Raw genomic sequence first — 139,743 nt, forward strand, 5'->3', positions numbered from 1 at the left:
TATAAGAGGGAGATTACTGCCATTCTAGGAGCAGGTGTAAAGGATGGAGGTAGCTCTGAAGAAGGAGTGATGGATTATATCTGAGTCATATATCTAGTAAATGCCTGGCATGATGCATTAATAATCATTATTATGTTTGACCGTTACTAATGCTGTCCTTAAGAAAATTTCTTTCCCCTGCTTCACAAATTTCTTCCTCACCAAAAAAAACCATAAGCCACTAATTTGAACATATTGACTAATCACATGTTTGAAAACCTACTTTCCACAAAGGACTCGTCTGTTAAAGTAATATTTTAATGGAATTTGATTCAAACAGAGAATTTGACTCAAACCCTCTTTTCCAGGGTTTCCATTAGTGGAATAATTTGACTTCGTCCAAAGCGTTAATTTGGTTCATAAATGCTTAGAGATTTTCACAAATGATACACTTCTGAACTTTTTGGATGCCTTTAATCTTTTGTAGAACATTTGCTTGATTCATGGTGTGCAAAACAAAATGATAATTGTACACAGTTTTCCTTGAGGTCTCATTGAGTGAGCATAACTAACACTACCATAGTTACACTGTCCACAAGCATTCTACAATGTCTTCATACAAGTCCTAAAATTTTTCATTGTTAAAATAGGCTTTTAAAGCCATGGTTTCCATTTGCTAAAAAAAGCAATATATGAAAAAGGTAGCAATATATAAAGATTTGATTGGATCATTTAGCTTTAACTCAAATGTTATGTGACATATAAACAAAGCCCTTATGGAAAAATTCATAATATTCCAAATTCTACCTCTATACTCAAGTTGAAAAGGACACTGGACAACGTCAGAGTCCTGGTTTCTAGCCTAGAGTCTACTTTTGACTGTCTGGGTAAGCTTCAGAAGGTAAAATCCCATCTTTGGATCCTACTTTCTCTCTTGTCAGCTATCAGTAAGGTTCATTTCAAGACTATACATCTACGATCAGTGAGCCCCACGAAGTTTAAGATCTACAAGTGCAAAACAATATTTTCAAACTGCTCAACTGGAAGGCTGCCATTCCAGACGAAGTCTAAGCTCTAGGAATTTCAACAACGTTTACCTCAGAAAAGCATTTAGATTCAAATTGGAATCTAGGGAAGCTTCTATCTGGGCAGGATAATGCTTCTGAGTACCATGAGCCGAAACTATGATGACTGGAAACAAGGGGATGATCTCGACTCAGTCTTTTATGGAGACAGGCTAAACTGTGCTAGGGATCTTGGAGTGCATTAGACACAGTACCCCCACCCCCAGGTGCCCCAGAGCAGTAGAAAGAGAAACGGAGAAAAGGCTTGCAAGCAAACAGAGACCATTCACTTTGCCTTTATCTCATTGTACAGCCTCTTTGGAAAGAAATGGGCTTATTCTTGTTATTATCAGAAGCTCTATAATGGCTACCTGTGAGGAGTCTAGAACAACCCTTCCTTGGTTCAAGTCCCCACTCTGTCACTCACTAGTTGCGTGATCTTGAGCTTTACTTAAGCGTCCTGTGCCTGTTTCTCTAATGGATAAAATGGGAATTATAGTAACACCTACCTTACGGCATTTTATGAGGATTAATAAGCCAATATATGTAAAACACTAAATACAGTGCCTAGTAAACTATAAGCACTCTTTTCCTTTTTTCCAGTCGCCCCCGAGTTTATTCCAACTTATGGTGACCCCATGGGTGTCAGGGCAGAACTGTGCTCCGTAGTGTTTTCAATGGCTGATTTTCAGGAAGTAGATTGCCAGTTCTTTATTCTGAGGTGTCTCTGGCTGGACTTGAACTTACAGCTTTTCAGTTAGCAGCCAAACGTGTTAGCTTTTTACACCAACCAGAGGCTTTTAAGCATTCTTTAAGTATTACTAATTATTAAAAAAAAAAAATTATTAGTTACTATTTATTGAAATAAATAATTCTAAGGAATTCAATAAATAGTAACTGTAGGAACCCTGTTGGCATAGAAGTAAAGAGCTACGGCTGCTAACTAAAAGGTCAGCAGTTCAAATCCACCAGGTGCTTCTTGGAAATTCTATGGGGCAGTTCTACTCTGTCCTATAGGGTCACTATGAGTCAAAATCGACTCGGAGACAACAGGTATTTATTGAACAGCATCCTGGTGATGGGGTGGTTATGTGCTTGGCTGTTAACCGAAAGGTTGGTGGTTCAAACCCACAAGCTGCTCCATGGGACAAAGATGTGGCAGTGGGCTTCTGAAAAGATTACAGCCTTGGACACCCTAAGGCGGAGTTCTATTCTGCTCTAGAGGGTTGCTGTAGTTGGAATCAACTCATTGGAAGTGGGCTTTTTAATTTATTGAGCATTGTGCTAAATAGTGTACATGCCAACCCCTTGCCATCAAGTCATTTCTGACTCATAGCGACCCCGTAGGGCTTCCAAGGCTGTAAATCTCTACGGAAGCAGACTGTCACATCTTTCTCCTGCAGAGCTGCTAGTAGTTTCCAACTGCTGACCTTTCAGTTAACAGTCCATCTCTTTAACCACTGCGCCACCAGAGCTCCTTATGTACATCCCTAGTGTCATTTAATCCTCACAAAAGTAGGTTCTATGATTCCCATTTAATAGATCACAAAAGTTAGGCTTAAACAGCTTAGGTTAGGTGGGGCCACTATTCAAACTGGCCAGTCCGACTCTAGTGTTAACACTAAAATGTACCGCGTAACATAAAGGAGTAATGCAGATAATCTCTACTTCTGCTTTTACCACCCATAAATAAGCCCATTGCGGTCAAGTCGATTCAGACTCATAGAGACCCTATAGGAAAGAATACAACTGCCCCATAGCATTTCCAAGCTTGTAATCTTAACGGGAGCAGACTGCCACATCTTTCTCCCTCGGAGCAGCTGGTAGGTTTAAACCACCAACCTTTCAGTTAGCAACCAATAATGGCTATTTCATATCAGAATCCATAGTAATATGCACCTTAAGGTGTGAAGCCAAAAAAAAAACGTTGCTGTCAAGTCGATTCTGACTAATAGCAAAGCTATAAGACAGAGTAGAACTGCCCTATAGAGTTTCCAACTTTTTTGTTGGCAGCCGAGCTCTTAACCACTACACAGCCAGGGCTCCATAACTTAAGGTATAGTTATTGGAAAACCGCCACCACTTTTCTTCCAGTTCGTCGTACTGCGGTGGCTTGAGTGTTGTTGTGATGTGGGAAGCTATGCCACCAGTATTTCAAATATCAGCAAGGTCACCCATGGTGGACAGGTTTCAGCGGAGTTTCCAGGCAAAGACAGACTAGGACAAAAGACCCAGAGATCTACTTCTAAAAAAAATTGGCCAGTGAAAACCTTATGAATAGCAGCAGAAGAATTGATGCCTTTGAATTGTTGGCAAAAAATATTGAATGTAGAAATAGCATATGATCTGACAATTCCACTCCTAGGAATATATCCTAGAGAAGTAAGAGCTGTCACGCAAATAAAAAAAGTCACACAAATAGACATAGGCAAACCCACATTCATTACAGCATGATTCATAATAGCAAAAAGATGGAAATAACCTGTGTCCGTCAATAAATAAATGGATAAACAAATTATAGTATATACACACAATGGAATATTCCACAATGATAAAGAACAATGATGAATCTGCAAAACACCTCAAAACATGGATGAATTTGGGGGCATGGTTTGGATTATGCTGAGTGAAATAAGTCAATTACAAAAGGACAGATATTGTATGAGACCACTATCATAAAAACCCAAGAAAAGATTTACACTCAAAGAAGAATAATCTTTGATGGTTACAAGGGAGGGCAATGATGGGGGGGGGGAATTGATAATTAGATAGTAGACAAGTGTCAACTTTGGTGAAGGGAAAGACAACATACAATATAAGGGACGTCAGTACAAGTTGACCAAGGAAAAGATGTAAAAGCTTCCTAGATAATCCAAACACCTTAGGGACCTAGTTACTGGGGCTGAGGGCTAGGGACCATGGTCTCAGGGGACATCTAGGTTAATTGTTATAACATAGCTTGTGAAGAAAATGTTCTATATCCTAATCTTGCTGAGTAGCATCTGGGGTCTTAAAAGCTTGCAAGCGACCATCTAAGATATATCTATTAGCCCCATCCATTCCGGAGTAAAGGAGAATGAAGAAAACCGAAGACACAAGGAAAATATTAGTCCAAAGAACTAATGGACCACATGAACCACAGCCTCCACCAGCCTGAGCCCAGAAGAATTAGATGGTCCCCAGCTACCACCACTGACAGCTCTGACAGGGATCACAACAAAGGGTCCCAGACAGAGCAGGAGAAAAATGTAGAACGAAATTCAAATTCACAAAAAAGGTTAGAATTACTGATCTGACAGAGACTGGAGAAACCCCCGAGACTATGTCCCCTGGATACCTTACTAACTCAGAACCGAAGCTAGTCCTAAAGTCTATCTTTTAGCCAAAGATTACACAGGCCTATAAAACAAACAATAACACATGTGAGGACTGCACTTATCAATTCAATCAAGTATATGAGACCAAATGTAAAACACCTGCCCAAAATTAAAGACAAGAATGCAGGAAGAGACAGGAAAACTGGACCAACGGACATGGGGAACCCAGGGTGAAAAGTGAGAGAGTGCTGGCACATTGCAGGGATTGTGACCAATGTCACAAAATAATTTGTGTATAAATTTTTTTTAATGATTTTTATTGAGCTTTAAGTGAATGTTTACAAATCAAGTCAGTCTGTCACATATAAGCTTATATACACCTTACTCCATATTCCCACTTACTCTCCCCCTAATCAGTCAGCCCGCTCCCTCCTTCCAGTCTCTCCTTTCGTGACAATTTTGCCAGTTTCTAACCCTCTCTACCCTCCTATCTCCCCTCCAGACAGGAGATGCCAACACAGTCTCAAGTGTCCACCTGATACAGGTAGCTCACTCTTCGTCAGCATCTCTCTCCAACCCACTGTCCAGTCCCTTCCATGTCTGATAAGTTGTCTTCGGGAATCGTTCCTGTCCTGGGCCAACAGAAGGTTTGGGGACCATGACCGCTGGGATTCCTCTACTCTCAGTCAGACCATTAAGTCTGGTCTTTTTATGAGAATTTGCAGTCTGCATCCCACTGTTCTCCTGCTTCCTCAGGGGTTCTCTGTTGTGCTCCCTGTCAGGGCAGTCATCAGTTGTGGCCGGGCACCATCTAGTTCTTCTGGTCTCAGGATGATGTAAGTCTCTGGTTCTTGTGGCCCTTTCTGTCTCTTGGGCTCTTAGTTATCGCGTGACCTTGGTGTTCTTCACTCTCCTTTGATCCAGGTGGGTTGAGCCCAATTGATGCATCTTAGATGGCCGCTTGTTAGCATTTAAGACCCCAGACGCCACATTTCAAACTGGGATGCAGAATGTTTTCATAATGGAATTATTTTGCCAATTGACTTAGAAGTCCCCTTAAGTCATTGTCCCCAAGCCCCTGCCCTTGCTCCACTGACCTTTGAAGCATTCAGTTCGTGTATAACTTTTTGAATGAGAAACTACTTTGCACAGTTAACTTTCACCTAAAGCACATTAAAATTTTTTTTTTTTAATGATATCGAATATACCATGGACTGCCAGAAGAACGAACAAATCTGTCTTGAAAGTACAGCCAGAATGCTCCTTAGAAGTGAGGATGGTGAGACTTCATCTCACATACTTTTGACATGTTATCAGGAGGGAAGAGTCCTTGGAAGATGACATCAAGCTTGGTAAAGTAGTGGGTCAGCAAAAAAGAGAAAGACCCTCAACGAGGTGGATTTATGCAGTGGCTGCAACAATGGGCTCAAACATAGCAATGATTGTGAGGATGGCACAGGACGGGCAGTGCTTCATTCTGTTGTACACAAGGTTACTCTGAGCTGGAACCGACTCGATGGCCCCTAACAATGACAACATTGGGAAACTGTAGTCCCAAAATACTATTAATGCACACATTTTCATTTCCCACAATAAAAAAAATAGGACTAACAAAACACTGTGAAGTTAATCTAATAAAGTAAAACAAACTAAATTAATAATAATGAAATTAAATAAGCTGCCATTTATATTTAAGGAGCGTGGATAGCAGCAGGGGAGAAACACAACCCACAGACTACCCTGATGATATACAGGAACCATCCTTCCAGAAAATAGCACGAGCACCAGCAACCTATATGAAAACACGTGCTGGAGAAGCTTTGCAAGGCTGCCTGACTTCTTGCTGACTGCCAGCCTTCCACAACTCCAGGACTGTCTAAATTCTGTTTTTAAATGCTACAACTTACTTAATCATATGAATCACTCAAAAGTTAGAAGGACATGGCATTTAGTTGTAGGAAGAGAGAAAGGGAAGGGAAAGACAAAAGGAAGGAAAGGAAAGGAAAGGAAGGGGAAAATCTCTGGAATTTTGCATTTACACCAATAAGAACTAAAGAAAGAATGTTCTTTGAATTTTTTTTTTGAAATTTTTCCTCCCAAATTCCATGGTACACTCCTGACTGTCTGTCTTTTCTTCTCACTGGATCTCACAAACCATGTGAGGCCATGGTCATCCCAAAGGTACATAACTCACCTGGGTTTATCCTAAGATTCCTGTCACTTCCACGTCATCCAACGTGCATCTCATAATTACGTCCAGAGCGGAAATTTCTGAGTCACCACACACTGTGAGGTGAAATTGTTAGAAAACCAAGACAAAAACGTGTTGCGCTGCCCCACTTTTAGCCAGATCAAGCTTGCAGTAGGTGTCTGGAAACTCAGTGTGAGCCCCGTCACTACAGCCTCTTACCTCTGAGCCAATTTGTGATCCAACAAGAAAGACATCAGCCAGTACATTCAGCGGTCCGGGTGGCTTAATGGCTATGGCTTTAAGGCCTCACTTCCATGCATCTTTATTTACATATTCATCCTATGCTCTGCTGGACTCTTTCCACTCTCAGGTCCTCTGATTTCCATGAGTATGTCTGTTCTGTTTATTTGTTTGCTCTTTTGGTTTGGTTTTCTTTTTTTTTTTTTAATACAAATTACCTCTCTTCCTAACAGGTATATTTCCTTCATTCAGCATGTACCAATACTGAATCCTAGCACTAGGTCTTGATGACTCTAAAATATCACATTTACTAGCTTTTGTAAGGAGACCTGGTGGCACAATGGTTAAGCAATCCACCACTAACTAAAAGGTTGTTGGTTCAAATCCATCCAGCAACTCTGCAAGATAAAGACCTGGAGATCTGCTCCCATAAAGATTACAGCCTAGGAAAGTCTAGGGGGCATTTCTACTCTGTACTATAGGGTCCCTATGGGTTGGAATTGAATCAGAGGCAAACAACACCTTTTGTTATAGTTTCTTTTCTTTCTCATGCTCTTCTCATTTGTATGGAGATTTAACAACCATAATTTCCATCCTCCTTTAAAATTATTTTTTCCTATAAGTCCCCAGATGCACCTCCAGTCTTCTCTCTGCATCACACATATTATCGTCAAAGTATGTCTTTTCATGAATATGTTTCCATATTCACTTTAGATCCCTGTGTTTTGGTCACCTGGACTTCAGGAAAAAAATGAACAGTTCTTGATCCTTGCAAATGTAGCCAGCCCAAGAACACCTCTCCGTGTCCTTAACTCAGGACGGGAAATTCCACCGCATGACTATGCAGCCAGCCACGCCCTTCTCAGGACTGCCCCTCTGCTCCAAGATCGAAACATCTATCAGCAGAAACAAGAAAACCCACCTATGCTCTCAAGTTCTCCACCTCTTTAAAGATCCTTCCCTGATGGTTCTTTTTCCCCCATACAATTAGGAGGAGTTGATAATAAGGTTCAGCTAGCTCTTGGTCGTATTAACTTATCTTCCTTGTAGAGGTATGGATATTATCCTATCACCAACAGCATTGTACTTCAGGATAGATCTTGAAACGTTCTTTTTGACGATGAATGCAACACCATTCCTCTTCAAGTTGTCATTCCCTGCATACTACACTATATGATTATCCGATTCCAAATGGCCAAGACCAGTCCATTTCAGCTCACTAATGCCTAGGATATCGATATTTATGCATTCCATTTCATTTTTGACGATTTCCAATTTTCCTAGATTCATACTTCCTACATTCCAGGTTCCAATTATTAATGCATGTTTACAGCTGTTTCTTCTCATTTTGAGTCATGCCACATCAGCAAATGAAGGTCCCGAAAGCTTTACTCCATCCATGTCATTAAGGTCGACTCTACTTTGAGGAGGCAGCTCTTCCCCGGTCATCTTTTGAGTGCCTTCCAACATGGGGGGCTCATCTTCTAGCACTATATCAGATAATGTTCTGCTGCTATTCATAAGATTTTCACTGGCTAATGCTTTTCAGAAGTAGACTGCCAGGTCCTTCTTCTGAGTCTGTCTTAGTCTGGAAGCTCAGCTGAAACCTGTCCTCCATGGGTGACCCTGCTTCTATCTGAATACCAGTGGCATAGCTTCCAGTATCACAGCAACAGACAAGCTCCCACACTACGACAAACTGACAGACATGCATAATATTCAAATTTATGCACCAACCACTAGGGACAAAGCTGAAAAAATAGAAGATTTTTATCAGCTGCTGCAGTCTGAAATTGATCAAACATACATCCAAGATACATTGATAATTACTGGTGATTGAAATGAGAAAGTTGGAAACCAAGAAGAAGGATCAGTAGTTGGAAAATATGGCCTTGGTGATAGAAACAATGCCAGAGATCAAATGATAGAATTTTGCAAGACCAACAACTTCTTCATTGCAAATACCTTCTTTCACCAACATAAACAGTAACTATATACATGGACCTCACCAGATGGAACACACAGAAATCCAATTGACTACATCTGTGGAAAGAGAGGATGGAAAAGCTCAATATCATCAAGTCAGAACAAGGCCAGGGGTCGACTGTGGAACAGACCATCAATTGCTCCTACGCAAGTTCAAGCTGAAACTGAAGAAAATCAGAGCAATTCCAAGAGAGCCAAAATATGACCTTGAATATATCCCACTTGAATTTAGAGACAGACCCTCTCAAGAACAGATTTGACGTATTCAACCCTACTGACCAAAGACTAGACGAGTTGTGGAATGACATCAAGGACATCATCCATGAAGAAAGCAAGAGGTCACTGAAAAGACAGGAAAGAAAGAAAAGACCAAGACACATGTCAGAGGAGACTCTGAAACTTGCTTTCAAGCATCAAACAGCTAAAGCAAAAGGAAGAATTGATGAAGTAAAAGAACTGAACAGAAGATTTCAAAGGGCCTCTCGAGAAGACAAAGTAAAGTATTATAATGACATGTGCAAAGAGCTGGAGATGGAAAACCAAAAGGGAAGAACACGCTCGGTGTTTCTCAAGCTGAAAGAACTGAAGAAAAAATTCAAGCCTCGAGTTGCAATAGTGAAGGATTCCATGGGGAAAATATTAAACAACTCAGGAAGCATCAAAAGAAGATGGAAGGAATACACAGAGTCATTATACCAAAAATAATTAGCCGATGTTCAACCATTTCAAGAGGTGCCATATGATCAGGAATCGATGGTACTGAAGGAAGAAATCCAAGCTGCTCTGAAGGCATTGGCGAAAAACAAGGCTCCAGGAACTGATGGAATATCAATTGAGATGTTTCAACAAACATGCAGTGCTGGAGGTGCTCACTCATCTATGCCACGAAATATGGAAGACAGCTTCCTGGCCAACTGACTGGAAGGATCCATATTTACACCTAATCCCAAGAAAGATGATCCAACCGAATGTGGAAATTATAGAACAATATCATTAATATCACACGCAAGCAAAATTTTGCTGAAGATCATTCAAAAATGGCTGCAGCAGTATATCGACAGGGAACTGCCAGAAATTCAGGCCGGTTTCAGAAGAGGACGTGGAAACAGGGATATCATTGCTGATGTCAGATGGATCCTGGCTGAAAGCAGAGAATACCAGAAGGATGTTTACCTGTGTTTTATTGACTATGCAAAGGCATTTGACTGTGTGGATCATAACAAATTACGGATAACACTGCGAAGAATGGGAATTCCAGAACACTTAATTGTGTTCATGAGGAACCTTTACATAAATCAAGAGACAGTTGTTCAGACAGAACAAGGGGATGCTGAAAGGGGTGCGTCAGGGTTGTATACTTTCATCATACCTATTCAATCTGTATGCTGAGCAAATAATCCAAGAAGCTGGACTATATGAAGAAGAACAGGGCATCAGAATTGGAGGAAGACTCTTTAAAACCTGCGTTATGCAGATGACACAACCTTGCTTGCTGAAAGTTAAGAGGACTTAAAGCACTTACTAATGAATATCAAAGGCCACAGCCTTCGGTATGGACTGCACCTCAACATAAAGAAAACAAAAATCCGCAGAATTGGACCAATGAGCAACATCATGATAAATGGAGAAAAGACTGAAGTTGTCAAGGATTTCATTTTACTTGGATCCACAATCAACAGCTGTGGAAGCAGAAGTCAAGAAATCAAAAGACTCATTTTTATTGGGTGAATCTGCTGCAAAGGACCTCTTGAAAGTGTTGAAGAGCAAAGATGTCACCCTGAAGACTAAGGTGCCTCTGACCCAAGTCATGGTATTTTCAATCGCATCATATGCATGTGAAAGCTGGACAATGAATAAGGAAGACCGAAGAAGAGTTGACGCCTTTGAATTGTGGTGTTGGCAAAGAATATTGAATATATCATGGACTGCCAAAAGAACAAACAAATCTGTCTTAGAAGAAATACAACCAGAATGCTCCTTAGAAGCAAGGATGGCGAGACTGCGTCTTAAATGCTTTGGACATGTTGTCAAGAAGAATCAGTCCCTGGAGAAGGATATCATGCTTGGCAGAGTACAAGGTCAGTTGAAAAGAGGAAGACCCTCAGTGAGGTGGATTGACACAGTGGCTGCAACAATGAGCTCAAGCATATCAAGGATTGTGGGGATGGCTCAGGACAGAGCAGTGTTTCGTTCTGTTGTGCATAGGGTCGCTATGAATTAGAACTGACTCAATGTCACCTAACGACAATAACAAGCCCTTGGTCACACCCCCAAATAAACACACCCAGAAGACAGGCCATGTTCCTTATGGCCAGGTTGAATTGTAAGAGTGAAGACTCTTATCAGAAGAGCCTTGTTATAAAAAAAAAAAAAAAACCTGGCTCTTTCTTTTTCCAGTTGCACGACCACGGACAAGATAAAAAAAACAGTTGCCACCAAGTCAGTTCTGACTCATGGCTACCTCATGTGTGTCGGAGTAGAGCTGTGCTCCATAGGGTTTTGGATGACTGATTTTTCGAGACACCTCTGGGTGGATTCAAAACTCCAACTTTCCAGTTAGCACCACCCAGGAACATCCCTGTCTATTCATGAGATTGTTATGAAAATTAAAAATGATTATCTAAAACGTTGGGTTAAGCACTCAGCTGCTAACCAAAGGGTTGGCTGTTCAAACCCACTCAGCAGCTCCACAGGAGAAAGACCAGGCGATTTACTTCCATTAAGATTACAGCCTTCTTCCAAAAAAAAAAAAAAAACCTGTGGGGCGATTCTACTGTGTCACATGCGGTGGCTATGAGTCAGAACCACTGAATGGCAAACAACAAAGATTACTGTATTTTTACCTAAATAATGTCTGCCTTCTGCTTTGCTTGTCAACCGCTCCCTCCCCTTAGAAGTATTTTCATAAGTGCCACTATGCTAATTTCTTTTCCTTTTTTTTTTTATAGCAACATATTAAAAAAATTGGAATATTTTGTTTACAAAAATACCTCACGGGGGAGGGAAAGCAGTTGGCAAACAAACGTAGAAGGCACACATTATTTTCATCAAAGTCCAGTATTTTTATTATGATTATTATAATTAAAGTTTCCTCTATTCCTCCACCATCTGATATGGCAGCCCCTGGCCATGTGTGGCTATTGAGCACTTGAAATGTGGTTAGTCCAAATTGAGCTGTGCTATAAAGGTAAAACACACATGGATTTCAACGATTTAATACATCCCTAAAAAAAGAATGTATCACCTAAACAATTTTTTAAATATTGACAGCATGTTTAAATTATGATATTTTGGATATAGTGGGTTGAATAGAACATATTGAAATAAAGTATACATGCTTCTTCTTTTTTTTTTTTTTTTTAATGTGGCTAGTAGAGAATTTAGTTACCCATGTAGCTCTCCTTATATTTCTGGTGGACAGCACTGCTCTAAAACCTTCAACCAGAAGCGACCACCCACAGCTCCACTCTTGCTTTCTAAGGTCAGTTACAGCGTTCCCTCCTCTGACAGCTCTTGTGGTACTAACATGTCCTGAAAGGAGCAAAAGCTTTGAAGTCAAACCCATCTGGAATTTCAACCTGACTCCAACACTTACTCAATGTGTGACTGGGAACCTGTGACAGAACCTCCCTGAGCCTCCTGTTTCCTCGCCTGTAAATTGGGGATAATAAACACTGTCTGGCATGCAGTCAGTTCAGTTCATAATAAAACTTGGCTCCTGTGAGGGTGAGTTATATGTGTCAACTTGGCTAGGCTATGCTGTTGTTGTTCATTGCCATCAAGCTGGCCCCCGACCAATGGTGACATTATGTACAGCTAAACAAAACTTTGGCCACGGCTTTGCTTCATCCCAATGACTGGTTTCAGATTGGACCATTGTGGTCCATAGGGTTTCATTGGCTGATTTTCAGAAGCCTTAATCTGGAAGCTCCACTGAAACCTCTTCAGCATCATAGCAACACAAAAATATCCACTGACAGAAAAGTCATGGCTGCACTTGAGGTACACTGGCCTGGAATGGAGCCTGGGTCTACTTCATGGAAGGCAAGAATTCTATCACTGAACCACCACTGCCCCCTGCCTAAGCTATGTCATTGTTAGTTGTCATCGAGTCCATTACGACTTGTGAGGGCCCCATGTGTGCAGAATAAAACTGTTCCGTAGAGTTTTCAAGGTTGTGGCCTTTTAGAAGAAGGTCACCAGGCCTGTTTCCGAGCCACCTCTGGGTGGGTCCAAACTGCCAAACTTTCAGTTAGTAGTCAAGCACTTAACCATTTGTGCCACACATGGATCCCTTAGTATAACCTGGGTATAGCTTAGGCTGTAAAACCAAACCAAACAAATTGCTGTCAAGTCGATTCCAGCTCATAGTGACTCTATAAGACAGAGTAGAACTGCCCCACAGAGTTTCCAAGGAGTGCCTGATGGATTCGAACTTTTAATACAGTATCCAGTTATTTAATCCATCACTAATCTAGATGTTACTAGGAAGTGTTTTGTTGACTTTAAGTAAAGGAGATTACCATTGATAATATGAGTGGGGCTCATCCAATCAGTTGAAGGAATAAAAAATAAAAACTAAGGTTTCCCAGAGAAGAAGAAATTCTGCCTCTAGACTGTAGCATCAACTTTGCCTGAGTTTCCAGCCTGCTGGCCTGCCCTACAAATTTCAGACTTGCCAACCCCACAATCACATGAGCCAATGCCTTAAAAAGACATATATGTATACATACACACGTAAGTTGCCATCAAGTCAATTCCAACTCATATGCATCAGAGTAGAAATGTATTCCACAGAATTTTCAGTGACTGATTTTTCAGAACTAATTTTAAATTGCCAGGCCTTTCTTCTGATTAGTCTCTGGGTGGACTCAACCACCAACCTTTCAGTTAGGAGCCAAGTGTGCCACCCAGGGATTTATACACACATACACATATATATCTTATTGGTTCTTTCTCTCTGGATACAGACACAACTCCTATTGCTAACTCCATGAGACTCAGAGTTCTTTCAACTTCAGTCACAGATTGAATTGTGTCCCCAAAAAGATATGTTGAAGTCCTAAACCTTGTATCTGCAAGTGTGACTTTGTTTGGAAATAGTCTTTGAGATGTTATCAGCTAGGTTAAAAGAAGATCATTCGGCAGTAGGATGGGTCCTAATCCCATGTGAGAGGTGTATTACAAAAGGGGAAAACAGATGCAGAAACAGTCACACACGGGGGGAGACACCATATGAAGATCCCTCTTCAAGCCAAAGATACCAAGAAACACTGGGGCTGTCAGAAGTTGAAAGAGACAAACAGAGTTTCCCTAGAGCAGACAGAGAGAAAGCGTAGCTCTGCCAATGCCCTGAATTTGGACTTCTGGCCTTTAGAACTGTGAGACAATACATTTCTGTTCTTGAAAGCCATCCATTTTATGGTATTTGGTTACGGCAGCCCAAGTCAGGTAAGACATACTCTGTTTAGACCCAACCGAGGCTTCCCGTGGCAAGATGGGTGGGAAGAGAAAAAGGAGACCCAAGATGTGGTCTCCCTATTGTAAGAGGCGAGCACCCCAAAATTTTAAAAATCAGGAAAAAATAAAGAATCATTTTCTCCACTACAAAAACAGGTCTCGAGCTCATCTGAAATGCTGTTCGGTGCTCTTTGCTAACCATGACCTGTCTCATTGCCTTGCCTTGGCTCTGGCGCTTCCAGCTTCCTGAGCTGCACTTGCCTCCTTTCTCTAAATATCAAAAACCAAATGTCTTTCCATCCCAGTCGGTTGGCCTATACTGCTTCTCAGTACTTCTGTTCTACCTCCTAGTTCATTGTGTAGTGACCAGGGTCTTAAAAGCTAGGAAGCAGCCATCTAAGGTCCAACAGTTGGTCTCCATTAACCTGAAGGAACAGAAGAAGGAGAGTCAGGAATCAGAGGAGGAAATGGAATGCATAGCTATTTGTCTCCGTGAACAACTGCCTCCTTTGCTATGAGACCAGAACTGGATGTGTTCAGCTACCATCACTGAAAGTTCTGATCAAAGATTCTATAGAAGAGTGCTGATCAAAAGGAGGGGAAAGGCAGGACAGAATTTCAATGGAATCCAGACTTTCTGAAGCCATTGAGGCTAAACAAGCCCTTGAAGCTATTGTCCTGAAATAACCCTTAACTTCAAACTAAACCAAAATTACTCCCTGAAGACTTCTTTGAACCAAAAAACAGTTCGTCTTAATTTGTTAAGTATGTCTTCTTTGAGCATTTTGCTCTTTTAAATAATGATCTATGTGAGGTAACTTGGAAACTGTATGGGGCAGTTCTACCCTGTCCTATAGAGTCGCTATGAGTCGGAATCAACTCGATGGCAGTGGGCTGGGGTTTATGTGAGGTAAACTGACAACAGCAACTTGAAGGATTAGATGGGAAGCTTAGAGGCCAGAGAGTTAAAGATAACAGTGGTGGAATAATCTGGAAAAGAGAGTAAAAATGGTAGCACAACTTGATGAACGTAATTAAACTCACTGCTTTTACATGTAGGAATTGTTAAAATGGTGTATCTTTGGCTGTGTATATTTTCACCAAAATAATTTTTTTTTTTTTAATCCAAACATCTTTCAAGACTTGGTTAAAATTCTACCCCCTTGGTGAGAGCTTCCACTGGAAATCTTCTCCCCTTCTCTGCCACATGTCAGAGACCTGGGAACAGAGTCCAAAACACCCTCAACTTGCATTCTTCGTGCTGCTGAGCACAGGGCCCAACAGATAATTCTTTTTGGAATACAGAAAAGTGAACTTAAGGCTTCGGCCTGGAGTAGGGATGGGGGAGTGCCAAGACATTGTCTACTTAGGAAATAGCTTTATATTTGAAAAACTGGCAAAATGCAAAGCAGGAAACCCTTAAAACTGAATTCCAAATATAATTACATTCATAGGGATGGAATTCTACCAGTGCTCCCAAAAAATATGCAGCCTTCAGGCACAACCGGGAGAAGAGCCTCCTTCCCCAGTGACTGAGAGTCTCAGCTTCTCCGGAGCAAAGAGAAAATGAGTTGGCTCTGCAGGCAGCTACAGACGGACTACAGCCCCAACAACCTCTACAGGGCTGGAGACCCAAGGCTGAAGTGGCTTCGAACAGCAATTCAAGTGAAAAACTGAAGAAACTCTTGAGTGTTGCTAAAGACAAGTTCCAAGAGTCTAAACTTCAGCATGTACTGGCCACAAACACACACTGAGACACTGGAGACCCAGCCATGAACCAGGCAGGCAACATGTGTCTTGGGTGAGAGTAGGGCCCCATAACAAGAGGGCCTACATTCAAATCTCAGCTCCATAAGTAACTGGCTGTGCAACTTTGGATAGGTTATTTACCATCTCTGTGCCCCAAAAACCAAACCCATTGCCATCAAGTTGATTTGGACTCATAGCAACCCCATGTGTTACAGAGTAGAACTGAGCTCCATAAAGTTTTCTTGGCTGTGATCTTTAAACACAGATCACCAGACCATTATTCCACAGTGCTGCTGGGTGGGTTTAAACAACCAACCTTTCATTTAGTAACTGGATGCAAACCATTTGCACTATACTTGGACATCTCTGGACCTCAGTTCACCTTTATGCCAAAACTGAGTCATATATTTTTATTGTCGTTAGTTGCTGTCAAGTTGACCGTGACTCATGGTGGCCTTATATATAATAAAACATAACATTACCCAGTCCTTTGAAGCCTCATGATTGTTGGTATGTTTGAGTCCATTGTTGCAGTTTCCTTCCTTTTTGTTGGCCCTCTACTTTACCAAACGTGTTGTCCTTTTCTAGCAATCAGTCTTTCCTGAAGACACGTCCAACGTAAGGAAGTCAGTCTCAGACCATATTCTTTGATCCATAGGGTTTTCATTGATTAGTTCTGAGAGATAGAACACCAGGTCTTTCTTCCTAGTCTGTCTTAGTCTAGACACACACACATACAAATGAAAAAAAACCTGTCCACCATGTGTGACCCTACTGATATTTGAAATACCACCACCTGTCTGTCAGTTTTTCATACTGTGGTGGGTTGCTTGTTGCTATGATGCTGGAAGCTTGTTGTTGTTAGTTGCCGTGAAGTTGATTCCAACTCATGGCAACCCCATGTGTCACAGAGTAGAACTGCTCCATAGGGTTTTCTCAGCTATACTCTTAACAGAAGCAGATTACCAACCCTTATCTTCCGCAATGGATTTGAACCACCAACCTCTAGGCTAGTAGTTCAGTGCAAACAGCTTGCATGTTGCTGTGACACTGGAAGCTATGCCACTGTTATTTCAGAGTCATGTAAGTTAACACTGAGTACTTACCACATGGTAGACACTGTGCCCAGTGCTTTCCATGCCATATGCAAGAGGATTACATGAAGCGCTTCGTTCAGAAATAGGCACAGCGAAGTATTTATAGTAATAAATTGCTACTACTGATGTTGTTGTTGTTGATTTAAAAAAAAAAAAAGAAAAAAGACGTCCCTACAGCCTACTGTCAGATGGATTAACAGGTTTTCATTTATCGAAAAGCACAGGCACTAGCTTTGTCCCCCATCAGCAATGTGGCCTTGGCCAAACCTCTGAAGCATCTCAGCCGTCATTTCTCTGATCTCCCAAACATGCATAACAATCCCTTTTTACAGGTTGATGGAGGCCCAGCTTGGATCTTGGAGGTGAAAGGCTTTGACACTTACCATGCAGTGTTCATGGATGAGATTATTCTGATTCCTGCCCCCTCCACTGGGTCACTTTCTGCCCCCTTTCCCATAGTAAATGGCCATGACTTACTATTTAAGGGAAGAGGAGACGTTTACCCAGACTCTCTCTGAGGAAGTCCACAGTGGCAAGCCGTTCCTCCATGGTATGTCATTCCAGAGGTTTGAGCCTTTTATCTTCAAACTCAGGGACATCAACAAGCCACCCCCTAGTAAGTTCAATAGAGTCCCTGGGTGGCACAAATGGTTAAATGCTTGACTACTAACTGAAAGGTTGGCAGCTTGAATCCACCAGAGGAAGCTTGGTAGAAACACCTGGCGATCTCCTTCTGAAAGTTCACAGCCACTGAAAACCCTGTGGAGCGCACTTCTACTCTGAAACAAGTGGGATCTCCACGAGTTGGAATTGACTCGACAGCAACTGACTTGCTCGCCTGCTTGCTTGAGAAAGGTCAATGGGGATTAATGGGGTCAAGTGCATTCAGCCAACCTGTATGTCCCTCCAATTACTGCCACAGGAGGGACTGTCCAGTTAGAAAGCAGCTGCAGTGACAGCGAATGACATGGTGGCCTTCACCAAGCAGTGGTCAGGTGGGGAAGAGGTGAGTTGAAAGGGAAGTGTGGGTTTTAGAGATAGAGTAAAACCTATAAAAGCTGAAAACTATGTGAGGCAGAAACCTGTCAAAGAAGGAAAACTCAAATATCTTCCACTAAAACGAGTGGTAGAAAAGTGGTAAGGCTGCACCCTGTCAAAGAAGAAACACTTGAAGGACCTGGAAAAACAAGGCAGTCCTGTCGAGTTCCAGCTCTCACAGGTTTCACTGCAAAACAAGTGCACACTTCTGGTGCCTGCCTAAATGCTCCCTCCCCCCTTCCATGGACATCTTCCTTGACCATGCTGACTGTTCCGCCCATCTTTCCCCCTTTAGTTTCTAGCTCTGTGCCTCAGTTTCCCCTTTGTACAATGGAGGATAATAATTATACCTATCTTAGGATTGTGGTAAGAATTAAATGTATGTCTTAGTCTCTTAGTGCTGCAGTAACAGAGAAGCCACAAGCGGGTGGCTTTAAAGAACAGAAATTTATTCTCTCACTGTTTTGGAGGCTAAAACTCCAAGTCAGAGTCTTGACTGTGTTCATTCCTTCCTTGTAGGAAGTCCGGGGAATTCCTTGGTTCCTTCGTTTTACATGACCTTCACATGGCATCTGTCTCCCTGGAACCCTCCCCCACCCATGTATGCATATCTCTCTGCTCTTTTGATACCTCAGAAATGATTAGGTCTTGAACCCATGTTACTCAGGTATGGAAACCCCAGTGGCATAATGGTTAAGTACTATGGCTGCTAACCAAAAGGCCAGCAGTTCAAATCCACAGGTGCTCCTCAGAAGCCCTATGGGGCAGTTCTACTCTGTCTTATAGGGTCGCTATGAGACAGAATTGACTTGACAGCAATGAATGAGTTTGTTTTTTTTGTTTGTTTTTACTCAGGTATGGTCTAATAAACATAACAAAGAAAACTCTATTTCCAAAGAGGATCACATTCACAGGTATAAGGTGTCAGGATTCTAATACATATTTGGGGGAGAGGACAAAATATTATCCAGAAAAATGCATAATGGATATAAATGTTTAAAACAGTGTGTGGTGCACAGTAAGTACTTAAATGAAATGTCTTATCAACATAATTATTACTATTTTTATCTAATCACTATTTCATCCTAGCATGTATGGTATTGTATGTGTTTATGTATTTGTTATCTTTGCATTTATGTATTTGTTACCTGACTTCCCCCACTTGATCTTAACCTCCACAGGAGGGACCTAGGTTATAGCCCCACAAAGTGCTTAATAAATGTCAGTTGGTTGAAGGAATGAGTGGATGAATGAGTGAACAAGCAATCATCACCCTCACTAGACTCATTTTCTCCCATAACCCAGCAACATATTTGTAAGGTGCAGTTTCTTATCTGCATTTTAGAAATAAGAAAACAAAGACTCTGAAAAATTAGAGTGGCTTGTTCACATAGCAATGGGGGTGAGCAAGGGTTTAACATGAATCACTCGATCACACCATGAGGCCGCTGATTGATCCAGGCCACAAACACGTATCCAGTTTCTGCTCGGTGCCATGCACTGGGCTACCCGCCATCCACGGTGAGAAGGAGCTGTCTTCAGTCCTTAACCACATCCCACCTTTGTGTAATCTCAGTATGTCTCCAGGGAAGTAAGGCTCAGAACAGACCCCAAGTGAGGAGAAGGCAGGGGGCCTCTGTTCCCAAAGTGGGTCCTGAGGCATGGTTGGGTCTTCTATCCCTGTGACACCTGGTTTCCTCTTAGATGACAGTCATAGCCAGGACTAAATTGTCCCCAGGACCAGAACACCTAGGCCCAGTACTTGCAGCCTGCAAGCACAGCTTCCTAGCTTTGTTTGTTCCGGTGAGGGCTGGAGAGGGCTGATAAGCATCACCACAATCAGGACTGGCCATTCATGCCTTGCCGTTCCGCTTCCTAATCCGTTATCACATATTGTTCAAGCTTAATGCTGACCTGTTGTGTTTAACGCCATGTTCCCAGCAAGCATGGGGGAAAGCAGCCAGCTCTCTCCCTTGTTGCTGCAGCAAGCATGAGGAACATTGATTTTAAGGGTTGTTTCCCCTTGTTATCTCACAGTTTTCATTTTGTTCAGGAATTGTTTCTCCATCCTCTCCTTTTTCTCTGTCACTTGCAAAGACAACACAAATTACTTAAAAGCCTAAGGGGCTCACTATCTAGGCTACTATCCTGCTTTGCCCCTTCCCCCTTCACAGCACACACACACATGCACATACTTACACACTCACACACACTTACATACACTCACACACATACACATATACACAGACACACATACACACACTCATGCATGTACACATTTTGTAAGGAGGGATCAGTCCCTGGAGAAGGACATCATACATGGTAAAGTAGAAGGTAAGCGGAAAAAAGGAAGACCCTCAGCGAGATGGATTGACACAGTGGCTGCAAAAATGGGCTCAAGCCTAATGACAATTGTGAGCATGGCAAAGGTCTGGGCAGTGTTTGGTTCTGTGGTACACAGGGTCACTATGAGTCAGAACCGACTCGACAGCACCTAAGAACAACAACAAAATAACAGTCCACAGTATATTCTTCTCCAATACCACAGTTCAAATAACCATAACTAATGAAATATAAAACAGTTCTAGGAAAATTCTAGCCAGCACTGTGGCATGCCCCAGGAACACAGCCCCCTACTTGCTCTTTTCTGTTGAAATAGCAGCACTTCAGGTTAAAAGGTGCTAAAAATTATGCAAGCCCCAAAGGAGACGTTCTTCTTGCTCTACTTGGAATTGAAAATGGCTCCAACTCCCTCCCGAGGAGTGTTGATGTTACTCAGTGCAGAGACTGGGCACCCCCAAGATGACCCTGAAGGGCTTTACTTTGTGCAAAATGTCCCCTACCATTGTTCTTAGTTCACTGTCTTATTAGTCCATCTCTCTGTTTCCTGGGGCTGCCATAAAAAGTGCCACAACTGGGTGCCTTAAAACAACAGAAATTTATTCTCTCCAGTTCTAGGGGCTAGAGGTCTGAAATCAAGCTGTGGGAAGAGACATGCTCACTCTAAAACCTTGAGGAGAGGGTCCTTTCTTGCCTTTTCCAGCTTCTGGTAGCCCCCCAAGCATTCCTTGGCTTGTGGCAGCATCACTCCAATCTCTACCTCCTCCACATGACTTCCTTCCTGTGTGTCCATGTCTCTGTGCCTTTTCTCCTCTTTTATAAGTCCACCAGTCATATTGAATTAGAGCCCCCTCTACTCCAGTATGGCCTCATGCTAATTGAACTGATCGCATTTGCAAAGACCCTATTTCCAAAGAAGATGACATTCACAGGTACGGGGGCTAAGACTTCAATATATCTTTTGGGAGGACACAATGAGACTCATAACACCACCCAACGCTGCAAATTGGGAATTTATGGATCTTTGCCATCATCTTCCCCTGGGGACATTGCCAGGAAGCCAGGATGAGAAAGCATAAACACACACACACACAAGCATAAAATGCTCCAAAACAATTTTTTAATAGGGCAGAGCCTTCCTTGGCACTTCCCCAAGTCCACAGCTCCAGGAATGTCTGACCTAGGCAGTTGTGTGCTGCTACCTTTTCCAAAGAAATCATTGCCCATGTACAGCAAAGACCACCTCCCATTGAACATTTGGGGAACTCTTGAGTGGGCTTCCCTCTCTTCCTTTCCGCTCTTATAGACACTGTGTAGTATAAGGAAAGTATGGCACGTACTTGTGAGAGAGCAGGTATAGAGACAGAAAGAGAAAGAGAGACAGGATCTGAAGGGAGGCACCATCTTCCATTTATTTAGCATGGTGTAGGAAGAGAATATGAGCCCTGGTGGTACAATAAGCACTCAGCTGCTAACCAGAAGGTCTGTGGTTTGAACCTACCAGTGATTCCTTGGTTTTTCCCTGGAAAGGCTACAGCCCAGGAAATCCTATGGGGTGCTTCTACTCTGTTCTATAGGGTTACCATGAGTCAGAATTGAGTCAAGGTCTTACAACAACAACAGGGAGAGAATAAGGTCCCTAGGTGGCGCAAGAGGTTTGCAACTGTCAGATAGCCTTAAGGTTGGTGGTTCAAACCCACCCAGCAATACCAAGAAAAAACAAAGGCCTGGCAATCTGCATTCATTAAGATTACAGCCGAGAAAACCCTACGGAGCAGTTCTGCTTTGTAACACCTGGGGTCACCATAGTCGGAACCATCTAGATGAAAACCAACAACAATAAGGGAGAGAATATTTCAATGTTTCCTTTTTGGACACAATCAGACTTGGCTTCCAATTCCAGTTCCTTCCGGAACTCAAACTTGGACCAGTTGCTCAGTCCTTCTGAGCTTTAATCTCTCCCTTCACAAAGTGGCTTCCCCACGTTGCTGAGAAAACATCCTGAGTGACCACAGGTACAGTGCCAGGCACGTAAATAAACTCTCAATCAACTGTCATTTTTTTCTCTTTTAGCTTTCTTTGCTTTGGCTCCATGACCTTATCATTCATGGAGGTCCAAATTCCACTCTCTTTTTGTTTGTTTGATTGTTTGTTTTGCCTTCCAAATCCTGCTTCTCATCTCCAAAGTAAAAAAAGAGCTGTGAATTTCCATAATTCAAGTTTTGTTTTCAGGACTTGATTATGAAAAGTGATGTATGGGATCTGCTTGAAATGACAAGAAGCAGGCACAGAGCAGAGGGAAGAATGACTTTAGACTTTACACCAGCAAGCCAATAATCAGTCCCTTTTGAATAATCATTAGTAGTCGGCTAGAAGCTCCAACTCCTCTACAGATTTTTGGGATGAGCTAGTAACAACAGGAATCTAGAAAACGTGGTGCCTTTTGCGCATAGATTTGAATGAGAGAATTCCTGGTTGCACATAAAATTGGGGTGGAAAAAAAAGGGGGGGTAAAAAAGCAGGGAAACACTGTCCCCTGCTGTCTGAATGGTAAATGGTAGCATAGACGTAAAAGATTTCCATAATCAAGCCAAAACACTAAAAAAAAAAACACTACTTACCCCTAAATCAGCACAAAGAGTTCACTAGGTGTAGGTATTTTAATTTTGTGGAACACATTAGCCATATGAAGCCGCCTTCAAAGACTAAAAATGGCCACAGGGCAGGAGCTTGCCTCCTGATGATTATGCTCTTCACTGGACATTTTATTACTTATTTTTTTATTTGAACAGGAAACACATTCACATGGTTTTAAAATCAAAATGACATGAACATTATACATTGAAACTGTCTCCTCTTGGTTCTGCCCTCACTACTCATTTCCATCTATTTATTACTGGTTTTTATATATGGAATTCTCAGATTTATTTATTTAATACAAGCAGATATGACTATAGACTTCTTTTTTTCCTTTTCATAAAATAGCTACTCAGCACCGTTCTGTGTATGTCTTTTGTCAACAACATATCTTGGGTATCTTTCCCTCTCAGGACATAGTAAGCTTCCTGTTCTTTCTTCGTTGAGCATTTTAAATAAGGAAAGAACACGCCCCCAGTTGGCATACCATACTAATTGTTCAAATTCTTTGCAAAATGTGAACAGCTTGAAAACAATTGATGTAGAAATAACCTTCTTGGGCCCCAGTGATCGACAGACAAACACCATCCATGACTGTAACAAACTTGTCCCCCACCTATATTTTTATTCTGGTGTGTCTGCTGATTAGAATCTACCTCCCAGGTATCCACTGCGTCGGATGGAAGAACAGAGCTTTGTCGTCACTGAACTTTAGAAGCTGGTGCCTGAAATTAAATTAAAAGTGCTTAATGTCACCAGGATTTCTATTAAAAAACCAAGGAAGAAGGAAAAAGCCTTTTGCATCAGCTGAAATGTTCTCGTAAAGGGCAAGATGGGAAATATAAACACGGCTGCCTTTTTGCTGGCTGGAGACCACAGCCATCAGTATATCCTGAAAATGGCAGCCCTGCCAGCTCTTGATGGACACCAGGTTTGGCTGAATGTATTTGAGAGAGTTAGAAAATAGTGTCTTCCAATACAGACAGCAAGCCAACAAGACTTTCAAGGTCAAAGTAAGACCCAATTATCCATAGAAAACACTGGCTATACCATTAAATTATACCAGTCAGAAAAATATTTCACCTTCTGTAACTTAAATTTTTTTTTTTTTTTTAACTAGCTTTTACAGAAAATTTGCCCAGGAATCAGTTTGAGCCATTCATCGGCATGTAGCTCACCAGCTTCCGTCTGTCACCAAGTATCCTGCCACATGTCTGTAGCAGACTCCTCAGTGCCTGCCCACATCCGCTGGGGCCAACCAGAGGTCACCCACAGCTTCCGTGCAAAGTTCCTGTGCACGCAGACACCTTACCACCTCAAGGGCCTGTTCCTCTCAGCCTGAGGGCTTTTTCTGGCTGCAGAAGTGTGTCCTGCACAAGCTGGACGAACAGCACAGGATAGAAGTTCCAGGGAGTTAAATACCCCAACAGCAACCCTCAACCAGTGAGGGTCAGGAATTGGTGGGTAAATACCTCAGCTTCCTTGTCCCTTGGTTTTAGGGCAATGCTGAAGTGCGTGGCACCGTTATGTACTGAATTTTGTCCCCTAAAAGTATGTGTTAAAGTCCTACCCCATACCTGTAAATATGACCCTGTTTGGAATCAGGGTTTTTGTTATGAGTCCTAAGCCTAATCGCTTCCAAGGGATGTTGTATATAAAAGCAAAATAGACAGAGACAGACACCCAGGGGGAAGACAGACACCGTATGAGGACTCATCTAGAAGCGAAGGAACTCCAAGGATTGCTGGAAGACACTAGAACTAGGAAAGAGACTCACTCACAGAAGGAATCAACCAGGCTGAGACCTTTCTGGATTTTTAGCCTCCAGAACTGTGAGAAAATAAATGTCTACTCTTTAAAGCTACCTATTTTATAATACTTTGTTACAGCAGTACTAGGTTACTAAGACATACCTAGACTTTCAGAGAAACAATAGTGGAATTGAGCTTTTGAGATATAAAAGCAAGCAGAGAGACAGGGGCATCTCATACCACCAAGAAAGAAGCACCGGGACCAGAGCATGTCCTTGAGACCCGGGGTTCCTGCGCAGAGAAGCCCCTGGTCTGGGGGAACATTCATGAGAAGGCTGACTGACAGAGAGAGAATGTCTTCCCCTGGAGCTGATGCCTTGAATTTGGACTTTCAGCCTACTTTACTGTGAGGAAATAAATTTCTCTTTGTTAAAGACATCCACTTGTGGTATTTCTATTACAGCAGCACTAGATGACTAAGACAGTTTTAGAATCCACCTGTGATGGTTAATGTTATATGTCAACTTGGCTAGGCTTGGTAAACGCTATGTAATCACCTTCCATTTTGTGATCTGATGTAAGCATCAAATCACTTGAAAGGGGAGTCTCCTTCAGGGTATGGCCTGCTTCCGGTATATAAATGGATGTTTTGGCAAGAGGCTTGCTCTCTGGATGTTCTGGCAAGAGGCTCGTACTTTCTCTCTCTCTCTCTCCACGCCCCCTTCTCTCTTTCTGTCTCTCAAACCTGCATTCTTCTCATTGCCTGACCTCTGGTTCTTGGGATGTAAGCCTGCAGAAGTCTTCAGCCTGCCACCTGACCTGTAGATTTTGGGTTCATCAGCCCCTGCAACCATGTGATCTGGCAGAAACCTTTAAATCTAGCCAGACTTGAGACCCAATTCAGAAAATTCATCCTTAAGATTTTGTTCCTCTGGAACTACTCTTGGTACCAAATGTTTTAGTCTGGGTTCTCTAGAAGACAAACAATTGTAGGGACTGGCAGCAGCAGAGACCAACACTGTGTCCTTGATATGGCACCATTCCTTAGGTTAATCAGTTAGCAACCTGGTGACAGGTTGATTACATTAGACTGCTTCTATCATAGGAAGGGCAGCATTTTTTTCTTACTGAAATAGACACTTACTCTGGATTTGTCTTCCCCACACACAATGCTTCTGCCAAAACTACCATCCTTGGACTTATCCACCGTGGTGGTGTCCCACACAGCATTGCCGTGGTCAGCAGGTGGTGGCAACAGACTCATTTCCCAGCAAAGGAAGAGCAGCAATGGGCCCATGCTCATGTAATTCACTGGATGTCTCACATTCCCCATTATCCTGAAGCAACTGGCTTGATAGAATATTGGAATGGTCTTTTAAAGACTCGCTTACTGTGCCAGCTAGGTGGAAATGCCTCGCAGGGATGGGGTAATGTTCCCCAGGAGGCTGTATATGCTTTAAATCAGTGTCCAGTATATGATCCTGTTTCTCACATAGCCAGGGTTCACCGGTCTAGGAACCAAGGGGTGGAAATGGGAGTGGCACTTCTCATTATAACCCCTAGTGATCCACTCGCAAAATTTTTGCTTACATATACGCTTCACTGGTTTTGCTCCTCTAGAGATCCCAGACTAAGACACCACCCTACTCATTAGGTGATCTCATTAGCATAGGAAAGAAAACTCCATTTCCAAACAGGATTACATCCAGGTTAGCATTAGATTCTAATATATATTTTGGGAGGACACAATAAAATTCATAAGCGTGCCTTAGGTCCCTGGGTGGTGCAAGTGGTTTGCACTTGACTATTAACCTAAAAGTTGGCCATTCAAGCCAACCTAGCAGCACCACAGAAAGGCCTGGAGACCGGTTTCCATAAAGATGACGGCCAAGAAAACCCTGTGGAGAAGTTCTATTCTGTAACACATAGGGTCACCATGAGTCAGAAATGACACCACAGCAATGGGTTTAGGAGTAGGAGAGAGCATTGGAGGAGAAACCAACTTGGAAGGGATTCAGCTCTCCTTGGAGAAGGTGGGGTTCAGCCCACTGAATAGCAGAGAGCTAGAGCTGGTTTGGATTTGCTGGGAAGACAACAGGCCTCCCACCAGCATGCACACATAGAGGCAGGTGATCAGCAGCTGGTGGCAAGGGCGTGTAGTGGGAGACAGTGCAGGTCCAAGCCCTTCTGAAAATGCGGACCACCCAGGGGCCTGAAGAAGGGACGGCAACCCAATGTGTGACCCTCCAAGCCTCAGGCAGCTGCACACAGGCCATGGGGAGGATTTCAAAAGGAGTCTATGCTACCACCAGAGTACAGCCGGGATAGGTGATCAGCAACCAGTGGCAAAGGTGATTAGTAGGATTCTGGGAGCCTTCGGGGGCAGGAGCACTGTGCTGGGGGCTCTGGTGCCCATGTCCAGAGGGCTACAAGAGGGTTATCACCAGGCTGAGGCTGCAAAGTCACGTTGTGGCGCCAGATGTCCCCACACCCAAACCTCCATCCCCGGCTGCACAGGAACCAGCAGGAGACCTTCTTCTCCTGACATATCCCTCTGGCGCCCTCTACTGACTATGCCTAGCATCCTGCTCACTTCAAAGAAAAATACTTAAATTCCTTTGTTTGGCCCAGGGCACATGTTAAAGAAGGAGCCCTGTTGGCACAGTGTACTGAAAGGTCAACAATTTGAACCCATCAACTGCTCCACAGGAGAAAGATGTGCTAATCTGCTTCTGTAAAGATTACAGCCTTGGAAACCCTATGGGGACAGTTCTACTACGTCCTTTAGGGTCCCTACGAGTCAGAATCAACTCAAAGGCAATGAGTATATTTTGAAGGGTGTATCCAGGGGTGAGAGGCAGTAAGCTGATAACATATACAATCAATAAATTGATAACAGTTTCGCCTCCTAAATACTACTTGCTCCCAAATCCTTGTCTCAGGGTCTGTTTTTGAAAGAACCCAAATCAAGATCATTTCTGTCAGACCTGATTTCAATCTTTCGTCTGTCATTTTTCCCATTTTTCCAAACATTTATTGTGTTTATTGAGCAAGGGCCTTAAGAGCAAAGAGTTCCCACTTTCTTATCTGTAAAATGGAGATAATAAACAATTCCAGCCCCATAGACCAATGAAAGGATGAAAAAATAGACCATGTATAATGCACCTGATATGAATATATATATATATTGAAATCCTGGTGGCATAGTGGTTAAGTGCTATGGCTCCTAACCAAAAGGTTGGCAGTTCGAATACACCAGGCACTCCTTGGAAACTCTACGGGGCGGTTCTACTCTGTCCTATAGGTCGCTATGAGTCAGAACTGACTGCACAGCAACGGGTTTTGGTTTTTTCATATACATGTATGTGGATAGATGTTGTTGTTGATGTTGTTGTTGTTGAGTTGGTTCTGACACATAGCAACCCTGTGTACAACGGAACACTGCCCGGTCCTGCACCATCCTCATAATCTTTGCTATGTCTGAGCCCATTGTTGCAGCCGCTGTGTCAGTCCACCTCACTGAGGGTCTTCCTATTTTTTGCTGACCCTCTACTTTACTTTACCAAGCATGACATCCTTCCCCAGGGACTGGTCCCTCCTGATAACATGTCCAAAGTACATGAGATAAAGTCCTGCCATTCTCACTTCTAAGGAGCATTCTGGCTGTCCTTCTTCCAAGACAGATTTGTTCGTTCTTCTGGCAGTCCATGGCATATTCAATATTCTTTGACAACACCATAATTCAAAGGCATCAATTCTTTTCAGTCTTCCTTACTTATTATCTAGCTTTTACACGCATATGAGGTGACTGAAAATACCATGGCTTAGATAAAGTGCACCTTAGTCCTCAATATATATATATATGGATCCTTCTTAAATCCCGACAAAAATCCTGCTAAAGAATGACGTCTCGTTGAACAAAGAAAGCACAAGCAACTATTAGAGAGGCAGAGCCAAGATGGCAGAATAGACAGACCCTTCCAGCGAGTCCTCTTTACAACAAAGACCCGAAAAAAACAAGTTAAACAAGTATATTTATGGCAAGCTGGCAGCCCGGAGCTTCAAAGGCAAACTTAGAAAACAAACTGAGGGGCAGGGGAAGGAAGAGACCATTCAGAAGCGGAGAGGAGTTACCGGACCTGAATCACGGGGAGCCCTCAGGCATTATTCCCAGAGCGGCGGCAGCGGTGGTGGCAGCGGGCTGGTCCTAGTGTTGGGCCACAGTTTCCTCAGGGAGAAGCAGCAGCCACACAGCCTGCTTACACCTCCGGAACCTGAGGAGAAGGGCGCTCTCAGCAAAAGCTAAGTACTTGCGTATATTTTACTGCGCCCCTCCCCAACCCCCAAGCCAGCGTCAGCGGCTGAATCTGTGGGCCTGAGATAGATCCTGGTGAGCACCTGGAGCCATCCTCCCGGCCTTGGAGAAGGAAAAAATTTGCAGCTGGGGGGAAAAGATAATTTGCTAGCTCCATTAACTGGGGGAGCTCAGGACAGAAGCAGCGCTTGTCCATGCATAAGCCGTCCATGGACCTTGAGCACCTTTCCCTTCTGCATGGACCTGTGTGTGCCTATTTTGGGGGAATAGGCACTTGTTGGCAAATTCCAACCAATTCAGCTGTGCGGTAGAGAGGTGCGTGTTTGACGTTTGACATTGCTTTGCCAATTAAACAAGGTCCTCACCTACCCACATCAGGGACCTTCACCTACCCACATCAGGGACCTAAGGACTGGTGGCTCCAATTGGGTCCCCCAGCCACCCACGACAGTGTTCCAGGGATAACTGGTACCTCCCAGTCCATACAACAAAAACTTTGGGTGCCCATGGTCCCTCTGCAGAGCCCACCCGCCAGGACGCTCTAGGGAACAGAGATGAATTTTCCTCAGAGACACTTGGGGGTCGGTTCTCAGCCCCCTGCCTTGTTCAGAGTGTGACCCCGTGCTGCAATCAGATACAGGTATGTATGCCAATCACCCCTGCCCCTCTAAGACTGTAGGGCAGAGCTTGTACCACACACTTAATATCAGCTACCTGGAAACCTAAGCTGAACTCATACAAGAAAACTGAATGGACTCCTAGACTGATATACCTGATAGCAGCTCTAGCCAGCTGGGGACAGGACGCCAGAGCTCCAAAGGTGAAAATAATCAAGCTAGCTCACTCAAGCAACCCATTTGGGTATGTCAAAACAAAACAAAGCAAGAAGCTACGACATGGTAAGCAAGCATAAACTAATACAATAACTTATAGATGGCTCAGAGACAACAGTCAATATCAAGTCACATAAAGAAACAGACCATGATCACCTCAACAAGCTCTCAAAACAAAGAATCCAGGGATCTTCTAGATGAAAGTGCATTCTTGGAATTACCAGAGCCAGAATACAAAAGTTTAATGTACAGGACCCTTCAAGACATCAGGAAGGAAATGAGGCAATACTCAGAATAAGCCAAGGAACACACAGATAAGGCAACTGAAGAAGTTAGAAAAATTACTCAGGAACATAATGAAAAGCTTAATAACCTGGAATAATCCATAGACAGACAGCAATCAGAAATTCAGAAGATTAACAATAAAATTACACAATTAGATAACTCAATAGAAAGTCAGAGGAGCAGAATTGAGCAAGTAGAAGCTAGAATTTCTGAACTTGAAGATAAATCACTTGGCACTAATATATTTGAAGAAAAATCAGATAAAAGAATTTTAAAAAATGAAGAAATGTTAAGAATCATGTGGGACTCTATCAAGAGAAATACCCTACGAGTGATTGGAGTACCAGAACAGGGAGGGATAACAGAAAATACAGAGAGAATTGTTGAAGATTTGTTGGCAGAAAACTTCTCTGATATCATGAAAGATGAGAAGATATCTATCCAAAGTGCTTATCGAACTCCACATAAGGTAGATCTTAAAAGAAAGTCACCAAGACATATTATAATCAAACTTCCCAAAACCAAAGATAAAGAGAGAATTATAAGACCAGCGAGGGATGAACGAAAAGTCACCTAAAAAGGAGAGCCAATAAGAATAAGCTCGGGCTACTCGGCAGAAACCATGCAGGAAAGAAGGCAATGGGATGACATATTTAAAAAATTGAAGGAAAGAAATTGCCTGCCAAGAATCATATACCCAGCAAAACTCCCTCTTAAATATGAAGGTTTCCAGATAAACACAAGTTTAGGGAATTCGTAAAAACTAAACCAAAACTACAAGAAATAGTTAAGGGAGTTCTTTGTTTTTTTTTGTTGTTGTTGTTAGAAAATCAATAATATCAGGTATCCATCCAAGACTAGAACACTGGCCAGAGCAACCAGAAGTCAACTCAGACAGGGAAATCCAAAAAAAAAAACAAAGCAAGATTATTAAAAAAAAAAAAAAGCTCAAAACAGGGTAACAGCAATGTTATTATATAAAAGAAGACAATATTAAAATAATAAAGAGGGACTAAGAAATGTAATCATAGACCTTCCATATGGAGAGGAAGATACGGCGATACAAAGAAATAAAAGTTTAGGTTTAAATTTAGAAAAATATGAGTAAATAATAAGGTAACCACAAAGGAGACAAACTATCCTACTCTTCAAAATAAAATACAAGAAAAAAATAGAGACTCTGCCCAAACAAAATCAACAACAACAAATATGAGCAAGGGGCAATATATAACGATAATCTACTCAGCACATAAAATTAAGTGGGAAAAAGAAACTGTCAACAACACACAAAGAAAAGACATCAAAATGACAGCACTAAATCATACTTATCCATAATTACCCTGGATGTAAATGGACTAAATGCACCAATAAAGAGACAGAGAGTGGCAGAATGGATTAAAAAACAAGATCCATCTATATGCTGCCTACAAGAGACACACCTTAGGCTTAGAGACACAAACAAAAACTCAAAGGATGGAAAAAAAACATATCAAGCAAACAACAATCAAAACAGAGCAAGAGTGGCAATACTAATTTCTGACAAAATAGAGTTTAAAGTTAAATCCATCAGAAAGGATAAGGAAGGATGCTATATAATGATTAAAGGGGCAATACACCAAGAAGATATAACCACATAAAATATTTATGCACCCAATGACAGGGCTGCAAGATACATAAAACAAACTCTATCAACTTTGAAAAGTGAGATAGACAGCTCCACAATAATAGTAGGAGACTTCAACACACCACTTTCAGTGAAAGACAGGACATCCAGAAAGAAGCTCAATAAAGACACGGAAGATTTAAATGCCACGATCAACCAACTTGACCTCGTAGACATATACAGAACACTCCACCCAACAGCAGCCAAATATACTTTCTTTTCTAGTGCATATGGAACATTCTCTAGAATAGACCACATATTAGGTCATAAAGCAAGCCTTAGCAGAATCCAAAACATTGAAATATTACAAAGCATCTTCTCTGATCATAAGGCCAAAAAAGTGGAAATCAATAACAGGAAAAGCAGGGAAAAGAAATCAAACACTTGGAAACTGAACAATACCCTGCTCAAAAAAGACTGGATTATAGAAGACATTAAGGATGGAATAAAGAAATTCAGAGAATCCAAAGAGAATGAAAAGACTTCCTATCAAAACCTTTGGGACACAGCAAAAGCAGCGCTCAGAGGCCAATTTATATTAATAAATGCACACATACAAAAAGAGGAAAGGGCCAAAATCAAAGAATTCTCCCTACAACTTGAACAAATAGAGCAACAAAAGAAACCCACAGGCATCAGAAGAAAACAACTAATAAAAATTAGAGCAGGACTAAATGAAATAGAAAACAGAAAAGCAATCGAAAGAATTAACAAGACCAAAAGCTGGTTCTTCGAAAAAATCAACAAAATTGATAAGTCACTGGCCAAACTGACATAAGAAAAAGAGGAGAAGAAGCAAGTAACCTGAATAACAAATGAGATTGGCGATATTACAACACACCCAACTGAAATTAAAAGAATCATAACAGATTACTATGAAAAACTATACTCAAACAAATTTGAAAACCTTGAAGAAATGGATGAATTCCTAGAAACACGCTACCTACCTAAACTAACACAAGCAGAAGTAGAACAACTAAATAGACCCATAACAAAAGAAGAGATTGAAAAGGTAATCAAAAAACTCCCAACAAAAAAAAAAGCCCTGGTCCAGATGGCTTCACTGCAGGGTTCTACCAAACTTTTGGAGAAGAGTTAAAACCACTACTATAAGTATTTCAGAGCATAGAAAAGGATGGAATACTACCAAACTCATTCTATGAAGCCACCATATCCCTGATACCAAAACCAGGTAAAGACACCACAAAAAAAGAAAATTATAGACCTATATCCCTCATGAATGTAGATGCAAAAATCCTCAACAAAATTCTAGCCAATAGAATTCAACAACATATCAAAAAAATAATTCACCATGACCAAGTGGGATTCATACCAGGTATGCAGGGATGGTTCAACATTAGAAAAACAGTTAATGTAATTCACCACATAAATAAAATAAAACAAAAGACAAGAATCACATGATTTTATCAATTGATGCAGAAAAGGTATTTGACAAAGTTCAACACACATTCATGATAAAAACTCTCAGCAAAATGGGAATAGAAGGAAAATTTCTCAACATAATAAAGGGCATTTATACAAAGCCAACAGCCAACATCACCCTAAATGGAGAGAGCCTGAAAGCATTCCCATTGAGATTGGGAACCAGACAAGGATGCCTTTCATCGCCTCTCTTATTCAACACTGTGTTGGAGATCCTAGCAAGAGCACTTAGGCTAGATAAAGAAATAAAGGGTATTCACATTGGCAAGGAAGAAGTAAAAGTATCTCTGTTTGCAGATGACATGATCTTATACACAGAAAACCCTAAGGAATCCTCCAGAAAACTACTGAAACTAATAGAAGAGTTCAGCAGAGTATCGGGATACAAGGTAAACATACAAAAATCAGTTGGATTCGTCTACATCAACAAAAAGAACATCGAAGGGGAAAGCACCAACTCAATGCCATTTACAGTAGCCCCCAAGAAAATAAAATACTTAGGAATAAATCTTACCAGAGATGTAAAAGACTTATACAAAGAAAACTACAATACACTTCTGCAAAAAACCAAAAGAGACATAAGTGGAAAAACATACCTTGCTCATGGATAGGAAGACTTAACATTATAAAAATGTCTATTCTACCAAAAGCAACCTATACATTTAATGCAATTCCAATCCAAATCCCAAGGACATTCTTTAATGAGATGGAGAAACAAATCACCGATTTCATGTGAAAGGGAAAGAGGCCCCGGATAAATAAGACATCACTGAAAAAGAAGAACAAAGTGGGAGGCCTTACTTTACCTGATTTTAGAACCTATTATACCACCACAGTAGTCAAAACAGCCTGGTACTGGTACAACAACAGATACATGGACCAATGGAACAGAATTGAGAATCCAGACATAAATCCATCCACATATGAGCAGTTGATACTTGACAAAGGCCCCAAAACAGTTAAATGGGAAAAAGACAGTCTTTTTAACAAATGGTGCTGGCATAACTGGATATCCATCTGCAAAAAAATGAAACAAGACCCATACCTCACTCCATGTACAAAAACGAGCTCAAAATGGATCAAAGACCTAAATATAAAATCTAAAATGATAAAGATCATGGAAGAAAAAATAGGGACAACATTAGGAGCCCTAATACACGGCATAAACAGTATATAAAACATTATTAAGAATGCAGAAGAAAAAGTAGATAACTGGGAGCTCCTAAAAATCAAACACCTATGCTCATCCAAAGACTTCACCAAGAGTAAAAAGACTACCTACAGACTGGGAAAAAGTTTTTAGCTATGACATTTCTGATCAGCACCTGATCTGTAAAATCTACATGATACTGCAAAAACTCAACTACAAAAAGACAAATAACCTAATTAAAAAATGGGCAAAAGATATGAATAGACACTTCACTAAAGAAGACATTCAGGTAGCTAACAGATACATGAGGAAATGCTCTCGATCATTAGCCACTAGAGAAATGCAAATCAAAACTACGATGAGATTTCATCTCACTCCAATAAAAAAGGCTGGCATTAATCCAAAAAACACAAAATAATAGATGTTGCAGAGGCTGTAGAGAGATTGGAACACTTATACACTGCTGGTGGGAATGTAAAATGGTACAACCACTTTGGAAATTGATTTGGCACTTCCTTAAAAAGCTAGAAATAAAACTACCATACAACCCAGCAATCCCACTCCTCGGAGTATATCCTAGAGAAATAAGAGTCTTTACGTGAACAGATATATGCACACCCATGTTCATTGCAGCACTGTTTACAATAGCAAAAAGGTGGAAGCAACCACGGTGCCCATCAATGGATGAATGGATAAATAAATTATGGTATATTCACACGATGGAATACTACGCATCGATAAAGAACAGCGATGAATCTGTGAAACATTTCATAACATGGAGGAACCTGGAAGGCATTATGCTGAGTGAAATTAGTCAGTTTTGCAAAAGGACACATATTGTACAAGACCACTATTATAAGAAGTTGAGAAGTAGTTTAAACTGAGAAGAAAACACTCTTTCATGGTTACGAGACGGGGGAGGGAGGTATTCACTAATTAGATAGTAGATAAGAACTAATTTAGGTGAAGGGAAAGACAACACACAATACAGGGGAGGTCAGCACAAAGGACTAAAGCAAAAGCAAAGAAGTTTCCTGAATAAACTGAATGCTTCGAAGGCCAGCGTAGCAGGGCCAGGGGCTTGGGGACCATGGTTTCAGGGGACATCTAAGTCAATTGGCATAATAAAATCTATTAAGAAAACATTCTGCATCCCACTTTGGAGAGTGGCGTCTGGGGTCTTAAAAGCTAGCAAGCAGCCATCTAAGATGCATCAATGAGTCTCAACCCACCTGGATCAAAGGAAAATGAACAACACCAATGACACAAGGTAATTACGAGCCCAAGAGACAGAAAGGGCCACATGAACCAGAGACTACATCATCCTGAGACCAGAAGAATTAGATGGTGCCCAGCTATAACTGATGCCTGCCCTGACAGGGGACACAACAGGGAACCCCTGAGGGAGCAGGAGAGCAGTGGTATGCAGACCCCAAATTCTTGTAAAAAGACCAGACTTAATGGTCTAACTGAGACTAGAAGGACCCCAGAGGTCATGGTCTCCATACCTTCTGTTAGCCCAAGATGGGAAACATTCCCAAAGCAAAGTCTTCAGACATGGATTGGACTGGGCAATGGGTTGGAGAGGGATGCTGGTAAGGGGTGAGCTTCTTAGATCAGGTGGACACTTGAGACTATGTTGGTATCTCCTGCATGGAGGGGAGAAGAGAGAGAAGACGGGGTTAGAAGCTGGCGAAATGGACACGAAAAGAGAGAGTGGAGGGAGACAGTGGGCTGTCTCATTGGGGGGAGAGTAATTGGGAGTATGGAGCAAGGTGTATATAAGTTTTTGTGTGAGAGACTGACCTGATTTGTAAATTTTCACTTAAAGCACAATAAAAATTATTTTAAAAAAAAATGATAAAAAAGTACAAGCATACTTAAGTAAGGAGCATTGGTCACAGGTCATAGGCGGCTAATTCAGGCTCAAATCAAGGTCTTACTACCCCAACACCCAAGGCCTGTGTACCATGATATGCCATGCTTCTTCAAATACGGACCCCCAGGGCATGTCTAACTTTAAAAAACAGACATGCAATACTCAGTGCCTCCCAGTAATTATGGATGCATTACTCAGGACCCATAACAAGGACAAACCAAAACCCAGTGCCATCGAGTCAATTCCTACTCTTGGCGACCCTATAGGACAGAGTAGAACTGCCCCATAGAGTTTCCAAGTAGCACCTGGCAGATTCGAACTGCTGAACCTCTGGTTAGCAGCCATAGCACTTAACCACTATACCACCAGGATTTCCGGAACAAGGACAAGAGGCATGAATTATCCCATTAGGAATGAGTTAAAAAGAGAATATAGGAAATGATTTCATGCCAATAATTTAAAAAAAAAGAGGTCTGATGGTTAAAAAGGAGCAAGACAGAATCAACCGTCTGTAAGACTAACAATTTCCTGGCTGCTAATTCTGCTGGTTTGCTGTTTCAAACCTGAGCGCATTAGGCATTCTGCTAATGGAGCAGAGAGCTCCTTCTCTAATCCCCAATGAAGTGCAGATAGGAACTCTCTGCGGAGACTTATTTTTCTGACTTTCATTTTGGTTTGCTTTCCTGCTGGTTTCATGTACCTCATCAGAGACTAGAGGTAGGAAAGCAGAGCTCTCTGCTGGGGAGGGCTGAGAGGACCCAGTGAGCAGGGACACCATGTACATCAGATGTTTTGAATCTCAAAATGTATGCTGTCGTTCCTCTCTCCTGGGGAGAACTTGACCACAGAGAGGAAACGGGAGAAAAGACAAGGAGGAGGAGGAACACTAAAATGTCAGAGCCTGGGGGTCGTTTTTCCCATTTTCCCAAATATATATTGTGTTTGCCATGTTCCTGTACCATCTGTACTATTATTTATAGTAGGCTTGCCCCATAGGGTTTCCAAGGAGTGGCTGGTGGTTTCTAACCGCCGACGTTTTTGGTTAGCAGCCCAGTGCTTAACCACTGCACAACCAAGGCTCTTTTTATTTATTGTCTTCCTTTAAACAATCCCACTTATTTCATTTAACTAAGTTTAGCTTCATCCTAAGAAATATCAATGAAATCATAGGCTTGGTGTGCTAGTTATACTTTATCCTGATACATATTAAAATAAATATGATGTTGTTAGGTGCCATCGAGTCGGTTCCTACTCACAGCAACCCTATGCACAACAGAAGGAAACAGTGCCTGGTCCTGTGCCATCCTCACCATGGTTGTTATGCTTGAGCCCATTGTTGCAGCCACTGTGTCAATTCATTTCATTGATGGTCTTCTCTTTTTCACTGACCCTCCACTTTACCAAGCATGATGTCCTTCTTCAGAGACTGGTCCCTCCCAGTATCGTGACCAAAGTACATGAGACAAAGTCTCACAATTCTCACTTCCAAAATAAATATAGCAACTATGAAAATTTAAAATGCTCATCCATGTATCACATAAAACCATCTTGTATCCCTCCAGTGGGACAAGCACTGCACTTTGAGAATATTGATGACGTCCATTCAACTCTAGCCTTTTTTTTTTTTTTCTTTAGCAATGGAAATTTAACGGGAATAGGGATTGTCTCAGTTACCTGTCTCCTAGTTCCTGGTGACTTTAAGTGACCCTTGGAGTTCCTTGGCATTCCTTGGTGTCCCTTGTTATCTGTCTTCCTCCTGTGTGTGTTTCAGTATCTATTTTGTGCCTTCTGTAACTCAGAAATGTTTAGATTTAGGATCCGCCTACGCTGGTACGATCTTATTAACGTAACAAAGGAAAACCCCTACTTCCAAACAGGGTTATATTTATAGGTACCATACCCAACCCATTGCTATCGAGTTGATTCTGACTCATAGAGACCCTATATGACAGAGCAGAACTGCCGTATAGGGTTTCTAAGGCTGTACATCTTTCCAGAAGCAGACTGCCACATCTTTCTCCCACAGAGCAGCTGGTGGGTTCAAACCACTGACCTTTCAGTTAGTTAGCAGCTGAGCACTTAACCACTGAGTCACCAGGTTTCCTCTTGTTTATAGGTACAAGGGTTAGGATTTCAACAGATATTTTGGGGGAACATAATTCAATCCACAACAGGGGTTTTTAAGGAATCCAAATCTATCTCATAAATCCATCCAATAGACAGAAACAGAGCTGCTCTGAAGAAAGCTGAGCAGGGCAGCCAGGAAATTCAGCCCCTTAGCATCCCCACTGCCTGCCCCTCAAGCCCCCAGGCCCTCTCTGGCAGAACACTCAAGGCTCCACAAGCAGCATGTGGAAAACACCATTCTAGCTCCAGCCTCTTGTTTTACAGAGGAAACAAAGGCGCAAAGGACAGAAATGATTACAAAAAGTTACACATGAAGTCACTGCTGTCTTAGTCATCTAGTGCTTCTGTGACAGAAATACCACAAGTGGATGCCTTAAACAAAGAGAAATTTATTTCCTCACAATAAAGTAGGCTAAAAGTCCAAATTCAGGGCGTTGGCTCCAGGTGACGACTTTCTCTCTCTGTAGGCTCTGGAGGACTGTCCTTCCTTGTTCTCAATCTTCCCCAGTTGAGGAGCTTCTCAGGTGCAGGGACCCCAGGTCCAAAGGACGTGCTCTGGTCCCAGCACTGTTTTCTTGGTGGTATGAGGTCCCCCTGTCTCTCTGCTTGCTTCTTTCTTTTATATCTCAAGAGATGGCCTCAAGACACAATCCAATCTTTAGATTGAGTTCTACCTCCCTAACAAAACTGCCACCCATCCTCCCTCATAACATCATAAAGGCAGGATTTACAACACATAGGAAATTCACACAATACCAGGAATCATGGCCCAGCCAAATTGATGCAAACATTTTTGGGGGGCATAATTCAATCCATGACAATTGCCAAAACAGATCTTGAATCCAGGGACTCTGACGTATCTGAAGATCTTTGCACGACCCTATGCCCTGGGAAACCTTCCACCCTGAGCCAAAGATATGGCACATAGACCACCTCCACTTTTCCTCTCCTCCACACTTTCTGGTTGTTTGAAACAAAGACAAATCAGTTGTGGAGACTTGCAAGGTGAGAGGAGAAGGAAATTGCTGCTAATAAGGAAAGCAGCGAGGAGGGATTTGAACAATTATGGCTAGGGAGCTTCTTGGTCTAGAAGACCTGTGGACTGGGAGTATAAGACCTTTCGTGGAAACCTCAGAGGGACAGACACATTGCAAACTCACCTGGACTATTTTGAACCTCCTTGTTGTCCCTTGAAGGACGTTTCAACTGGTTAAAGCATCCAGAAACATACACCAGAACCAACCAGTTGTTGTCCTGTTGATTGAAACGCATAGTGACCCCATGTAGTCAGAGTAGAACTGTGCTCCATAGGGTTTTCTATAGCTGATTTTTCAGAAATAGCTCACCAGGCCTGTCTTCCAAGATACCTCTGCGTGGACTTGAACTGCCAATTTTTTCGTTAGCAGCCAAGCTTGTTAACCATTTGCCCCGCCCATGGACTCAAATAAATCAAATTTAAAAAATTATTTATTTGATTTATTGTAACACTTCTGATGGAAGAGAATGGCCCCAGGTGAGACTAGATAGTGGAACGAGGCAGAAGTTTGTGGGACGAGAAAAGTTGCCAAGAGGGAAAACGAGTATGACTGGGTTGTTGAAATGGAACGTTCTTTCTGGGCAGTGAGTAGATGATGTTGTAACTCCTTGTGATACTGCTCCCAGGGTGCTAGGCTATTGCTTATTTGGAAACATGGTTGCACTTGTGTGAAGTGGAATAGCTGAGCTCTGATGGACCATGGCCCTGGAACCCAGGCCAACTGTGGAGAAGAGTGTCCCGAATCAGGGGTAACCCCAGAGAAGAACCATTGCCCAGGGTTCTCTGAGGAACCACTGCAAGGCTGACATTTCTCCAGGCCATGAGGATTTCCCAATTTCTGCAGGAAAAAAAGGCATTGTTCTTCTCACCTGCAGAGCACCAATGAAGGTTCTTGGCCATTTCATAAAAGGGGACTATGTAGAACAAAATTCAAACTCACAAAAAAGACCAGACTTGCTGGTCTGACAGAGACTGGAGAAACCTCCCCCGGACACCATTTTAACTCAGTACTGAAGTCATTCCTGAGGTTCACCCTTCAGCCAAAGATTAGATAGACCTATAAAACAAACAATAATACACATAGTTCAACTATATATGTGAGACAAAATAGGCACACCAGCCCAGGGGCAAGGATGAGAAGGCAGGAGGGGACAGGAAAGCCGGATGAATGGAAATGTGGAACCCAAGCTCAAGAAAGGGGGAGTGTTGACACGTCGCGGGGTTGGCAACCAATATCACAAAACAATGCGTGTATTTATTGTTTAATGAGAAACTGATTTGCTCTGTAAACCTTCACCAAAACACACAAAAAATTAAATAAGTAAATAAAAGGGGCCCTAAAGACAAGGGGTGGGAAGTGACTGTACTACCTGCATATCTGAACAGGTCGAGGATTGGAGTCGTAAAGTCCATGACAGCAAAGGAGACCCACTTTGTATTTAAATGAGCTGTTGAGGTCCAGGAACTTCCGGTCTGAGCACATGGGCCACCTGAGGCTCAGAGAGGCTCAGTAAGAGGAGTTCAGTGGCTCTTAAACCTCACAGCACGTTGAATCACCTGGGTAGCTTCTACAACACAGACTGACGCTTAGGTGGAAACTCAATCCAATTGTATCAATCTTTTGAAGTGGAACCTGGGAATCAAATATTTTTTAAAATCTCCCAGGTGAATCTAACATGCAGCCAGGTTGTAAACTATAAGAGTAGCCCAAGATAGATATATCAGCTAGATCCCAAACCCAAACCCATTGCCATCAAGTCGATTCTGACTCATAGTGACCCTAGACGACAGAACAGAACTGCCCCCATGGTCTTTCCAAGGCTGTAAATCTTTATGGAAACAGACTGCCACATCTTTCTCCAGGGGAACGGCTGGTGGGTTTGAACTGCCGACCTCTCGGTTAGCAACTGAGTGCTTTAACCACTGTACCACCAGGGCTCCTTAGCTTAAATAAATAAATGCCCCTAGTATATGAATAAGGAGACTGAGGGTTAAATGTTCAAATGACTAGTCCAGGGGCCGGATTATCTAATAGGCAAGGATTATCGAACAGGCAAGGCACTTACCTTGCTTACCAGATCATCTGTAATGAACCACTTCACATTTTTCACCACATTAAAGATTCTGCTTCCAGGTATGGCTGGCACCTGTCTCCCTCCCAGCTCCACAGCACCTTCCCACAGAATCAAAGCCTCTTTTCAAATTTACAATCCTTGACAGAGGCAAATGACACAGTAAGCAACGTATGCACAGGTTTACTTGTGTTTACTTAATCCATACTGAGCAATTTCACTACAGATGACCTTGTAAGCAAGATAAGCACCGTGCTTACCTTGCCTATTGGATAATCCACCCCTGCCAATATCACTGACCATTATGTCTAGAAACTGCGGAATGGGAGCGGGTTTTGCTGTGTATATTTTCACCAAAACTAAAATATTTTTTTTAATTCTTGCAGTAAATAAAAGGTGTATCGTGCACACAAACATAAACACTCCTTCTGCGTGCTAGTGAAAAGCCATCCAGGCCAAACCAACACTTCAAGAAAGATTTTTTTCCTCCCTCTCCTCCTCAACCTCCATCCCACCTTTCTAGCTGAAAAGGTTGTCGAGCTTGATGCACTTGGGGTATCACTCCAAGGCAGGCACTGGGTGGAAAGGAGGAAGTGTGTGGATCGCGGGGCACACAACCTGTGGTGAAATCACACCTGTGCCTGGGCCCTGACGTGCGCCTTAATGGAGCACAGGTAGAGAGACAGCACCACCTGGTGGCGGAAATGGAGCAAGCCAGGCTGGTTCAGAGGCTCGGACATCACCAAAGAGGCCTCCGTAAACGTGCACGTTACAAGTGCCTCGGCAGGAACCTGCTCAGGTCTTACAATACCCTAAGTCCTAAGCAAAGCCTTTCATGGGAATCATCTCATTTAAACCCCCATCCACACCCGTGCATCCACACACAAACTATGAGGTTGACAGTATCATCCTCCCATCGCTGGTCTGTCAGTTTGTCATACTGTGGTGGCTTACGTGTTGCTGTGATGCTGGAAGTTATGCCACCAGTATTTCACACACCAGCAGTGTCACCTATGTTGGACGTGCTTCAGCAGAGCTTTCAGACTAAGAGACCAAGAAGAAAGGCCTGGCGATCTGCTTTTGAAACTTAACTAATGAAAACCCTACGGATCACAACAGAATATTATCCGACATAGTGCTAGAAGATGAACTCCCTAGGATGAAAGGCACTCCAAATACACAGTGGCTGCAACAATGGATTCGAAGAGCATACCAATGATTGTGAAGATGGCCCAGGACTGGGCAACCTTTCGTTCTGTTATACATGAGGTCAACATGAGTCAGAGGCAGCTCAAGGCAACTAACAATGACAACAACACCCTCATTGTAGTGATGAGAGAACTGAGAGCTAGACATGTGGATAACTGACCAGAAGTCACAGAGCTGGTAAGTGACAGAGCTGGGGTTCATTCCTGGGGGGGAGGGCGTGATAGTGAGCCTCATTTGCTACTGGGAATGTGAGATCTGTTTGACAATTCAGCTCTTGGCAGAGCTGGTGATGGCAGAGAAATGCAGCCTATACGGGCAGCGGTCCCTCTGTCTCTCCATGTCATCTTCTTGCTCTGTAGCTAGGAAGAAAGAAGAGAGAAACTGAGAGGCATTTACAGTTGTACACTAAAAAAACAATTGCTGTCAAGTTGACTCCAACTAAGAGTGACCCCATGTGTGTCAGAATAGAACTATATTCCAAAGGATTTTCAATGGCCGATTGTTCAGAAGTAGGTCACCAGGACCTTAGCACTAGCTGTTCCCCTACCAGGGCTGCTCCTCCTTCATTTTCTCATGGCTGGCTTCAATCTGACATTCAAATCCGATAAAGGCTTTCCCTAACCAAAAAGTTGCTATCCAGTCACCCTCCATCATATCACTCTAATTAGTCATGTCCAGAGCACATATATCTGCCTGTTATTTTATTCATACGTTTGTTTGTGTGTTGACCACCTAATTCCATTAGCTTAGAAGCACTTTTGGGGGCAGTGGTGGTGTCCGTCTGTTCACTGCTCTCTCTTCAGCACCTAGAACAACACCTGGCACATAGTAGGAGCCCAAAACATATTTGTTGAAAAAATGGATTATCTCAATGTTCCCCAGAACTCTGTGAGGTAGTTCTATCATTTTTACTACTTCACAGAAAAATGAGACAGAGAGGTTGAGCGATTTGCCCACGGTTGTAAAACAAGAAAACAACAACGCTGAGATGTAAACCCATTTAGTTGCTGCTGTTGTTAGCTGCCATAAAGTTGGTCCCCAACTCATGGCGACCTCATGCACAGTAGAACTAAATGCTGCAGGGTCCTGCAGCAACACCCTGACTGGTCACAGATCAGACTGTTGTGGTCCACAGGGTTTTCATTGCCTAATTTTCAAAAGCAGATCACCAGGCCTCTCTTCCTACTCTTAGTTTGTAAGCTCAACGGTGGTTTGAAAACCCACTTCCTCTTACTGTTAGCTGCCATTGAGTCAGCACCACTAGGCAAGTCCAGAATCCCAGGCTTAACTCCTTCATCACAAAAACCGAAAACCAAACCCATTGCTGTCAGGTCAGCTTCAACTCACAGCGACCCTATAGGACAGAACGGAACTGCCCCATAGGGTTTCCAAGGAGCAACGGATAGATTCAAACAGCCAAACTCTTGGTTAGCAGCTGAGCTCTTAACCACTGTGCCTTCATTGTGACTGTAAAAAATGCTTCTTCGTTCGCTCTTCCTATTTTATATATTACACATTTAGTCTAAGGAATGCAAATAAATCTGCCTTTGTTTTAATCTTCATTTAAATCAGTTCCTCTGCTATTCATTATTCAAAGGGCTGTCTCATGTTTCATGTAAATCAAAATTAGGAAAAATGCCCACTTAAGGAGCGAATATACCTATAATTAGATGATTATTTCTTATCCACGATTGACCTTGAACATTAAACTGCTTACAACTTGGTCATGCCTTCCCTCCCTTCCGCCCATCCAGTGTCCATCATCTCTTTCAAAAACAGGCTCAAGGGCACCTTCTTGCAGAGTGCATCACTGATTAACTCAGTTCATCCTAGTCACCCTTCCACGTGTACACATTCTTTCTCTCCCACTTCACCCTCATTTCTACGTTATTCTACAGCTACTCATTTTATTTCATATGTGTACCATGTCTGCATAGCAAGCATATTTTCTCTTTACAATTACCCACATTGGCTCCCTGAGACTAGGGCCCATGTCCATTGGGCTCCCTATGGTAGGAAAATAAATGGAAAAAATTGAAGTTGTCAAGGATTTCATTTTACGTGCATCCACAATCAACGTCCATGGAAGAAGCAGTCGAGAAATCAAACAATGCATTGCATTGGGCAAATCTGCTGCAAAAGACCTCTTCAAAGTGTTAAAAAGCAAAGATGTCATTTTAAAGACTAAGATGCACCTGACCCAAGCCATGGTGTTTTCAACCACCTCATATGCATGAGAAAGCTGGATGAAGAATAAGGAAGGCCTAAGAATTTTTTAAGAAGAATTGGCACCCTTGAATTATGGTGTTGGCAAAGAACACTGAATATACCATTGACTGCCAGAAAAATGAACAAATCTGCCTTGGAAAAAGTATAGCCAGAATGCTCCTTGGAAGCAAGGATGGCAAGCTTTCATCTCACATACTTTGGACATGTTATCAGGAGGGATCAGCCCATGGAGAAGTACATCATGCTTGGTAAAGTAGAGCGTCAGCAAAATGAGGATGACACTCAACGAGATGGACTGACACAGTGGCTGCAACAATGGGCTCAAACATAGCAATGATTTGTGAGGATGGCACAGGACCAGGCAGTGTTGTGTTCTGTTGTACACTGGGTTGCTGTGAGTCGGAACATACTCAACGGCACCTAACGACAACATGGTAGGCAAAGGAGCCCCTGAATGGCAAAATGATTAATTTTTAAATGTGCTCAGCTGCTAACTGAAAGATTGGCAGTTTGAGTCTATACAGAGGCCACTTGGAAAAGGGCTTGGCAATCTCCTTCCCAAAAATCAGCCATTGAAAACCCTGTGGGGTGCAGTTCTACTCTGACATACCTGGGGTTGCCATAAGTCAGAATCAACTCAACAGTGATTGGTTATTTCGGTTTATGGTAGGCAAATCTACATAGGACCAACAAGATGACATAGAATGCCTGTATGGTTGCCTAATAACAGAAACGGTAATACATCAGCAAAAGTGCATTTTGTCCTTTCTTCCTTCCTTTTTTTAAGTCCTGAATTTAGCGAACAATACAAAGGTTTTCTTTATTGCAAAACTCACCATTTAAACACCATTGTAATTTGTTCCACATACTTGCTGTATCAAAGTATGTACTTCTGAAAACAAAAAATTAGAAGTTCAAATTTATATTCAATCAAGGTAAATCTTAGCCCTTACTCAGCCTTCTTTTTTTTTTTAATGGTTACCTCAATCTTATCTTTTACTCATGGTGTGATATTCTTGATACAGGAAAAAAGTAGGGCAAAACATTTAAACATACACTCCTTACTTAAATCCAGTAAAGTATGACTGTCAATTTAGAATTGAAATTCAATTCAGAGATGTCCAAAAGGATTGTTTTACCAGTGAGTATTTTTATTCAATTTTCTTTCAAGAAGTGAGCATATGTTCTCTTTTTCTTAACTAACTCTGATGTCTCTTACAGGCATATAGTTCAACTCCTTGGGAATCATTCTTGAATCAAATCTTTTTAGCATGAAATTTCTTGATTTTTAAAGAGTTGTCTTCACCCAATCAAGGCCTCCCTGGAGTAACTAAGGCACTATAGTGAAACGAGAAATGTAGGCGGCTTGAAGGAGCCCTGGGGACACAGTGGTTAAGTGCTCAGCTGCTAAATGAAACAGTGGTGGTTTGAGCCCACCAACCATTCCATGGGAGAAAGATGTGACAGTCTGCTTCTGTAAAGATTATTGTTGTTGTTAGGTGCCGTCGAGTCAGTTCCGACTCATAGCAACCCTACGCACAACAGAATGAAACACTGCCCAGTCCTGCGCCATCCTTACAATCGTTGTTATGCTTGAGCTCATTGTTGCAGCCACTGTGTCAATCCACCTAATTGTGGGTCTTCTCTTTTCCACTGACCCTCTACTCTGCCAAGCATGATGTCCTTCTCTAGGGACTGATCCCTCCTGACAACATGTCCAAAGTATATAAGATGCAGTCTCACCATCCTTGCCTCTAAGGAGCATTCTGGCCCCACTTCTTCCAAAACAGATTTTTTCGTTCTTTTGGCAGTCCATGGTATATTCAATATTCTTCGCCAACACCACAATTCAAAGGCGTCAACTCTTCTTCGGTCTTCCTTATTCATTGTCCAGCTTTCACATGCATATGATGTGATTGAAAATACCATGGCTCGGGTCAGGCGCACCTTAGTCTTCAGGGTGACAACTTCGCTCTTCAACACTTTGAAGAGGTCCTTTGCAGCAGATTTGCCCAATGCAATGCATCTTTTGATTTCTTGACTGCTGCTTCCATGGCTGTTGATTGTGGATCCAAGGAAAATGAAATCCTTGACAACTTCAATCTTTTCTCCATTTATCATGATGTTGCTCGTTGGCCCAGTTGTGAGGATTTTTGTTTTCTTTATGTTGAGGTGTAATCCATACTGAAGGCTGTGGTCTTTGATCTTCATTAGTAAGTGCTTCAAGTCCTCTTCACTTTCAGCAAGCAAGGTTGTGTCATCTACATAAGGCAGGTTGTTAATGAGTCTTTCTCCAATCCTGATGCCCCGTTCTTCTTCATATAGTCCAGCTTCTCATATTATTTGTTCAGTATAGAGATTAAATAGGTATGGTGAAAGAATACGACCCTGACACACACCTTTCCTGACTTTAAACCAATTAGTATCCCCTTGTTCTGTCTGAACAACTGCCTCTTGATCTATGTAAAGGTTCCTCATGAGCACAATTAAGTGTTCTGGAATCCCCATTCTTCACAGTGTTATCCATAGGTTGTTATGATCCACACAGTCGAATGCCTTTGCATAGTCAATAAAACACGGGTAAACATCCTTCTGGTATTCTCTGCTTTCAACCAGGATCCATCTGACATCAGCAGTGATATCCCTGGTTCCACGTCCTCTTCTGAAACCGGCCTGAATTTCTGGCAGTTCTCTGTCAATATAGTGCTACAGCCATTTTTGAATGATCTTCAGCAAAATTTTGCTTGCGTGTGATTTTAATGATATTGTTCTATAGTTTCCACATTCAGTTGGATCACCTTTCTTGGAAATAGGCATAAATATGGATCTCTTCCAGTCAGTTGGCCAGGAAGCTGTCTTCCATACTTCTTGGCATAGATGAGTGAGCACCTCCAGTGCTGCATCTGTTTGTTGAAACATCTCAATTGATATTCCATCAATTCCTGGGGCCTTGTTTTTCGCCAATGCCTTCAGAGCAGCTTGGACTTCTTCCTTTGGTACCACCGGTTCCTGATGATATGCTACCTCTTGAAATGGTTGAATATCGAATAATTCTTTTTGGTATAATGACTCGGTGTATTCCTTCCATCTTCTTTTGGTGCTTCCTGCGTCGCTTAATATTTTCCCCATGGAATCCTTCACTATTTCAACTTGAGGCTTGAATTTTTTCTTCAGTTCTTTCACATTGAGAAACGCCAAGCGTGTTCTTCCCTTTTGGTTTTCCATCTCTTTACACGTCATTATAATACTTTACTTTGTCTTCTCGAGAGGCCCTTTGAAATCTTCTGTTCAGTTCTTTTACTTCATCAATTCTTCTTTTGTTTTAGCTGCTCGATGCTCAAAAGCAAGTTTCAAAGTCTCCTCTGACATCCATCTTAGTCTTTTCTTTCTTTCCTGTCTTTTCAGTGACCTCTTCCTTTCTTCATGATGTCCTTGATGTCATTCCACAACTCATCTGGTCTTCGGTCACTAGTGTTCAATGCATCAAATCTATTCTTGAGATGGTCTGCCTCTAAATTCAGGTGGGATATACTTAAGGTCATATTTTGGCTTTCATGGACTTGCTCTGATTTTCTTCAGTTTCAGCTTGAACTTGCATAGGAGCAATTGATGGTCAGTTCCACAGTTGGCCCCTGGCCTTGTTCTGACTGATGATATTGAACTTTTCCATCATCTCTTTCCACAGATGTAGTCAATTTGATTTCTGTGTGTTCCATCTGGCGAGGTCCATGTATATAGTTGCCGTTTATGTTCGTGAAAGAAGGTATTTGCAATGAAGAAGTCATCGGTCTTACAAAATTCTATCATTCGATTTCCAGCATCGTTTCCGTCACCAAGGCCATATTTTCCAATTACTGATCTTTCTTCTTTGTTTCCAACTTTCGCATTCCAATCAGCAGTAATTATCAATGCATCTTAATTGCATGTTCGATCAATTTCAGACTGCAGCAGCTGATAAAAATCTTCTATTTCTTCATTTTGGCCTTAGTGGTTGGTGCATAAATTTGAATAATAGTCGTATTAACTGGTCTTCCTTGTAGGCATATGGATATTATCCTATCACTGACAGCGTTGTACTTGGGGATAGATCTTGAAACATTCTTTTTGACGATGAATGCAACACCATTCCTCTTTGAGTTGTCATTACCAGCATAGTAGACTATATGATTGTCCAATTCAAGATGGCCAATACCAGTCCATTTCAGCTCACTAATGCCTAGGATATTGATGTTTATGCGTTCCATTTCATTTTTGACAATTTCCAATTTTCCTAGATTCATACTTCGTACATTCCAGGTTCTGATTATTAATGCATGTTTACAGCTGTTTCTTCTCATTTTGAGTCATGCTACATCAGCAAATGAAGGTCCCGAAAGCTTTGCTCCATGCACATCATTAAGGTCGACTCTACTTTGAGGAGGCAGCTCTTCCCCGGTCATCTTTTGAGTGCCTTCCAACCTAGGGGGCTCATCTTCCAGCACTATATCAGACAATGTTCCGCTGCTATTCATAAGGTTTTCACGGGCCAATGCTTTTCAGAAGTAAAGATTACAGCCTTGGAAACCCTATGGGGCAGTTCTACCCTGTCCTCTGGGATCACTATGAGTCAGAATTGACTCAACAGTAATGGATTTGGTTTTTTGGTTGAGGCTTAAAAAATATTACATTAGTATTGACACCTTGATCCATCAAGAAGTAGGAAGTGTCAAGGCAAGGGAACCATAAATGGCCACCAGATCTCCCCAAACATTGGTAATAAAGCTTCGTATTTTAGAATTTTTTGACATGCCCACCATCTCTCCTAAAGTAAAAAGCAATATTCCTACAAAATGGAGAATCTACCTGTGTGTTAATAAACAGATCAATATCAATTAATGAGCTAAAGCACACAATATTTCTAACAGAAATGAATTAAATATTAAATGAGCATTTGCCGAACAACTGGTATATGCCCAGCTCCGTTAATGTTGTTGTTAGTTGCCACCAAGTCACCTCTAACTCATGGTGACTACATGTGCAAAAGAACAAAACATTGCCCCATCCTGTGCCATCTTCAAGATCGTCGGTACGTTTGAGTCCAGTGTTGCAGCCGTTGTGATGATAATCCATCTCATTGGATTTTGTTTTTGTTTTTTGCTGGCCCTACACTTTACCAAATATGATGTTCTTCTCCAGCAATCAGTCCTTTACTTTGGATGACACATCCAATGTAAGTGAAGAGAAGGCTTGGACAATATTCTAGGATCCATACGGTTTTCCTTGGGTAATATTTGGAAGTAGACAGCTGGGTCTTTCTTCCTAGTCTGACTTAGTCTGGAAGCTCTGCTGACACGTGTCCACCATGGGTGACCCTGCTAGTATTTAAAATACCAGTAGCACAGCTTCCAGCATCACAGCAACACACAAGCCCCCACAGTACAACAAACTGACAGACAGGTGGTAGAGCGCCATATTAGAGAGCTGATTTCTGCCTTGATTATATCCTCATTTGTTGCAGAGTCATGACTGTAACGAGTGTAAACTCGGACCCTTTCCCTTTGCTCCTGCTCTTCCCTGAACATGGAGAACCCCACCTCATTCTATTTGTCCAAATTTTTACTCGTTCATAACAATTCATTTCATTTGGGTGGCATACTATGAACCATTCTCATTTATATGCCTGGCTTAGTCCTGACAGCAGTCCTGCGAATTCGGCCTTACTTCCACTGTACCGAGCAAGAAACTGTTATCTACTAAAAGGCAGAAGTCCTCAAACACAGCTCCCCCCAACTCCCAAGCCACTTTGTTGCCTACTTTTAGTCTGAGGATCAGCAAACTTTTTCTGTAAAGGGCAAGAAAGTAAATATTCTCAGCTTAGCAGGCTATGTGGTCTCTGTCTCAACTTCGCCATTGCAGCGAAAGCAGCCACAGACAATAAGTACACCCAATGGGTGTGTTTGTGTTCCAACAAAACTTTATTTACAGAAACAGGTGGACCAGTTTGGCCTGTGGCCATAGTTTATCTAATCCATGGTTTCTAAAATGGTGATCCATAAGCTTTTATTAATTGCAAAAAAACAAACCAAACCCGCTGCCGTCAAGTCGATTCCAACTCATAGCGACCGTACAGGGCAGAGTAGAACTGCCCCGTAGAGTTTTCAAACAGCACCTGGTGGATTCGAATTGCCAACCTTTTGGTTAGCAGCTGTAGCTCTTAACCACTATGCCACCAGGGTTTCCTTGTTAAATGCAGTTGTTAAAAATGCAAATTCTCAGGCCCTGCCCCACACCTACCAAAACACAGACTGTGGGGATGGAACCCAGCAGTCTTAACAAGCCCTCTAGGGGATTCTGAGGCATGCAAAGTTTGTGGACCATACTAGTCTTCCCGATTACTGTAACCCACACAGTCTTCTCCTGCTGCTAAGGTAATAACAACCAAGGTGACTGATATATCCCACTTCATCAGTGTTAAGACAAAAATTCTATCAAGCCAACAACAGAAACTGATTGAAGTTTATTTAATATATAATCTGCAAATTTAGACTTGTGGTTATTGTTGTTGTTGTTATGTGCCGCCAAGTCAGTTCCAGCTCATAGCAACCCTATGTACAATAGAACAAAATACTGCCCAGTCCTGCTTCATCCTCACAATCACTGTTGTGCTTGAACCCATTGTTGCAGCCACTATAACAATCCAGCTCATTGAGGGTCTTTCTTTTATTCACTGACCTTCCACTTTATCAAGCATGATGTCCTTCTCCAGGGACTGATCCTTTCTGATGTCCAAAGTACCTGAGATGAAGTCTTGCCATCCTTGCTTCTAAGGAGCATTCTGGCTGTTCTTCTTCTAAGACAGATTTGTTTGTTCTTCCATAGTCCGTGGTATATTCAGTATTCGTCACCAACACCATAATTCAAAGGCATCAGTTCTTCTTTGGTCTTCCTTTTTCTTTGTCCTGCTTTCACATGCACATGAGGTGACTAAAAACACCATGGCTTGGTTCAGGCCCACCTTATTCTTCAAGGTGACATCTTTGCTTTTTCAACACTTAAAAGACGTCCTTTGCGGCAGATTTGTCCAATGCAACATGTGGTTTGATTTCTTGACTGCTGCTTCCATGGGTGTTGACTGTGGATCCAAGTAAAATGAAGTCCTTGACAACTTCAGCATTTTCTGTTTATCGTGATGTTGCTTATCCACTGCTAGACTAGGGAGTCAAAAATGTTCCCAAGATGAGAGAATCACCAAAGATTGTTATACCCCATCTCATCAACATTGCCATGGAAAAAGAGCTGGAACAAAACTGACAAATTTGCAGTCAGGAGGGATTTCATATGGCATTACCTTGAAGAAGCATTAAAATAATTTCTGATTTACCTTAATATGTAGCCTGAACTTTGGAGTCTCTGTTTCTCTGAATTGAATGCACACAGATAATTTTTCAAAACAGCATAACGTCTAAGTGAAATGGTCTTTACTAGTTTCTCTAGACTATTGCTTGACTCAAAGGTGAACTTTAGGAGACAAGTTTGCTCAAAGCCCCAGGTTCAAAAGATCACCTCAGGGCAATGGCCTGGGGAGGGGGGTGGTCATTCCCAACTCCATGGATCCCAGAAATCTGGATTCCACGAGAGTTAAAACTTTTTCTTGCCAGAAAGCCACCCCTCATCTTGACATCTCTCCTCCCCTGGGGTTCCTACCCCATACCTCAGAAACTTACGTAACTCAACCCTTCAATCCTGGTTCTCTGCTGCCATTACTACTGTCTGGCTATCCCAGAGCCAACTTCATTTTCCCCCAAGCTGGGCCTCAGCCACGTTCTTGTGTTCTGCATCTGCTCAAGGTAACACAGGTTTACACACTCACACGGCCACCTTTTCCAAAGCACCCCACTCTCAGGTACTCCCAGACTGGCAGGAAGTGAGGTTTCCATTCGCCACCAAATGGTGTCCCAGAACCACCACTCTCCACCTTACCACTCCTTTATTTCTGTGACATAATCCTCCTCACTATGTTTCCCAGTTACTATGTTCTTCTGAGAGTAAGCTATTCCAGTATTCGTTCAGTCATAATGGCTATTTTCTCCTTTATGCCATTCACTGTTGCCAAGTGTTTCTTGCTCCCTGGTTTTCTAACTTCTGAGCAGTAAATAATGCTGTTGAATAAGAAATAATGCATTGTAGTGGTACCTTTCAAGAGATTGGAATTCCTATAAGGTATTCTTATGCTATGTTCAATCTCAGGGCCCAGTCATTGCTTCCACATGTAGCAGGTGGAATGCACCACCGTAAGCAGTTCTGCAGTGTTGCAGGGCAGCCATTTCTGCTTCTTAGCTGTTAGTACTGCTTGTGTTATAATGAAGGATACGTACCAAAAAAATCAAACCCACTGCCGTCGAGTCAATTCCAACTCATAGAGACCCTACAGGACAGAGCAGAACCGCCCCATCGAGTTTCCAAGGAGCACCTGAATTCAAACTGCCGACCTTTTGGTTAGCAGCCGTAGCACTTAACGACTATGCCACCAGGGTTTCCAAAGGATACATGGTAGTGGTAATTTTCCTGATGTTCAAATACCTTTAGTTTTATTTACTTGGCCTATAAGTAATACCTTTGCAGTAATGAAGAAAGCATTGCAGTGGTAATTTTCCTGAGACAAAAAATCACTTGGCTTTATTTATTTTGGCTGTAAGTACTGCTTTTGCAGCAAAGAAGAATATATTGTACGATGTTTTGAACAGTTTCATGAAGAATAATAAAAAAGCTAAGAAGGAGACTAGAAAAAAATGTATATGCAGTCTTTGCTAGGTGCCTTCACGTTTTATTTCATGTTTTCAAATTTTCAAGAAATAAAATTTTTTTTAAAAACCTATTTTATCATTGATGCATATCTGCAGGATTTACGTCCTACAGGGTCCGATGGTACGTGAGATCCCAGATAACATGTATCAAAATCCATAACTCATTTAAAAAAAAAAGAAAATCCTGAGTTGGCCCTTAAACCAGCAACACTTCATTAGTGAAAACACCTAATATCAACAAAAAATTCAAAGGAAAAACTAATTGGATCTTGAAAGGGATAAATGATTCCAGAGAGACAGAAGAGAAAAAAGGTCATCAGCAAGTAATGACTGCTTACAACGACTTTGTAACTTTAAAATTTAAATGTATGCAATTTTTTTCAGGTATTCACAATGCTCATTCCTAGGACCTAGCATCAAGTAGAAAGAAAAACACCTTTGAAAAGCCAAAGCCCTACAGATCAGTGACCTTCATTCTTTTCAGTGTAACCACAATGTTTTCCAAGGTCATAAAATTGTTCCAGTTACACTGTATCCAGTGTACACTGTGTATCTTGAACTTGAACTCTTGGATACAAACATTGTTATTTCTTTTAGATTTAGTGTGTTACTTAATAAGGCTGTTAACGCACCGTATTAAATCAATTGTGAATTAACTATTTAAATTATAGTAAATTATATTTTCATTGCGTTTTAGAAAATATCTAGTATTTTCTATATACTATCAACAAAATTATTTAATAGTCACTGAACCAATTCACTTTTAGAGGCAAATGTCTTTTTTTGTTTTAAGTTTAATCATTACTTCAAAAAAAAAAAGTTGTGGTAGTGTCAATTCCAACTCACATTATTAATCATTATACCGGTTGCCGTCGAGTGAATTCAGACTCACAGCGACCCTACAGGACAGAGCAGAACTGCCCCATAGGGTTTCCACCAGCGGCTGGTGGATTCGAACTGCTGACCTTTTGGTTAGCAGCCAAGCTCTTAACCACTGTGCCAAAGGGCTCCATTAATCATTATACCTATTAAATTTGTGGAGTTTTGCTGAATTTTCATGGATAATTCTTATTTAGTTTTTCCCAAAAAGTTGAATATATTCAATACACACATGCATCCACATTTACTGAAGAAACACCAGGTCTTTTATCTTACTTGACACTTTATAATTTAAAAACTTGGCAGCAAATCGTATTCCACTGTTGGTAATTAAGTAAAAGAAAACACACCACAGTCTCATTTCCTTTTCAAAATTTATTTCGAAAATGGATAAAACAATTATATCTTACACCATTTTAAGCCTGGCTGTTTTTAGAAATAAATCTTATAAATGCATTCCCTTGACTTTTCTCTCTACAGTTTTCATTATATTCTTTGAAACATATGAAACTTTATTTGAACGGAAGCAATGAAATCAAACTGTTTCTGATGGAAAGTAAATCTGATGTGACTGGTCTGACAATAAAAACTGGCTCTGTTAATTAGGTTGTAGGACATTTTCTGTAAGTGACAAAAATTTTCAACTTGAATGAGCTAAAGCTGCAGATAAAAAGTTTTGATGAAAACATATTTGAACCACGTGATAATGAAAAGAAAGCATTTTATCCAAAAGAATTAATGAAAATGAACGATATGCAGATTTTTCCCAAAACTTTGAGCATACCAGGCTAAATAAGGTATACATAATTGGAAAAAAAATAAGTCTAATTAATAGTCATCTGATGAGTTTTGATAAAGCTTTTTTGGTATAGTCCCCAGAACCTGAGAGAGTGAAAGAATAAGGACTGGGTAATAAATCCTTTTGTAAGTCAGGTGTTTTTCAGTTCTTTGCTTTCCACAAAATTGAAGGAGGGCTTAACTGAATAGTCAGCTCATAGATCAGATCTAATTTTTTGAGGTCAAGAATTGAGTGGCATTGCTACCACAAAACCCTGTTCACATGTACTTATTTGTATGAACAAGTTTTCTTAGGGTATACAGAATACTAACGAGAATCAGAAATAAAATTAATGTTCAACCCTCCTCATTCTAGCAATAAGAAATATGCACCCATGGATATACAGATTTTAAAAAGCAATAATATCCAGTTGACCAAGAGATGCATTTTCCAGTAAAATGTACATTCTATTTTGCTAACTATGAAAATGTGTAGTATTTATGTACTTTTGATCAGGTACTACTAATAATTTTAAAGATAGCTCAGTCCAGAAGCAGGTGATTGTACTGGCTGTATAACACTGGACAACTTAATGTCTCTAGCCTCAGTCTCCTGATTTGTGAAGTTGGTGATAGGAGTAGCACCTGAGCATTCCCCGATGACACAGTGGTTAAGCACTGGCTGAAAACCAAAAGGTCGGCAGTTCAAACCCAACATCCGCTGGGGACGGAGAAAGATGTGGCAGTCTGCTTCTCTAAAGAGTACAACTTCGGAAACCCTATAGGGTAGTTCTACCCTATCTGAAAGGGTCACTATGAGTCGGAATGGCCTCCACAACAACGGGTTTGGTTTGGTTTGGTTTAAGTATGAGTTAAGCATGTAAATGCATTTACCACCTTACCTGGCACATCAGACAAAAAAAACAAACCACAGAGTTGATTCAGACTCATGACTGCCCGTGTGTTTCAGAGTAGAACTGCGCTCCGTAAGGTTTTTAAGGCTGTGGCCTTTCCGAAGCAGATCGCCAGGCCTTTCTTCCCAGGCGCCTCTCGGTGGGTTCAAACGGCCAACTTTTTGGTTAGCAGTCCGGCGCTTAACCGTGTGTGCCCCCCATGCCTGTCGATTCTGACTCAGAACTGCCTCATAGGGTTTCCAAGGAGCTGCTGGTGGATTCCAGTCGCCAACCTCGTGGTTAGCAGCGGAGCTCTTAACCACTGCACAACCAGGGGTCCTCGTGCCACCCATTTAAAAAAAAAAAAAAAAGTTGCCGTGGAGTCAGTTCCGACTCAGCGACCCTATATACAGCACAGAGTAGACCTGCCCCATAAAATAGGGTTTCCAAAGAATAGCTGGTGGATTCGAACTGCCGACGATAAGTGTTATCGCTATCCGCAAAGTAATCAATAGTCATCAATCAAGACTCTTCAAACTAAAAGCCTGTGGGCTTGTGTCCACGGGCAGGAAGAAAGGGCTGGGGGGCCTGGGCTCTACTCGGCCCACTGTGGGAGAGTAACGGGGAAACTGGGATGAGGGAGAGGGGCGGGAAGAGAGAACTAGGCAGGATCTTCGGCTGAGAAGGAAGAGGGCTGGGAGGGTTGGGAGCAAGCAGTTCCACGTACGATTCGCAGAACAAGTCTCGGCATCGTGACTGCTCCCTGACACGGCAGCAGGAGCTTCTGGAGTAGATGCCCTAGTGGATGGAAAAGGGCCGGCGCCTCGCTCCCCTTCCCGGGCGTGCCGGAAGCCGAGGCTCAGCTCGGACCCCCAGCCGCCCTGGACTCCGGGCCCCGCCGGATCAGGCCCCAAGCCCGCGGCCCGCCCCGCCTGCCCGCGGCCGCCGTCCGGTCCTCGGCTTCCGGCGCACCCCGACCTCGCGAGGGCGCCCGCGCCCGGCGGTGGGGACGGGAATTGGCCCCTCGCGGCCGCCGTCGTCGAGCCTTCGTTGCTATTGTCACCGCCTTTTCCTCCCTTCCCCCAGTTCCCTTTCACTTCCGGGGCTGCTCTGGGTCCGCTGGTTCCGTAACAACATCCCGTTGGCTTTTCTCAGGCGGCGGGACCGCTGTAACCGCCGCCTCCCCAGAGCGCCCGCTTGCCCAGGCCCGCGACCTCCCCGGCCCAGGCCGCCATGGCCACCAACCCACAGCCGCAGCCGCCGCCTCCAGCTCCGCCACCTCCCCCGCCGCAGCCGCAGCCACCGCCTCCGCCGCCGCCGCCCGGCCCGGGGACTGGCCCGGGAGCGGGCGGGACGGGCGGCGCGGGGGCAGGCGCCGGGGACCCGCAGCTCGTGGCCATGATCGTGAACCACCTCAAGAGCCAGGGGCTTTTCGACCAGTTCCGCAGGGACTGCCTAGCCGACGTGGACACCAAGGTGCGTGGCGCGCGCGGGCTGGGGCTTTGCGGGGGTAGGGGGACCCCTGGGCCGCCTGCCTTCTCGGCGGTCGCCCGCATCCCTCGGGTCAGCCGGGCGCCTGGGCAGGAGCCGCGGCCCCTCTGGAACGCGCCTGCCGCCGAGTTCTTCAGCTGCCACTTCCTGTTTGAGCGCCTACTGTAGCCAGGCACTGTGCAAGGCACGGCGCGTTCATTCATTCGCATATCCTTTCATGAGTTTAACCGACTGGTGTTTTTTAAGTTGTTATTACGTGGCATAACTTTGTTTAGGCGCTGGGGATCACCGGTGAGCAAGACCAAGTCCGTGTTCTTATGGGGACTGGTTTGGAAACGCTAATGCTCATGGTGCTGGTTTTTATTCTCATCTTCGATGGGTATTTTCCTGGCTTACTTTGTAGTCAGGTTATTTTTGTCCTCCCTCTTAAAGGTTCTTGGACGGCAGGGCATATGCCTTTGTCCTTTGGAGAAATCGGTAGGTGATGATTGAGTCATTTGATTTGCAGTGGGCTTTGCTGGACATTCTGGAGGGTGCAAAGATAAGGAGCAAGAGCTGGGCCGTGAAATGGGCATGGGGAAATCATGACTTTAGCTTGGTTTCTACTAGTGACTGTCTGATAGTGGTAGCTTACACTATCCAAGTGGAGGAAGGGCAGGAAAGAAAAGTGAATTCAGAAGAGTAAGGGGAGAGGGGAAAGAGTCAGTAAGGTGGTTCTTTGTCCATAAAGAGTCAGGGGCTGGAAAGAGGAATGGACTTGATGCCAAATGTCAGAGTGAGAGGGGCATTAGCAAGAACAAGTAAACTTCACTGGTGTGGCAAAGAAAGAGCAAAAGATATCAAAAAGAACCAATCAGTAAGATGGACGGAAAACCAAGAGCCTGGAATTCTGGAACAAATGAAGCAGAAAGCATGTTGGAAAATTGTTTGGACCAGGCCTGTTTGGGTCCATCGGACTGGAGTTCTGATAGGGTGAAGGTTTTCTCACTCGGCATGTTTGGCAGTTTTGAGGAGCCTTGTTTCTTTGTGTAAAGAGTATTTGTAGCATTTGAGGTAAACTGTTCACAATTCAAGGAGCCCTTGGTTAAACTGTGGCACAGTGGTTAAACTGCTCAGCTGCTAACCACAAGGTTGGTGGTTTGAATCCACGGGAGAAAGATGTGGCAGTCTGTTTTCATAAAGATTTACAGCTTTGGAGACTCTATAGGGCGGTTTTACTCCATCCTTTATGGTCTCCGTGAGTCGGAATCAACTTGACGGCAGTGGGTTTGTTTTTGGTACACAATTCTGCAATTTCTACTCTGGGAAACACTGCTGTATAAAGGAGACATGCTCCCTTTTAAGGACTCTGCTACTGGGCCCACTACATAGACCAGAAGTAGTAGAACAACACCTTTTCTGGGTGTTGGAGATTTTGTACCACTGAGAATTCCATTTACTTGGAGGTGTTTATCCATTTAGGAAGTATATAGTTTTCTTGGTTTGTTTTAGAGAACATGCCCAGCCACCTTGTTGGAAATAAAGCCTATGGCCCCCTTCTTTTTAATGGATTAAAATTAGACATGGCCAGGTAAAAGCAGCTCAAGTAAAGCCAGTTATTTCTCTCAGGCAAATGGAGATTTCTTGTTGTTCTCAGAAACCCACAGATCTCTGTATTTTCTTTGTGTGTGCAATTGAAATTTTAAATATATTGATTCAGGAACTGCAATGTCTAAAGCTCAACTTTTTCTTCATGTCTGAAATGTCCCTGCCAGACCTCTCAAAGTAAGTCTTATACTCTTGGGGAGAAGTGGAGGATCACAGTTGTTTTAGACAATCTAATGAGGGCTAGGACCTCCAAGAAAAATGTGCACATGTGCCTAAAATGCTGTTGTTGTAGCTCAAAAATGGTCAACTGTGGGCAACTTCATGTGACTCAAACTAATAAATAGTTTCAGAGAGGTCAGAGGCCATAGAATAAGGTGCCCTGTTTAAATGTTTGAGGCTGGAAAAGAGTAGAACTGAAATCACGCTCTCTCCCCTGCAGCTGAATAAGATCGAAGTCCTTTCCTCGCTCCTCAGCCTTGCTGTGTCTTCTTGCCTCCATGCCTGTTTCTAGTTATCTTGTCTGTTTTCCCCCATGACCTTCCCCTTCCCTTCCTCTCCCTTAACTGACAATTATATAGTTTTTGATTCTTAAAAATTATTACTGAATAGCATTTTATATTCCTTTTCCTTAAAAAGGGAACCCTGGTGGCATAGTGGTTAAGTGCTACGGCTGCTAACCAAAGGGTCAGCAGTTTGAATCCGCCAGGCGCTCCTTGGAAGCTCTATGGGGCAGTTCTACTCCGTCCTATAGGGTCGCTATGAGTTGGAATCGACTCGATGGCACTGGGTTTGGTTTTTTCCTTTAAAAAAACTTTTTTAAGAGTACATTCGAGATTCTTAAAAAGATTATAGCTAAGGTTTTCTTTCATATGACCTTAACATTCACATCATTGTGATGAATAGGCAAGAGTAGAAATAAGATTTTCTCTTCATACAAAGGTGCAGCACTTTAATGGAATCCTTGGGTCTCATTTGTTAAGAACACCATTTAGTTGAGACCACTTACGATATGGTGCTTTTGATAGTTGAACCCCCTAAGACTGACCTGCTTTTGTCACAGTCTGATCTATAACATACAGTGTAACCTACAGCAGTAACTGGATTATGTCAATCACATGCTTATTTAAGAATCAAGACATTTGATAACTGTCAGGTGCTGTCCAAGAGCAAAACAGTCATGTTTGAAGCAGAGTGAGAACTACCGAAGTCCATATTGTTGTTGCTAGGTGCCATCGAGTAGATTCCAAATCATAGTGACCCCAAATGACAGAGTAGAACTGCCTCATAGGGTTTTCTTGGCTGTAATCTTTACAGAAGTGGATCACTAGGTCTTTCTTCCGTGGAGCTTCTGGGTAGGTTTGAACCACCAGCCATACCGATTGCCATTGAGTCGATTCTGACTCATATGCGACCCTGTAGGACAGAGTTAGAACTGTCTCATAGGGTTTCCAAAGCTATAAATCCTTATGGAAGCTGTCTTAGGCTGGGTTCTCTAGAGAAGCAAAACCAATAATGTGTATAAACATACAGAGATTTGTGTTAAGGAAACAGCTCACACGATTGTAGGGGTTGGAACATCCCAAGTCCTTGGATCAGGATAGAGTCCTTTCCCAATTCACGAGGCCGCAGAAGCTGGTGAACCCCAGATGAGCAGGTTAGAGAGCAGGAAATCCCGCTCACAGGTTGTGACGGTCGAGGAGTCCCCAAGGTAGGAAGGCAAGACCACAAGATTTCTCCTGAGCCACTTAGCTGCAGGGGCTGACGAACCCAAGATAAGTAGGTCTTTAAGCAGGTGGTTAAGATCGGCGAATCCCAAGATGGACAGGTAACCTGCTAGCTCAAATCCCAAGAACCAGAGGTCAAACAAGAGACAGCTGCTGTTCCAGAACAAGCCAACAATCCTTGCAAGGTGAGCAGGAAGGAAGTAGGTGGCAGAAAGCAGAGAGATGAAGGCTGAGGGGGCGGTGAGCCGCCACAGGCCCCACCCCACCAGTACCACTCAGCAGATTCCATCATGGGGACGATCATATATCAGATGTCAACAAGAAAGTGATCACAACATTATACAACTGTCAAAACACTGAGAACCATGGCCCAGCCAAGTTGACACACAGCCTTAACCATCACAGAAGCAGACTGCCACGTGTTCTTCCCATGGAATGGCTGGTGGGTTCAAACCACTGACTTCTCGGTTAGCCACTGATAATAGGTTCTAACACCACAGTGCGTTTAACTCTCTGGTCCCCTCATAACAACTTCAGATGTGAACTGCCCTATAGGTAACTGTCCTTGTTTCCAAGGTCTCTTGTCATTGAAAAGTCTGGTGACTAGAGGAATATGCATTCTGTTATTTTCTAGGAACATATACAGTGAAACCTGTGAGAGCCAGAACTTGACAGGACTGCCTTGTTTTTCTGGGTCTCACAAGTTTTTTACCTTTGACAGGGTGTAGTTTTATCACTCTTCTATCACTCATTTTAGTGGAAAATATCTGAGTCTCCCTTCTCTGACAGGTTTCTGCCTCACACAGGTTCTGGTTTTCACAAGTTTTACTGTATCTTCCTCCTTTTCCATGGAGCCCTGGTAGCACAGTGGTTAAGAGCTTGCCTGCTAAGCCAAAGGTCAGCAGTTCTAATCCACCAGCCACTCCTTGGAAACCCTATGGGGCAGTTCCTCTCTGTCCTGTAGGATCACTACGAGTCAGAATGGACTCGACAGCAGTGGGTTTGGGTTTTGGTCTTCCTTTTCCAGTGCTCCTGTTAACAGCTTGGGGTCCTCCTTGACTCCTCTCTTTCCAAACGATTTCTACCCCTCATCCAAACCATTAGCAAGCTGTCAGCACTAGCAACGAAGTGTCTGACCGCTTCTCACTACTTTTACTGCTACTACTGTGGTCCAAGGCACTCTCATCTCCTGTCTAGAGTATAGTAAGTGATCTCCCAGCTTCTACCCTTGCCCAGCTGAAGTCTGTTTTCCACCAGGCATCCAGACCGAAGCTTCTAAAATTAGGGTCACCAGATAATTTATTGTCCAAACCAGATCATGACTGAGCTTGAAAGAGCGTGCTATTAATTATTATGGCCAACCCATCTAAAATGGAACTCAGATTATATCTCTCTTCCTCTCAAAACCAGCCAGTGGCTTCTCTGCTCTAGAGTAAAACCTAAACTCCACGCCTCTCTGCTGGTCTCTCTCAGCAGGTTCTGCTCCAGGGCCTTTGCACTTGCTGTGGCCTCTATTTGGAATGCACAGGCTCCAGAGAGCTGCTCAAACAAAACAGCGACCCCTTCTGCTCCTCACCTTGCTGTATTTTTTCCAGAGAACCTATCACTACCTGACGTAGTATCTGTTTATTGTCTGTCTTTCCCTGCTAGGGTATGAGAGCTCCGTAACAGCAGGGACTTTTGGTTCGCTGCCGTATCCCTGCCACCTAAAACAGTGTCTGGCCTGTAAGAGTTGCTAAATAAACTGAAAAAGTGTCTGAAGATTGGCCCTCTTTGCTACCTGAGAGAATAGCGCCATATTTACTTGGTCAGTGAGCTCTGACTCAAACAAAATGGTGGTGTGCTTATTATTCCCTCCCTGCACACTCTCCAGATGCTGATCACTGCAATGAGGAAAGAATGGCCTCTAGTTTTGCTCCGGGATTCTGGGAACTGGCAGTCTTTAGTGGAGGAACTCAGCTTTAGTTGGTTCTTGGAGCTCTCCAAGGTTCCAGTTCTCTGAGTTGAAAGAGCTAATTTGGTCAGCTAGCCTCAGATCTCTTCTTGGTCGGTTAAGGACCAGTGAAGAACTTAAGATGGTTTGGGAGCCCTGGTGGTGTAGTAGTTAACAGCTCAACTGCTAACCAAAAGGTCAGCAGTTTGAATCCACCAGCTGCTCCTTGGAAACCCTCAGGGACAGTCACTATGAGTTGGAATTGACTTGATGGCAATGGGCTTGGGGGCTGTTCCAGTTTGTGCTGTAGGGTCAGTTGGAGTTGGAATCGACTTGATGGTAACAGGGTTTTTTTGTTTTTTGTTTTTAACGGACTTCTAAAGGAGGAGCCCAGGTAGTGCAGTAGTTAAACCGACACTTTTTCAGCCAACTCAACGGCAACTAACAATAGCAAATAGAAGACAGTGGGAACATGGGAGAATGACCAGGATGACTTCATGGGTTAGGGTGAGCTCTGCAGGTGAGAAGGTTGCCAGATGGACAAGTAGAGGGACTGGTAGGTACAAAAGGTTATAAAGACGTGAGAGCTTATTGCTGGTATGTAAGCCTGGAAAGGCAGAGAGAGGAAATGGCAGAAGATGAGGCTGTACAGTTATGCATAAGATCATCTGGGGACAACCTGTGGGAATGGAATGTGCATTCCTGAGTGAGTGGTCAAGCAGTCCTTCTAGGGAATGTTCTTTTAAATAGTGATGGCATATGTGTCCTCTCTTGGCCCGCTCTGCTTACATCAGGGCTTCTCAGTCTGAGCACTGTTGACATTTTTGGCTGGTGTACTGCTCCCTTGATAGTTGTGAGGCTGTACTCTGCACTGTAGGATGTTTAGCAGCATCCCTAGCCTCTACCTACTAGATGCCAGTAGCTCTCCCCTCAGTTGTAAAAACCAAAAATGTCTCCAGACATTGCCACTTACTTCCTTAGGGAAGAGGGAGTTGCTCCCTGTTGAGAACCACTGCCCTGCGTCAAATGTTTGAACTCACCCAGAGGCCCCTTGGAAGAAAGGTCTGGCGACCTACTTCTGAAAGATCACAGCCATTGAAAACCATATGGAGCCCAGTTCTACTCTGAAACACATGGGGTCACATGAATATGAACTGACTTGACAGCAGTAGGTTGGTTAAGTATATTTTGCGTCTCTGTTTATTCTTTCAGTATAGGAAGATTAATCACTAGAAAGTTCAACCATCATATCACTCTGCTCGTATATGCAGTGGATTCCCTTCTGTACTCAGTAATTGCAAACTTCTTCTACAGGTACCCAGGGGCCTTCACCACCTGACCCCATCCTGTGTGTCCAACTTCATTATTCTGTTTTTTTATATTCTCTTCTCCAACCAAATTGAAATACCAAATTTGGGAATTCCCAAATACCCCTACCCCCACGTTTTCCCACGCACTTGCTCTTTGCTTATATTGGTCCCTATACCTGCAAAGCCCACCATTCCCATTCCCAGTTACAGTGTTAAACCTTGAAGGGTGGACTTGATTGCCACCTTCTCAGTGAAGCCTTACTTCCTCTCCTCTCTTTTCTTTGCTCCCAATCATCTAACAGCATTTATTTGTGTCTTATTTTTAGTCCTCTGTGTACAAATGAGGGATAAGCCTTTCTTCTTTGTGTTCCTCATACCTCAAAATACTTTTCCTTAGACAAAAGAAAATCTAAAAAACTTAAACCCGTTGCTGTCAAGTCGGTTCCGACTCATAGAGACCATATAGGACAGAGTAGAACTGCCTCATAGGGTTTCCAAAGAGTGGCTGATGGATTTGAACTGCCAACCTTTTGGTTAGCATCTGAGCTCTTAACCACTCTGCCACCAGGGCTCCTAGACAAAAGAAGCAGGATTTAAAGGAGTGTGAGTTCTCCTGAGGCAGGCTGGTCATATATCATGAAACTTTGTTGGCACATTGATAGTGGTATCTAAGACACGTTAACACCGTTAAAGATACTCAGATTCCTGAGATTGTCACCACTGGTGTTATGTAATATTAGAGATTTTTAACATTTGGTTTTTTTTTTTCCTAGCCTGCATATCAGAATCTGAGACAACGTGTTGACAACTTTGTGGTGAACCACTTAGCAACTCACACATGGAGTCCTCATCTCAATAAGAACCAGCTAAGAAACAATATCAGACAGCAAGTCCTCAAGTAAGTCTGAGTCCTAGGCACGTTTTAAAATGTCACCGCCTACTTTGCCTGAAAGCAAAGACATTACACAGAAGTCTGTTCACTAATGATGTGGACAGTTTTATCAAGTTTGGTATGGCCACTTCACGTGATGCAGTCTGATTTTGGAGTAATACTCTAATCGCTTCTCGTTCCGTCCCTAAATTTTAACAGATTATTCCTGTTTCCCTTGATTTCAGTCCAGGTCTCCTATCTTCTAACATAGCTTTTAATTTTTTGTTTTCATTTTACTGTGACTTTTAATTCTGCTATTTAGTGATGATGTAGCCAAAGACATGTGTTTGGACCTATCAAAGCCATTTTGGGTGAACGTAAGACAAAAAGAATGGAAAGAGCTGGAATGTTTAGGGAAGTCAGAATCGACTTGGTAGCAGTTGGTTTTGGGTTAAAAAAAAAAAATTATGTTTACTCCAAAAAAGCAGATTTACAATCGTATCTTGTTCTTGAAAGTAAATATTTCTGAAGACAAGAAGATTCAGACCTTGTATCCCTGCTTTACCACCCCAGGAAGGGCGACTGAGTTATTTAAAAAGTGCCTAGTCTTCCTGCCTTGACAAATATTTACCATGAGGCACATTTTTGAGAATTATATGTGGCTTTTAAACAGTTGACTGCTAACCAAAAGGTCGGCAGTTTGAATTCACCAGTTGCTCCTTGGAAACCCTATGAGGCAGTTCTGCTCTGTGCTGTAGGGCCTCTATGATTCGGGATTGACTTGACAGCAATGGGTTTGGGGTTTTTTTGTTTGTTTGTTTAAACAGTTAAACAAATCTCTTTTTACCTAACCTGTTAAAAACCTACCACCCCTTAATTCCCTCTTGCTCCAAGGAACCTTTCCCGCATTACTAGCATGCTTCTCCCTTGATCGTTCTGATCCATAGGAAACCCCACAACTGGACATCTGCACAGGACTAAAAGGCAGACCCAGTTAGCCATAGATAATACAAGAAACCGGGAGTCCGGGGTCTGGGACGTGTCTCCTGCTGAATAAGGGAGAAGGGAGATTTAACAATAGCTTTGTTGTCTGCATTTTCAAGGATGGTTGAAGAAACTGTGAAAGATTCCAGATGAGAACCAAAGATGCCATTAGAGGGCTGCACGGTAATATCTGTTGGAAAAAGTCAGAGCTGTTTCCAGAAAGAGAAGAGACAGAGAGGCCTGTGGGGTGACAGTCCTAGAGGGTTACTCATTTCCACCAAAGCCTTCAGGAGAACAGTACTGTGAAGAGGTCAGGGGTGTTGGGAAGGGGGAAAGCTGGTGCGGGGGAGGTAAGCTGTACTGACCACCAAGGGCTTTTACTCACCAGTTCACGTCGCTGCCTCCTTTCTCACAGTCGACTGCATTGCTTTAAAAGCATGTTTTAGGGACTCCTGCATGCCTTTATTCATATATCGAGGGACTAAAATGGAAGACAGATTTCCTGGCATTGCATTTATCTCTCAGCACACACAGTCTATAAGGGAAGCAGTCACTTATCCTGTTCTTTGATTTAAGGAAAGTGAACTAAATGTGGTGGTGTTAGGTGCAATCAAGTCGATTTCAACTCATAGTGACTCCATGTGACAGAGTAGAACTGCCCCATAAGGTTTTCTAGGCTGTGGTCTTTACAGGAGCAGATCACCAGGTGTTTCTTCCATGGAGCTGCTGGGTGGGTTCAAACCGCCAACCTTTTGGTTAGCAGCCAAGTGCTTAACTGTTGTACCACCTGGGCTCTTTAAATGTAAACATGTAAAAAGTAGGTAATTACAATTGTAGGTGTACAAATATTAAACAGGGTTATCACAAAATCATGTTCATTGAGGGGATGCTGTACATATCGATGAGGATTCATTGTAACTCTCAGTGATTAAGTGCTAGAGCATCCTACCTGTGGAAAATGAGGGATCTCCTCCAGAGACGTTGAAAAACAGGAAAAACAAGAGTCTCTCTTTGATAATTTAGGCATTGCTCTTCCTAGGACCTCTGTAAATTTTCTTTTGGCTGTTATCTATTTTTAAATGAACTATTCCCCTTTTGAGATTTCATTAGTAAAGTTTTGTGTTACTCATAACATTTTAAAGCTTCCTCAAAGAAAGGAATTAGTTGTGTTTAAATAATGGTGTAGAGATGGATTTGTTGCCGTTTAAGCCAGTTCCAACTCCTAGCCCCTATAAGCACAGTTTCAGGCAATTTCTCATACTTTGAAAAATACTGAATTAACTCTGTTAAAAACCAAAACCAAACCCATTGCCATCTAGTGGATTCCAACTCATAGCGACCCTATAAGGACGGAGTAGAACTGCCCCCATAGGGTTTCCAAGTAGCGCCTGGTGGATTCAAACTGCCGACCTTTTGGTTAGCAGCCGTAGCTCTTAACCACTACGCCACCAGGGTTTCCATTGACTCTCTTAGGTTAGACTATATAAAATTGCCATTTTTCTAGGACATAAGCAGCCTTAACTAAACTAACTCGTTGCCTCCGAGTGGATTCCAACTCATAGTGACTAACGCCAACAGTTTCATACGGTGCAACTTACTGACTGTAGGGGAAAAGAAGCTTATCGTCTGCATTCTGTTGTACAACAGTGTCTGGAAATGTTAGGTAGCTCTGAATAATGATCTTAACAGAATTTAAGACGAAGACAAGAAAGTAGCTTTAAGGAGAAATATGCCAGCTACTCTCATTTTGGCTTTGCCTTTGGAGCTGGGGCATGGCTTCTGCCCTCTCTTGTGGAGCAGCTAGAGCCACGCCTCCAGGCAGTGAGCCTTCTAAGAGCAGCATGGTCATTAGCATGGCCTCCATTTTTAAGATCAGAGCTGACCTCTGTTGTGAGAGAAGATTAACATAGAAGTGTTTTGTTTGTGTATTTGTTTCCTGGAAGAGGGTTTAGAAAGTAGGCAAACAGACAAAGAAGATAAACAACAACTTGAGGGTAATGAGTTTTGTTTGGGTTTTTTATGCATTTGCACTTGTCCCTTAAATCAGAACATTTTTAAGATTGTTTTTCTTGGTTTCTTTTCCACCTGCTGCATTTTCAAGACACTTCTAAGATGTAGCAATGTTTGCAGGGTTTGTATTTTTTATCTTAGAACTTTAAAAAGCAGGTAACCTACTTTGTTGCAAATTGACTCATTTTTCTCTGTGGCCCACATAAGTAGAATTGCAGCATCACAAGACTGCAAGGTGCCTCAGGAGATGAAAATCGAATCAGTCCTGCACTCCAGACAAACCTGCACTCAAAAATAGCATCGTGAAGTGTAAAGAGAGTTGCATCCTCACCCATTCTAAAGAGAGACTGAGGCCTAGCACCTCACCCTTCCAGCACTATTCGGGATGTTTCAGCTCCTCAAGTTCTCTATAGGAAGAACCAAGGTTTCAGTGCATTTCTTAAAATAAATTCACATTCTCTTATTTTGCTCAGATGCCTTTGGTTTTCTGCCCGTTTCAGACATCGCTGTTCTCTTTGCTCCTTTGTCCCTTGTATGGGCTGTATAACTTGGAGCACCTCTGTTCCGTCTCTTCTTTGGATATCTAGATCCAGCTCAATTAATTGTCTTCTCCTCTGTGAAGCAGATTATATTATCCCAAATTATCTCAGACACATTTAATAATTCCTCACTCCTGTCTTTTTCTGTAGCACATGGTACATATTTTAATGTAATCGTTTGTGTCTACTTCCCCTCACCAGAACAGGGACTAGGTCTGATCCATGTCTACTTTACTCTACCAGAACAGGGACCAACTCTGATTTGTAGCTGTCTGGGTGGCCAGGACAATGCCCGTTATGTAGAACCCACTCATAATATAATTGTTGAATGAATAAATTGTCTAATTTTTATAGCAAGAAGACAATAAAACGAAAGCTAGAAGTCTTAAATTTCATTTGTTTGCCTGAAGTTTTTTTTTTTGTTTGTTTTTTAGTATGATGAAGTTACATTTTGTGTTCTTCGGTGTCCCTGCAGACTCCAATGCTTATCAAAGACTTATGTTTTTCTGCTTTTTAAAAAAGCGGCAGAGTCCATAGTTTCATTTTATACCCAGAACTCAGCCATAGTGATAGTTTATCCCTTTATGCCACAGGCGCAGGGCTGGGATAAAACAAGCATCACATATATTCCGGGGCTCTGTCTACTGAGTCTAGTTCTAAGGGTGTTTTTTTGTTGTCATTTTTTGTGTTTTAATATTTCCAACAGTGACATAGAGTGGAAGGAGTATAGACTTTTTTGTAGTACGGTATATCTAAATGCCTCTAGGGCATAAAACTTATTTTCCATTGCTTATTCTGTGCATCTGTCTGAATGACTACATCAGGCCAATTCAAAATTGAACATATATATACTAGTGATAGTTTTAAAGTATTTAATGTAAATGATATTAAATTATTTTCCACCTTTAAATCATCCTGCGTTTCAGGTCAGGAATGTTGGAGTCTGGTATCGACCGAATCATTTCTCAGGTTGTGGATCCAAAGATCAACCACACATTCAGACCTCAGGTGGAGAAAGCTGTGCATGAGTTTTTGGCTACGTTAAATCACAAAGAGGAAGCAAGTGCCAGCACAGCTCCTGATGATGAAAAGCCAGACCCCTCCGTCATTACACAAGGTGCTTTGCTTTTACTCTTGGTCAGTTCTATTGCTTTTCTTCTTTGAACTGAGGATCAGGTTAGGGGTATTTGGATCCTTAAACCTTTCCCTATTTGTCTGTCTAGTAAAACTGAATTTACTTTAAATATTTCCCAGATTCTTAAACTGGCGTAACATCTTATATTAATACAAATAATAAGCATTTTGGTAGTGTGTTGTATGTGTCCTTTGTGTATCTTTCCATTTTAATAGAGGGAATAATTAAAATCAGAGAGTATATTCTCTTTCTGGGTACTAGATAAAGCTTCGCAGATGTGCGTACTGCCTTCCCTAAGGCACTGTTGGGGAGATGGAGAATTTAGAATATTTTATGTACTGCTACTTGTACCTGAAAGTCTAAAGGAATACAAGATCTACACAGCGTGTGCCTCACGTAAAGATGATAGTGACGTGTAACGTTAATTCAGCAAAAGCGTTTACCTTCTGCATAAATTTATTCTAAAACGTGTCTTTCCCTTTAAGGTGTCCCTGCTCCTGGGCCCAGTGCTAATGTAGCTAATGATGCCATGTCAATCCTGGAAACCATAACTTCTCTTAACCAAGAAGCCAGCGCTGCCAGAGCCTCAACAGAAACATCAAACGCCAAGGCCAATGAGAGAGTATCCAAAAAGCTCCCATTTCAACCAAGCACTGACGTTAATACTGAAAAAGAGAGAACTCCAGAGGACGTGACTGATAAAGAGAAATCTACCCCCGACTCTGCAGGAGAAGGACTAGAAGCAGCCCCTAAGTCTGAAGAATCCAGTGACTTCCCTGGTCCAGTTGAAGAAATTAAAAATCACACAAAAGAGAATAATAGTTTAATTCTGGTCAGTAAGGAAGTTCAACAGGACAGTAGTGACCAAAAAACTAAATCAACAGACAAAGGGGAAAAGAAACCCGATAGCAATGAGAAAGGAGAACGAAAGAAAGAAAAGAAGGAAAAGACTGAAAAGAAACTTGATCACTCAAAAAGAAATGAAGAGATACAAAAAATAAAAGATGAAAAACAAGGAAAGGAAAAAGAAGTAGAAAGTTCAAAACTTCCTGCAGAAAAGAACAGTAATAAAACCAAAACCATTGAAGGAACAAAAGAAGGTATGTAAAAACTTGGAAAAGAACTACATTAGCTCAAAGAACAAAGGATGTCTGTCTGGGGGGATAGCCCATATTTGCTTGTCTTTAGATTTTAGGAAATTTATTTGATAGTTGTTTTAAACCACAAAAACTTATATCCCCTTTGCCAAAAAAGAACAGTAAACATTTGCATATTTTCTACGTTAATGTACCAGCTTACAAAGTAAATGAACTGATCAACTCTAAACTTTATCATTTAAGTCTTAAAACTTATTCACATGCAGCTTAATCCATAATTGTACAGTAAAACCTATGAAAGCCAGAACCTGTGTCAAACAGAAACCTATCAGAGAAGGAAAACTCAAGTGTTTTCCACTAACAGAGAAACATAGAAAAGTGGTAATACTGTACTCTGTCAAAGGCAGAAAACTTGCAAGACCCAGAAAAACAAGGCAGTCCCATCGAGTTCTGGCTGTCACAGATTTCACTGTATCTCCTATTTTTCAAAATATTAAATAGTAAATACCTCACTCACTGAAAACTTGCTTTTGTTTATGCCACATCTTTAAATAATAGTTTATTTATATTTGCAGGATACTAATACACCTTTGTATTTCCTGGAAACAGCTCTACATTATTTGATAATAGTTGATAAGAGATTTTTCATTTTTGTGGTTGAATTTCTTTGATGGGTATTTAAAGCAGAAAATTTTAAATGTAAGTTAGGAATTGGGTTCTGAGTATGTTCTAGTAACAAGCTGATTTATTTTGTGTTCGATTTTGTTCCTGAAGATGGCTCTCTGGTAGATTCTGATGTGGATGGACTTACTGACATCACGGTTAGCTCTGTCCATACCAGTGACCTTTCATCTTTTGAAGAAGACACCGAGGAGGAAGTTGTAATGTCTGACAGCACCGAAGAAGGCGAGATTACATCAGATGGTAAAACATTTTACTTAATAATGCCTTAGTGAAGCCTCCCATGGAACATTATTTGTGTATTCAGATGACTGTCTTAAAAAACAATGTGGTATAGTGGCAGAGCATGGGACCTTGTAGTGGGAAGATTTGTTTCTGAGTCCCAAGCTCCGAGATTTCGCTCAGAGCAAGCTTGGTAAGTTACGAAACCTTAATAAATCTTGTGTGTCCATCTCTTAACTCCATCCCCTAGGGTTATTGTAAGACTTAGATGAGATCGTGCATATGAAGATGCTTTTTGTTTATTTTAAGCTCACCATTATTAAGTGCTTGCTACGTTTCAGTCACCATGCTAAGGGCTTTTATATGATACCCCATCTAATCCTCACAATAACCCTGTGAAGTAGGTACAGGCAAGAAAACAAAGGCGCGGAGAGAGTGTGTCGTGTCCAAGGTGATGCAACTAGTGAGCACCAGCCCAGGTTTCACACCTGAATTTCTGCTGCCCACCACTTATGCCACTGTCTGCCACATTATGCAGTTGGCATAAAAAACCAAAGCTATTGAATATTATTGCAATTGCCTGTTCATAGCATTTTGTAAATTTGCTGTTCTCTTTTAGGTAGGTTCCCTAGAAACATCATAAAGGAGAAAAAGTAGAAGCAAAAACAAAGGGAAGGAAGGTTTATTTTTTAATGCCACAGATGTGTTTCCCAATCTCGCCTATCTTTCATTTTTTCTTAGAGTCCATATAAAAAAGTCAAAAGGCAGCAGCCTACAAATACACTTGAACTACGCTGATGCTGCTTTTGCTGCTTATGCAGCATAATGCTGATTTTATTACTGATTTACAAGAGCACTCCTCTTTCTACTGACTTTCTTCCAGATGAAGAGAAGAGCAAACAGAATAAAACAAAAACTCAGACTGGCGATCCTAGCGAAGGAAAAGCAAAAGGCGTACGACATGCGTATGTCCACAAACCGTATCTTTACTCCAAGTACTACAGTGATTCTGATGACGAGCTTACTGTAGAACAACGGCGGCAGTCTATTGTAAGTCAGATTCCATCTGTTATTTTGGGGGGCTACTGAAGGAGGTTGACAAACACGAATAGTCTGTGCAAGGTACTCCTCAGCTTACAAAGCAGTTACATTCTATCTTTGCCTTCAGGAACCTTGTCATTTAATTAGGTTGCCTAGACAAGAACATGCAGCTGAGTATGCATCTCATCACCAGTACTAGTGAGAAACTGCTAACCACCTGAATGTTTCACAGAATGGAAATGTTTGAGTCAAGTTTGGATGAAGTCATACAAAGAGACATAATGGTATAGAGCCAATTACAAAATATTAAGAAGAATGGAAAACCAGCCTACATTATTTCCTGGATTTGAAAGTGCTTCTAGTTGTAATATCTGCTATTGAATTAATACCAGCTTTTTAGAGGGGGAAAAAAAAAAAGAAATGCTACCTCAAATATATCTGGCTCCCAATTTCAGAAACGTTAAAATGTGAAAAGTTCTGCATCTCAGAATGAGGTAATATTATCACATAGTTAGAAAAAAGATTTGAGGAGAATATACTAAAACGCTAGTAGTAGTTACCAGTATTATTTGTGATTTTTTTTTTAATTCTATTTTGTACTTGGAGCCCTGGTGGTGCAGTGGTTAAGAACTCAGCTGCTAAGACAAAGGTCAGCAGTTCAAGTCTACCAGCTGCCCCTTAGCTCCTTGGGGCAGAATTTGACTCCTATGGGGGAGTTCTACTCTGTCCTGTAGGTTCACTGTGAGTCAGAATCAACGTGACAGCAATGGGTTTTTTTGGTTTATTTTGTATTTGCCAAATTTGTATGGTGAATATCTATTTTATGATGGTCCGAAGTATAGGGTGCTTGTTTTCTTTTATATAAATGATGTCCCAAGGAAATAGCGGGTGATTGCTAAATTAATGCTATACGGCAATGTAAGAAATCTTCTGCTAAGGTTTTGTTGTATCCATCATTCCACAAATGTTTCTTAAGGGTCTGTTAAAGGCAGGCCCTACACAAGAGCTCTGTGGGGACCCTGGGAGGAGAAAAGGTGACTTAGCAGCCACCTCTCTGGAGTTTTCAAGCCAGTGGTCATCAGGAAGGGATCCCCAAGGAGGCTGAAGTTGAGATGGTTGTTGAGTATTTGTAATTTATTTAGAGGAGGAGCTTCTAAGAGGGCAGGAAAGTATGCAGAGAGCCCCATGATGAGTAAACGTAGACTAGGCCATGTGAGTGGTCAGTCAGCCCATTGACTCAACAAGAGGTTCGTGCCGAAAAGCCAAAGAGTGACAGGAGACATCTTTCGTCTTTCTCAAAAGTGCTTTGGAAAGCATTGGATAAAAAAATTAGCCACTTATTCAATCTGTACCATTTTTATATTATTAAAAATTAAGAGTCTCTAAAATAGAACCCTGATTGTGGACTTGGGGAGTCAGGGTGCTTTTCATTCGCTCTGGGGAGCAGGGTATCAGTGTAGCCTCTCATCACCACTTTGCTCTGAAGGATTATAAACCAGCCTAGTTTTTTTTTTTTAGTAGGGAGCAGGTCTGGGGCAGTAGATGCCAGAGCAGTAGATGCCAGTGCAGTGTTTCGTGAGACCTCGGGTAAAACCTTGCTGAAGTTATCATCATCCTTTGCTTGATTAATAAAAACCTCAGTGAAAAGCATGCTTTGTTTCTCTGCCTTCGTTTCATGCTTATTTCCTGAAAAGGTTACTTGGTCAGGAGTTATACCTGTGCTTAGGGACTTTGGCGCTTTGGGGCTTTAAGCTCCAGCCAGAAAGGGGTGGTGGGAGTAACACAATGACTGTGCATTTTCCCTGGCTCTAAAATGTTGTTGTTGGATGCTGTTGAGTCAATTTCGACTCATAGCAACCCTATATGTCAGAGTAGAACTGCCCCATAGAGTTTTCTAGGCTATAATCTTTATGGGAGCAGATCGCCAGGTTTTTTACGCATGGAACTGCCGGGTGGGTTTGAACAGCCAACACTTTGGTTAGCAGATGAGCACTTAACTGATGTACCACCAGGCCTCCTTGGCTTTAAAATACAATAGCAGGAAGTCCCAAATCCAAAGCCTAGATCCCAAGAGTATAACCAGCGAGTCAGATTTGTTGTGGGGCTAGCCTGTCACTTGAACCTGCATTTTAACTTTTCCCTTTAAGAATAATTGAAAAGTTATGGAAACCTACCTATTTGTCCTGAATTCCCCTTATTTTCACGGCTGTTCTTTTGACTGTAGCAGATAGTTTATCAAACTACCTTTTCTTTTCTTTAAACTAATGGCATTCTGAAAAAGTTATGGAAAATTTTCACATCTCTCTCTTTTATTCTTCTGCTAGCTTCCAAATTCTGAAAAAACACATTAAAAAAACGGGTAGTGAAAAATGTGCGTACGTGTGCATGAACGGTACGTACGTACTTTTGCTGAGTCTTAATTGGTGAGAACATCTGAAAAACTAAAACATTCCTTTTTCTTATGCTAATTTCTTAACTTTTTTTTTTTTTTCCAGAGTGTTTTGTTTTGCCTGATAATCTGTCAGGATAATTGTGAGTATTTTGTGCTTTTAGGCTAAAGAAAAAGAAGAGAGGCTTTTAAGAAGGCAAATTAATAGAGAGAAACTTGAAGAGAAGCGAAAACAAAAAGCAGGAAAGACAAAATCTTCAAAAGCCAAGAGTCAAGGTATAGAAGACACTAAACTTTAATATTTTGAACTATATTGTATACCTTTATTTTTTAGGTATTGATATTACTTATGGGAAATGATTGTAAGATAACACCTTTTTTCAGGTGTAGTGGATTTCCTTATTTTTCATTCTGTCGTGTTTATAGCTCTTTTGTTGTTGTTGTTAGGTGCCATTGAGTCAGTTCCAACTCGTAGCAGCTGATATACAACAAAACAAAACACTGCTCGGACCTGCGCCATCCTCACAATCATTGTTATGCCTGAGCCGATTGTTGCAGCCACTGTGTCAGTCCATCTCATTGAGGAAGAACCTGAACAAGATACTTCTCTGTCTAAATTAAACATTCTGTCAGGTGCCAGCTCACTTAGCTCACATGTTAACAGTTCATTTTCCAGTGGTTGTAGAATGAACTGTCATTGGAAAATGAATTGTTAACATGTAAATAATCAAGGCTAGCTTGTGATATTAATGGAGTTGATTTAGGCTTTACATTAAATAAAATAATGCCCAACATTTATCTGGAATATTGCTTTGAACAAAATTGAACTCCCTCTGGGCACTGATCCTGTGTAATATATGCAGATACATGCATTCATAAACATATGTATGTGTGTATATGTGGAAACCCTCGTGGCGTAGTGGTTAAGTGCTACAGCTGCTAACCAAGAGGTTGGCCGTTCAAATCCGCCAGGTGCTCCTTGGAACTCTGTGGGGCAGCTCTACTCTTCGTATAGGGTTACTATGAGTCGGAATCGACTCGACGGCAGTGAGTTTGGTTGGTTTGGTGTGTATATGTATTTCTTTGTTTAAAACGTTAGCATTTTTGTTTGTCTTTGCATACCATGATCATTTGAAGTAGGAAAGACAAGACTTCTCCGTCTAAAATATTTTTACTCCAGCACAACCTTAGGATATTGACTAAAGCAATTTCTCATTTTTTGTGATGATGAGAAAATCTTAATGGAAAATAAATACGTTGTTTGTAAGACTGTGTTCTGAAATATAGTTTGTGGTTGCTTTTTCCTAGGCAAAGGTACTGTGGGCTTAGAAGAGTCATCTGCCCAGAGTTTGGAACCAAAAGCCCCCAGAATTAAAGAAGTCCTTAAAGAACGGAAAGTTTTAGAGAAAAAAGTAGCCTTAAGTAAAAAAAGAAAAAAAGATTCAAGGTACATATTTTATCTGGCCACGCTCCCATTGTAATGTCCTCCCAGCATACTCATGTACTAGAGGCATTGAAAATACTGCATGTTTATGAAGAGCCTTAGGGTTTCATTTGTAGTCTCATAATTTATTGTGTTAGTATCTATAACATTCCAAAGTAGTATATCTTAACCTTTCTTTGGGTCCCAGACCGCTTTTATAGTCTGATAAAAACTTTGGATCGTCTCCCCAGAAAAAGTACATGCATAAACACACACAGTTGTACCTAGAGTTTTAGAGAATTACAGACCCACTACAATATGTCCATGACCCTCCAGAAACATGCTGGAAGTATCCTTGTTCTGGATATTCAGTAACAGTTTACTTAGAATGATCACACCCATTCTCCAGTCTTTTCAGGCAGTTCTCTACCGTATTCCGTGCTTCTCCCTTTAAACCAGAGGTCTGAGCCACGTTGTTTTTTGCTACTACATTATTATGGTCAATTTTATAAGAAATAGAAAGCTGAAGAGATCCTGAGAGTGATTTTGAAGTCTTATGAGCCCTAGCCTAAAATTTTACTGTTGCATCAAAGTGCAGTTATACAAGTTTATCATAGATTTCAAGATAGCTGAACCAATAATTTGTATAATGCAGTAAGAGGAGTCAGCTTTCAATTTTCTTACTGTTTTACTTCATTCCTGTTGATCCAAACAAATGAGACTACCCTGTTTGTGCCAAAAAAAAAAAAGAGCTAAGACTACACAGTGGGTAAATGGCCCAGAAAGACATGCAGCCCTTCACTAGCAAATCAGGACCTTTTGTTTCAAGTATACTTTCCTTTAGCACCAGGAGCAGTGTGTTCATGCCACATTTTGGTGTTGTGTACTTTGCTGTTGAAAAAAATTGGATTTAAATTAAAATGTAACAAGTCACCATTTATGGATTAAGCGTTTATTGTAAAAGAAAGCTTTTTTATAATTTTTTTAAATCTTCCTGAGAAAGTCATATTTGATTCAAACAAACTTCATATTTAACTTTTTTTTTTAACTTGCTTAGGAATATTGAAGAGAATTCTAAAAAGAAACTGCAACCTGAGGAAGATTCCAAAGAAACCCTCAAACCAAGTGAGGTGTGTCTTAATCAATAAAACTCCATTTAAATACAATGGTCTTTTGTTAGATGCAGGTCATTCAGTCTTTTGGAGGAAGACTTAGAAGACAATTTGATCTTTTCCAAGTTTAATAAAAACTTCCTCACATTCAGGATTCTTGAACTCCCATTCTGTTATATTCTGAATTCCTCGTTTTGGTGAGTTGATATATGTGGTCTTTGACTAGGTAATAGCAACTTTTCTACTTTCTTTTTTTTTTTCAACTTTTTTTTCTGTTTCTTACATTGGTAATTACAAAATTGCCAGTAAACGATGAAAGGGAAAATACCTAAAATCTCTCCACCGTAGCTAACCATCTGTTTTACTCACATTCATTTCTTGTCCACATGTGTACATAATCCAGAGTGGATGTAATCTAGAAAAATGTTTGTAACGTTCCATCTTAGCCATTTCATGTCACCTTGTAAGCTTCCTAGTGGTTATATGTAATGATTGCATAGTATAATACTGAATGGACATACCTTAATTTACCAAAGCATTTACTTATTGTTGAGCATTTAGATCGTTTCCAAGATTTCATCATCTTAAATAGTAACAATATGTACCATGATTATATTTCTTCCATTTTTTGGATTATTTTCTTAGGATAAACTTACAACTTTCTATGTTTAAATCCTTATTTGTATTACTTTATTTATAATGCTGTAGCTGACATTTCTGGGGAGGGGGGACTGATATCTTAGTAATTATTTATTCATAACCAATAAATATTTTTAATTTTTCTTTATTAGAAAATTAGAGCCATATTTAGAAGTATGTCCTCATGTTTTAATGGCATTTTTTTTAAATATTAACTTTGTTCTGTGTTAAAATTATATTTTTAAAATTTTATAAACCTTTATTCACGTGTAATCACTTAGAATTTATTGTAAAATTAGGTTGATACACAGTTCCCCTTATTCTTTCTTTGGAGAATTTCATTTTAAAGCACACCCTCTCCTCACTTATTGACGTGGTTCGCTTCCAAAGATCAGGTTGATATGCAAAATTGGTGTTATAAAAAAAATGGAGGAATACCACATCATACCATAAAATGGAGGGTGACTACATCATTATATAACTGTCAAATTACATCATTGCGTAACTGCCAGGTTGCATCATTACATAACTGCTACGTTACCTCATTACATAGCTGCCAAGTTACATCATTACATAGCTGCCAGATTACGTCATTACATAACTCCCAAACGACTGAGAATCATGGCCCAGCCAAGCTGATATACAACCTTAACTGTCAAAGCCAGCGTTATTTACTCTCACCATCCACCTCAGCGATTGTAGTGCCGGATGTACCTCATTAGTATGCAAAATAGAGTAGATTTTTTACTGTTGTCATAAATGTAGAATGACTAAATGAAGTGTGATGTTTGTGACAGTACATTGGGTGCACACATCAAATGCACCCAAATATTAAATTTGAATCTAAAAATGTATTTTGGTATTTCTCATGTTTTAACTTTGATTTTCTTACAGCACTGCGAAAAGGAAAAGGTGTCTTCCTCAAAAGAGCTGAAGCATGTACATGTAAAAAGTGAATCGAGTAAACCCACCAGGAGACTTTCAGAGTCTATGCATTCAGCTGATGAGAACAAAAGTGAATCCAAAGTAGAAAGAGAACATAAAAGACGAACATCTACCCCTGTAGTGTTGGAAGGAGCACAGGAAGAGACTGACATGAGAGATGGAAAAAGACAAGTGGAACGCTCAGAAATTGGCACAGAAGAACCACAGAAACAGAAAAGCACACTTAAAAATGAAAGGCATCTAAAGAAAGACGATTCTGAAACACCACATTCAAAGAGCCTACCTAAGAAAGAGGTGAAATCCTCCAAGGAGAAGCCTGAAAAGGAGAAAACTCTTTCAGAAGACAAATTGCCCACGAAACATAAATATAAAGGTGACAGTGTGCATAAAACAGGTGATGAGGCTGAGCTTCATTCTTCTGAGAAAGGTTTAAAAGTGGATGAAAATGTTCAAAAGCAAAGTCAACAAACAAAGCTTTCTTCAGATGATAAAGCTGACCGAAGAAGCAAACATAGGAATGAAAGGAAATTATCGGTTTTGGGCAAAGATGGTAAACCAGTTTCTGAATATATTATAAAATCAGATGAGAACGTTCGTAAAGAAAACAATAAAAAAGAGAGACACATGCCAGCTGAGAAAACTAAAGCAGAGCACAAATCAAGAAGATCAAGTGATTCTAAAATTCAGAAAGATACTCTGAGTTCCAAGCAACATGGTATCGCATTACAAAAAAGAAGTGAAAGTTATTCAGAAGATAAGTGTGATATAGACTCAACTAATTTCGATAGCATTTTAAAACCAGAAGAGGGTGTTCACAAAGAAAAGCGAAGAACAAAGAGCTTATTAGAAGAGAGACTTGTGTTAAAGTCTAAATCAAAAAGTCAAAGCAAACAGTTAAAGGGGATTGAAACAGACCTACAAGAAAGTGTCACAAAACAGACAACCGCTCCTAAACTTGATAAGGAGAAGAACACTGAAGAATGTGACTCGGATAAACAGCGAAAGTCTAAAAGTGAGGAGAAACCTTTTGAAGACACTGGCATTGAGCCCGTGTTGGAGAGCACTTCTTCCTCAGCACACACCGCACAGAAAGATTCTAGTCACAGAGCTAAGTTATCGCTGGCAAAGGAGAAATATAAGACTGATAAAGATGCAGGTTCTTCCAGACTTGAGAGAAGGTTATCAGATGGGCACAAAAGCAGAAGCTTAAAGCATAGCAGTAAGGATGTGAAGAAGAAGGAAGAAAATAAATCAGATGACAAGGATGGTAAAGAAGTTGACAGTAATCATGAAAAGGCCAAAGGGAATAGTTTAGTGGAAAAGAAATTAAGTAGGAGGTTGTATGAAAATCGAAGAGGAAGCTTATCACAAGAAGTGACCAAAGGAGAAGAAAAATTAGCAGCAAACACTTTGGGCACTTCCAGTATTTCCTCTCTTCAGAGACCAAAAAAAAGTGGTGATGCCGCATTGATACCTGAACAAGAGCCAATGGAAATTGATTCTGAGCCAGCTCTTGAAAGTGTATCTGTAGCATCTAAAACCCAAGACAGCAGCAATGATAGTTCTCAGCAAGATATTGACTCTGAAAATGTTATGAAACAAAAAACTACTTCTACACTTCTAAAGGAAGAATTAAGAACTTCCACAGTAGATTCAAGAACAGCAGCCCCAGCCTGTAAGTCAGGACGTGGAATGGTTGTTGGTAATTCTGAAAAGCACGCTGGCCACAAAAGCACCCTGACCAAGAAAGTTCACATCCAGAGTGCTGCTTCCAAACTGAATCCTGAGGAGAAAGAAGCCATTCAACAAGGAACTCATGAGATGAGTGTGGACTCTGAAACTAGTCATAGAATGTTACCTACTCCCACATCAGAAGATGATAGGGTACAAAAGAATTTGAAAAATACATCCAAACCCACTGAAGAACATGTTGCTCAAGGAGATGCCGCTCTTGAACATTCCATAAATTTAGACCCCTCACCATCCATAAGCTCAGTAACTGTTGTGCCTCAGAAAGAGTCTCATGACTCAGATGTAATTCCATTAGCTAACAAAGGAACTAGCACCTCATTTGTGGACCACTCCGATATCACTAATCAAAACTTGAGAGTTGGGGACTCAGAAGTCCCTCAGACAAGTGACAGCAAAGAAGATGGTGAAGGTTCCACGGCAGATACACTGACAAAAGCAAGCATAGATAGCATAAGACACATTCCAGAAGATTCTCAGACTGCTTTATTGTACAGTAAACAGGGAAAAGTAAACAAGCCTCATGGTAGCAAGTTAACGGACACGGATATGGAAAATGTGAATGTTGTCAAAGAAGTTGGCTTAAAGGACATGGCCAAGAAAGAAAATGATTTAATCACAGAGCCCAGTTTAAAGCAGAACATGAGATCTACAGGAGATGATGGCAAAAAAAGTGGCGTTGCTGTTGATCCTGTGGTAGGCATAAGTACAGAAACAGGTGCTAAAAGTATCGAACTTACAGAAACAATAAGCGTAAATGGAGGCCCAGGTGAACTGGAAAACCTATCTGTCAATGGTGAAAGAAGGAATGAAAACAGTGAAGTAGACACCAGTGCCAGAGGTGGTGATTCATCGTCAGTTTTACACCAAAGGAATGAAACAGCTGAGAATGTGACAGCTGGGTCTGGTAGAGCAGAAAAGACTTTTATTGCCACTAGCACTGAAGGGAAGGACAAAACTATTACCCTACGCTCTATAAGGACGGGGGCTGCTACAACTACCTCTTCAGAAGCAGGAGAGAGTGAGGTGGCTTTGCCTTGCACAAGCATTGAGGCAGATGAGGGCCTCATAACAGGTCCCTGCTCCAGAAAGAACCCTGTTCATGTTGGAGCAGAACCCAGCGAGTGTACTGTATTTGCTGCAGCTGAGGAAGGTGGGGGTGTTGTCACAGAGGGATTCGCTGAGAGTGAAACTTTCCTTACAAGCACCAAGGAAGGAGAAAGTGGAGAATGTACCATGGCTGAATCTGAAGAAAGAGCAACAGATCCAGTGACTGTCCATACAGGTAAAATTGAGGATAGCGTGAATAGTGTTGGAACAGAAGAAAAAGATGATGCCGTAACCAGCGCCGGCTCTGAAGAAAAATGTGACGGTTCTTCGAGTAGAGACTCAGAAATAGTTGAAGGAACTGTTACATTTATTAGTGAAGTTGAAAGTGATGGAGCAGTAACAAGTGCTGGAACAGAAATAAGAGAGGGATCCTTAAGCAGTGAAGAGGTAGATGAATTCCAGAAAATTATGACAAGATCGGGCCCCAAAAAGGAAACTGAGGGTGCAGTGACATGCACAGTAGCAGAAGGAAGAAGTGATAACTTCGTTATCTGCTCAGTAACTGGTGCAGGGCCGCAGGAGGAGCGCATGGTCACGGGTGCACATGTGGTACTGGTAGATAATGACGGGCCACCTGCAACAAGTGCCAACCAAGAAGGAGATGGTTCGGTGAATGATGGTACAGAAGGTGAAAGTGCAGTCACAAGCACAGGAATAACGGAAGAAGATGGAGAGGGGCCAGCAAGTTGCACAGGCTCAGAAGATAGCAGCGAAGGCTTTGCTATAAGTTCAGAATCAGAAGAAAATGGAGAGAATGCAATGGACAGCACAGTAGCCAAAGAAGTCACTAATGTACCGTTAGTTGCCCCTGCTGGTCCTTGTGATGACGAAGGCATTGTAACCAGCACAGGTGAAAAAGAGGAGGATGATGAAGGTGAGGGTGTCGTAACTAGTACCGGAAGAGGAAATGAAATTGGACATGCTTCAACTTGCACAGAAATAGAAGAAAGTGAAGGGGCATTGATTTGCGAAAGTGCAGAAGGGCCCAGTCAGATTGGTACTGCAGTAGAACATGTGGAAGCTGAGGCAGGAGCGGCCATCATAAATGCAAATGAAAGTAATGTTGATAGCATGAGTGGTGCAGAGAAGGAAATTAAAGATACAGAGATCTGCTCAAGTGCTAAAGGGATCGTAGAAAGCAGCGTGACCAGCGCAGTTTCAGGAAAGGGTGAAGTGGCACCAGTTCCTGAAGCTTGTGAGGGTCCCATGACTAGTGCAGCTTCAGATCAAAGTGACAGTCAGCTCACAAAAGTGGAGGATGCCACCATCTCCACTGGCCTGGTGGGAGGCAGTTATGAAGTTCTCGTATCCGGTGCAGTTCCAGAACGTGAAGTTGATCACGCATCAAGCGAAAAAGAAGAGGACTTCATAACCTCTGTAGAAAATGAAGAGTGTGATGGTCTCATGGCTACTACAGCCAGTGATGGGATTACCAACCAGAATAGTTTAGCTGGGAATAAAAGTCAAGGAAAAGGCCTGATGATTTCCACCAGTACAACAAATGATTACACCACTCAGCTAAGCATTATTGTAAATGTGAAAGAAGGCCACTCAAGTGCTCTGAGAACTGGAGAAAATGTGGAAGGTGCTGGAGTAAATATGGAAGAATTTGAGGTCCCCATGCCCAGTGCAGTTTCAGATGAAGGCCAACCCACTGCTGCTAGAAACGAAGAGAAAGATGAGTGCGCCATGATTTCCACAAGCATAGGGGAAGAGTTCGAAGTGCCTATTTCCAGTGTGACAACCATCGAATCCGCCGAAAGTCAACAACTAGATGCAACAGTTGAAGAAAGAGGCAAAGGTCCAATTTCGGAAAGCTCTGGGGACTTTGAGGCGCCTATGCCCAGCGCACCCACAGAAGTTGAAAGTCCTCTTGCCTCAACCAGCAAGGAAGAAAAAGATGAATGTGCTCTCATTTCCACAAGCATAGCAGAAGAATGTGAGGCCTCTATTTCTGGCGTAGCTGTTGAAAGTGAAAACGAGCGGTCTGTACCAGTCACGGAAGAGAAAGATGGCAGTGCTGTCATCTCAACCAGCTCAGTAGAGGACTGTGAAGGCCCCGTGTCCAGTGCAGCCCCCCAGGAGGAAGTCCACCCCTCTATCACACCAGCAGAAGAGATCAATGATACTGCCATGATTTCCACAAGCACCTCCGAAGGACGTGAAGCAGTCATGATTAGTGCCATCCCACGGGATGAGGATCAGCCCACAATTGCACAAATGGAGGACTTGAGTGACGCTGCCATCATCTCCACCAGCACAGCAGAGTGTGTGCTGATCAGACATGAAGACAATCGGCTCACTGCAAACAACCCCGAAGGAAACAGTGACCTGCCAGCATTGTCAGATACAAAGGCGAGCAAGCATGCTGTCCCTACGCCCAGCCTAATTGCGGAGAATAGCCATCAGTGTCCTGGGCCTTTCACAGGAGGAAAAGCAGTAGACCCTGTGATGGCAGGAAGTGCTAAGGAGGGGCATGAGAGTGCACCCGTCAGCGTGCTGTCTGCAGGGGGAGGCCAGCCAAGTGCTGCGTGTGCAGGAGAGAAAGACAGACATGGCGAGGACTGTTCTGGCAAGATCCTATTTGCAGAAAGAGGACAATGTGAGGATGCCTTGAGCCTCATAAACACAGGAGACGGGAATGTACTGTTGTGCCCTGTTCAGAGAGAGGATAAAAGCCATGAGGCCGGGACTGCAGGGAATAGCACCACAGCAAGTTGTTCAGCCAGAGGGGAGTTAGAGAGGAGTGCTTACTCACTCCTCAGTCTGCAGGGACCAGAGGAAGCATCTGGGCAGACAGCTGAGGATTCTTCTGTCAGTGTTCACTGTTTGACAGCAGTAAATACTGGTGCTAAAAAAGCTGACCTGCCAGATACCCAAGATGCTGCAGCCGGCCAACGGGGGTCTGAGGACTACTTGAAAACCACCACCACTGAATGTATCAATGGCCAAGAGTCAGAAATTGCTCCTTCCAATGAGACAGTCCTCCCAGCTGCCAATGACATAGCTCTGTCGGCTCCAAAAGGGGAGCAGGACTTAACTATGAAGAGTGTCCCTGGTGGCAGATGGACTGCTGAAGTTTCTATTATGAAAGGAGGAGATGGAAATGGCATGACCAAATCGTTGCAGGAGGAAGGAGACCTACTTCTGGTCACCGTTTCTTCTGAAGGAAATTTGTGTGAAATAGGTGAGAATGTGTTTCTAATAGTAAATTTTGAAGTTTTCCAAAGATACATCCAGAAGATACATGGAGCACTTATAAGACAGCCATCCAGATGATTTGTTTTCGGAATGATGTCAGTATAAATGTTTTTCTTATACTGTGATATCACAAATAACTCTCAACTTGAAGGTCATGTTTTTCTAAAATATACTCATGTTTAAAAGCTTAAAACCTTAGACCTGTTTCTCAGGTACAAGGAAAGAAGAGGCAGCAGCTGTGGGATGGGAAGCGTCCACAAGCCAGTTGGTGTCTGCATGGCTGGGACAAGCTTCTAACCCTCCCTGGCCCTCAGGTTTCTTATCAAAAATGAAGGATACCATACAACAACTCTGTGAGGGAATTATTTTTTATCACCCTCATTTCACAAATGAGGAAGTAGATTCAGAGAGTTGAAATAACTTGCATAGCACTTGGGCGTCTGTTAGAAACAAAACTTGCAAGCCTCAGTTTTCTATTTTATCAAATGGGGAGATCAGACAAAAACATCTTTCCAGCACAGTCTGACACTGTAGATTTGCAGTATGCATCAGTTAAGTCTGGTTGGTTTCTTCTAATCAAGAGAGTGTATTAATTTTTTTGAAGTTTATTATTCAGGGCAGGGGGGCGAAGCATTGGATGCTGTGTGAACTTAGGGAGTACCGAGGCTGAACTTGAAGGGGTCAGGGGACTTGACCTCTCTTCCACTTCGGTGTTGTAAAGTGGTGGCATCCTGGACTTTTAAACTGGAGCAGACCTTAGATATCATCTAGTGTGCCCTAGGTAGCTACGGCCAGTAGATTTAGTCCTGTTTATTATAGTGACTCTCTGGATGGTTCACACAGTTAAGCCCTCAGCTGCTAACTGAAAGGTTGGCTGTTCGCGTTCATCCAGACGTGCCTCGGAAGAAAGGCCTGGCAGTCTCTTTCCAAAAATTCAGCTGTTGAAAACCCTGTGGAGCACAGTTCTACTCTGACACACATGGGGTCACCGTGAGTCAGAATCAGCTGTTACTGGTTTGGTTTTGGTTATTATAGGAACTCAGATGTTGGAATAGGTAACTAAATTTTTCTGTTGATCTCAGCCTGGGGTCAATTGAGTGTTCTGGAGGTTTTTATGACTCAGTCATTGCTACAGGCTATTTTCCCCTACCGCACCCCTGTTTTTTGTTTTGTTATTATCCGTGAAAGAATTTGGCTTTTAACAAGGAAAAGTCTGCAGCTTCTTGGAGAGAGGAAGGGTTTTCGTAGGAGGCTCATGCCTGGACAGATGAGGGAAACTGAAGAAGCAACAAACAGAAGGACAAGGGAGGGAGAAAGGGAAGGTGCAGGACCAGGGTAAAACCGAGTCCCATCAGGGAAAATTCCGCTTGCATTTTGTCTACCTCACAGTTTTTTAGCTTTATTTTTAATTTTGCTGTGTTAGCGTGAAGCAAGTAAAGTGAACCTATTCATAAATCAGCTTCTTTATTGAGAATATATTTCAGTGACCCAGCATTTATGCTTTTAGGGAAAAACTTGGTGCTGATCACCATAGATAAATGCTTAGAAATAAGAGGTCTCTTCAAAATAATATTTTGTCATTCTTCCTGGGCAGCCATCTTTCAGTGCAAGCATAAAATGGTTTTACCCCCAGAACGTGAGTACATGGGCCCTGCCTCTTAGCCAAGATCCTTTTTACACCATGTATTCCTTTTCATTATTTCCTACTGACAGCAAAATGAAACAACAGATAAAGGGGGCTTGACATGCCTGATAACAGCATTCCATTGCCTTTTGATTCAGAATGTATTTCACAAGTGAAGTCTTAAATTGGATTAATGGTTTGAATTTTATTAGGCAATGAAGAGTCTCCACCACATGCTTTGGGAAGATTGGAACCGAAAAGTGACTTGAAAACTCAGGTACGGCTGATGATTCAGTTATGCTGAACCGTAAACGGTACAAGTACCGTGCGCATATGTACGCTTAGGCAATATATAGCTCTTGTTCTCATTATGCTTAAGACTCTTAGGTATTGTCACATCCTGTGGGGTGGGAACCTCAGTAGTAAAGTAAGTAATGCTGTCATCCATTCCATTTACTTAAGCCAGAAATCTGGAAGTCACCCTCAGTTCCTCCCTGACACCCCGCATTTAGTTTATCACCAGTTCTTGTAGGTCCATTTGCAAAGGAGAACTTGAATCCCATCTATTTCACTCAGTTTCTACAGCTACGACCCAGTGCTAAGGCACTACTTCAGTAGCTTCCCCCTTGGGCTTTGACTTCCCCTTGAGCCCCTCTTCCAGTCTGTGATGTGTATAGCAGTGAGAGTAAGCTTTAGAGATATAAATTAGGTCAAGTCATTGCTCCGCTGAAACTCCAGTAGCTTCCCACTGCACTAAGAGTAAAACCTAGATTTTTTTTTTTTCTCATGGCCTATGTGCCTTATACAAATTAGACTCCATGCCCCCTTTCCAGCCACATTTGTGGCACCGTCAGAGTATAAGTGACAAGATAGCTGTAAATGGGCTGTGAGCAATGCAGACGAGGCACAACTTACCCAGCAGGGGCACAGGTGGGCAGACAGCGGGAAGGCTTGCCAAGGAGGACGCTTGAGTTGGATTTAGAAAGTAGAATGAGAGTTTGCCAGAGGAGAAAGGAAAACAAGATACCTTCCTGGCCGAGGGAGCAGCATGTTCTAGGCACAGAGAGGGAAGGGCCCGTGGTGTGACCCAGCCACTGCAGTAGGTTTCGGTGCTCTGGGACAAGACTTGCCTCTCAAGGGAGGGGCACTTGATTGTGAAGGCCCTTGTGCTGTGCTAAGCTAGACTTTTACTTTGAAAGCAGTAGGAGGTCCATTGATGTATGAAATATGAGATTAGAATGATTTTGTTTGCTTTTAAAGGCTAGCATGTATTCATTTTCAAATTTTGCAGACTTGAAAGTGTGCTTTTATATTGTTACAAGATGCTGATTATTTTTGTTTCTTTAATTTAGCTGAGGTCAGTCTTGCCTTTTTGTTGTAAAAACCTCAGTTAATTTACCTTTCTGTTGCTTTGGACTTTTTAGACACTTGTGCCTTCAGAGGAGGAGAAAACTGAAATTCTCGTACCACCAGAAAGTCCCTGTGTGGAAGAACCAAGTGGACTAGGTAAGCTCCTTTTAGTAGTTACTCAGATTTTTTTTTTTTTTTTCCTTGTGTGTGTCTTACCTTTTGTTGCAGTTGAAGTGGTGGTTTAGTGGTAAAATTTTCACCCTCCGTGTGCGAGACCTGCATTTGATTCCCGGCCAGTGCACCTCACACGCAGGCACCGCCCATCTGTCAGTGGAGGCTTGCGTGTTGCTCTGATGCTGAACAGGTTTCAGCAGAGCTTCCAGGCCAAGGTGGGCTAGAAAGATAAGCTTGGTGATCTGGAAAGCAGCCAGTAAAAGCCCTATGAATCACAAAGGTTTGATCCACAACCAGTCATGGGGATGGCGTAGCACCAGCCAGCATTTTTTTCCATTGTGCATGGGGTCTCCGTGAGTCGGGAACCAACTCAGCGGAAACTGCCGACAGCATTTGTAATAAAACACTGATATATGACTTTCCACCTCACTTTTTAAAACAGGTAAAAGAAAATTCTTTACCGTTCCATCTTAACATATTTTCTCATTAAAGGCCAATTTTATGTTTAAATTTGATATCTCCAAGTAATTGTGGCAAAAAGAAAGTAGTTTTGGAGCAAACTCTTGCTCTATTTAAAAAAAAAAAAAACTTTTTCCAGTGCCCTTCCTGCCCTTCAGATGCCACTGCTGTTAGGTTGTTGTTGAGCAGGTTCTGGCTCGTAGCGACCCTGCGTACAACAGAGCAGAACACTACCCAGTCCTGTGCCATCCTCATAGTCCCTGTTATGTTTGAACTCATTGTTGCAGCCACTTTGTCAATCATCTGTTGAGGATCTTCTCTTTCTCTGACCCTCTACCAAGCATGATGTCCTTCTTTCTGCAGCCCATGTTCTCACTCCTTTAAATGGCTCACTCTAGGCCCTCGGACTCTGACTTTTGCTCCAGTGACTCTAGGGAAGTTCCCCTCACCTTGCATGTAGCCTCTTCTCCGTCCTGATCCTGCTCAGCCACGCTGTAGCAACACTTTCTATTGTCAACTGCACATTTTTTATGGGAAGGCAAGACCTGAAAGCCAGGCACCAGAAGGGAAGGCGGCAGCCCCTCTTAAAACTTTTGGTCTCAGAACCACATTACATTTTTTTTTTAATTGTGATTTAGGTGAAAGCTTACAAAGCAAATTAGTTTCTCATTAGACAGTTAATGCAGAAATTGTTTTGTGACCTTGGTTGCCAACCCCGCAATCTGTCAACACTCTCCCCTTCTGCACCCGTTTCCCCATTTCCGTTCGTCCAGTTTTCCTGGCCCTTCCTGCCTTCTCGTTTTTGCTTTTGGGCTGGTGTGCTCATTAGTATCGTATACGTAATTGAACTATGATGCACAACTCTCAAGTGTGTGGCCCTATAGACCTGACTAATATTTAGCTGAAGGGTAAACTTCAGGACTAACTTCAGTGCTTAGTTAGGTGTGTCCGGGGGCCATATTCTGGTGGCCGCCATACTCTTGTAGTTTCTTCAGTCTTTGTCAGACCAGCAAGCCTGGCCTTTTGTGTGTCTGAATTTGAATTTTGTTCTGTGATTTTGTCCCAATCTGTCTGGGACTCTCTGTTGCAATACCTGCCAGGGCAGTCAGTGGTGATAACCAGGCACCATCTAGTTGTGGGCTCAGACTAGTGGAGGTTGTGGTAGTTGTGGTCCATTAGTCCTTTGGACTCATCTTTCCTATATGTCTTTGGTGTTCTTCATTCTCCTTTGATGCAGGCCTTTAAGACCCCAGTCACTACTCACCACAGTCAGATGTAGGACATTTTCTTTAAAGACTATGTTATGCTAGTTGAGCTAGATGTCCCTCAAGACTACGGACCCCAGCTCTCAACCCAGGAACTCAGTCTCTCAGTGACCTTGGATGTGTCTATGAAGCTACTGTGACTTTGCCCAGGTCAGCTGTGCTGACTTCCTAGCATTGTGTGTTATCTTACCCTTCACCGAAGTTACCACTTATCTACTATCTAATTTGTGTTTTTTTTCCTCCCCACCTTTCCCCTCCCTCAGATTCACCATAGATTTTTTTTCTTCTGTGTGGAAACATTTTCATGTGTTTTTATAATAGTGAACTCATATAGTATTTGTCCTTTTGTGATTGACTTATTTCACTCAGCATAATGCCCTCCCGATTCATCCATGTTGTGAAATATTTCACAGATTCATCATTGTGTTTTATCTTTGCATAATAGTACGTTGCTTGTATGTACCATAGTTTGTTTATCCATTCATCTGTTGATGGGCACTAGATTGTTTCCATCTTTTTGCTATTGTACATAATGCTGCCGTGAACATGGGCATGCATGTGTCTATTCATGTGTTGGCTCTTATTTCTCTAGGATATATTCCTAGGACTGGGATTGCTAGATTGTATGGTATTTCTGTTTATAGCTTTTTCAGGAAGCGCCATATCATTTTTCAAAATGGTTGTACCATTTTGCATTCCCACCAGCAGTATATAAGAGTTCCAGCCTCCCCTCAACCTCTCCAGCATTTGTTATTTTCTGGTTTTTTGATTCGTGCTGCTAATGTCAGGGTGAGATGGTATTCCATTGCAGTTTTGATTTCTATTTCTCCAATGGCTAGTGATTGCAAGCATGTCCTCATGTGTCTGTTAGCTATTTGAAGGTCTGCTTTGTTGAAATGTCTGTTCATATCCTTTCCCCAGGGGTTCCCTGAACTATACTTTGATAACCACTAGACAATTGTTAGGTGCCGTGGAGTCGGTTACAACTAATAGCGACCCTATGTACAACAGAATGAAATGCCACCTGGTCCTGTGCCATCCTCACAACCATTGCAATGTTTGAGCCCATTGTTGCAGCCACTGTGTCAGTCCATCTCATTGAGGGTATTCCTTTTTCTGGCTGACCCTCTACTTCACCAAGCATGATGTCCTCCAGGGATTGATCCCTCCCAATGACATGTCCAAAGTACGTGAGACAAAGTCTCACCATCCTTGCTTCTAATGAGCATTCTGGCTGTACTTCTTCCAAGACATGTTTGTTCATTATCCGGGAAGTCCATGGTATAGTCAGTATTCTTTGCCAACACCGTAATTTAAAGGCATCAATTCTCCTGTGGTCTTCCTTATTCATGGTCCAGCTTTTGTATGCCTATGAGGCACTTGAAAATAACTGTGGTTTGAGTCAGGTGCACCTTAGACCTTAAAGTGACATCTTTGCTTTTTAACGCTTCAAAGAGATCTTTTGCAGCAGATTTGCCCAGTGCAAAATGTCCGTTGATTTCTTGGCTGCTGCTTCCGTGGATGTTGATTGTGGATCCAAGTAAAATGAAATCGTTGATAACTTCAGTATTTTCTCTGTTTATTATGATGTTGCTTATTGGTTCAGTGGTGAGGATTTTTGTTTTCTTGGGGTGTGATACATGTTTAAAGCTGTAGTCTTTGATCTTCATCACTGGGTTGGAGAAATGGAAATAAGAATTATGACAATAAAGAATTATTTTCTAGTTGGTACTTTAGTTATTATGGCATGTTTTCTTTTGATTTACACATTAACTAGAAAAAAAAAAGGTACTAGGAACTTTAGAATATGTGCCCAAATTTAAGGCCATTCTCCTTTTTTTTATGATGCCAAAATGCTAATGTTAGTAAGATGGTACAGTCAGGGTGATTTTGGTTGCAAGTAACAGAGAACTATACCAACACTTGCTTTAAGTTTATTAGCTCACAAAACTGAAAAGTTTAGGCAAAGTGTGATACAGTAGCATGCTGATATCCCCCAAACACACCTAATAGTGACTCAATTTCTTATCTTCTCCTGCAGCCCCCTCACAGAGGTAATTGCTTTCTCATTCATAGCCTCCAAGAAAATATCCTTGTCCTATGTTCCTGGCCTAGATCCTGAGACTTACTCTGATTTAGCTTAGATACATGCGTGTACCCTAAACTAATTACTGTGACCAGAGGAATGTAACTTGCTGGTTAACTTAAGTCAACTGTTCTGTCCTTGGGTCAAGAGTAGAGTAGGTATCTCTGGACCCACATGGTGCCCCAGACTATAGTCTGGGCTCTTGGGGAAGATGCAGGGAAGGCAGCGAGAATGTCTACCATCATCCGCTCATCGCTGAGCTCTTTAAATGATTCTCCTGACAAACACTGTTAAACCAGGTACTTGTGACTACCAGGGAAATCAAGATAGAGAACACAGTCTCTGCCCTCATATGGCTGTGCAAATGAGTAAGGTGCTGTAATAAAGGCACATACGTGTCTGTTCGGGTCAGCTTTGCAAAGCGAGGCCCCAGGGAACGCCCACGTTTAAACTGAACTAATCTCTCTCTACTAACCACCCTCTCCCTTTAATTATAGAATGTAATATATAAAAGGAGTCCTGCTGGTGCAGTGGTTGAGTACTGCTAACCAAAAGGTTGGCAGTTTGAACCCACCAGCCGCTCTGTGGGATAAAGATGTGGCAGTCTGCTTCTGTAAAGATTACTGCCTTGGAAACCCTACAGGGCAGTTCTGCTCTGTCCGGCAGGGTCACTACGAGTTGGAATCAACTTGACAGCAGTGGGTTTGGTTTGGTTAGGTTTGAAAGATATATAGAGGTACCTAATAAAGTTCCCCACTACCTATGGGTAACCACTTTCAATACAATTAAGTATTTTAAATAAAAATGAAATTATGTTTACATTGTTCTGTAATTTCTTTTTTTCACTCAGCATATATTGTGGGTGTCCCTCACTGTCAGTGCCACTTCATTTGTTTTAATAGCAGGAGCATGTCTGTCTGTTAGATCTCTTGGTCATCTCTAATTTCTCTGTTATACCTAAAGACGTAATTAGCTTCCTTATGCATGTAGCTATATGGGTTTCCCCAAGTATTTCAGCAGGATACGTAATTAATGTGAAATGGTAAGTAAAGAATGTATGCTTTGAATCTTGATAAGCATTTGTCATCCCCTCTAATGAGCCAAATATCGAAGGGTACGTTAGGTCATCAAGGAGGTCCCTGGGTGACACAAACTGTTTGCACGCAACTACTAACCTAAAGGTTGGCAGATCCACCCAGCAGGATCCCCTAAGAAAGGCCTGGCAGTCTGCTTCCACAAAGATTACAGCCTAGAACATCCTATGGAGCAGTTCTACTCTGCAACACATGAGGTCATCAGGAGTTGGAATGGACTCAACAACAGGGTTTGTTTTATGGGTTTGAGGTCGTCAAGGCAAAGAGAAGGGCACTGGAGGTGGCGTCATTCAGATGCCACGGGCAGTGTGTATCAGTCTTCACACATGGCTTTCTGGTGGAAGGTAGGATGAAGGACCTTCCTAGATAAAATTATCTGAAAGGGAGTCTTCAAAGTATGTGACCCCAAAAGCCTTATAAGCAAAAGTATCAGCCAGTATCACACCAAGACCTGTCAAGCCGCTCATGCTAACCTGTTAAACCCTGAAGATACCTAGTCTATCCAAAACTCAGGCAGGTATGTTAGATAAAATTTGTCTCAGTGGTGTTTCATAGTAGAAGTAATTAACATCTCGTTTGTTAATTGTCAAAAAGGTAACATTTTTGGATTCTAAAACCCTTTGTTCCAACAGTTGTGTTTCAGATGGCTTTACTGTGTTTAGGGATAGTTCAATAAGAGATGTACTTACGTAAAAGGAAGTTGTTTGAAAGAAAAATGTGTGTCCTGTCATTGTTGAGTAGAAACAGTAGACCTCATACTTCAAGTTTCCAAGGAATATAAACAGACCATAGCTGTTTGAGGGAATAAGGTCTAAATTTTTATTTGATGCCATTATTTTTAAATGAAGCACTGTTACACTGCAGCTTAACAGTTACAATAACAGGTCTTCTACCTTTTCTCTAAGTTTCAGATCACTGGCAGAGTCAAATTACACTGGTGATTTAATGGACCACCACCATTATTGCACAAGTTCTTGTGGTTAAGCACTTGGCTTCTAACCAAAAGGTTGGCAGTTCAAACCCACCAGCCTCTCTACAGGAGAAAGATATGGCAGTCTGCTTCATAAAGATTTATAGTCTTAGAAACCCTGTGGGACAGGCAGTTCAACTCTGTCCTGTAGGGTCACTATGAGTTGGAACCAATTTGACGACAACAGTTTGACAGTTTCGGTTGCCATTATTGTAAAAATGCAAACAACATTAACTCCTATTGTTTTTCTGGTACTATGGCAGAACACAGATTGTGGAAAATAACTGGTCAGAATTTTACAGTTCACAAAGGCAACTTACTAGGCCACTTAGCAACGTAGTCCTACTTAACTACCCCTGCAGATTTTTAACTTTATTTCTTTGTAGTTCAGAAACAATATTAAATTTCCCTTTTTCTTTTTTGAACAGTTGTACCACGGAGGGAGTCTTCTCTGGTGATGGAATCACTGAATGTAAGACCACTGTATTGGCTTTGGTTTTGGTGTTGTCCTTGTTTGGGTTGGTTTCGTTTTGTTTTGCTTTTTGAGAGCAATGGGATGGGGACATCTGGGTGGATGGAATGTCTGTATTTCTTGAGGAGACAGGCAGCCATTCCTCTCCGTTCTAGTTCAGCATATTGACAGCAGCTTTAACTTACTCTTTTCTACATTCACCTTTGTCTACTGATGTCACGAAATTTAGTTGTTTTCCTCAGAGAAAGAGTCATTCTGAATTCAACAGCATTGTATTTCTAGAGGCTCTTTAGGCTGACTTCCAAAAAGGTTATTCTTCACAACTTCTCTCATAAAACAGAACTAAGGAAATTGAAGAAGGCTCATTTACATCAGAGGAGGAAACTATTCCAGTAATGCTAATAAAAACTTGCCAAAGAACTATCAACTTTGTATTTTTAATATTATAATGGATTTAAAAATTGGATTTTGATGCTGTAAATCAGCTTGGTCCTGTAGATGAGGTAGATTTTATTTTGGAAATTAGAGTTGGCTTCATGTTTTTGGAAAGCTTTTTCTGAAGATACTAAACCATAATTGTTACATACACAGATTTTTTTTCCCAGTTAAAAAACCAAACCCATTGCCGTCGAGTTGACTCAATAGCAACCCTATAGAACAGAGTCAGACTGTTCCATAAGGCTTGCAAGGAGCACCTGGTGGCTTCGAACTGCCAACCTTTTAGTTAACAGCGTAGCACTTAACCACTACGCCACCAGGTTTTTCCTCATAATTCCTTTAATACCTGAAGGGATTTTTTTTCCTTAGTGCATTTATAGGGTAGGGAGCATTTTATAAAACGTTGGTAGTCACAGACAGCCACATTCTCCCCGATGCCCCCAGAGGAACTGGGAGAGCTTTGCTTATTATCAGAGTATTTGTCTCACTCCATCAAAACACCCTCTTTTGTAGCTCTAGGAGAAACTTACACACAGTCTGCTAAATAAGAAGGAAGGGAAAGCCCCACTTGGTTAAGTTCAGGTTTGCCTTCCAAAACTTAAAAAGCTTCTAAGTGTAGCTGAAACCTGCAGAGCCATCAAGGAGACTGCCTACCCTGAGTCCCCCAGCAGCTGCCTTTTCCACATCCCAGCACCATCTGTCCTTTCCAGATATTCAGAAGATTCTGTATCTAGGATTTATAGTACTGTGGGGCAGTCTCATGGAGTCCTGCAAGTTAACTACCTAACTACTAGCCGAAAGGTTGGAGGTTGGAACCAGGGTTTCAAACCCCTGCTGAGAATTTGCATTTCTAACAAGTTCCCAGGGGATGCTAATACTGCTGGTTAGGGACCAATTCTGAGAACCACTAGTAGAGCAGTGGTTCTCAAAATGTATTATACCTAAGAATCACCTGGGGATCTTGTTAAATGTAGATTTTGATTCAGTGTATCTGGGGGTGGAAATGCAAATTCTCAGCAGGGGTTCAAACCGAAGACACCAGTTCAAAGCCCTGGTTGGAAGAAAGGCTGGCGGCCTGGCTTCAAAAGGTCACACACAGCCTTGAAAACCCTATGGAGCAGTTCTACTTACTCTGCACACACGGAGTCGCCATGAGTCAGAGTCAGCTTGACTGCAACTAACAACAACAGGATAGTCTGAAGGTGTCTCCTCAGTCACAAATAAAGTAGGATTGACAAGATTTGCAACAAACAGGAAATTTTATGGCAGAATCCTTCAGAGTTTTTAAACAAGATTGTGGGAGATTTTTGGATGGGAAGGGAATTCATAGAATTCAGAAAATTTTTGTTCTATTTCTTACTCTTTTGCCATAAAAGGAGAGTAAATACAATGAGGTGATCATTTGTTAAACTGAAACATCTTGAAAAGAAAGATGCTCTATGCTCTTACACTTCTGTACTTCAGTTCCTTTTGGCATTTGCGCTTGCAAACAGCCAAAGTATGTAAATTAAATTACCTTCCTTTTTTTCCCTGCCTTCAAGTTTTTTGTGATAATGTTCATAAATAACACTTTATATTGTATGTTTAGGTTGGAAATTCAGACTCAAGAACAAATGAAGAAATTCATAGCAAACTTTATGACAAAGAAGGTAAGTTAACACATTTCAGAATAGTAATTTTAGTATTAACTATAATTAGCATTTGTTAAGTGACTTGCATGTGCCAGTCCCTATGCTGATTACTTTGCAAACTTTCCTTTCATTCACGTGATCCAATAAGGTGAGTGTTAACTGCATCACACCTGTAGTAGAGGAAATCAGGCTTTGGGAGGTCAAGGTACTTGTTCAAGGCCATACAGCCTGTAAGTGGTGCCTTAAAATACGGGGTTCCTCATTGTGAAAATGTAATTCTACCCAAAGTAATCTGCAAATACAATGCAATCTCGATCCAAATACCAATAGCATTCTTTAACGAGATGGAAAAATTAATCATTAACTTTATATGGAAAGAAAAGAGGCCCCAGGTAAGTAAAGCAATATTGAAGGAGAAGAATAAAGTAGAAGGGTTCACACTACCTACCAGACTTCAGAACCTGCTATACAGCTATGTTAGTCAAAACAGCCTGGTACTGGTACAACAACAGACGCATTGACCAATGGAACAGGATCGAGAACCCAGATATAAATCCACTCACCATCAAATGGGGAAAAGACAGTCTTTTTAACAGTGCTGGCAAAACTGGATGTCCATTTGTAAAAAAATGAAACATGACCTATACCTAACATGATACACAAAAACTAATAAAGACCTAAATATAAAACCAAAAACTGTAAAGATCATAGAAGAAAAAATAGAGTCAACGCTAGAGGCCCTAATAACACGGCATAAGTAGGATACAAACCATAACTAACAATACGCGAATGCCAGAAGATAAGCTTGATAACTGGGATCTTCTTAAAAATTAAACACTTAAGCTCATCAAAACACTTCACCAAAAGAATGAAAAGAGAGCCTTCAGACTGAGAAAAATTTTTTGGCTATTACATATCCAGCAGAGGCCTAATCTCTAAAATCTGTGGGAAAATCTACCACCTCTACAACAAAAAGATAATTTAACTAAAAAACGGGCAAAGACTGTGAACAGACATCTCACCAGAGAAGATATTCAGGTAGCTAACAGACATGAGGAAATCCCCCCCGATCACTACCCATTAGAGAAATGCAGAACTACAATAAGATACCATTTCACTCTGACATTACTGGCACAAATCAAAAAAACAGAAAACAACATGTTGGAGAGGCTACTGGAGATTGGAACTCTTACACACTGCTGGTGGGAATACAAAATGGCACAACCATTTTGGGAAATAATATGGCACTTCCTTAAAAAGCTAGAAATGATCCAGCAACCCCACTCCTAGGAATGTATCCTAGAGAAATAAGAGCTGTCAGAAGCGCAGACATATGCACACCCGTGTTCATTGCTGCATTATTCACAATAGCTAAAAGATGGAAACAACCTAAGTGCCCATCAACAGATGAATGGATAAACAAACTACGATACATACACACAATGGAATACTACGCAATGAGAAAGAACAATGATGAATCTGCAAAACATCTCACAACATGGATGAATCTAGAGGGCATTATGCTGAGTGAAATAAGTCAGTCACAAAAGGACAAATATCGTATGAGACTACTACTGTAGAAACTGGTGAAAAGATTTGTACACAAAAAGAAACAATCTTTGGTGGTTATGATGGAGGGGAGGGGTGGGGAGGGAAACTTTGGTAAAGGGTAAGACAGTACACAATACTGGGGAAGCCAGCACAGCTTGTCCAAGGCAAGGTCATGGGAGCTCTGTAGACACATCCAAACTCCCTGGTGGACCAGATTACTGGTCTAAGGGCTGTGGGAACCCTGGTCTCGAGAAACATCTGGCTCAGTTGGCATAACATAGTTTATAAAGAAAATGTTCTACATCCTACCTTGGTGAGTAGTGTCTGGGGTCTTAAAAGCTTGTGAGCAGCCACCTAAGATACTCCACTGGTACCACCCTGTCTGGAGCAAGGGAGACCAAAGAAAACCAAAGACACAAGGACAATATTAGCCAAAAGGACTAATGGACCACAACAACCACAGCCTCCACCAAACTGAAACCAGCACAACTAGATTGTGCCCGGCTACCACCACTGACTGCTCTGACAGGGATCACAGTAGAGGGTTTTGGACAGAGCTGAAGAAAAATGTAGAACAAAATTCAAACTCAGAAAAAAAGACCAGACTTACTAGCCTGACAGACTGAAGAAACTCTTGAGAATATGGCCCCCAGACACCCTTTTAACTCAATACTGAAGTCACTCCTGAGGTTCACCTTTCAGCCAAAGATTAGACAGGCCCGTAAAACAAACGTTAATACATGTAGCTCAACCATGTGTACAAGACTAAATGGACACACCAGCCTGACGGCAAGGACAAGAAAGCAGGAAGGGACAGGAAAGCTGGACGAATGGAAGTGGGGAACACAAGGTCTAGAAGGGAAGAGTGTTGACACATTGTGGGATTGGTAGCCAGTGTCACAAAACAATATGTGTATTCTTTGATGAGAAACTAATTTGCTCTGTAAACCTTCATCTAAAGCACAATTTTATATATATATGTACATACGTATATATGTGTGTTTACACACAAACATATATATATATATATAAAATCTGTTGCCATTGAGTCAATTCCAACTCATAGCAACCTGATAGGACAGAGTAGATCTGCCCCATAGGGCTTCCAGGGAGCACCTGATGGATTCAAACTGCCAAACTTTTGGTTAGCAGCTGTAGTGCTTAACCACTACACCACCAGGGTTTCCATATATACACACACACACACACACATGCATACACACACACGTATGTATGGGGTCCCTGAGTGGTGCAAACAATGCGCTCAGCTGCTAACCAGAAGGTAGAGGTTTGAGTCCATCCAGAGGTATCTTGGAAGAAAGGCCTGGAAATCTACTTCCAAAAAATCAGCCATTGAAAATTGTCCAGAGCACAGTTCTGCTCTGACACACATGGAGTCACCATGAGTGAATCAGTTATTGGCAGCTGGTTTTTTTTGTTTGTTTGTTTGCCTTAAAATAGCTCAGTCTAGTGTGTAGGAGAAGTCTAGTTCTGTGCTAATAAGTGCTCAGTTGTAAGGTATGTTAGCTTCTGACAGGCAATCTCAGTTTGATAGCAAACTAGGGGTGGCACATTTAGGTGGATCTGTGCTCATTCTGCATAGCCTCAACACCCCTGTTAATGCCATATTTCAGTCAAAAGTAAAGTCGAGGTAATTATAAACACCCATGTACCTACCTATCAGCCAGTTTTGTCATATATTGAAACTTAATATATTTCCTTCACATATTTTTTAAATGTTACAAATACAGTTGAATTCTCATTATACCCCTCCTCAGTCCCAGTCTGTTTCCCTTTGTCCCACTCCAGAGAGGGCCACTATTCTGCATTTGCTGTGTACATTTCCACAGATAATGTGTAGCATTATGTTACATGCTTTAGGTAAAGGATACCACATAGAAACCCTCTTGCTCCTCATTTTTTCACTCAGCGTTAGGTCCTCAGATTTAGTCATATTGATTTGTATAGCTGTCAGAATTGATGACTGCGAGTTTGGTAATGAGTTATTTTATTTCACTTGCTTTTTAGCATTCCATTGTGTGAATATACCACAGTTATTCTTTGTTTTTGTTTTTTTATTGGTGGACATCTAGGTTTTTTGCAACTTTTCCCAATTACAAAGAATGCCATCATGTGTGATCTTGTACCCAGTTCCCAGTGCATATGTAGTGTGCTCGTATCTCTAGGTGTGGAGTTGCTGGGTTATCAGACACCTCTCCATCTTTACTGAATGTGCCAGTAGTCACCTGGTGGCGTACCACTTGTCACTTCGTACCTTCACCCATATTTGGTATTGTCTGACTTTTGAATGTTTGCTAATCTGGTGACTCCAAAGTGATAGCTCATTGTTTTGCTTGAGCACTTCCTACTACTGTGTTGCTATGTGAACTAGGGGAGAAATGGCTTCAAAGTCTGCTGTATAAAGTCAGCTTGTGACCCCAGACAAGTTACTTGCCTCCTTGAACCCTGTTCACTCATATCAGACCATGCAGATGATGAGAGTTACGTGAATCTGCTATCCTGAGGATCCTGTGAAGAGCCATTTTAAAGCATCTGCTACACTGCCTTGTACATACTGGTAGTCAGTAAAGTTACTGACCCAGTTTCCTTCCTTCCTCTCTCCCCCGCAAAGCAAGTATTAGAATGAATAAATATATGTTTTTTCATTTCTGTTTTGCATTTTTTACACAGAGATTTCCAATGGTAAAAAAGACAGCACAGAAGCTGTAAGAGGCCACAGTATCGAAGCAGATCCCAAAGAGGTGCGTTTTCATAATAAACTCAGATATTTCAGGTTTTTTACATAGTATTTTCACCTGTGCGTGAAGAAAGGTCTTCATTCTTTATCTATAGTATTAAGGATTTATTAACGATTTTCCATATCACTTTTTTTGTAATAATTTGGTAGGTCTCGAGATTTTTTAACATATCTGTGTTATACAATTAAAATTTTTTTATGTACCACTTTTTTGTCAACTGTAAGAAGCACCATTATTTATTGGACTACGGAGAAGGAGAAAAACACTGCCAATTAACTATGACATGCTATCAATTGTAAGACATATCTTGACTTCAAAGCTATTAAAATAAAAAATATTTTTTAAAATGTATGTTTTCAAATTATTGAAATACAGTATGTAGCCAGAAACAGATTTGAATATTTCATATGAATTTACACTCAAATCCAAAGAAAAGATTCAAGCTTTCAGAATGAGTCAAATCCAAATCTAGATGCCAAAAGCATTATTCTAGATTTTTTTTTTTTTTTTTAGTTTATATATAAATTCATTCCAAAGACTAGAAGCTAATCTGTCCCCATTTCAGTAGATTTGGATCCAGATTCTATTGCCTTTAAAATGATCCTTCTTAATTCTAGGTTGAAATTTCAATCCAAGAAGAAGAAAGGCATGTGGCTAAAAGAAAAAGAAAGAAGCATTACCCCTCTTCAGACGATGAGCCGGGTATTTGTAATATACATGTTCCTGTTTTAGATATCTTTGAAAACTATATTATGTTCATATCCAAAATAGTGGGTGAACAACATAGAGAGTTCTTGAGGGTAGTAATGTTTACTTCACAACTCTTGAGACTGCTCTATTTTCAGACTGGCTTAACCCCTTTAGGGTCCTTTCTGGATCTTGATCTAGAAACTATATTGTTCCTTACAGAAGACCTAATCCTTGGAACTTACACAAACCCAGGCTTCGTCTGTAACATGGCCCTGGGACCCAGTCAGGCGCCACGGAGGTCTATATTTTATATCTTGCATAGATGTCCTGTAGAGCTGCTCAAACATTTTTGTAAACGTTCGTGTAATACCCCTCTGTGCACCATGGTGTTGATTTTCTCGTGGTCTGTAACACTGCCATCCAATAGAACTTTCTGCAGTGATGGCACTGTTGTCTAGCTGCTTTTTCTAGTACAGTAGCCGCCAGCCACATGTGCCTATTGAGCACTTGGATGTGGCTAATGTGACTGAAAAGACCGAATTTTTAATTCTATCTGATTTTAATTAATTTAAATTTAAATAGCCACATGTGACTGGTGGCTACCATATTGGAGAGTGCAGAAATTTTATAATTCCATACCTGACACAAAGAAATTCAGTAAATACTTACTGAAATACTCACGAGGAACCAACTCAATGGCGCCTGCCAACAATAACAACTTAATAAGTGAAAAAGAATGGATAATAAAATAGTTCCCTTTATTAGTTGTTGTTGTTAGGTACCATCGAGTCATATCCAACTCATAGCAACCCTTTGTACAACAGAATGAAACACCGCCTGGTCCTGTACCATCCTTGCAAATACTGCTATGTTTAAGCCCATTGTTGCAGCCACAGTATCAGTCCATCTTGTTGAGGGTCTTCCTCTTTTTTGCTGACCCTCTACTTTACCAATCATCATGTCCTTCTTTAGGTATTGGTCCCTCCTTATAACATGCCCAAAGTATGTGAAATGAAGTCTCGCCATTCTGACTTCTAAGGAGCATTCCAGCTGTACTTCTTCCAGGACAGATTTGTTCATTCTTCTCACAGTCCATAATGTATTCCGTATTCTTTGCCAACACCATAATTCAAAGGCATCAGTTCTTCTTAGGTCGTCTTTGTTTGTTGTCCAGCTTTCACATCCTTTTATAATAATTCGTTGAGTTCATACTGTATCCAGGTATTATCCATGGTATTTTATATATAAAAAATTTTATATATAGTCTTACTTAATCTTCTCAATAACCCTGTGAATTAGATATCATCACTTCTAAATAAAGAAATTAATGTTCTTAGGGATTGTGACTTTAAAGTAAATCTGATTCCAAAGCTCCGTGGTCTTAAGCTGTACCTTTAAGCCATATCTCTCAGGTGGTAACTTGTTCAGGAAGGTGAAGGTAAAGGGTCTCTGGGAACTCTGTGTTTTTATGCTTTTTCCATAAAACCTGCTACTTGGTTGTCATTTAAGCATTTGGGGTTTTTTTTTTTTTTTTTTTTTTGCTCTGCCAGGGCCAATAGCCAATGTTCAGTGCTCAGATCACATGAGCTTATGAATACATTTAGAATAACTCCTGGCTTCAGTGGATCACAAGCCTAGTAAAGAAGTCTCTGGCTATCTTAAAATAGAACTGTGCATTTCATTTTTCATTTGGCTTTTATTCCTTTGTGATTCTGTCCAAACTGATTTACAGATGATAATCCAGGCGGCCTGGATTCCAGAATAGAAGCTCCTCGGAGGCAGTGCTTGGAAACTGAGCCACAGGATGCAAAGGTATTGTTTTCCATGAATTAATGTTAAGTTTTGGGGGTAACTAAATTATATCGCTGTGAATACTTATTTTGTTTTTCATCCTAGTATCTTTTCTACTTTATGAATCTCTAATAATAATCCCTTTATCATAAAAGGTACTAACATACTTCATAATTCTTAAGATGGAGGATTGTGTTAATCTCACAGTTTAGGTGTGATCATTGCTTACATTTTTGGCTCAGTCCTATTATTGACTTCTTTAGGTTTTTCCCCAAAGTGTAATATGCTTGCACTCAGATATGCTTGCACTCAGATGTTGAAATACAGTGATACATATTACTTTTAAAATGTTAATACTTTGCCTTCTTTGTAGCTTATCTCTTGCCCCTAAAGTATCCACGCCAAAAAAACCAAACCCATTGCCGTTGAGTCAATTCCGACTCGTAGCAACTCTATAGGGTGGAGCAGAACTGCCTCATAGGGTTTCCACAGCTGAAATCTCTATGGAAGCAGACTGCCACATCTTCCTCCAACGGAGCAGCTGCTGGGTTTGAACTGCCAACCTTTTGGTTAGCAACCGAGTGCTTTAACCACTGTTCTAGTAGGGCTCCTTCCCTAAAATACAGGTTGTCCTTTTTTACTGTGGTCTTTATTTTTTGTCTTATGATTTAGTGGAGTATCTCACAAGTTTATATTTCTGCCCCTGCGCTCGCTCTTGTTTTAGCCTCAGATTTACCCCTTCCTGGCAGATATTTCTTCTTGGGTAGTCTTTCATTTCAGAGATTCAGCACGTTTAAAGCGTCTCTTTGTCATTTCCAAACTAGCTCAATCTCCTTATTCTATTTCCTTAATTTATTCTTTCCGCTGTGTTCCAAGAGTGTTTAAGTCAGCTTATAAAAATATATCCAGCTGAGTTCCAGTTCACTAAACCAGTTCAGAGTCTCTTCTTTCCTCCCAATAACTGAACTAAATAAAAAGTAGAAAAAGAATTTTAGCAGCCAAACAGAGAAAGTAATATATTCTTATGGATTTCAGTTGCTTGTAAGCTTATCCCTCCTCCTGCCCTTTCCATAACAAAAATCCTGAGACGGTACTCCTACTTCAGGACAGAAGCAGATTGTAGCGGGTATCGTTTTATTTTCCCTTTAATTTCATGTAAGTGTTTTAATGTAAGTTGAAATAAAATTTAATTCAGCCATTTTTATTAATAATTTAATACACAGGCAGTATTTTCAATATCATAAATTAGTATTTTGTTCTGTGGAAAGATGTCTACAGCAGCATCCATTTAATATTACGTTTAATGTTGATGATTGTAATTTTTGGACAGTAGATTGGGAATGAGGACATTGGTGATTGATTCAGTGGTAGAATTCCCACCTTGCATGAGGTAGACATGGGTTTGATTCCTGGCCAATGCACGTCAAGCACAGCCACCGCCCTTTTGCCACCAGAGGCTTGAATGTCGTTACACTGAGCAGGTTTCAGCAGATCTGCCAGACTAAGACAGACTAGGAAGAAGGACCTGGTAACCTACTTTCAAAAATCAACCAGTGGAAACCCTATGGATCTCAACAGTCCAATCCCATCGTGCAAGGGGTCGCTATGAGTCAGAGGCCGAGTCGACTGCAGCTAGCAACAGCAGTTGGAGGCAATTTTATCATTCCTATTACCGTTTTCTGTGTAATAAATATTGCTTTCTAAAAGCAATAAAGTCATTCTAAAATGTGTACAGGAAGCCTAAAAAAAGACCAAAATTGAGTAAGTGGAAAAATCCAAGTAAAGGAAAAATAAGAGCAAGAAATAAAAAGTGAATCACATGCCTGTCACTGGAATCTGATAAGTTTTTAAGGGGCCGAAGTGGTGGCTCTGAATGAACCAGCTCAGGAAGGGAAATGCCTTCTGGTCCAATGGTTTGAAAACTTTAAGAGCAGTACATCTTCAGCCAAATACATGAAACAGATAAAAAAGGAGCTCTTCTGTCTGAAATGAGAGAGGCGACCCTCCAAAACCATTACCCTCCCGCTGCCACAGACACACACACACACATACTCCGCCCTTCAGGAGGTTCCAGGCTGAAAACCACAGCGAAGCATGAGTCTCCGTGTTGATGATGTCAGAGCAAGTCAGTTGCTCAGGAGAAGCTCTTCAGCTTTTCCCAGTGGGTTGGCCTTGCATTCTCTAAACCAGTAGCATCACAAGGGGGTCGTGGGAAGAAATGGTAGAACTTCCTTTTCATCTAAAAATAAGAAAAAAAATGCTCTATTAATATTTAATCTATAGATTGACGCTGGTGTCATCACTGAAGTAAGCTGACCTCATAATGTCCTAGTTGTGGTCACATAGTACATTCACGTGGCTGGTGTTAAGGAAAGCTGTGAGTTGCTTAAAACGGAGGACTAGAATGACCCCCTCACTCATTTTTTTTCACTTCCAGTATTTTTTGTTAAATAGAGATGACAGATGCTCCGCCAAATGAATTTACAGTCTGTTAACCTAGTTTTAGTGAAGTTAACCCCTCCACCGTAAACACGTGCTCAAGACTCCCACAAAGAAACCATAAGATAATGTTTGTAATGCAGGCACAAACAAATAATAAGAAAATGGCTGAGCTGCTGCTTCTCTTACCAGGAAATAACAGAAGCTCTTTGTCATCCTCATTACTAAGTAAAAAGAATGAGGCTCTAATTCTATCTGATACAAAGTTGGCCGAAAACTTCAAAATGTTTAAGAAGACTGTTTGAAATATGGATGTCCATCCACCTTAAATTTCTAAAACGCTACACCAAATCCTGATGACATTGGTTATTACTTTTGGGAAGGGGAAGTGCGGTGGGGGCATTTTGCTATAAAAAAATATAGACCCTCTTAAATTTTGAACCAGGAGAATATATTTCTGTTTCTAAATAAGTAAAATTATAGTATAGGCATTGTGGCAGTTCATGCTCAAAACATCTTTGCTACTAACGAAACAGCCAGGATGGAAGTAACGAGAATGTTTATGTCGTGTGTTGTAAAGAACGTAACCGATGTCACTGAACAGTTTGCGTGGAAATTGCTGAATGAGAAACTAAACTGCTGTGTAAGCCTTCAATGAAAACACAATATCTTTAAAAAAAAGAAAAACTTCCCGACTAAAAAAACCAGTTGCCATCAAGTCAACTCTGACTCGTGACAACCCATATGCCTTAGAGTAGAACTGCACTCCACAGGGTTTTCATTGACTTTTTTGGAAGTAGATCACCTCTGACTGGACTCAAACCTCCAGCCTTTTGGTTAGCAGCAACCTCATTGATGACCACGGTAACCGTTTGCACCACCCAGGGACTCCACAGTGAAATAAGTAAACTGTTGAGAGAGCACTGTACGGAATAGCCCAGCTGAACTCTCTTCACATTTCAAACAGTCTTCTTAAATGTTTTGAAGTTTTTGGCCAACTTTATATCAGATATAATTAGATCCCCATTCTTTTTACTTAGTAACTACGATGACAAAGAGCTCCTGTTATTTCCTAGCAATAGAAGTGTCAGCTCAGCCATTTTCTTATTATTTTTTTAGCCTTTCTCCCCAATCCCTCCCCTCCGCCATCCGACACAGAAAAAAATCTACTGCCAGTTCCTGTCAGTTCTCCCTTTGGAGTTTCTCTGGAGAAGACAAGGCCCAAGATGAGGGAGGAGAAGAACGGTTTCCTTTTTGCAGGGAAAAAAAACAATAGCCTTGATACTTTGTAGTTGAACGTTATCTCTTGGTTTTCTGTCTTCAGAATTCTTTTTTTTTTTTAGTCTCCGTATCGGCAGTAATAGTTACTCTTTAAAAACATTTTCCAATGAACAATTTTCAAAGACAACTAGAACATTGTTTTTTGAAATAGAAATGAAAATGTGGGGGAGGGCAAATGGAGGCGGTGTTAAGTTTGCGAAAGCAGCTTCTTGTGTTGTTCAACTTCTCTGCAGGAGGAGAGCTCTGGTGATTCAGAAGAACTCTCTACACCAAGTCGTAAGACAAACAGCGCAGTTGCAAAGGCCATGGAAGAAAAAGGTGAGTAATACATCCACCTAGATAAAGTATTTTGAGAAATGACTAAGCATTCAGAGTCAGTGTCTCTTTCAGCGCCCGATACCTGCTGAAACCTTGGCAGGCTGATTTGTACATTTGTTTTCCTTTTATGATGCAGTACTCTGGTGCTTATTGAGCCTTCGGGAATCATTTCCCATTCAGTTCCTGCTCTGCCCGAAGTGTGCTGCTTAGCAGCTACCCAAACTCAGGCTTCTGAATTTTGATGGCGTGGGCATGAAAACGGAGTGTGTGTGCACATAGGTCTGCGCGTGTGTAAGTCACCTTGGTGAGCTGTCAGAGCGGTGCAGGCTGGCCTCCGTCCCCAGCAGTAAACTGACTCTCCCTTTTCTGCAGATGAATACAGCAGCAGTGAAGCCACTGGTGAAAAGACAGAGCAAAATGAAGATGACAACATAAAATCTCAGGAGGCAAGAAATTATTGCCTGTTTGCTCAGAATTATTTAAGAACTAAAAACAAATTAAATGCATTAGACACTGTTAAGTTTCTCTTCAGTACTTTTGAAGGCGCTCTTATTTTTAGCGCAGTGGGACACCATTTTACACGGTGCTTTTTATCAGTGTCATTATGATTAATTTTGTTCCCTTCCTCCTCATTTCATCAAAAACATTTGTATGAGACCTACTTATGTCACGCCCAAATAGGATCAGCCCAAAGCACTACCTCAAGCAGCCACGTCGGGTTCCTGCCCTAACAGCTTAGCACTGCCATGCCAGGCCCAGAACCGGAGGCCTGCTGGGGTGAAATGGGAACAGCAGCAGCAGGGATGTAGAAGGCAAGCAGGGGTACCTGATGGGACCCCTGGGTCACGAGGCAAGGCTCTTGAGAAGCCACAGGAGCAGACAGAACCAGCCAGCCCTGCCTGCTCCTGGCCCATTCAGATACGCAGGGAGCCCAGTAGAGCAGAGAATCATAGCAGCCTGAGGCAGTGCCCCAGTAGCCAAAGGCAACAGCCTCGAGTGCATACACAGCCAGTCCTTCAGGAACCACCCACCACTGAGGGACGCAGTACTCTTTGTTTTCTCACGCTTCTGTATGAGAAATTAAGTGGACTCCTTTGTCTTACAAGAGATACCTTTGGTCACAAGTAACTTGGACAAAATCTGAATTTGACTGGAGGCCTATGTTTATTACAGAAATAAACGCTACCACTTACTGAGGGCTGGCTTGCATTGTCTCTATCGCACAGTCCTCAGGACGCCATGAATTCATACCACTGTTTTCACCATTTATCAGGTGAGGGGACTGCGCTGAGAGAATTGAAGCACTAACCCAAGGTCACGTGGTTTTTAAGTGATGAAGCTTGGATTTGAGCCCTGTTAGGAGGGGACTCTAGGTTCCTTGGTGGCGCGAATGGTTTGTGCACAACTGCTAACTTAAAGAATGGCAGTTTGAACCTACCCAGCAGTACCACGGGAGAAAAGGCCTGGCAGTCTGTTTCCATTAAACAGGCTAGCAGAACTGCTCCATAGCCAATAATACCCTCTGGGGTGCAGTTAAACTCTGGACACCTAGGGCCACCATGAGTCAGAATTGACTTTACAGCAGCTAACAAGAGCAAGGAGGAGGGGACTCTGAATCTCATTTTGAGAAAATGAACTATAGAGAATAACATTTTTTATTGCTGTTTGTTTTGTTTGACTGTTTTTTATATCCCCTTTAGGAAGATCAGCCTATAATTATTAAAAGGAGAAGAGGAAGACCTCGTAAACACCCTGTAGAGGCTGTGTTAAAAACGAGTAGGTATTTCATGTGTTTTCAGGTCACACATGAGAAAGTTTCAAGCTGATTTTCTAAATGAAATTTCTTTTGTTTTTTAGAAGAGGACTCCAAAGCAGATACTGGCATTGTCACTGTAAGTAATTGGAAAAGATGAAAACTCTTCACATAATTGCTGTTGACTGGAAAGGTTATACTGCAGTATCTAGGATTTTGAACTATATTATTTTTCTCCAAGTATTTGAGAAGCTTGAAAAGCTTTCCTTAAATAAAACATTGAGTAACCATTCAAATAATGTTGTGACTAATAATGTCTTCATATGAACAATTCTGTGAGTTACTTGTTCTGCATTCTGATTCCACCCTCGCTCATGAGTTTGGTTATATAAAAATTATATAGGGGCATACCTTCTTGTGCTCACTCTTGGTTCAAGTATGGAAATTAGCTGTTTCATGTGACTTTTAGATTGTGATTTCTTTATGGAGATCTTTGATGCGTCTCCATCTTACTACTTACCAAAAAATTCCTTTTTGTGATAAAGTATACGCTGATTTTAATTACCCTCAGTAATACCTTACCTTTTTAACCATTTTTACCTTTGACCCTGAAATATAAACCCAATGAAATCATTGTATGAAGATTTTATCACATTAATTTTGATGACAGTGTTATAATGAAGATAAACACATTTCCACTGACCTCTCAAAAGCCAATGGGATTCAGGCCTCAGTTCTGCCACTTACTCCCAGATCCCTGACAGTAAGCCAAGCACGTGACCCCATGGAGCCTCTCTTTCCTTGGCTGTAAAGTGGCTGCAACACTTACAGGATTGTTATAAAACCACAAAACCAGAGCACCGGCTGTGAATGCATTTACCCCATGTGAAGTGGTTGCGGGGTTGGGGAGTATTAACCCCTGTGGGCCATGCTGTGTTGCTCCTGTGCTCGTCCCTGGCAAGGTAGCAAGATCACTGGGAAAGAGTCTTACTGCAGCCCTGATTCTCACTGTGGACAGGCTGTGTATTCAGAAGCATGGAGATGCATATTTGCTTGTTATATTGAGTCAGCTAGAGAAAATATTATAGCTATAGAATTGTTGTTATTAGTTGCCATCAAGTCTAGTGCAACTCATGGTGACCCCATGTGTGTAGAGTAGAACTGCTCCATAGGGTTTTCAAGGCTGTGACCTTTCGGAAGTAGATCTCCAGGCCTGTCTTCCAAGGCACCCCAGTGGGTTCACACCACCAACCTCTCAGCTCGTAGTCCAGTACTTAACTTTTTGTGCCACCCAGGGTCTCCACACATAGTACATAGAGGCCCTAAACTTTCCTTACGTTGTTGACTGCTTTTCTGTGTCATATTGATAAACTGCCAATTTGAATTTTTGTTTGTTTAAATTTAGGTAGAACAATCCCCACCTAGCAGTAAAGTGAAAATAATGCAGACAGGTATGTACCTACGCCATTCTTCTGTGTATGAGGGAAGCAGGCTGTTGGGGAAGGTTTTAGAGTTTCCTTCTGTTTTTCATTGAAGTCAGAGCATCCTCAGTAAAAGTCATTGTCCTTATGGCCAGGAAAGACTATCCCTGTTGGCTCTCCCTGTGGCCTGAGCCATCCTTAGTATGAGAAGAACTGTGTTGAAAACAGAAGGAAATACAAGCCCTGGAAGGAGTGGTTGCCTCAGGAGAGGAGAGCTAGGTGATTGAAGTGTAGGGTTGGGAGGAAAACTTAGCTTTCACTGAATACACTTCTGGACTGTTTAATTCTTGCAATGAGAATTCATTATGGACTCAAGAAAATTAATAAAATGTAAGTTTTAAGATAAAAATCTAGAAAGCAACCTCTGTCTTCAGGGGAATTACAGCCTCATTCAGGAGGAAAGATGAACAGGAAAATACCAAGAGGTAACGCGGTAAATGCCCACTGAGTAGCCAGTGACAGAGACATAAGAGAGCCGCAGACACCCCGATGATAGCGGAGCGCTCATGGCAGGCTCAGGAAGCCTGGGCAACCTTCACAAAGGAAGGGGAAGGCGGCAGAAGCCAAAGAGCGAAAGCATTCCATCCAAGGAATTAGTTCACACTGCCGTGTCTGCGCCGTAATTTATGGGTATGTTAAGGGAAGAAGTGGGTCAGCCTGGGGAGTGGGCACTGTTACCAGGAAGATGTGAATTCCACTCAAGAGCCTAGTGTTCTCGGAGGGATAACAACTTAGAAAGCAGCCTGTGCGGCTCACGGGGACCAGGACTCAAGAGATGGATTCGTATCCAGTACTTTTGTCCTCATTCCAAAAAGAAAATGATACCAAAATGTGGATAATGATTCTCTAGGTGGTGTGGGATGATGGGTGCGTTCCAATTACTTGTTAATAGTTATATGCATTTTCCAGATTTTTAACAGTGTATATATTATTTTCATGGTTTAAAATATGTGACGTAAAATATGAGCCATTGGTGGGTTTTAAAGGGCAGCCTTAGGCAAAAAAGTGAATGTGATAATTTCTTTTGATTGAATTAGTGACATAGATCAGGAAAGTATGTATTCTGACCAGCAAGATAAAGTAAATATGTCATTTTAATTTTTTCCTCCCACATTTAACCACGCGTGATTCTGTAATTATGCTTTTTTTTTTTTTTTTTTTGTCTCTTAGGAAATTAAGATTTGATTATTTTTTTAAGTGGAGAGATTTTGCTTATGTTTGGTTTTTAACCAGTTTTCATTCACACCTTTATTAAAATTTTAAATCTGTAGAACATCAAATCTCTGTGAGTTGAGTGTCCTGTAAAGACACTGATTTTATAAATAGTAATAACACGCTTTTATACTGATGTGGTTGTGCTTTAGGGCTGTTACTTGACATTTTTCTGAACCTGGATAACAATCGCTAGTTTAAGACAAGCGCCTTCTTTGTCAGCCTTTTACTGGTTTAACTTTTATCTGTCTTCATTAGTGTGTTGAAATTGCAGGAAAGAGCAGCTACCACACTCTTCGTGTTGACAAGCATTCCCATGGTTTCAACTTCAAATAGTGCATTCTCAGACAATTGTAACATCTGCACAAAGCACATACTCAAAGAATAAGCGTAGACAACCTACAGAAAGTCCTATAATACGTACTCTTTTCGTTACCATAATATACGTAATTGGAGTCGAAAGAATTCCAGCTGTCACCCTATTTATTAGTTGTGTGACCCTGAACAAGTGACTTAAATCAAGTTATGTGAGCCACATTTCCCTAACTTTACAATGGGGATTGTAATACTTGGAGGCTTACATTCAGATTTAAATGAAGTCTATAACCCTGATTACAGTTCCTCATTTGTCCATCTTGGGTGCTCCTTAGATCGCCCTTTTCTCCTCCCTTTCTGGGTTCAGAGCATTTGAGTTGACAAAACCAAAAAAAAACAAACCCATTGCCATCGAGTCAACTCCAACTCATAGCAGCCCTATAGGACAGAGCAGCACTGTCCCATCGAGTCAACTCCAACTCATAGCAGCCCTATGGGACAGAGCAGAACTGTCCCATCGAGTCAACTCCAACTCATAGCAGCCCTATAGGACAGAGTAGAACTGTCCCATCGAGTCAACTCCAACCCATAGCAGCCCTATAGGACAGAGCAGAACTGTCCCATCGAGTCAACTCCAACCCATAGCAGCCCTATAGGACAGAGCAGAACTGTCCCATCGAGTCAACTCCAACCCATAGCAGCCCTATAGGACAGAGCAGAACTGTCCCATCGAGTCAACTCCAACCCATAGCAGCCCTATAGGACAGAGCAGAACTGTCCCGTAGGGTGTCCTAGGCTGTCACCTGTACGGAAGCTGACCGCCCCAGCTCTCTCCTGCAGAGCAGCTGGCGGGGGCAAACCGCCAGCCTTCTGGTTAGCAGCTGAGCACAGAACCACTGCACCACCAGGGCTCCATCTGAGCAGAAAGAAGAGACCATAAATGTGATCTAACCCAACTCCTTATTTTACACATGAAAAAACTTGAGGCCCTGGGAGTGTCAGTAGTTTGCCGGGATCACACAGCTCACTAGTGGTAAATCTGAAACTAAAACTTTGGTGTCCTCACTTGTGTTCCGATGTGCTCTCTGCTAGATTTTCTGGCTCTTACTTTGCTTGACTGATACCAAATAATGATAAATTATATAAGCGTGTATTAATTAGCACTGGTACCTGCATAGACAACAGCCAGGCTGATGAAATTTAATTTTACACTAATGAAGTACTAAATAAGGAGCCCTAGTGACACAATGGTTAAGTGTTCGGTTGCTAATCGAAAGGTTGGCAGTTTGAACCCACCTAGTGACTCCGTGACAGAATGACTTGGTGACCTGCTCCCATAAAGATTACAGCCTAGGAAATTCAGTAGGCCAGTTCTGCTCTGTCACATAGGGTCGCTATGAATTGAAATCAGTTCAACGACACCTAACAACAAAGTAGTAATGCACTGATTTCCCTTTTCTTAAAGATGAGCCCAGTAAAGAAACAGCTAACCTACAAGAAAGAAGCATTAGCAATGTAAGTGTTGATTCTCTTATCAAAATTTTTGCTTTACAACTAAACTTAGTAAATGATCAGTCGATGCCATTTCTACCTCTGTTTTGTTGCTTCTAGGATGATGGTGAAGAAAAAGCAGTAGCAAGTGGACGTCGGAGAGGAAGAAAGCCCAAGCGTTCTCTCACTCTCTCGGATGATGCTGGTATGACTCCGTTCTTTTAGCACATTCTTAGTTACAGAGTCTTACGCTTCCAGATCCTCTTTTAAAGAGGTGTTCATTGAATGATGGAAAATCCAGCGGGGTACAGCTAGTATTCCTATTACATAAATATGCGTGCAACGGCCCTAATCCCGTGTCAGCAATGGTACATCCCAGATGCTTCCCAGAGTACGTGTGAATTTTTCATGAATATTGGCTGTGACCTGCCTAAGTAAACTATCCCAAACATGTTTGAGATTAAGTTAAACAGTTGTGAATTGGAAGTGCTGAAACACTAAGGAAGTAGAAAACCACATCTTCTACCTCCAAGTCCCATCCTACATTCTTCTAAACTCTGTGACCCTATCCTTTGCAAGTGTCTTTGGGAATTGTACAATCCAGGTGTTACCTTTCTACTTGAACAGAATCCTCAGAGCCAGAAAGAAAACGCCAGAAATCAGTTTCTGACACAACCGAGGACAAGAAAGACCAGGAGTCTGATGAGGAAGAGGAAGAAGAGGAGGAAGATGAGCCCTCAGGAGCCACCACAAGATCCACCACCAGGTCGGAGGCTCAGAGGTAATAGGGGCAACAAAGAGCTTCTGACGACCTTCACCAGCTGCTCCATCAGAAAACACCTTTGGCTTTTGTGGGATTATCCTTTAATTGAATCATTCATGCCACGGTGTGAGCTGTGTCCTTTCAGTTTACCTTCAGTACGTGCTCTTAGCCCTCTGACATTTTGGTTCTTCTTGGAGAACATCTCCCATCGTAAACCATCTTTGGGGATCACTTCAGAATCTTTGCCAGGTTTTAAATGTCTGTTGGGTGGAACCCATTCAGTTCCTTTGCTACTGTCTATTGAGCATCTGCTGTGTCTCGGATACTGTGCTGAGTATGATGGGCAAATACAGAGATACATAAAACCCAGTCTCTGCATTCCATGTGCTTACCCCTAGTAAGGAGAGAAAGCAGGCACACGCATCACTGTTGTAAGATGCATCTTAATAATTGACGGACCATCTGAAATTGCCCATATTTGACCATTCTTGACTTGATATAAATGGCAATTTCGTATGTTTCTTTAAGTGTGTTCTCCCAAACCTTAGCCTAGCCAGAAGCCTCTGGGAAAACAGTACCATGGTCACATGAGTTTAGGAATGCCAGTGAATTCTCTTCCCTTCTTAAAACGTCATGATGTACATTAATTTATTTAGGGCTTGGCAAAGTCCTAAAGGAAAGAAACCTGCCTACCGTTGTTTAAACATTTGACCACCATACCCGTTACAAAGCCTTAGAACACCAATTGGTGTTCCCACAGCACATTTTGAGAAATACTGCATCACTGCATAGTTTCGTTCTAACAGTAACTTTTCCAAAGCAAGAATATTTTCCATCTTTAATGTGATTCACAGGCTGTTAATCTTGGTATCATTTTTTATTATTTCACTATCTAGGATCAATCAAAATTTTAGGAATATTTATTTCAATACTATCATTTATCAAGTGTAGTAAAAGTACCTTGTATTTACATGAGGATTTATTTCTAATCCCTCCAAACTTGTAATTATTAGCCATTTTTGCCATGGTTTTGATTTCTCAAAGAGTCAGATTTTAGAGCCAGAAGACTTTAGGTGCTTACACGGCTAAGGTACGGTGATACCGTGTCTGCTTTTAGGTGGGGCGACTCAAATAGACGAGAAGTCGCAGAACCAAGATTGCTGCTGATCGGTGGAGCCCAGCACCCCTGCACTCTCATGCAGAACACTCCACCAATACCAGCACCTCTCTCTTAAATGACCCTGGAGAGATCATCCCATATAATAGGGCTCACCCCAGAGAAAGTTCCATAGGCTTTCTAAACCATCTTCAAGTGAGCATCTAAAAACAACTGTTAGATTTGCCTTTTAAAGTTTATTCTTTACCAATAAATTTCATTTGACTTATACATTTCTACAGTCAGCACTCTTAATGTATCTTAGGAACTTTTGGTTCACAAATGGATCCTTTTCTCCTTAATGTAGACTCTTTGGTGTTGGCTGATTGGTTCCAGGGTGCTGGTGTCTTCACAGTGTCACAGACTCTCAGGATTGGCTGGGCTCTCAATGGTCATCTGACCTGACTAGCCCATCAGTGCCTGAATCACGGTGCCAGCAGCTCCTCTGACGGCCTTCCTGCTTTTGTGTTACTCAGTGGCAGGGAAAGCAGTCCCTCCTCAGCGTTCCCTTCTTTGGGGCCCGTAGAAGCTGGCCTCCCTGTAGCTTCTACTCTTGGTTCTGTTTTTGCTCTTGGGAGCTTCTAGTTAACTTCCTCTTAAACATATGAGGGTAGCTTCCAGATCTTCTTTTCTTATTTTGAGCCTCCTCGTCGTTGCTGTTTGTTCTCCTCCGTGTATCTTTATCCGCTTTAAGAAGCAAGTGTTCTGCACAGGTGTGCTCTCATGAAGCCGGAAGGGGATTACCCCTGTCTTCCTCTTAGATGCTGTGCTTCGGTGTGCGTCGTAGAGTTGCCTCAGCTTGCACTGTGCACCCACCAAACAAGGCCCTTTGCTGAGGATTTTTCTGCGAAGTCTGATCTTATCTTCATCTGATACGTGTGCAGTTGACTCTTGGGATCCAGTTATAGGGCCTTGACATTTAGCCTTGTGAATTGTAGTTTTATTAACGTTGGCCTCTCGTTCTACTCTGATGATCTCTTTCGGGATTGAACTCCATTTTGTCAGTCAGTATGTTTTGTTTTCCAGTTTCATCTTTTTCTAAGTCACGATAAAATACCATGCACAGTAAAAGCCAAGATAGAGTTATGCAAGCAGAATTAATCCTGGGTGACATCAACATCTGTTTATTAGCAACAGTCAGGAAAATCAACCGTTTTCCTGCTTTCACCCTATTGCTCCAACTCACCCGCAAGAAACCCTGGCCTTTCTGAGTAGTCCCAGGGACTGGAGTGTTCAGTGCTACCATTCCACCTACCTGTTGCCCAGTGTCTCTATAATCTGTTTCAGAAAGCATCATAGCGAGCCTTCTGCACCTGCAACATCCAAACTTGGCAGCCCAGATACAGTTTCTCCCAGAAATCGCCAAAAATTAGCAAAAGAGAAGTTATCCACCAGCGAAAAAGTTAGTAAATCTCCCCCATTAGGAAGGTAAGTCCCTGCTTACACTGCCCGTCATATTTAACCCCCTTAGACTATTTTTGATACAGTAATGCTTCCTTCCTAATTTCCTTTAAGATTTTTTGGGATCATTGGTTTCCAAGAGGAAAAGGCAGGGCTGCAAAAGGCTCCTCTTGGTGCCTCACCAGCCTAGCCTTGCCACACACCCCGCCATCCAGGCTTGTCCTTGACACCTGTGAGCCTTCCATTACCACTCCTGTCCACCAAGACCGAGGCAAGGCATGCTTCTTCCAAGTGCTTGTAGATCTTGGGGCTTGGTTAAATCAGCACTGCTGCATGGTAAAGCATGTGACAGCCCAGATTTATAGGACCCAGTTTTAGCGAGGAAATGAGGTGACAGAGTACAGCACCCCCTTCAGGCCAGCCACCTGCCAGCTTGCACTCCCAGCACAGCACGGTCCACCTCTTGCTCCCACCAGTTGTGCTGAGTCCTGCTTCTTTGCTCTCGCTTGTGGAAGCTCTTCCTTTAGGAACACCTGCGCCACCATCCTCCCAGCAGTTCCTTCCCATCCTCCAGGCCCACCTTCTTCGGGATGCCACCCTGCCTGCCTTAGCCCCTCGTCATCCCCCCTTCCTGTTGTACTTCCCGCCAGCACTGTGCAAGGAGAATGGCACGTGCCCTTGGTTTAGGTGCGTTAGTTTTGTTTCTCCTCCTGAGCCGTAAGCTTCTTCCTTAAGTTCAGGCACTTGTCTTACTTTCTGTGCATTATGGCATCAAAAACAACAGACTCTTCGCCGTATAAAAAACCTGTTTGGACACCTCTTATCACCTGCGATCGATCTGCAGCACATACTTTAAATGTCTGTATGCACTATTATCTCCATGTTGCAGAAAGAAAACTAAAAGCACCAGGCACCTTTCACGTAGATTTTCTCATTTAACCCTTACCACATGGAACATGGAGCCCTAGTGGTGCAGTGGTTAAGAGCTACAAAAGGCTGCTAACCAAAAAGGTCAGCAGTTATGATCCACCAGCCGTTCCTTGGAAACCCTACGGGGCAGTTCTACTCTGTCCTGTAGGGTCGCCCTGAGCCGGAATTGACTTGACTGCAACGGGAACATGCAGTCCTTCCCCTAATTTTATATGTGGGGGAAGAATCCCAGAAAGGTGGTCTGGAGCCCTAGTTCTCAAAATTGAATGTACAGACAGATAACTTGAGACTCTTGTTAAAATACAGTTTCTGATTCTGCCAAGACTGGGGTGGAGCCTGAGATTTTGCATTTCTAACAAGCTCCCAGGTGCTGCTGGTCACAGACATACTCTGTTGGAAAGGGCCCAGCTGCCCTGCCAAGCTCACACAGCTGGGAAAAAGCAACCTGCTCAAAGCCTCTGCTTTCTGCTCCATGGGTCCTAGTGACGCTGGCACCCAGCAACTGTTCGGTAAACAGGTGTTCATTTAGGGGCTGTGGTTTCCCATGGACACAGTGTGAAATGGGTTATTAACAAACACTGCTTTTCAGCTATTCTCAACATTTACATAGGTAATATTATCCCAAAACTACATCATCTGCAACAGTATTTTACTCAGTTTGATTCTGTTTACTTTGTTATCAAAAGAACAATAAGCAAAAAATATATATTCTCCATCTCCTACAATTTTAGTTCACTGAATCTTTTCATTCACTGATGTCATTGATACTTGCCGACCATGTGTTACATAGCCCTGGTGGTGCAGCACTTAAGCACTTGGCTGCTAACCAAAAGGTTGGCAGTTCGAACCCACCCAGAGGCTCTGTGGGAGAAAGACCTGACAATCTGCTATTATAAAGATTACAGCCTAGGAAACCCTATGGGGCAGTTCAGCTGTGTCAGATGGAGTCACTATGAATTGAAGTCAACTCGACGACACCTAACAGCAACAGCAACCATGGGTTGGGCCGTACTAGGCACTGGAAATAGGAAAATGAATAAAACTCAGTAGCTGCCCTGGAGAATTGTACTGTCTAACGGGGGAGACGTGTTCATGCTTTCAGACTTTTTCGAGACAAGGAGACCATATTTTACAGTATAGCTGGTGTTCACATCCATGCTTCTGTAACTAAAGCAGAGAAGCCTCATAGATGTGATACTGGGGGGCTTCTATTGTGTTCTCTTATAACATTGTTTTAAAATACTGGCTATAACCTGCAGTGTGAACAAACAGCAGATAAATCACAATGGTAAGTGCGTGATGAAGGTACAAAGTGCCGTGGGATTTCCACAGAGGGAACAGCTTTCTCAGGAGGAATTACTTTTGCACTGGGGCTGAAAAATGAAGTTTGGCAGATGGGAGGTATGGGGTGATTCCCCAAAAATCACATATCCCAAAGCATGAAGATTGGAGAGGGCACAGTACGGTTGGGGAACGGTAATACTCTGGGAGAGCTGTAGTCCAGGATGGTGTGAAAAGTTAGGGCAGATTATGAGGGACTTCGTGTGTTAGCTGTGGTTTACCGTATTTTTTCCGCAGGTAACACGCCTACGTATATTACTCCCATAGCGTGCCTAGGAAAATAATGTGCAGGGGGTTTGCACTGTTGGCAAAAAACATAACGCATGCATTTGCATAAAAATGTGGTACTTTATCCTGAAGGATTCAGTGAGCCAAGAAGGATTATTTTTTATATAATTTGAAGCCCCGGTGGTACACTCGTTAAGAGCTCTCGCTGCTAACGAAAAGGTCAGCAGTTGAAATCCACCAGCCACTCCTTGGAAACCTTATGGGGCAGTTCCACTCTGTCCTATAGAGTCACTGTGAGTTGGAATGAACTCAATGGCAGTGGATTTTTTGGTCATATATAATTTATAATTTTATACTTTAAATTGTATTATTTAATTTATAATACAATTGTATGTTATACATTTATATAAAGTGTGTATGTAAACTAGGAGTTTCAGACAAATAATTCTAATGGCAGCCTGAAGAAAAGGGATACTCTGGTAGCAGGGAGATAGGTTGGAAGGCTCTCCTAAAATTGCTCTGCCTTTGCTAACATTGCTAGCAATTTTCTATAACACTGTACTGAGAAACATGATTTTTGCTTGGTCAGACCTAGGTTAGAATCCTGTTTCATTCTCGCTAGTTGTTTCAACTTGAGATATTGTGTATATTGGTAGGACTGGCAATTGATCTCTTTATTTTATAGACAGAGGAACTAGGGCCCCAAGATGAAAGCTGATTGGCCAGAGTCAACACCCAGAGTGCGGTAGAACTAGAGCCGAAGTACTGGCCTCCCAACCCCATGTTCCCATGTTTGTGTAGGAGGTTACTGCCAACAGCCCGTTAGCCCAAGCTCTTCTCACCTTCCGTCTCCTGTATGAACATTACCTGGGTTTTATCTTCTTGGTTGTCAAGTTCAAAATCTTCCATTTTTTAAGGAACTCTCAAAACTGTTTGCTGCAGCTGCTTTTAACTCTCACCATTGCCTTGACTTTCGTTTAATACAGATCAAAGACACAGCTTTCCCCTTCTACCAAGCGCAAGAGAGAAGCCAGCCCTCCTGGGGCGCGGACGCGAGGCCAGCAAAAGGTGGAGGAAGCCCCTGTGAAAAAAGCGAAGCGATAATGCCAACCACTGCCCACTGCCGACCTCGGCTTGTGGAGGAACATAGTGAAGAGGAAGGGGAGCCCTGGAGGCCAGAGGCTGTTTTGTTTTTAAACCGAGAAAAGGATACGCATGTGCTGTAATTTCCTTGGGACAAGGTCTTTCTTGTTATGTTTTAAACAGCTTTATAAACTATCGTTCATAGAAGATATTATGTACATTTCTTTCAGATAAAGGAGAATAAGTTTACTTTGTATCTCAACTCCAAACAAAGTAGTTGTATATTTTAACATTTCGAAATTGGGATTACCCGATATGACACATCACAAAGGCAAACCCTTCCACCCCGTCAGGTGCCTGGCTGCCCCTGGTCATCCGTGTACAGTATATAAACATGTAAAAATAGGTTGTATTTTACTCTGTGTATGATGCTAATCAACGAACACTTTATTTATTTTACAAAGAAAACTTATCTGTGAACTTTACTATACATCTGTTTATTTTTTTTATTTTTTTTTTTTGTTTTGTTTTTAGTAAGAAAGGCTTTTACATGCTGTGCAGTCATCAGTAGGGAATTTTCTAGGACTCTACCTGCCCTGTACCTATCTGCCTGTGATCTGGCAGGAGAGTCAGAATCTCCTCGCATGTCTCCGAGAAAAGTAGCTTAGCTAAAGAAAGGCTCCCTGTTGCTTTTCTGTCCACAGTTGTGACTATTTTTTAAGAATGTAACTAGTTTTTAGATTATACTTGCATTTGTGACTTCACACCTGGTCCCAGTGACGTGAGGGGCCTGGGTCAGGTGGAGTCACGTCCTGCCACCTGCAGCAGAAGCCCCCGCTGGCTTTCCTTCTCCTCCCCCATGCTAGGCCCTGGCTGCCACCCATTCTTTCCATCCCACCTGAAGGGAATGCATCAAAGACTAGGTTACTCCCACCTACGGAGCTTCAGGATTTTAGGTTGTTTTATACACAATAATTTCAGGATAGAAACTGGCTTTATTGCCAGGTTCTTTTTTAAACATGTTTTATCTCCCATATGAGCAGACTGTCCAACTTAAGTTTTTCATAAGACTAAACTTTTCTTAAGATCAAATTTGTCTCTTGCAATGATGGGATGAGTTGCCAAATAATTGAGATTATTTTAAAATGATTTGTTCATATTCTTTTTTATAATTAAAATTTACATTCATTGTATGGTTTTGTTGTGTTGTTTTTTTTTTTTTGAACTCTTAATGTAATGGAAATTTCTGTCATTTTACATGGTTTCTTACTGAGATTTTATATATAAATTATAAAAAGTTTCCCAAAAAATTAAGTGTTAAGAATTTTTTTTTCTGGATTTTAAAATTCCTTCCTGTAGTTGGTCTTAGATGTATTGTTGCATTTTGACATTCAGATATGAGCAGTGATGACCTCTCTGTATATATGTGTGTGTGTGTGTGTAATTGAATTTTAGGTCTAGAAGGGGCCTCAGAGATGAACATGAGAGTCCTTGGCTTTCATTGATAGGGATGGGTTTTAAACAAAGCTCAAAAATCTAGAGAGCTGTGGCTTAAAGTCAATCAAGGTTGTATCATACTAGGTCCCAAGCCCTAGACTCCTTGACTCATCTAATTGTTTCACTGGCCAGTTTAGGTTGATTCACCAGGAGTGCATCCCTAAAACACATTCTCAGTGTGGAACCACTGTTAACTTCATGTAACATCTGCTCTGAGCCTAGTCTTACATAGGTACAAAGTAGTTGGGCTGGTAGGAGATGATGCCTTTGTTAATAAAATTTGAACTGAAGGTTTGAACTACTTAAAGAATTTTCTAATGGGGAAGTCAGCTGGACCACTAAACTTCCAGTGGTTCTCAAACCCAGGTGGAGAGGAGATAGCTGCCCCTAGAGGGCACTGAAAAGACATCAGGGCAGCTCTTGGTTGTCAGAAGGATCTGGTAGTACTGGCATTTACTAGAAGGAGGGAGGCTAAGAGTGCCAAATGTTTTACAATGCACAGGACAGTTCGGCTCGCCAAAGAAATGTCCAGCCCAAGTGCTGGTAGCTTTTGCCCACAAACCCACTGAGAAACACTTGCATACTATCCCCAGATTTGATATTTCCCTGCTCTTAGCTGCCAGTGCCACTACCTCACTGCTTCTCCGTAAGCAACCTGAACAAATAGTCCATCTGCTTTCCCCATAATAAAGCTGGGACAATCAAGGTAGCAGAGTGCCCCATGACTGGAGGTGATGTGGCTCACAAAGGGAGGCTAATTCATTTGCTGAAGTTGCTAATCCTGGACAACAGTCCTTCCCTTCCTAGCTCCAGGCCTCTTAGGGTAATACCACTTGACCCCTACCTCCTGGACTTAAAGACCAGAACCTACTAACGTAGGCCTGCCATAACTGCCCTAATTAGGAATGGCTATCAGTATAATGGAAGCCCTGGTGGCACAATGGTTAAGAACTGTGGCTGCTAATCAAAAGGTTGGCAGTTGGAATCCACCAGCTGTTCCTTGGAAACCTTATGAGGCAGTCTACTCTGTCCTATAGCATCACTATGAGTCAGAATCCACTTGACAGCAGTGGGTTTTTGGTTTTGGTTTATTAGTATAACACTCCTCTTCCCAAAAAGATCTCACAGCAAGTGGATAGTAAAGCTGGTACTAGAATTTTAATTTGTTGTTGGAATATACACAGCAGAACGTTCACCAATTCACTTTCTAATTACACAATTTCTGTATGTACAGTGTACATGTACATTGATTACATTCTTCAAGTCATGCAATCATTCTCAATCTCTCCTGAGTTGTTCCTCCTCTATTAACATAAACCCACTGCCCCCCAAGTTTCCTAAGCAAGCTTTCTAGTTGCTATTGTCAGTTTCATCCCACATAGATAATTCTTAAAAGAGCATAATGCTCATGGCTGACATTCTTTACTAGGTAAGCTAAACTATTTTTTCATTTTAAGAAGACTTCAGAGGATTTTTTTTATTTAATATTTAAAGATTATTTCAGGGCAACAGCTTCAGGGGTTCATTCAGCCTCCATGGCTCCAGAAAGTCTGGAATCCATGAGAATTTGAAAGTCTGTACTGTATTTTTCCCCTTTTGATCAGGATTCTGTAGAATCTTTGATCAAATGTTCAGTAATGGTAGCCACACACCATCCAGTTCTTCTGGTGTCATGGCAAAGGAAGCAGTTGTTCATGGACACAATTAGCCACACATTCCATTTCCTTCTATTCCTGAATGGGAGCCCAGGTGGTGCAGTGGTTAAGAGCTCAGCTTCGAACCAAAAGGTCAGCAGTTTGGCCACGCCTTGGAAACATATGGGGCAGTTCTATTCTGTTCTGTATCATCTGTGTGAGTCAGAGTCAACTCAATGGCAACACGTATTCCTGACTCTCCTCCTTCCTCTGTTGCTGCAGGTGAATAGAGACCAATTATTGTGCCTTTGATGGCTGCTTGCAAGCTTTTAAGACCCCAGGAACTACACAATGAACTAGGAGGTGGCTGGGATTCTTGATCTTTCTGTCTCAATAGGCTCACCGGCCTTCAGACCATAACATAGTGGGGCTTTTCCCTAAGCATCCGCAACTGAGAAGGCCTAATCGATGAGTGGAGATGGTTCTAACTCAAAATACTGGGAACGATTGCTTTCCTATTTTTCATTTTGTTTTGATTTTTTGTTTATTGTTTATCTTACGTGCAAGAGCACTTAAAGTTTTAGGAAATTACTGCTTGGCCGTGTTTGAACGATTAAGTCAAGAACAGGCTGTTTTTCGCAAGTAAACAAATACAGAGACTTTTTTTTCAGGGAGAGAAAATTGTTTTATAGCCGGCATTTTTCTACTGAAACTGCTATGCTGGAAAAATACACATATATTGAGCTTCCACTCTGCCCATCATTAAAAACAAGAGCCATCACATAGTGACCCTATATGACAGTAGAACTGTCCCATAGGGTTTCCAAGGCTGTAAATTTTTATGGAAGCAGGCTGCCACATTTTTCTGCCATGGAGCTGCCAGTGGGTTTGAACTACCAACCTTCTAGTTAGCAGCTGAGAGCTTTAACCACTGCTCTACCAGTACTGCTCATATTTGCATCACTAGAGATCCAAATACGAACCCAACTCAAGGGGGCAGCAACCAGAGGAAGCAAACAGCTATGCAGCACTGGACTGATGTCTGGCCGGAGGATAGAGCTAGGGCAGAAAATGACTTGCCTGCCAGAAAAAGTAAAAGACTAACTAACCCCTGGTAAAGGGTGGAAGCAGGAGTTTTAAGCAAGATTAGAACCTAGAGAATAGAGCATCTTGGAAGCTGAGGAGGAGGAGGGATGCCTGAAGGCAATGATGGCTGACACTTTTACAACCAAGTCAAGCTTCCAGCAACTTCTGGAGGAGCCCTATGCAGACGATAACTGTATAGCTCTGCATTACACAAAATGCTCACTAGTTCCAAGATATGCTTCCTCACATTGTTGCTAGATGCCGTCAAGTTGAAGACCACCATGCAGAATGGGATCAAACTGTTGTGATCCACAGGGTTTTAAATGGCTAATTTTTGGAAGTAGATCACCAGGTCTCTCTTCCTAGTCTGTCTCAGCCTGGAAGCTCCTCTCAAACCTGCTCAGCATCATTCCATTGCCAAGTCGGTTTCGATTCGTAACAACTCTGTAAGACAGAATAGAACTGCCTCATGGTTTCCAAGACTGAAATCTCTACGGAAGCAGACTGCCACATCTTTCTCCCTCAGAGTCGCTTAGTGGGTTCAAACCGCTGACCTTTAGCTCGCAGCCGAGTGCTTAACCACTACACCACCAGGGCTCCTTGTCAGCCTCATAGCAACGCAAAAGCCTCCACTGGCTGACAGGTGGTGATTTCACATGAAGTGTATCAACCAGGAATCAAACCCGGAACTCCTTCATGGAAGGCGAGAGTTCTACCACTGAACCACCATTGTTCCCGCTCACATTCTAGTCCTTAGAAATTCACTGTGCCATTAGCACGTGTAGGTTTCCAAGAAATCATGAAAATAATCTGGTTAACAGCATGACCCAGAATATTTCAGTTATTAAACCTGGGAACCCCTGCTTCCTCTCACAACAGGGGGAGAATTTAACAATATGCATGGAAATTGATGTCACACAAAACTGGAAACCCTTTACTTCAAGTTTCATAACAGCTCTGTGAAGGGGCATAAGACTCCCATCTTACAGTTGGGAGGATTGAAGCTCCAGGTGGTACATCACTTGCTTGAGAACACATTTATTATATGAGGGAGAATGGGGCATCAGGGTTTGAGGAAGGCTCATTAACAACCTTCTTTATGCAGATGACACAGCCTTGCTTGCTGAAAGTGAAGAGGACTTGAAGCACTTACTGACAAAGATAAAAAAAAAACTATAGCCTTTAGTATGGATTACACTTGAACATAAAGTAAACAAAAGTCCTCACAACTGGACCAATAAGCAACATCATGATAAATGGAGAAAAGACTGAAGTTGTCAAGGATTTCATTTTACTTGGATCCACAATCAACACCCATGGAAGCATCAGTCAAATAAAAAGATGCATTGCATTGGGCAAATCTGCTGCAAAGGACCTCTTTTAAAGTGTTGAAAAGCAAAGATGTCACCTTGAAGACTAAGGTACACCTGACCCAAGCCATGGTATTTTCAATTGCATCATATGCATGTGAAAGTTGGACAATGAATAAGGAAGACTGAAGAAGAACTGACGCCTTTGAATTGTGGTGTTGGCGAAGAATATTGAATATACCATGGACTGCCAAAAGAATGAACAAATCTGTCTTAGAAGAAATACAACCAGAATGCTCCTTAGAAGCAAGGATGGTAAGACTGCATCTTACATACTTTGGACATGTTGTCAAGAGGGATCAGTCCCTGGAGAAGGACATCATGCTTGGCAGAGCACAGGGTTAGCGGAAAAAAGGAAGACCCTCAACGAGGTGGATTGACACAGTGGCTACAACAATAAGCTCAAGCATAACGACGATTGTAAGGATGGCTAAGGACCAGGCAGTGTTTTGTTCTGTTGTGCATAGGACTGCTATGAGTCGGAACTGACTTGATGGCACCTAACAACAAAAACAACAGGTCTCAGAAAGCATTGATTATTGCTTTACAAGAAAATATAGAATCGAGATCATTTCTCCAACACTGAACGTTTGCTTCACTAATATAAAATTATTTCTTGCTGCCTTTTTTCTGTGCCTTTCTGAGCACACGGCAGCTCTGTTTCGATGTCGAATCATAACGCAATCTTCTAAAAGACCTTTAAAATCAAAGTGTATAGAATCAATGATGCACAGGATTCATCTGAAGTGACAATCTGAGCAATTATGAACAAGTTCACACGTAACAATGACAGGTATATCGCAACTGCTACCTGTCCAACAGCCATTGTTAGATACATCTTAAGTTCAGAGATGTTCAAATATGGGTCAAGAGGAGGAGACTGTGCCCTTGAATTAACGAAATAAGTAGATAGATTTTTATAAGGATGAGATTTTATATATCCACCTTTTTGTACCCTTTTAAAAATATTATGTAATCTTACGAAATATTTTTATAGTCAAAGGTATACATATGTAATTGTTGTTAGCTGCCATGAAGTCAACCCCCAGCTTGTAGCGACCCCATGCATATACACATACATACACATAGATGTGCATATATGGGAGTCCCTGGGAGGCACAAATGGTTAAGCACTGGGCTACAAACCAAAAGATTGAAGGTTCGAGTCAATCCAGAGGCACTTCAGAAGCAAGGCTTGGCAATCTACTTCCGAAAAAGTCACAGTCACTGAAAACCCTATGTGCGGTTCTACTCCAAGACACATGGGGTCACCATGAGTAGGAATCAACTCGATGGCAATTAGTTGGTTGTTTTTATATACATATATATGTATAAAGAATTGTTTCCAAAATCCTATTTACTCACTCTGCATCTTAGGAAGTAGAACAGTACCAACACCTTGGAAGCTTTCGATGTGCCAGTTTCCAGTCATATCACTCTTCTTCCCCTTCAAGATTACCACCATTTTAAACACAGGTTTATTATTTCTTGGCTGTTTGCAAGTTTTACGACGTATGTACAGACCCCTAAACATATCTTAAGTTTTGAATGTTTTACATTTTTTGAAAATAGAATCCTATTTTAAGAGTCACTTGAGACTTGCTTCTTTCTTCCACACTGCATTTTGAGATTTATCTATGTTAATAGGTGTACCTCCAGTCAGTTCATTTTCACTGTTACACGGTGAAATAGTCCATTGAAGAAATGTACCACAATATTTTAAACCACTGGACTTTGGGTTGTTCTAGGGTTAAACAATGCTTCTATGCACATCTTTGTGAAGTTTCTCTAAGGAAGACCTTCCCAAATTTATTTATATCATTGTACATATAGAAAATGATAATATTTTTAGGCAAACTGAGGTAAATGAAAGGACAGGCTGATTGCTGCCTCAGGGGACCATCAGCCTGTGGTCTCCAGAAGACCAGGCCATTCAGCCACTTGGTTATACATAAAAATCAAGTCCCATACTACTAAATGTTGAGGAAGAGGAGTCAGTCTTAAACACTGCTGGTAAGGAGTACATTGTGGTACAAGCATTTGGGAAACAATTGGGTGTTATCTTTCAAAGTTAAGGATGTGCTACCCTAGGATTCAGCAGCTGGACCCTGGAGGAGGAAGTCTCAGTTGGTGTATCTTAGTGAGGGAATGGGTATGGGCATGAAGGTAACTTGATCTCCTAGCTGTCCAAGAGGCTGAATGACCTGGTCTATCCAATGGTTATACAGGAAACCCTGGTGGTGTAGTGTTAAATGCTACAGCTGCTAACCAAAGGGATGGCAGTTCAAATCCACCAGGTGCTCCTTGGAAACTCTATGGGGCAGTTCTACTCTGTCCTATAGGGTCGCTATAGGGTTGCTATGAGTTGGAATTGACTTGACGGCACTGGGTTTGGTTTTGGTTTTGGTTTTTAATGGTTATATGAGCTCTGCTGGTGCAGTAGTTAAGAGCTTGACCCTAACCAAAAGGCTGGCAGTTTGAATCTGCGAACCATTCCTTGGAAACTCTATGGTACAGTTCTACTCTGTCCTATAGGGTGGCTATGAGTCGGAATTGACTCGATGGCAATAGGTTTTTTTTGTTTTTGTTTAGTGGATGTAAGGAGTCTCTGGGTGGTACAAATAGTTAATGCATTCAGCTGCTAACTGAAAAGTTGGAGGTTTGAGTCTACCCAGAAGCACCTTGGAGGACAGCCCTGGTGATCCAGTTCTGAAAAATCATCCATTGAAAACTCTATGGTGCACAGTTCTACTCTGACACACAAAAGGTAGCCATGAGTCAGGGCTGAGTCCATGGCAACTGATCAGTGGGTGTAAAACATCTCATTGTGGGCTTTATTTGCCTTGGTGACATGGAAGTTAAGCATATTTTTGTGTATTCATTTTCCATCCCTTGTTGTTCATTTGGTTGCTTGCATTTTTTTTAACTGACTTGTAAGAATTGCTTGTATATTCAAGATAATAAATTTTTGTGTATATGTGTTGCAAATAACCTCCCTCAACAGACAGACACATATCGACACTGTGTGGCTTTTCTTTCCACTTTCTTTATGGAATGCTTTGAGAAACTGTTCTTAATTTTAATGTAATTGAATATAAATTTTATTTTGTGGTTCATTTTTGTGTGTGTGTCTTAAGACAAAATAACAAGTAGATATTCTCTTGAATACTATAATGATAAAGAAAAATGCATTCCCAAAATATCTTGGAACATGGATGAAACTGAAGGACATTATGTTGAGTGAAATAAGTCAATCACAAAAAAAAAAAATATTATATGTTCTCACTTTTATGAAATGACATGAATAAGTAAATATGTAGAAACAAATGTTCATTAGTGGTTACCAGGGATAAGGGGTTCACTCTCTAGATAGTAGACACTTGTTATTTTTGGTGGCAGGAAAGGTAACACCAAATGAGCATGAAGTGCACGCAGCTTGACAAAGGTAAACGATGTCACTAGAAAGTACACAAGAAAAAAGGACACGTGGGTAATTGCTATGGTATATATAACTTTTAAACAACAACAAAAAAATATAAGTGCAGATGTATATATCAGCATGTATGTGTATACTCATTGCTCACGAGTTGATTCTGACTCAAAGCCACCCTGTAGAAGAGAGTAGAACTTCCCCATAGCATTTCCAAGGAGTGGCTGGTAGATTCAAACTACTGACCTTCTGGTTAGTCGCCATAGCTCTTAACCACTGCACCACCGGGGCTCCATATATGTGTATAGGTATGTATGTATGTACATGTGTCTATATTATTGTTATTAGTTAGGCGCGTCTAGTTGGTCCCAACTCATAGCGACCCTATTCATGACAGAATGAAACACTGCCGGGTCCTGCTCTTTCCTCACAGTCTTCAGCCCATTGTTGTGGCCACCATGTCAAATCCATGTCATTGAGGGTCTTCCTTTTTTCACTGACCTTCTGCTTTACCAAGCATGATGTCCTTCCATAGGAATTGATCCCTCCTGATAGCCTGTCCAAAGTATTGAGAAGTCTCTCCATCCTTGCTTCTAAGGAGTATTCTGGCTGTATTTCTTCCAAGACAGATTTGTTTGCTCTTTTGGCAGCCCGTGGTATATTCAATATCCTTTGCCAACACCATAACTCAAAGGCATCAATTCTTCTTCGGTCTTCTTTATTCATTGTCCAGCTTTCAAATGCATATGAGGTGATTGAAAACACCATGGCTTGGGTAAGGCGCACCCTAGTCTTCAAGGTAACATCTTTTCTTTTTAACATTTTAAAGAGGTCTCTTGCAGCAGATTTGCCCAATGTAGTGTGTCATTTAAAATCTTGACTGCTCCTTCCATGGGTATTGATTGTGGATCCAAGTAAAATGAAGTCCTTGACAACTTCAATATTTTCTCCATTTATCATGAGTGTGTCTGTATAGATGTATGCATATGTGTATGTAAATGCATCTGTGTGACTATATATTCATATATATATAATAAAGCACATAGGGGGCACAGTTATGGATACTTCTTAGATGTAACCAAGCATGTTGAGAGACTAGATTTCTGGGTTTGAAGAATTAGGGCTATAGTCTCATGAGACATCTCGGTCAAACTGGCATATTATAGTTCATATAGTTATGTTCTGCATCCTAGCTTGGTGGGTAGCGTGTGGGGTCTTAAAAGCTTGTGAACGGTCATCTAAAATACAACTGTTGGTCTCTACTTGTTCAGAGCAATAGAGAAAGAAGGAAATTAAAGACTTAAAGAAGTAACTAGTCCACAGGACTGGTAGTCTACACTTAACCATGGCCTCATTTACCATGAGACCAAAAGAACTAGATGGTGCCCAGCTACCACTACCGACCATTCTAGTCAGGGCCACAATAGATCAACCCTGAAGGAATGGGAGAAAAATGTAGAACAAATCCTTGAATTCCTTAAAAAATTACTGGACTGGTTGAGACTACAGGACTCCTTGGAGACAATTGCCCTGTGATACTCTTCAGACCTTGAACCGAAACTAACCCCTGAGGTCACCTTGTAGTTAAACAACAAATTGGCTCAAAAAACAATACGTATCAACCATAAGTACTGTGCTCCTTTATAAAATCACCGATGTGAGACCAAATGGTCAACAATTATTTTAAAACGAAGATGGGAATGTAAAGGGGCAGGGAAAGTAGATTAATGGGAATAGAACAACCAGAACAGAAATAATGAGAATGTTCATGCATTGTGAAGAATGTAACTAATGCCACTGAACAATTTTTGTAGACGTTGTTGAATGGAAACCTAAGCAGTTGTGTAAACCTTCATCAAAAAGACAATTTAAAAAAAATAAATAAATATTCTCCTAAAAATTTTAATGTTTTTTCTTTCACATTTAGGTAATGGAGGAGAAAGCAAAAACTTTATTAGCACATGAACCAAGCAAGCCAAAGGCACAAAACAACCTAAGCTGAATTCTCCCAGCCACTGCTAGATTTTTAAAGATGGAGCAAGGCCAGAAGGCAGCTTGCTGAAAACAGCCCTCAACCTATGGGCATCTTTGGCCGTCCTGTTCCCATCTGCACTGGCTGCCACCTTATCTGGGTCTCCACTTGCCATTGTCCTGGGGTTGCCCTTCATGTCTGTCTTCTTTTGGACTTCCTAATTCCTGTAACCCACTTCTTCCTCTTTCCTATCTCCTGCGTATTTTGATAAAGTATATTATCCAGCAGCATTCCGAAAAGTGGAATACACAATAACACAAAAGATCAAATCGTCAAATTCCAAACCCAAACCCATTGCCTTTGAGTCAATTCTGACTCATAGTGACCCATAGGATTTCCAAAGCTGTAGTCTTTACATCAGCAAACAGCCACATCTTTCCCCCGAGGAGTTGCTAGAGGGTTCGAATGGCCAACATATTGGTTAACAGCTGAGCGCTTAGCCGCTGTGCCACCAGGGCTACATATTATCGCATTAGACTCACATTCATCAGAGATCTAGTCCAGCATCAAAATTTACTAATAATTTTAAGGATAGAAGTAGTGGCTAGACATAAAGAAGTATAGAAGTCCAGGGCAGTCAACTTACTTCCCAGCACCTTTCTCACTGGGACACACACTGGCCTCAGATGAACGCACATGATCTCTAAGAAATAACTACAGCTCTACTACCTACATATACTATTTCAGCCATGCAACATCTCTACCCCAGTGGTTATGTAGATTGTGTGATATTTTCCAGGCAACCATGCTCCATAAATCAATAGGTTACAAGAGTTTTTGTGTGTTTTATTGTAACCATAAGCAGTCCTGGGCAGACCAGGTACATCCTGCTAAAAGCATTCCATAATTGCAGACTCTCCCACTAGCAAACACCATTAGTTGTTTGCCTGGTGACGTATCATTAACAAGTTTACAAGGATTTCACCAGATCACCTTTTTCTCCCCCAGGGATTTCCTCTGGTAATGGATTAAGGGCCTGATGCTAACCATATTCTTCCTAGTATGTTACAGGAAAAAACTTTCAGACTTTGTTTGAGTCTTGTCCATTCAGCTCTTAAGAGACCACACCAGTTATTTTAACAAATAATTTAATATAAAAATTCGTTTAAATAGCTACTAGCAAACTAAAAAACAAAATAATAACACTGAGGTAATAGAGAGTAACTTTGAGAAGAAGCCATTACCGCCTCTGATCAAAAGGAAAGATTGGGGTTGCCAGAAATTGAAAGGAGAAACCCTGAAGAACTGAGACTCAGATCTCTGAGAAGGGGTCTCCCCAGCTGATGTTGATATATTGGAGAAAGTACAATGAGGTCAGTTCTAAGAGCTGTTGTTGTTAGTTGCTGTCAAGTTGGCTGCGACTCACGGAGACCTTATATGTAACAGAGTGAAACATTGTCTGGTGCTGTACCATCTTCATGATCTCTGGTAAGTTTGAGTCCATCATTGCAGTTATTTTGCCAATCTATTTCACTGAGGGTTTCCCTCATTTTTCCTGACCCTCTACTTTACCAAACATCATGTCCTTTTCTAGCAATTGGTCTTTCCTGATGTCTTAGTCTGAGTTCTCTAGAGAAGCAAAACCAGTGAACTGTGTGTGTATGTGTGTGTGTGTGTATATATATATATATACACACATACATACACACACACATATATATATGTATGTATGTATGTATACACTCACAGACACACACACAAATTTATCTCAAGGAAATGCCTCATGCAGTTGTAAAGGCTAGCAAGTCCCAAGTCCATAGGTCAGGCGTCACATTGCAGGCTTCTCGTGAGTCACATAGCTACAAGGGCTGACAAACTTAAGATCAGCAGGTCAGATGAGAGGCCACTCGCTGGCTCACAGGCTGTGGAAGCCGATGAATCCAAAGTTCGGCAGGCAATACAATAGGCCACTGGCTCAAGTCTCAAGAACCAGAGGTCAGACGATGACTAGCCAGGTGCAGGATCCAGAGAGAGCAAGCAAGCTTTGCCAGAATGTCCATATATATATTGGATGCAAGCCACATCTCTGAGGAAACTGTCTTCACAATTGATTGGCTGATCACATCAGATCACATCATGGAGGATGACTATATCATTACATAACTGCCAAACCACTGAAAATCATGGCCCAGCCAAGATGACACACAACCTGAACCATCACACCTGATGACATGTTCAATGTAAGCAAGCTGAAGACTTGCCTTCCTCACTTCTAAGGAGAGTGGAGCATTTTTTAATCCTCTACAGAAATCGTTTATGTCTTCATTCACTCAGTCTTACCTCCTGAGTGATTAAAAAAAAAAAAAAAAGCCATTGCTGTCCAGTCCATTCTGACTCACAGTGACCCTACAGGAGACTAGAACTGCCCCATAGCATTTCCAAGGAGCAGCTGGTAGATTCAAACTCCTGACCATTTGGTTAGCAGGCATAGCATTTAACCACTGCATCACCAGGGCTCCCCTGAATAATTGTCCTCTCAATAAGCTTTAAAAAGATGTCTCTTATATCTACTAGCAGAATCTGTTCACTGCTTTTTTTAAATGTCAACTTTTCAAAAAGAGTTTATCATTAAAGCTCAGAGTTGCTTTCTTTTGCGGAAATCAATTTGTCAGTCTTCAGCCAGCCTTACTTGAAATAGTCAAACTAACAGTTTTTCAAACAAAAAGAAGTGTTCAACAAGAACTTGCCTTTTCCTTTTTTTGGCTCTTGAGTCCCTGTTTACCCTCAGACATTGTTGTTAATTTCATCTCTGTCATGTTTAGGTCCTCTGAGCCTTCCAGAAATTCTTTCCCCAGCAAATACTGTTTGAGCTTAAAAGAATATCATTGATCATTGTGGATACTTAAAGTTAAAAAGTACATCTAACCTTTAAGTGAAATCCGGTTCTCAATGGAATTGTTCCCCTCCCGCCTATTACTTTCTGGCCTGAACATGGATTGATTCTAGAGAGATGACTTGGACTGTCATGGATTGAATTATGTCCCCCCAAAAATGTGTGCATCAACTTGGTTAGGCCATGATTCCCAGTATTCTGTGGTTGTCCTCCATTTTGTGACTGTAATTTTATGTTAAGAGGATTAGGGTGGGATGTAACACCCTTGCTCAGGCCACATCCCTGATCCAATGTAAACAGATTTTCCCTGGGGTGTGGCCTACACCACCTTTTATCTCTCAAGAGACAAAAGGAAAGGGAAGCAAGCTGAAAGTTGGGGACCTCATACCACCAAGAAAGCAGTGCTGGGAGCAGAGCGTGTCTTTTGGACCTGAGGTTCCTGTGCTGAGATGCTCCCAGACCAATGGAAGACTGACGTATCACAAGGACCTTCCTCCAGAGCCAACAGAGAGAGAAAGCCTTCGCCTAGAGCTAATGCCCTGAATTCAGACTTCTAGCCTACTGGACTGTGAGAGAAAAGATCTCTCTTTGTTAAAGTCATCCACTTGTGGTATTTCTGTTGTAGCAGCACTAGATGACTAAGACATGGACAGAGGTACCTTTGCTTGTCCTTAGGACACTTTGTCAACAGCCCTTCTGAACCCACAGGCAGCACATGTCCCCATCCCCAGTTCACCTGAATTTGTGTAGGGATTTCTCTGAAGCCTCCTAAGCTTCTTCCTTGGATGGTTCCCAGGACCTTTCAGTCCCATTTGTTCTCCTGACATTCCATTAAGTTCGTGTGCCTCCACTATATCCTGTTTTCCCCTTCCTGTTTCTAGCCACTCTTACTCAGATAGAGTGACAGAGTTTGCTGTAATTCCTTGCTATAAATCTCTCCAGTAAGCTTTCTCCCCCTATCTCAAGCCCTTTTGTCTGAAAGTACAACTCTCTGGCCCTTTCCTTTTCAAAACCTAGGCTAAAATATCACATAATGGAAATAAACATCTCCAAGTTAGGACTCTGAAATGATTTAACAACAACAAAAGAAACTAAAATATTTTATTTGTGCTAAAAGCTAAAGGAACAGCTCTATAACTTAGAATGATGGGGAGCTAGCATGTGTTTTATGGAGCAGGCTGTTTTCACAGGCGCCTTAGTGTGTTCTCAGTGACCTTGACACATCTCAGAGCCCTCATCGAAAAATAGAAATGCTGATACCTGTTCTGCCAATCTCATAAGGCTGTGTTGGAGATAAAACAAGGCCATTTACTCATTCATTTGTCATTCATTCAATTTATCAGTACTTACTAAGAGCCTACCACATGCCAGGCTCCATTCTAGGCGCTAGGCACACATAGTGACACGATGGTAAATTATTTAACACTCTCCCTAGCCCCTCCCCCACACACTAAATAGCACCACCATCCACCCACTGTGATTATGGGACTCATGCATACGATGGCATGAAGTTGTAGACTGGTCATTCTCATTGCTATATGGTATCTTAATCTGTTATACAACACACTTGATTTATCCATTCTACTCTTGTCAGAATGCTCCTTAGAAGCAAAGATGGTGAGGCTTTCTCTCACATACTTTGGACATGTTATCAGGAGGGACCAGTCCCTGGAGAAGGACATCATGCTTGGTAGAGGAGAGGGTCAGCAAAAAAGAAGACCCTCAATGAGATGGATTGACACAGTGGCTGCAACAATGGGCTCAAGCATAAAAACAATTGTGAGGATGGTACAGAACCAGGCAATGTTTTGTTCTGTTGTACGTAGAGTCATTATGAGTTGGAACCAACTCGACAGTACCTACCACCAACAACAACACTGTTGATGAACATTTGGGAAGTTTAAGGTTTGGGGTTACTTCAAAAACATGAAGCTGTAAACATTCTGGCACATGTCTTTTGGTGAATTTACGTATGTGTTTCTAATGAGTCAATTCTGTTTTAATCTTTCTAATTATGTCAGAAAGTCTCAGTTTGGTACTAACATGCTTTAACACCTCTCCAGCCCTTTTCACTAAGGCCATATTTCCAACGTCTGATCCTTCTTTATTTCTAACTTTCTCATCCCATCACCAGTAATAATAAATACATCTTGATTGCATGTTCAGTCAGTTTCAGACTACAGAAGTTCATAACAATCTTCAATTTCTTCATCTTTGGTATTCATGGATGCATGTAAATTTGAAAATAATCATGTTAACCAGTCTTCCTTGTAGGCATGTGGATATCCTCTTGCAAGAATGGTGAGACTTTGGCTGCTTTATTTTGGGTTTTTTGTTGTTGTTATTGTTGTTCGTTTGTTTTCATTCTTTTTTTAATTGTGATTTAGGTGGAAGTTTACATAGCAAACTAGTTTCTCATTAAACAGTTAATACACAAATTGTTTTGTGACATTGGTTACCATGCCTGCAACGTGTCAACACTCTCCCCTTCTCCACCCCAGTTTCCCTGTTTCCATTGGTCCAGTTTTCCTGTCCCTTCCTGATGTCTTGTTTTTGCTTTTGGGCTAGTGTGCCCATTAGTCTTGTATACATGATTGAACTATGAAGCACGTCCCTCACGTGTGTTATTGTTGGCCCTATAGACCTGTCTAATCTTTGGCTGAAGGGTGAACCTCAGGAGTGATTTCGGTACTGAATCAAAAGGGTGTCTGGGGGCCAGACTCTTGGGGTTTCTTCAGTCCCTGTCAGACCAGAAAGCCTGGTCTTTTTTCTTCTCTCCTTTTATTGATTTATTTGGGCGGGGGTGGGGGGGAGGTGAATCTGAATTTTATTCTACATTTTTCCCCTGTTCCGTATGGGACCCTCTATTATGATCTCTGCCTTACTTTGGAGGCATCATCAGGAAAAACCAGTTGCTAGAAAAGGGCACCATGTTTAGTAAGGTAGAGGGTCAACAAAAATAAGGGGAAACCTTCAGTGAGATAGACTGACACAACAGCAGCAAAAATGGACTCAAATATGTCAATGATCATGAAGATGGCACAAGACCGGGCAACGTTTGTCCTGTTATGTATGAGGTTGCCATGAGTCAGAGCCAGTTTGAGGGCATCTGACAACAGCCCTTCTCAAAGTGTGCTTATAACAGAGAGCCAGCCTCAGGCCCAGAGCCTTCAGCGGCCAGCTATATCTAGCCAGAGTTTACTAACGTTGTTTTACCAGCATTACCTATATTTTTAAGATTGTATATGGCAAGAGGTCACTGGCGTGCCATTTGTTTATATATTTGCATATGAATATTTTATTTATATATTATTTACATAAAATTTCTTTTGAAAATAAGGTTTTTTCAAGTTCTAGAAAGTGGATCGTTCAAATAACAGTATAAAGTATTGTACCCAATTGTAAATAATGAGTACAGGTGGGTACACACAGGTGGCAGATATATGGAAAAGGGTGTGCAAATGACTAATTTAGGAAACATTTCTCTAATACAGCCACACTTTCAAATTAAACATCTCTGTTTATCATCACTGAGTAGCAACTTGACTTGCTTACCCAATTTAATTAAGAAGGAATTGTTTAGGTTTGGTACAGGGGCAAATCATTTTAAAGCACTCGGTTTCCCCATTTAAGGAAGAAAGGGTCACAAGAGATTGGGGATGGGGGCTGGGAGCCCCAAAAGGACTCATAACTAAGGTAATACCTGAACTGGCTATTTTCATGGTTCTATGTTCTCTGTAGACCTTGTGGGTTGGTGGCATTTCCATAATGAGGAACAGGGTAGATGGCATATATGTAAGATGAACAGCAGGAGGTAAGGTTTTGAGGGGTTTCACAGGAACATCAGAGAGTCATCTGGCTGTGTTATGAATTGGTGAAAATAAGGCAAGAAGGGGACACCTCCAGTAATCAATTCCTCCACCCATCTCCACCACCCTTGACCTTGATGTCACTGATAACCTGACTACCTCTGAAACCTTGACTAAGAACCCAAATCTATGTCCACCCCTCTGATCCTTCCAACTCATGTACCTTAATATTCATACTCCAGCAATTTTATTATTCTTCTATAACCTCTAATCCATTGACCCTAAATCTATCAATCACCCTTCTCTTGTCCTTGTTTTCCCCCGATCCAGCTTAAATTCTATGGTTCCAGGATTACAAGCTCTCCCTTTCAAACAGCCTTAAGTCCCTAAGTCCTCTTGTTCTCTGTAATGGCCTAGTAAAGCCCCATCTATCTTGGGCAACCCAACTATCTACTCACTCTGTATCTGGCCCTGAGCAGGCACATACCTGTGCTAACTGGTCACATTTAAATTCTAGATGTGACTCTAAAAAAGATACATAGTACTGTTCAGCTGTTCTACCACACTTCTTTTATATCTTCCTTTCCCATTGTCCAAAATAACTATTTCTCACCTTCTCATCTCCCCTCAGTCCTCTTTTTTCTGACCCTCAGGCTCAGTTTACCTCATAAGATAGAATTAAATTAAGTGACGATATAAGTAAAGCACCTGAACGGTGCCTGGCTCATGGTAAGAGCTCAGTAAATGGTCTCCATAATTGTAACACAGGTATTCATAGGAATATTACACACTTCCCCTTATATTTTAAGAACATGTAACAGAATAAAAAAATTTTTAAAGTGCAAAGGCCTTGACAGGGAACACAACAGAGAACCCCTGAGGGAGCAGGAG

General features: G+C 41.7%; 1 protein-coding gene across 2 annotated transcripts; it reads left to right on the forward strand.

Annotated features, from left to right (window-relative positions):
* Positions 1-57,524: 57,524 nt before the first annotated feature.
* Positions 57,525-121,693, forward strand: BOD1L1 (biorientation of chromosomes in cell division 1 like 1). 2 transcript variants are annotated; one of them, XM_049886497.1, is made up of 27 exons: positions 57,525-57,898; positions 65,241-65,365; positions 69,798-69,988; positions 70,492-71,106; positions 71,878-72,027; positions 72,890-73,056; positions 75,601-75,712; positions 76,745-76,883; positions 77,917-77,989; positions 79,505-85,601; positions 87,452-87,516; positions 88,664-88,745; positions 95,066-95,109; positions 97,136-97,196; positions 101,421-101,491; positions 102,106-102,190; positions 103,911-103,990; positions 107,923-108,007; positions 108,380-108,453; positions 109,708-109,783; positions 109,865-109,899; positions 111,166-111,211; positions 114,234-114,283; positions 114,380-114,464; positions 114,887-115,040; positions 117,466-117,606; positions 121,065-121,693. In XM_049886497.1, exons 1-27 carry the CDS (start codon positions 57,656-57,658, stop codon positions 121,180-121,182), a joined length of 9,264 nt encoding a protein of 3,087 aa, XP_049742454.1. In that variant the 5' UTR covers positions 57,525-57,655; the 3' UTR covers positions 121,183-121,693. The 2 variants fall into 2 exon arrangements, with proteins under 2 accessions (XP_049742454.1, XP_049742455.1); XM_049886498.1 differs by lacking the exon at positions 117,466-117,606.
* The last annotated feature ends 18,050 nt before the right edge of the window (positions 121,694-139,743 follow it).

The sequence above is a fragment of the Elephas maximus genome, chromosome 5, assembly GCF_024166365.1.
Source record: "Elephas maximus indicus isolate mEleMax1 chromosome 5, mEleMax1 primary haplotype, whole genome shotgun sequence".
NCBI lineage: Eukaryota > Metazoa > Chordata > Mammalia > Proboscidea > Elephantidae > Elephas > Elephas maximus.

Bases quoted from the DNA above. Each gene is read 5' to 3' on its own strand.
- BOD1L1 (XM_049886497.1), top strand. From the start codon at position 57,656: ATGGCCACCAACCCACAGCCGCAGCCGCCGCCTCCAGCTCCGCCACCT. The intron at 88,746-95,065 runs GTAAGCTCCTTT...TTTTTTGAACAG, and splicing joins GGAAGAACCAAGTGGACTAG to TTGTACCACGGAGGGAGTCT. The intron at 111,212-114,233 runs GTATGTACCTAC...CTTTTCTTAAAG, and splicing joins AGTGAAAATAATGCAGACAG to ATGAGCCCAGTAAAGAAACA.